The sequence below is a fragment of the Uloborus diversus genome, chromosome 10, assembly GCF_026930045.1.
Source record: "Uloborus diversus isolate 005 chromosome 10, Udiv.v.3.1, whole genome shotgun sequence".
NCBI lineage: Eukaryota > Metazoa > Arthropoda > Arachnida > Araneae > Uloboridae > Uloborus > Uloborus diversus.
In genome coordinates this window covers 4,167,485-4,311,663 of record NC_072740.1, presented here as the reverse complement: position 1 = coordinate 4,311,663, position 144,179 = coordinate 4,167,485, and the positions used below count along the sequence as shown (strand labels likewise).

At 32.9% G+C, this 144,179-nt stretch overlaps 1 protein-coding gene across 1 annotated transcript; it reads left to right on the top strand.

Moving 5' to 3' along the window:
* The first annotated feature begins 37,672 nt into the window (after window positions 1–37,672).
* LOC129231628 (ubiquitin carboxyl-terminal hydrolase isozyme L3-like) lies at window positions 37,673–98,005 on the top strand. The gene is made up of 9 exons (XM_054865993.1): window positions 37,673–37,714; window positions 40,481–40,492; window positions 50,776–50,904; window positions 53,055–53,156; window positions 61,329–61,565; window positions 71,991–72,038; window positions 84,051–84,126; window positions 95,618–95,676; window positions 97,913–98,005. Exons 1-9 carry the CDS (start codon window positions 37,673–37,675, stop codon window positions 98,003–98,005), a joined length of 798 nt encoding a protein of 265 aa, XP_054721968.1.
* The last annotated feature ends 46,174 nt before the right edge of the window (window positions 98,006–144,179 follow it).

Genomic DNA, 144,179 nt, shown 5'->3' with positions numbered 1-144,179 from the left:
AGTATTGAATTAAATATGAAAGCTCTGGGACAATTTCGAAAAAGAATTTAGATGAATAATGAAAAATTCTCCTATTCTTTTGAAATTTCATGCCCAGGGCACGGGGAGTTCGTGCGATAAATACTGCGAGCCTAAACATTAAAATTGAAGATGCAAACTAATATTGAGCTATGAAAACACGCGAGTCAGTGCTTCCAGGATGACGTCAGAGACTTTTTCCCCCGTTTTAGCCAAGATGCCGCAAAACTCGAAGATCAAAGAGATGGTCCAACATTTGCTACTTCTAAGACCTTGGTGTAAGAGGGTCCCTACTGGAAAAAACCCTGCCCCTCCCCCCAGGAACTCAAGTCCTATATCCGCCTATCCCCGAATGGGAGGTTGCTGTGATCTCCGCAAAACGTGTCTGACAATTCAGGAAAAATATCATCATTCGCCAGAATGTGGTGTTCCATTCGGTAAAATTATCATCATACGGCAAAATGTGGAGTTTCAGTCTGTAAATTGTGAATTTCGGCCCTCCCAAAAACTTAAGTTTGGGGCAGCCCTGGGTAGAAAATCATTAATATTGATAAACAACATTCTAAAGCAGGGTTCCCAATCTTCAAGCAGATTAAAAAACAGAGCCTTTATGGGTCATTCTTCAGACTTTTGAACGCAAATATTTTTCAATTTCGAAACCTTTTTTTTCTTTTCATTCTTACATGAAAGTAAGAGTGTCGACATGATTTGATCCACACAAAAAAACTATGTAACAAAAATGCAAATTGAATCACTCATGTAATTCACATAAACCGTTATTATCTTCATAAAAAACGAGTTCAACATTTTGTTTCCATCCAAAATAACCTCCAAAATTTAAACCCCTCATTTCAATATATGAAAAATTATCATATAAGCTTTGTGCTACAATATGATTGTTTGCGCATGCGCGAGCTTGCCACTCGGCCGTAGTCAGTCAGTTGATGAACGGACGGCTCAGAAAGAAGGCATTTATTTCTGACGTGATGGGCATTGATATGCTTTTCCTTGAAGCCCACATTTCATTACCATTTAAATGTAAATTAGTGTATATAATTTTCTGTTGTGAAGTTTATTAAAGCTCATTAGGAAAAATCTATTGAGTCAAGGTTCATCAACCAAATATTACAGTCCACTAAAATTTAATCGGCGGCCACAATGATTAAAGTGAAAAAACAACGTAAATAAAGCACAAATATTGGAGAAGATACAGCATATAGCTATTTCAAGGCTACAATGGAGCCTCTTCATCAGTGCAAAAAGCTCACCTACACAACCAAAAGTTGCGAGAGAACTGGAAGTTCTCTTCTGCACTGATGAAGAGGCTCCATTGTAGCCTTGAAATAGCTATATGCTGTATCTTCTCCAATATTTGTGCTTTATTTACGTTGTTTTCCACTTTAACCCTCATTTCAATATCCCAAGTTTATTTTCCTGTTTATTTTTTGCAACTAAGCCTGCAACCGGCAGCCTTGTACCTTCAGTCTTTGGGGCGCCCTGAACCTAAATGTTTGGGAAGGGGAAATTTTCAATTTACCTAATGAAATTCTGAATTTAATCAAATGACAAAGAAAAATAATAATTACGTGCACGCATGTATAGCTACATCTAATAAGGAGAAAAAAAAAGATATACAAAGGATTTTTAAAAGGGTTGCAATTTTGCAATACCACCTCATCATTTTCCGAAACAATAGGCAAAATTTACCGAAAAAGAAATTTTGAAGGAGGTCACATTCAGTAACATCCCATCGGGTACCCTTGCTTCAGCCCTCCCCTCTCGGCAACACAAATCCCTCACACCGAGTTCCGCCTTTATTTATTAAAAATAGGAAGTCACGTGATTTAGCGTCACGAACTAAACCGCTCGAACTTTAGCCGCTCGGTGTTAAAATCCCTAAAGAGAACTATTTCCCTCCTCAGGGAATAACACTACAAAACATTCCATATCTCATTCACTAAACGACAGTAGGAAACGTCGTGGTAGAATTATGTATCTCTTGGAATGCCGCTTGAATTTTTCCCTACCGAGGTGAGATTTTTCTCCCCCTATCCGACGCATGCGCAGCTGCTCGTTTAATAGCGAGTGGTTCTTTCAAGCTCTCGTTGTTTACGGATGAGTTCATCGCAAGATTAATTTTTGAAAAAATTGTTAATTAAAATAAATTCCAACTTAAAAAGAAAGAAAAGAGTTCATAGGTAAAATATTTTCTTATTCAAATTGTCATATTCATGCTTAACCACCAGTTGAAATGGGGAAGTAACTGAACAATAATGTTGCAAATTAAGCAGAATATTTACGTAAAATGTGGGTCTTATTTGCAGAAATTTACTTTTTATCGATACTCAAATTACTTGTCTGCATGGATTTTGCAATATTTCATTCAAAAAATTTCATTTTGGTAACAAAGGCACTGAGTACAAGCATGCAGCACGCAGTAATTGCAACAATTCCTTATTTCCTGACAACAAATAACAGGCGGGAGCTCATTGTAAACAGGAGTGGAGGGACATGCTGAAGGATAACCCCTCCCACCTCCTCTTCAAACGAAATTACGAGCAAAACATTTCTGAAACTACTTGGTTATTAAAAAGCACTAAAATTGGCCAGGAAGAATGCACCTAATAGAACAAAAATGTGAACTTTCATAAGCAATGCAAACAAACAGTATTTCAAATGTTCACACTTTTAAAATTAAACGAATTGAAAAGATTATTGCAATCATTTACATTTTTATCCATAAAATTTTTGAATACACTGTGGATGTATAGAAGGGTCGACGGTTTAGGGAGAGTTGTGACCCCCCATGACCTTCCTTCTGTATCCACCCTTGATTATATCTGTAATAATAATATAAAGCAGTAGAGTTTGTTTGAACGCGTTAATCTAAGGAACTACTAGTTCGAATTGAAAAACTCATTTTGGGTTGAATAGTCCATTCATTGCGGAAAGCTATAGGCTATATAACATTACTCTATGACTAAAAAGAGTGAAGCAGCAATAAAAAATATTATGAAAACGGGAAAATTTGTATTATAATATGTAATGCTTGGAACGCAAAACATGGACGCTCAACCTGAAAGTGAGGTTCGAATCAGCCATGAGATACACCTCAAGGGTACTTTTTAGAGAAAATCCTAAAAAAGATACGTAAAAAAATTTATATGACATATCATTGTCTTATTTTTCTTATTAATTATTTAATTTAAAAAACTGAACAGTTTGCTTGAACGCTCTCATAACAGAAACTGGTTCGAATTAAAAAATTATTTTTGTGTTGAATAGTCCATTCATTGAGTAAGGCCATATAACATAATGCTATGACTAGAAGGAGTGCAGCAGCAAAATAAAACATGTTATAAAAACAGGGAAAAAAAATTGTATACTAATATTATAAAGCTGAGGTTTGTTTGAAAGTGCTAATTTCGAGAACTTATTGCAAGTTAAATGTTTAATTAATAGTTTAATTCTATGAATTCCTAATAGATGGCGGGGTAAGTTTAGCTCTATGAATTCCTAATTGATGGTGGGGTAAGTTAACTCTTCGACAGTGTTGATAGCTGCAAGGAACCATGCCCATGCTACACTGTTGTGATCAGCAAACAGATTTTTGAATGCTTTTTTTTTGGATGTTCAGGTACATAACTTGTTTTTGTAGGATTGTATTGTTTTCCTTGTTTCTTTAACATTTGTTTTTGTTCTTATAGTTGAAGATAGTTACATATTTAAGTAAATAATTTGATTTTATCGTATTATTCAATTGTGATTGTTCTTTATAACGTTTTTATTATAGCATGGTTTATTTGGGGAAACACTTGAAATTGCATTGAAAAAAACAGCTTCACTTGCTAAAGGGCAGGGTTACGGAAGCGTGGTTGCTTGGCACGTTAAGCGATGACCTATGTAGTTGAAGGATAATTTCGAGTACTAAGGCTACTCTGTTTATCTTTTTATGTGTTTTGGTGAATAGTTTTAAATTCCAGAGAGACTTTTAATAGGCCTTTTGAAAAGGTGTGTATGCATTTTAGTTGAAGAAAAATTATAATTTAACATCAGAAGGGGGCGGGGAGGGTGTTCGCCGGACTTCCTTTAACCTAGCGCGAGCATTGCCGTGCGGGTACTGCTAGTAATGTATATATACATAGGGTCAATTGGGGTAATTTGGGTAGTCGGGGGAATTTGGGTATAAATTATATTTTATTGAACAAAATAAAAACTTCATTTAATACACTTACAAAAATCCACAGCATTAAACATCATCCTTACCTATGAACATATGATAATAAATTCAACTAAATAAATTCAACTATTCGGGGATGTCAATGCAATGCAAACAAACTACAGTGCCCGCCGCTTATTAAAATCACCTGCGTTCTGAGGACATTTGATTTTATAAAGCGGCTGATTTTATAAGCCGGCACTCATGCACTGGAAAAAAAAAAAGGTTTTTAAGTATAAATACTCTAAAAAAGAAATAAATTACGATTAGTTGTATTTTATTATTAGTCTATTTATAGTGTATTATTTTAGTTCAGTTGCAAAACACAGTTGACATTTTAACTTACATAAGTACATTTTTAAAAATTTCTCAAGGGTCTTAAAATATTGATTTATTGTTGTTTGAATAAGAGAATTTGAAAGTAAAGATTGAGAAATCGGTTATTTAATTGCAGCATCACAGTAACTACATTTAGGAAGCTTGCCATACTAATTCAAAATTTCGAATTAATCTTTCACACTCAAGTCGTCAGGACTTGCTAGCTAACAATTTTAATTCAATTGTAAAAATGAACTGTCAACCCCTGTAGATAGCTGAATGAGCACGAACTGATTGACTCAGTGGTGAATGAGCAGGGCTGCATGTCGAAACAGTTCTGCGAAGTGGAAACAGGCAGCACCAACTAATAATACATGGCTCTGAAACAATTCTCGAGACTGCTTCATTCTTCTTCCTTTTCTTTCATTCAACTCCCCCCCCCCCTCAAAAAAAACGTACAACCTTTATCTTTTTTTTGTTTTTGTTTATGTGGAATTTGTTATTTTATTAGTGCTGCAATGTTTTAAATCCTTGAAAGAAAAAATAAAATCCTTGTTCTATTCAGAGAAGAATTAACATATGATCTCTAAAAGTTTGATTTTATAAAACGGCGAGGATGATTTTATTAAAGGATAAACATAACATGTTTTGATATAGAAATGATTCTGTTCTTCCAGATTTGTTTCTATAACGTGCTCTTCTTAAGTGCTACTAATTGACCTGTGACTATTTTCAAGTTTAGGTATGTAGACATTACATATGTTCACTTTAATTTGGTATTGAATTGAAACATTTAACATAATTAGTTTTCATGTTATTAATGATTTTAAGAAATGGGGTAATTTGGGTATACAAAGGACAAATAATTTTATTGGACTACAAACATAGGCAATATATGCTAAAAATGAATTGTAAAGTTGTTTAAATTGGTTTTAATGTTCTGTAACAAAAAACTAGTTCTCATCCATTAACGCCTTGTCATATTGTACTATTTTCAGTCTAAAACCCATCCTAATACGAAAAAAAAAATTAGTTTTCATACTATCCAAGCATTTATGTTGTACCTACATTCAACCTAAGTTTGAAAACATTGAGTTAGATTGTTATTAAAACCATTCTTTGCTCTTTAACCATTACTATATCTAAATTCCCCCATTCATGGGGTAATTCGGGCATAGTGAAACTTATGTTTGCCATTTATATGCAAATGGTTCTATTAACATGTAGTTTGTAGAAAACTATTCTGGAAAGTCATAATGCTAAGCTGAAAGAAGAAAAAGAAAAGATATGTATACATAAATTTATTACAGGACTGAAAAGTTCAAAGTAGGTCATTTGTATACCCAAATTACCCCGATAGACCCTCAGTGTTGTAAGAGCACTCAGTCAAATTTTAACTTATGTACTCAGACAAAGCATTCAAGAAGAAAAAAGAATACCATGAATGAAGAAAAATAAATTTTAATTGGTAACAAATCATTTGCTTGACTACTACTATTATAATTACTAATCATGTATTATAATAACTACTCGACTCACAAAATATGACAACAGCAATGTAACAAATGTTTATGGTTAACTCCACAAGTAAATATAATGTAGCTACTTGCGGATTCACCATGTTGCAAATGTGGCAACTGTAACGGACCCCATGAACCTAAGGTCCTTAAAGGTTAATAAAAAATGCATGTGATAAATGGTTTACATAGTTCTGTGATATCATGATTTCAAAATATCAACCTGTATGTGTTTAACTCAAAGAAAAAAGCTATCACCTGCGTTCTGAGGACATTTGATTTTATAAAGTGGCTGATTTTATAAGCCGGCACTCATGCACTGGAAAAAAAAAGGTTTTTAAGTATAAATTCTCTAAAAAAGAAATAAATTACGATTAGTTGTATTTTATTATTAGTCTATTTATAGTGTATTATTTTAGTTCAGTTGCAAAACACAGTTGACATTTTAACTTACATAAGTACATTTTTAAAATTTCTCAAGGGTCTTAAAATATTGATTTATTGTTGTTTGAATAAGAGAATTTGAAAGTAAAGATTGAGAAATCGGTTATTTAATTGCAGCATCACAGTAACTACATTTAGGAAGCTTGCCATACTAATTCAAAATTTCGAATTAATCTTTCACACTCAAGTCGTCAGGACTTGCTAGCTAACAATTTTAATTCAATTGTAAAAATGAACTGTCAACCCCTGTAGATAGCTGAATGAGCATGAACTGATTGACTCAGTGGTGAATAAGCAGGGCTGCATGTCGAAACAGTTCTGCGAAGTGGAAACAGGCAGCACCAACTAATAATACATGGCTCTGAAACAATTCTCGAGACTGCTTCATTCTTCTTCCTTTTCTTTCATTCAACTCCCCCCCCCCCCTCAAAAAAAACGTACAACCTTTACCTTTTTTTTTTGTTTTTGTGGAATTTGTTATTTTATTAGTGCTGCAATGTTTTAAATCCTTGAAAGAAAAAATAAAATCCTTGTTCTATTCAGAGAAGAATTAACATATGATCTCTAAAAGTTTGATTTTATAAAACGGCGAGGATGATTTTATTAAAGGATAAACATAACATGTTTTGATATAGAAATGATTCTGTTCTTCCAGATTTGTTTCTATAACGTGCTCTTCTTAAGTGCTACTAATTGACCTGTGACTATTTTCAAGTTTAGGTATGTAGACATTACATATGTTCACTTTAATTTGGTATTGAATTGAAACATTTAACATAATTAGTTTTCATGTTATTAATGATTTTAAGAAATGGGGTAATTTGGGTATACAAAGGACAAATAATTTTATTGGACTACAAACATAGGCAATATATGCTAAAAATGAATTGTAAAGTTGTTTAAATTGGTTTTAATGTTCTGTAACAAAAAACTAGTTCTCATCCATTAACGCCTTGTCATATTGTACTATTTTCAGTCTAAAACCCATCCTAATACGAAAAAAAAAATTAGTTTTCATACTATCCAAGCATTTATGTTGTACCTACATTCAACCTAAGTTTGAAAACATTGAGTTAGATTGTTATGAAAACCATTCTTTGCTCTTTAACCATTACTATATCTAAATTCCCCCATTCATGGGGTAATTCGGGCATAGTGAAACTTATGTTTGCCATTTATGTGCAAATGGTTCTATTAACATGTAGTTTGTAGAAAACTATTCTGGAAAGTCATAATGCTAAGCTGAAAGAAGAAAAAGAAAAGATATGTATACATAAATTTATTACAGGACTGAAGAGTTCAAAGTAGATCATTTTTATACCCAAATTACCCCAATAGACCCTCAATGTTGTAAGAGCACTCAGTCAAATTTTAACTTATGTACTCAAAGTATTCAAGAAGAAAAAAGAATACCATGAATGAAGAAAAATAAATTGTAATTGGTAACAAATCATTTGCTTGACTACTACTATTATAATTACTAATCATGTATTATAATAACTACTCGACTCACAAAATATGACAACAGCAATGTAACAAATGTTTATGGTTAACTCCACAAGTAAATATAATGTAGCTACTTGCGGATTCACCATGTTGCAAATGTGGCAACTGTAACGGACCCCATGAACCTAAGGTCCTTAAAGGTTAATAAAAAATGCATGTGATAAATGGTTTACATAGTTCTGTGATATCATGATTTCAAAATATCAACCTGTATGTGTTTAACTCAAAGAAAAAAGCTTTTTTGGTAGAAGGTTGAATAAATTTAAAAGGTTATGAAAGATCATGAAAAAATGTTTGTTCTTCCAGTAATAATGCGGCAAATGAGAGTAGTTTTTACCAGGGCTGTGGAGTCAGATTGATTTTAGGGTAAAGAAGTCACAATTTAAGGTTTAATGTTTTAAGAGTCGGTCACACTTGGGGGAAAAGGTGTCGAAATCAAAAGTTCTAAAATTTCTGCAGAGTCAGAGCTAGTCGTTTTTCCTCCCACTCTGTAGCCCTGGTTTTTACATAGATAAGCAAAAAATATCAAAATGTTGTTACACCAGGCTGCTTTTCTCATCATTTGCATTGGTTATTTACCAATATTTCGTAACGGATGTTAGTTCAAACGTTTTGTATTACCTACAACAGATTTCATTGAAACTTCCTATTAAAATTGGATGAGGAAACTTTCTTTTTCAAAGCTTAAAATTGACAACTGCAGCTCTGTGAATTTTAAATGCACCAGTTACATTAGCTGTAATAGAAAAAACTTTCAGTATTTTCAATTGGATTCACAATGGGAGACGTGCGCAGAGATTCAGCAATGGGGGTACCACTGAATCAAGGCTTGTCATTTAAGGGAGCCGGGGGAAGGGCAATTACCACTCAACTCCCCTCCCCTTCCCGCAATGATGGTACCGCATCTGAAATTACTGTTTTCTATTTTTGCTTTTTCTTCATTTGTAATTATTTTTTCCCTTTTCTTTCTTTCTTCCTTAGAGCTAATGGGGGTACCGGGGTACCCCTGGTGACCCCCTGCGCACGCCTATGTTCACAGTTTAAAAAAATCTGAAAGAACAATTGAACTTGCAAATCTCTATCCTATAATTAGGAGTTTCTATACTAAGGTGGAGAAAGAAAAAACAATTAGAAATGAATGAAAAATTATTAAACAGGAAAATAAACATCCATTAACAAGTGATGAAGGGTTTAACCAAAAGACAAATAATTTGTTCAGTTCATATGATGATTCAAACTCAAAGACCTGACGCTGAAATATCTGAATTTGATTCAGAGTATTGTTTAATCCACAATCTAAGATAAAAAGAACGATTGTGAGAATGATGGCACTCATGAATTTTGAATATTCAAATTTAAAGTTTATTTTTCTATTATTTGCTAATATTGATTAAAATAAAACATAATTGAACTCTTGTTTCACTGCGGGGTTGAATTATTGCCAGAAGGACGTTCTGGTACAGCTTTTATGGAATAGTAAATTACCCTTTCTGATAAAATTAATCACGACTACTTGTAATCTAATTATTTCTCATTATCGTTTTGTGTTCCGGTATTAGAAAATTTTCAAATTTACTTCAATAGTAGTTATAGTGTACAACTACAATGCAACTGTCAGAAGTGTTTTACACCATAGTTTTCTTTTAAAATGAGCAGAAACTTGTAAAATGTTTCATTTATAACTTTTCAGAAAGATAAACATATCAAGTTGATGCAATTTTACTTATTTGTTTTAATGACATAACAGGATTTTTTTAAAGATTGTATCAAAAAGTATTGTTGCAATACAGTATATTGCCATTGGAAGGTATAGTGCAGTAACTGAAAATTTTTCCTCTTGCATTTTTCTCACCTAATTTACTTTAAGCTTTTTCATTAGACAAGATTGATTTTTTAAAATCGTGTGTGTGTGTGACTGTGTATGAGTCTAGGACATGGATGCCACCGACCAGGAGGAGTCGGGCTTGCAGAGGACGGTGGGGTTGAAAAAGGAACCAAAACATCACATATGATCAAATGAAAACAATTAGCAATCCTGAATGCTCAAAAAAAAATAAAATAAATTTTAAATTCCAACATTTTTCTATTATATGGGATATAAAACTAGTGTCTTTCAAATATCTCAAAAACTCATTTCTGCAGATACTGCGCTGTACCTTCCCATGGCAGAGTAGAACCTTGATTAACGAAGTCCATTAGGAGCAGATCTCCTTCAGCAGGGCACACAAAGAACCCATTGTCAGTTTGGCTGCCCCCCCTCCCCTCAAATAAAATTTATCTACAACAGGGTGGCAACAGGAACTGGAAAAAAAAGTTCCCTGACTTATCCCTGATTAAGTTCACCAAATTTCTCTGATTTAAGTTACCAACGCTAATGGATTCCTTTCTTTCCCCTATCTGAAAAGCATTGCATATTAAATAAAATGCAGTGTTTAAAACGGTTTAAGCTGTTGAATAGAAATATTTTTTGAAAAGATGCTCATTTTTTTTGGTAAAATAGTATATTAATTTATCGACAGAGAAATAGTGTAGGAAATCTAAAACATAAACTTTACTTGAAGGAACCAGTTACATAAGAATTCTAAGAAATAATTAAAACCACTCTTAAAGACATATCTAATCATGATAAAACTAAAAAATTTAAATGGAAATAATCTTGAACTGAATTTTCAAGCAGTATAAATGTTGCTACGAGAATAACAAATGATAGTAAAAGTTTAGAAGTAATGTAGTTTTACTTACGTAAATAATACTGCTGTGTACAGGTAAAAAACAGTATCTGCAGAAATTAGTTCTCGAGATATTTGAAGAAATGTGTGGTGGATTCAGTACTAACAAGAGGAAAATGTTGGAATCACTCTTTTTTAGTGGAAACCAAATAAGCGAGTATGTACAATAAAGATAACGTACAATAGATGACAAAAATGCAAAAAAATGAAAAATGTGCATTTCCTGTCACAGCACAAGGTAAATCAAATTGAAATCTTTCAACAACCAGTCATATTGAGCTAATCAAGAATTTTCAGGTTTTAATGAATGAATACAGCATTTTAACTATTAAAAAACAATAAAAATTATTTACTTATGTACACAATTCTATTACTGAATAAAAGATGTATACTGAAACATGGCTGTCGAGTAGGCCCGGATCTACCGCTCACCTCTGGCAAGTTGAGGTCCGCTGCCCGACCAATTAAATGATTCCATTAGTTGAAATATAGGGGAGGAAAAATGGCTTAAGAGCTTGGGGATTTTAGTTGGCAGCGTTATTGCCCATTTGGCAAACAATATTACTGTTCAGGTATGAAGTAGCAAGCGGTACAGGATTTTTTTGCCGTAAAAGGGTTGCAATGGTAGCCAAACTGCGCATAATAATTCCTTGTCCTACTGATTGCTCTCACTTAAAAGAAAGGGGCTTCCACATCTATAACTTACTATAGTCAAATTTGTTCAGTAAAAGTCAGAAAAGGTGAGGTACTTCAAATAAGAGTAATAAAGAAAGCTTTAATCTTTGTTACATCTATAATATTATAGTCAACTGTACTTTTTGTTCTTTAACTCTGAACAAAATAGGTATTTATATGATTATTATGTAACAAACAAACACTTAACTTTCATATTCCTTTGGTTGACTTTGAATTTAATTGCAGTCTAAAAACTATTATTATTTAGTGTTCCAAAAATCTACTGGTAGGAATGGAATTCAAGCAATGTAATGCCAACCGGGACTAAAAATTTATTTCGCTGAAATGGATTTTTCTTTTTCTTTCTTTCCTTTTTGAGGATAGGAGAGAGAGAGATAGATGCATGCAACAATTTCAATTTTTGGATCTGGACACAGATCTTCAATGATATAAAAGGTGGTAAAATCTGTTAAACGAATATTTCATCCATTTAACTCAGTTCCTACCTAATGTATAAAATCTTTATTGTATGCAAGATTAGTTATACTTTGAAAATGAAACAATAATACGCATATAAGATAAGTCTAAGAGCACAATGCTGATAATACACTTTTAACTAATATTGTTGCTTTTTTGTTAAAAGAGCTTCTAATAATAAATAAGCTCAAAAAGCAAAACTCTCAAAGTAATAAACCTAATAGCAGGCATAACCTCAAGTTCTGTGACTGTCCGCTATTCAGAGGTCTACTGTAAAATTAAACACACTTAGCTAAATATGCCAAAACTTTTCCTTTTCAACACTAAATACCAAAATTATAGTGTCATTTTAAAAATTCAGCCAAATTAAGCTGGTAACTTTAAAATCAGTTAGATTTGTGTGTCAAACTTTTTCTGATCAACATTTTCCTCTTTTTGCAATCTTTTTTTTTTTTTTTAATTCTTTTAAACATATTGCAATCCAATACATTTTGTAAAAATAGTAAATAATTGTATTATTATAGTGCATGACACAACTGAATGATTTAAAAATGGTTCGAACTTTAAAATATTTTTGGAAATTTGTATATATTTAGCAACACATATAATACCACAAGAAGTTTCAGTCTAAATCCAAATAGATGTAAAACCAAAAGTGAAAACATAAAAAGCGAACTTGAACCGAAACATTAAAAGTTCAGCTTTACTGATGCCATAACAAGCTTAACTTTATTTTAATGAAATAAATACTTTACTAACACTAATTTCATGTTTCATTATATTATATGATATTTGATATTTAGGATTCATACATTTGATATTTTTTTATGAATTAAAACAAAAGAACATCTTATATGGTTGCAACAATTTGCTACAACTTAACATTAATATTCATCTGTATTGTAACAGTGCTTCCATGTAAGAAAAAAAATCCTTCAAAATAAACAAATTTTATTTTGGCATTTTCACTAAAAATAATAATGCTGTGCAATACAATTGTATGTGTGATAATTAGATTTAAAAAGGCTCCTTTAATGAGAAGAGATGGTAAAAATGACATCTTGAGCAGGACGATTTTTTTCCAATTTTTTCTCCGGGTGGAAAAGCTAGACCGGCTTAGAAGTTTACTCACATATTGATGAAAATATTTTGGGTATGGATGAAGTATAAACTTAAGTCATGGCAAGAATCTCCGCCTACTTTTTTATTATAAACCTATGGCAGACCAAGCAAGAGTCACAAATCCCTTTTGCGGGCCCACTCCATATTGTTTACCTCGACATATATTTCACCCTTGTTTTAAAAATATTTCTTCGCCCTCTTCAGGTTTGGGTCCGGGCCAACAGGTGTCTCCCCCTCCCCTTGCACATCCCTGCGAAAGAGCCTCTGAAAGGTTGAGGTCCCATGAGCACTCTCTAAAATGTTACTAAGGGTGCTGGGCAACAGCAAAAACAGAATGCCTTTGACTTCATATTTGTCAATTTTTTAAACACAAACTTTAAGACCAGTGAATTTCTAAAGGACTCCTTAAATTATTCCTTGCCACAACAAAAAGCTATGGATGATGTTATCAGCAATCGCTAGATTTTAAGTCATTTTAAACTAGTAAACATATGTACTGGTATACATATGAACTTGTACTAATACATGTGAACAATATGATTTCGCACAAAAAAAAACAATATTACTCACAAAAGCTCAACTTACTCCATCCTCCAAAAATAGAACGTCTCCTTAGTACGTTACAGCCAGTCCATCCTCTACACAGCATATCTAGATCAGGATTAGAGTAGGAAAACTTGTTAGAGACATTAAAATGGACTTTCAATCAAAGTATCAATCTGACATTTTTTTTCAAAACTTATTACAAGTTTGTTCGTTTTAACAACTGAACTTGGAATGAGGCAATATTTTTTTTAGAGCGATAATTAAGTCTTTAAAAGAGCAATTTTTTTACAGGCTAAGCTAACTGATACTAACTAAAAATAAATAAATTATTTTTCCGAAATAGTGTTTTAAACTAAATATGTTGATAATTGAAAAATCAACACTCAACAACATTAAAATTTTTATGACCTTCATCAATGTACGAAATGGAGAGAAATTAAAGATTACAATCAAAATGAGTTAAAAAAGAAATATTTAAAGTAAAAATTGATAAAGTCATGATTTCTACATGGAGATACAGATAGATGCCTAGGGTAGAGGATACAATAGCAATGGGGCTCATGATAAAAAATATGAGATAAAAACTAATTTATATGTAACATATAAGACTGTGGTTATACCAACCTGAGGGCAACCTGGCTCTTCAGGGGGGCGATAGGGCGAATATCAAATTTTAAAACTTATATGAAACTTATTGTTAAGATTTTCGACAAGGAATTCAAAGTTTAAAAATAAAAATTAACTAAAATTTAGGGACTTCCTCCTCACATCTGTATTGAACTATAAGAAATTATTTTATCATTCATCGACAAGTTTATGCACTGACAAATTTTCTTTTTTTTTTAATTTTAATTGAAGTGTCAATGATTTTAATTACCTTAAATTCCAATTTGAAAAAAAAGTTTCTTAAAATATGCATTTCAGTTTCTGAAAAGTACCTTAATGCTCTTCTTTAACTATTTCCCTTCAATTACCTGGAAAAGGATATAAACAGTAAAAAAGGGTAGTTCCCCCCCCCCTCTTTTTTAAGTTTAAGAATGATTGAATAAAACTGCAGTTAGCCATGCCTAGTCTAAAATTGGACAATAATATTGCATTTTGTCATTATTGATCTTTATGAGGCAATAAGAATCAAAGGAATGTTTTGAAAAACATTCAATGAAAGGCTACCTAGGACCTAACCTTTAAATGCCCTTTACTAAAAGCTTCAAAATGTCCACTTACGTCTCTCGCCTAGTATGATCTTCTCAAAAATCGGGATAGACAGCCACAACCAGACTCCCTCCTTCCCAATTTTAAAACAAAATTTTTATGAAAATAATAATCTGAGAATAAATTAAAACATGCACTAGTCAATTCTTCTTTGTTCAAACAAGTGAATTCAGCAATTACCTCATTTTCTGATCAACCCATAATCTTGAACTTAGAAAAGAGGAAGGGACAAGGACCCTTTGCTTTTCGCAATTCGGCGAGATATTCCACGAGAAAATATTGTTTGAACAATGTATATTTTGCTTTGAATTTATCAAAATATGTATTGTTTTCTTTCAAAAATGTTGTAGGTTGCCTGTGGAATGGCCCAAATAGAGTTGTATTGCATTCTGTAAATTAAGGAATAGCAACAATACAAATAATAAACTTGAACTTAATATATTAGCTATAATTTCATTTTTAATTATATAAATTAAAAATTACATAGACAATAATAATAGCATTGCAATATATTAAATAGTTTTGTAAATCCAATTTTTAAAAACTGATTTCTTCAATACTAATAAATTTATTCAAAATTGTTTTTAAAAGGAGTCGAACAATTAAAAAATTTACTATGACATTTTTCCCTCACTAAAGCAAGAATGCTTATTTTCTTCTTCAACGGGGAAATAAATATCTCAAGAAAGTAATCAAGGACAGAAAATCTTCCTGTATATCTCTAATTGGATAAGACAATTACATTTACCTTTAAATTATAAATTAACTAACTTCTTCCTTTCTTTAGCATAAATTGCAAATTTTGTTTGAATGTTTAAAAAAATAGAAAAAAAAATCATCTTACTGTCAAAACAAATTAAAATACTGCACTTATTTTGAACTAGAAAAGTAATAAAACCAAAATTAAAGTTTTATGAAAGTAATTTTTTTTAACTTGCAGAGGGAAGAAAAATGTTGCAGAGTTTTTTCCCTCAGCAAGTTATTAAAAGACATTCCGTGAGTTTTTACTGTAAGACAGCATGCCGAAAAATTCTGGGGTCACCAGATTTTTAATAACACTGGTCTTTTCCAGCATGTCGGAAAATCAAGGTTAGAAAAAAATCAATAGCATAAAAAATATACATACAGCTTAAAACTTGTTATAAATTCTATACATACTTATAAGGTTTAATTTTATAAAAAAATATTTACTTACAATGTCATTTGTTATTTTAATAAGGAAAATATTGTTTAATAACAAATACTTTTATAAAAATCAAATTAAAACTTGCAAACAATTAAGCAGTAAGTTACTGCCCCTAAACCAGTGCTAAAGAATTTACCATAGCTATTCAATAAATAAAAATTAAACTTTCCTCTCTAAAAGGAATCTAAAATAATTTATTTTAAAAAAAATATGAACAAATCACAGTAAGAATGATTGTTTCTGAATTGATTGCTTTATTGGCATATAATTAAATCCATTAATAATGACCTACCATAAATAACACCCCAAGCACATGTTATGTACAATATTTTATGTACACAATTTTTTTTAAAGATTACTTTCGCAATCTATTTATTTTTCTCTTACAGTGGTTTGCTTTCGGATTGGAGCTGAATGGGGAATTTACTTTTGTTCGGTAGCAAAATAGCCCTCAAAGTATACGGCATGCCGGAAAATTTGAATTTCCCGCATGTTGGTCAACCTTGCTATTTTTCGGCATGTCGGCTAATGCGAGGTAATACGGTTAGTCGAAATTCTATTTTTGCCACTGAGACAAAAACCCTATTTTTACGAGGTGGAAAAAACCAACTAAGTTTTTTCCACCGGTGGCAAAAACTCGACAACTCTGGTATCTAACACATACATTAAAAAAAGATATTAAGGCATGATAAATTTAAAAGCAATTTTGAAGCATTTGCGACAAGTTTTAGAGTATTCTCTGGTTATGTGGAAGTTTTAATGTCAATAATACATTTACAAAGTCAAAAACAGAGTTGGAATGGGGGGGGGAACTTAAATGTTATAAAGTTTAATGAAATAGCCAATTGATTTTTTAACATTTTTAATCATACAATTCACTGACAAATTACTGCAATAAATGTTTTCAATCGTCACCCATAATATTCTAATAAAGTGCAATATGCATCCTAAAAAACTAATATGACAAATTTTTTACACACACATTTTTGAAATTACAACTACTTATTTATTTACTTGTTATTATTTTTTAACATTTATATACCATGAAAAAAAAACTTTATATTTTGCTATTAATATGCAATGCATCAATTTAATTATGTTTAACTGCTAATTCATTTTGTAACCTTTTATTACTTTTACAGTAAAAAATATTTATTTATCATTTGGTTGATCTACTGATGCAGTAACCAATTTATATATTTTCCCCTACTTTTTTGTATTTATAGTGTACAATTACGCCATCTATATAAAATTTATTTTCAATCATACCATATGTATAACATCACATTATTAATTATTGGTGCAAATAATACATGAAATAATTTTCTGAGATTTTTCAAACATCAATCTTCTGTTTAGATAGTTTTACAAGGAGATTAATTAATAACTAAAAAATCTTAGGACCTAAATATTTCTTTCAATCTATTTTTAATTAAAAAAATATGGGATTTAAATTTGAAAATCATTTTAATTGGAAAAAAATCCCAATTCTGTTTCCACCGTGGTAATAGAATTCTATTGATTACAACAAAGGATTAGTTTCATGTTTCAACCCCCTGAAAAATCGGTGAATTTTCCACAATATCCAATTTCCTTCGGCGTCTCGGATTTTTTTTACAGAAAAGTGGACAAAATAGGAACCCTGAGTTTGTCGGTTTGATTCTTAAATAAAAATTTACCAATAGTATTTATGTCAGCTCTGACTGAGTTTCCATAAACAATCTTCTAGAAACAACACAGCCAGTTGAAATAAAGCAACAGAATAAATACATAAAATAATCAAAATGAAGCCAATTTAATGTAATAAAAAGAAACACAAATTACCTTTGATCCAGAAGGTAAAAGTTCACTAAACTACGTAAAAAAATCCATCTTTTTATAGGCTTAATACTCACGGAAACAAGCTTTCACTACACCAAACCCGAACACTGATTCAGCAGCAAAACAAAATCTGCCGCGTGCACTGCTCACGCATGCGCAGAAAATTCCGGTTCGATCCTTCTCCCTTCTTTCGCTGGAATTGTGCCAAAATCTTTCTGCGCGCGAAATAGAGGGGGAAAGAACTGAGAGCAAAACTTCTTTTTTCCGAAATTTTCACTTCAGTCGCCTTTGTTTTGTTTTTTTTTTTTGAAAAGTTCTTGTAATGCTTGTTTGTTTGTTACTTTTTTGTTTTGAATTAGTTATATGCACTTTTTGAAAATGTAATACGAATCTTATACGTCTTTACGAATTACATCTATTAGTACTGTATTAAAATTATCTTTTAGATTGAAACGAATAAGGAAATGAAATTTATGGAAACCTTTAGGTTGTTGATATTATTATTGTTTCCTTCTCCCTTACCCTCCCCCCCCCCCCATTTTTTGGATGGGTACATAAAATACCCGTGTACATAAAATACCCAGTGATTATTGTTATGGGAAAAACTCAAAATGAGTATTTTTCCTGGGTATTTTTTTTCCAGCGATCTTTATTCACACAAAATACTCGCATTTGTGTATAATGACCCTGCAATGTGTATAAACGTATATTGAGTGCAAAGAAGAGTTAAACATTTGAACTATTTTTACAAATTTTTAATTTTATACACTAAAAATTATTAATCATGAAAAACAAATGTTGTGCAATGTCATGCCATATTTCACGCAATACTTGATTTAAATATCTACCGTTTTTACTTCCTTTTACAAAAAAGGAAGTACAGTAGCAGCAGCTTAATGTGATCACGTTGGGACAAATATAATTTGATAACAATAACCGACTGATAACAAGAACTGAAAGAATCCAGTAGACACAAAATAATGATTTTTTTCCAATTAAGGTGCATTTATTTTGGCAACCTTAAATTAAAATCAGTGACTCAACTGAACGCAGTTTTAAATTATAAATTATTAAATTAACAGAATGGAAATATCTGAATTATAAAATGTTAAATCTAAATTATGCAATTTTTAATCACATAGTAATAGGTGCAGTAAAATATGACCGTTTTCCCTGACATTCGTAAATCAGTTTCAAAGCAAATTCAGCTTTTCTATCTTTTCCAGCATGGTTTTGCTTGTTGTTTGAATTTTAATTTAACTGCGCTTTGTTTTTAATCTCGGCACAATTATTTAATAGTTTACAAAGTAATGGCAACAATGGAGGTCCTACATCAATGCCTGCAACATGTACAGCGATTAGCGACAAAATTTTTTTAGGTGCAAAAGAAAGTTTTCATAGGGGGAGTCTGTGGTCACTGGGAACGAACTTTCTGTAGCTTCATTCCTAGAAAAATTTTGAACTGCTATTGAAAATCACAAAATGCTACACAGAAAGTTAGTCTCGTCAGGGTTTGCCTATGTATTTCTGTTAATTAAGGAACAAAATCGGGGAAAAATTGAGAAAGTTTATGAAAAAGTGATAACAATAAACGAAGACGCTGATTACAATATCCGACTTTTTTTAACGTGTGTTATCATACAAGTGTTACTGGACTTCGTGATTCTGATAACATTAAGCGAATGATAACATTAACCGTGATCATATTAAGCGGCCCCTACTGTATTGTATTCGCGAAAACATTTTCACTAAAAAATCGACCTTAATTTCCATTTTGATTTTTGCTCACCCCCGTATGAATGTTGAGTTTTTTTTTTACTTCCTTTTGCAAAAAAGGAAGTATTGTATTCGCGAAAAAATTTTCACTCAAAAATCGCCCTTAATTTCCATTTTGCTCACCCCCAAATGAATGTTGAGTTTTTTTTTCGATTCGACCACATGCGGAAAAGTGCCTAAGAATGTATAGACACGCGAAATATCCATTTTGACCATCACCGAGGTAATTACAACGACTTTTCTCGTGACGTCTGTATGTATGTGCGTATGTGTGTATGTGCGTATGTGCGTATGTGCGTATGTGCGTATGTGCGTATGTATCTCGCATAACTCAAAAATGGTATGTCCTAGAAAGTTGAAATTTGGTACATAGACTCGTAGTGGGGTCTAGTTGTGCACCTCCCCTTTTGGTTGCTTTCGGATGTTCCTAAGGGGGTCTTTTGCACCTTTTTGGGGGGAAATCATTGTTAATTTCGATGTAAACTCAAGTGGCGTTATAATTTGTCGGACACTTGGCGATATATCGCCAGTCTTTTGGTCGCCAAGTTTTGTCGCCAACTTGGCGACAAATTTGGCGGAGTTTTTTTTTTGGTTTCAATTTGGCCATTGTTGGTGATATTTAGAGAATAAATATTGAATCACATTAAAATAGCGAATAATGGGGAAATGACATTAAATTGGAGTAAAAGGAAGTCATGTGATGCACACATCAGCTCGTTTTTTTTTTCGAATCGACCACACGTGGATAAATGCCTAAGAACGTAGACACGGAATCCATTTTGACGATTTCTGAGTTAATTACAACGAGTTTTCACGTGACCGCTGTATGTACGTATATGTATGTCGCATAACTCAAGAACAGTATGTCCTAGAAAGTTGAAATTTGATACGTAGACTCCTAGTGGAGTCTAGTTGTGCACCTCCCCTTTTGATTGCATTCGGGTGTTTCTAAAGGGGTAGGCTTGCCAGATTTCTGAAATGTTCAACCGGGACACCAGGTGTTCCAGTGATTCCGGAGATTACCTCGGACATATAAACACACAAAAATCCGCTCTCTCTCTTTATAATATTAGTATAAATATATACATAATACACGTATATTCTTTGTTTTATTTATATAGATGTGCGCAGATACTTTCTATTTTTATTTTACTAGTATTATCTATTTGAACAAATCATTTTATTGACTCTTAAAAAGATAAATTTATTTATGATTCTAATTTTTGAATTTATGTTCTATTGCAAAAAAAAAACTATTATTATTATTATTATTTTTAATTGTTTCACTTTCATCAAGTTTTTTTTCTCTAAAAAATGTCTTAAAATAGTTTTTGTAATGTTAGTGCCATATTAAAGAAGTTTTTAAACTGTTTTTACTCCAAAGCATAGAGTTAGATTGATTTCCAAAACCAATATCACACTGATTCTAGTTATTTTCTGACATATATATATTTTTTTTTTTAGTTGGTGTCAACATGGCTGAGAAAGTAAGTGTTTTAAAACTTTTAGTTAATCGTATAGAGTTGCTCTATTTATTTTTACTTCCTTTTACAAAAAAGGAAGTATTGTATTAGCGAAAAAATTTTCACTCAAAAATCGCCCTTAATTTCCATTTTGCTCACCCCCAAATGAATGTTGAGTTTTTTTTTCGATTCGACCACATGCGGAAAAGTGCCTAAGAATGTATAGACACGCGAAATATCCATTTTGACCATCACCGAGGTAATTACAACGACTTTTCTCGTGACGTCTGTATGTATGTGCGTATGTGTGTATGTGCGTATGTGCGTATGTATCTCGCATAACTCAAAAATGGTATGTCCTAGAAAGTTGAAATTTGGTACATAGACTCGTAGTGGGGTCTAGTTGTGCACCTCCCCTTTTGGTTGCTTTCGGATGTTCCTAAGGGGGTCTTTTGCACCTTTTTGGGGGGAAATCATTGTTAATATCAATGCAAACTTAAGTGGTGTTATAATTTGGTAAACACTTGGTGACGTATCGCCAAGCTTTTGGTCGCGAAGTTTTTTCGCCAACTTGGCGACGATTTTTTTTTTTTTTAAATAACTTGGTATTAACTTGGCCACCGATGGAAATATTTAGAGAGTTAATCATTGAATCACATTATTTTTATTTATTTTCGAAAGTACAGTAATTCATTTTCAAAATTATTTTTTGGCAACAGGGGAAAAACAAACGATTTCTTTTTTCTTACTTTTTTTTTTTTACTTAAGTATTATTTTCCCGAAAGAATTTTCACTCAAAAATCAACCTTAATTTCCATTTTGCTCACCCCCGAATGAATGTTGAGTTTTTTTTTTTTTTTCAAATCGACCACATGGATAAGTGCCTAAGAACGTATAGACACCCGAAATATTCATTTTGACGATTCCCGAGTTAGTTACAACGAATTTTTTCGTGACGTCTGTACGTACGTATGTATGTATGTGCGTATGTACGTATGTGCGTATGTGCGTATGTATGTCGCATAACTCAAGAACGGTATGTCCTAGAAAGTTGAAATTTTGTACGTAGACTCCTAGTGGGATCTAGTTGTGCACCTCCCCTTTTGGTTGCATTCAGATGTTCTTAAGGGGTTCTTTTGCCCCCTTTTGGGGGAAATCATTGATAATTTTGATGTAAACTCAAGTGGTGTTATAATTTGGCGAACACTTGGCGATATATCGCCAGTCTTTTGATCGCCAAGTTTTGTCGCTAACTTGGTGACAAATTTGGCGATTTTTTTTAAGTTTTAAATCTGGTTTCAATTTGGCCACTGTAGGAAATATTTACAGAGTAAACTATTAAATCACATTAAAATTACCAATAATGGGAAAATGACATGAAATTGGAGTAAAAGGAAGTCATGTGATTCACACATCAGCTCGTTTCAATATGTGGTTCCCACGGGTCCTTGACCTTGAAAAGGCTTTAAAGTGTTTTGTTTCAACCTGTTACAAAAATTCTTTCAAAGTGTTGAGTTTTGAACAAAATTTTTAATTATTTTGGCATGATGCTTTATTTTTGAGTTTTTTAATCATGTTTTTAAATAATGTAAAGTTGTGTCTTTTTTTTTCTGTTTTCTCTATCTCTCTTTAAGTTTAAAGCCCAATGTTTATTTCAAAAACTAAAAGTTCATTTTCAAGTGCTTGAAAATCTTGAAAAATTTTGAAAGAGTTTTTAAAATACTTGAGTTCTTTTGAAAATCATTGGATTGTGCTCAAAATTTTTAAAAAACGAGCTGATGTGTGCTTCACATGACTTCCTTTTACTCCATTTTAATGTCATTTTCCCATTATTGGCAATTTTAATGTGATTCAATAGTTTAATCTCTAAATATTAAAAACGATGGCCAAATTAAAACCAGATAAAAAAAAATCGCCAAATTTTCCGCCAAGTTGGCGACAAAACTTGGCGACCAAAAGACTGGCGATATATCGCCAAGTGTCCGCCAAATTGTAACACCACTTAAGTTTGCATTGATATTAACAATGATTTCCCCCCAAAAAGGTGCAAAAGACCCCCTTAGGAACATCCGAAAGCAACCAAAAGGGGAGGTGCACAACTAGACCCCACTACGAGTCTATGTACCAAATTTCAACTTTCTAGGACATACCATTTTTGAGTTATGCGAGATACATATGCACATACGCACATACGCACATACACACATACGCACATACATACAGACGTCACGAGAAAAGTCGTTGTAATTACCTCGGTGATGGTCAAAATGGATATTTCGCGTGTCTATACATTCTTAGGCACTTTTCCGCATGTGGTCGAATCGAAAAAAAAACTCAACATTCATTTGGGGGTGAGCAAAATGGAAATTAAGGGCGATTTTTGAGTGAAAATTTTTTCGCGAATACAATACTTCCTTTTTTGTAAAAGGAAGTAACAATTCAATTTTCTGAGCATGTGTTCGATATGCAACATCGCAGAAATTACTTTTCGTGTTCGAGATTTCAATCCTTTTGCATCTTGTAAATATTTTGACATTTTTCCCAATCATAATTTATTTCGACATGTGTTACCCTAGGTTAGCTTATTTGTGTTTAATTTCAGAAAATGATAAATAAATTTATTTTTTGCGCATGCAGTGTTTCTCTCAGGCATCTCTCCGGGAGGGGGGCAATGCCCTCCGGAGGAGGCCAATTGCCCCCTCCCCTGGAGAAAAATTTGGATCGCTCTTGTTTTACTAAGAAAGATTTATTTTTAAGAAAGGAAATTATAGAAAATTCGGAACTCTATCAACGGGGGGGGGGGGGATATCGGCCTCTGGTGGCCCCCATTTTGTCACTGTCGATGAAGAGTTCCTCGCCGGCCACAAACTGCTAAAAGGACTTTTTTCCCCTGGAAAAATAGGTGCAATTAATTAGCGAAAAAGATATGTTTCCCCCTTTTTATTACCCTCTTTCGTTTCTTCGTTATTATAATTCTGTTGTAATTGGGATGGAGTGGTTGGAACTATATTATCTATCTAGTTGTTAACTCACACAAATACATTGGTGAGGATCGTATCGTAACCTTAAGACATGTATTCTATGGGCACTCATGGTACATCTCGTTGGAAATGAAAAGCTACCTGGATTAGGATCATTATATATGTTGTGAGTTAGCTTTGGCGGGTTGTAATGGAAATGCCTATAATGCCTATGTTCGTTTCTCTTTTATATGACAAATAGCATGGTGTCAACAACTTCTTCTTTTCGAAAGAAATGTCTGAAAATTCGGCATCTTTTACTCCCCCCCCCCCATGTCATCTCACAGTTTTCAGGCCGACAAGACTTTTAAGCCAGATAGAAAACTTTTGAAAATCTACGCGGATTTTCTTATACACCTTGAATTAGTCGCATCTTTATCTTCTAATGCTTCTCTTCTGTCACTTTTTGTGTCTAGGAGAGGAAGACCGCGTACAATCTACTCCGATAACGGACTGAATTTTCGTGGAGCACACAACGGAGGTTCAACGAATTGCATGAAAATTTCTGCCACCTACCGCCGCCGCTTGGGGGGGGGGGCAGTTGCTGGGATCTCTAGAACGGCTGGTACGTGTAGTTAAAGGACCCCTCCGCAGAACTTTAGGAAAAGCTATTCTAAACTATGATGAGGGGCTAACAACAGTTATTTGTGAATGTGAAAGCATAATCAATTCGCGTTCATTGACTTATTTGTCTGAAAATATGGATGACTTAATTCCACTTTGTCCTGCAATGTTTTCATCGGATAGATCCGATTTTCAAGTTCCCGATGTGGATGCTATAGATTCCAATCATTTCAGAAAGAAAATAAACTTTCACGTGAAAATGATACAAGAACTTCGATCGTGATTTAGGAACGGATATTTGGGATTGCTCATTCAAAGGCAGAAAGAAAACCGTAATACGAATAGAATACGATTAGGAGACATCGTTCTGATTGGAGATGGTCTTTAGCGAAGGTTATGGAATTTATCCCTGGAGAAGATGGACAGGTACGGACGGTTAAACTAAAGACTCGATCTAATATCTGGTCCTATTCAAAGAGTGTTCCCGCTGGAACTTAATGAAAGAACTTCCAGTCCAGCCTTTCTTGGACATTTCTCCTTCGCTTAAATTACCAACCAGGTCTACAGACAGCAAGGAAAATTTTCAGGCAAAAAGAACTGAAAATGTTTGAAAAACTCGCCTTGGTCGCAAGGCCGTATCCAGAAATTTTTTTCGGTAGGGGCCCGGATTAGCACATTGCCTTAACACACACACACACATATATAGTATATATAGACACACCAAACGCATAAAAATGTTAACATAGAAGACTTTTTGTCTCGATTTTTAATGATTCCACTGTTTGAACTGTTGTTATTTTAATTTCTTATTATTTTTTTATTCACCTTGTAGTGGTAAGGATAACAGGAGAGTGTGCCTTTAAGTCGGATGTAGAACATCCATAATTTCAGGGGGTTCGGAGGTTTTTCCCCCCGAGAAATTTTTTAAAAAAAAATCTGTATTTTGAGGCTTTATATTAGGTAATTGAGACTACAAAAATATGAAGAAAAAAAAAGAGGCAAACAAAGTCTTTTAAAAGTTATACATTCTTTTGCAAATCAAGATCAAACAAAATAAAACTTGCTTGCTCGACAAATCATGGAACTTAATGGACAGAGAGAAAAAACGAGAGAGGAGAAAAGAGAAGCACCCCGCCCCATCTGCTCATATCGGCTTTTAGTGAAGTTTGTTTTTGATCACTCCCCCTACCCCCCTTTTTTTTTTTTTTTTTTCATTAAATGCCCTACAGTATGAAACTTGTACAAAAGAGTTTAAAAGAAATGGTGTAGACATCCAGAAAATAAGAACGGAAAAGTAATATTCTGGCCCTTTGGACAATTCATACTCTATTTTCTTGATAAGATACAAAATTGAAGAACTTTTCAAGGAATTTCAAAAACTTAAATAATTTTCAAAGACTCTCTAACAGTTGAAATTATTTGAAGCTCTATATTTTCATTTTCAGAAGTTGATTGCACAGTCTTACAAAATGATTATAACTTTGTAAGACACACCCGTTTTAAGTTAAAAATAAATGCAAGGAAATGTTTCTCGAAACGACTTTTTTTCAATCACAAGTAGTGCAAGAAATAAAAGAGAGTAGAATAAGTGTTATTTTTTTCTTATACATAAGGTATTAACAGTATGCAGTAGAAGTTAGAAAAAGAAACAAGCAATAACAAAAGAACTTCCATGATACTGAATTCGGCATTAAATAAATGCAAGACAAGAAACATATCAGTCACAAAAATGATCTTGAAAATTATGCTACAAAAACGCGAGAATCGTGATTTTTGCATTTTTTACTCAGGATGTATCAAGGAGCTGAATTTAGCACATCTTGGTAACAAGATACTCGCCTAATCGGAAACTAGGGGCCCAGCCTTTGGGGAGTCCCCGGCTCGAAATCAGTACAGTGCAAGTTTTATAAGAGTTTTAGGGGGAGGAGGGCAGGGTCGTGCACAGAGGGGAGAAGGGACACCTGTTGGCCCGGGCCCGAGCTTAAATGGGGCCCAATATTTTTAAACCTAGGGTTGAAAATATGGGTTAACAATATGGAGGGGGCCCAAAAAAAAAGCAGTTGTGGCAGAACCAAAATTTCTGTGCACGCCTCTGGAGGAGGAAGTGCACAGAAGTCAGTTTGGTAGACTTTAAAAGTCTTCAGAACTGACAAAGGGCCTGCCTTGACCCTGGACTGCCCTGAATTGAATTGGGAAAGGGAGCAGGAAGTCCTAATTAAAGGTCTAAATTTCAAGTGTGCCTTGCAGCTAATGAGAACTAGAACTGCTTTTTCTGTATTTCTTCAAAATATTATAAATTTTGAATAGTAGAAAAATTAAGAATTAAAAAAAAATTGTTATTTTATTTTTCTGACAGTAGGAATTTAAGAAAAGAAAAAAAAAACCTTCTTCTGTTTTACGGTACAAAACATTTTGGGTTTCGGTTGGGGGCCGGGCCCCTCAGGCCCCCCCTCTGGATACAGCCTTGCTTGGTCGAGTTGTAAATGTCCCGCAAAAGGTTGGACTTGGTGAATATTTTTGATTGAGTTGTCAAGCAACTAATTCAAAAAAAAAGGGGGGGGGGAGAATGTCGAGAGTGGCAACAGTGCCGAAAAAGGGACTTATTCGTGTGAGTGTCAACGATCAGTCTCAAGGGCGGAAAAGCGTGCTCACGCCATTGAATGTATCTGGATCTTGGTTCTTCTGTTATGCATGTCCCAGAGCTGTAATAGTTGTTGCAGATTAAAATGTTCTGTTTAAGTTGTAATTGTGTCACAGTTATTTCCAAGTCAGAGACCTGCTATGATACATCGGGTAGATGTCTGTATTTGAAGAAATTTTTATCTTAGCCCCGAATTTTGAAACGTAACAATAAGGTCTAATTAGTAAATAACTTACAACTACCAAAAAATAAATTAAAAGCTCTTTAAAACTCACTTGTTGAGGTAAAGTTTTTGAATTTAACCATTTTTTTTCTTTCTTTTGTTTTTGCTTTTAAAAGTCGCTTTGAATATGTTTTTGATTTTTATGTATTGACATAAAGTACATAAAAGCAAACAAATTTTAAAAGTAGGTAAAAAAGCATTATAAGTTAAATTTACAATAAAGCAGCGATGTATTAAGCAAATTAAATGTATGAACTAAATTTAAATCAAAAGAAGTGTAAGAAAAAAGTAAAGCAGGACAGGACTAGTCAGTTGTGAAAAATATTAGACAAAAGAAATAATAAAAAATGTGATTAAGAGAGCGTCAATTAGCAGTTGGAATCATGGTGTTTTTTCATCCAAAATCTTCTTTTTTATTAGTTTATCATGTCACACATGCTTCTGTGTGTGAGATATATATAGTTATGAGTACACCACCTTGATTCAAAATTAAAATTTTTACTACTGCAAGCTGCTCCAAATTTTGCAATTTTACTGCTCCAGGCTGCACCAATTTTACAATTTTACTACTCCAGGCTGCTCCAAATTCACTTTTACTGCTCCAAACTCACCATTTTCCTGCTCCCAAACTTGCTCCAAAATGAAGTTTTGGTCGGCACATCCTTGTTTTTTGGGAAAATTTAAGAATTGAGCTTTTTTTTTTTCTTATATTAACTTCATGTGTATGTATACCATATTTTAAAGACTGCATGACGCCCTCATAAACTCTAGTACATCTTGCACTTGAAGTTAATATCAAAATGTCCAGTGTTCAATTTAAAATTGCCTCCAGTCTCGGAATCGTCATGGAAAAGAGAAAAGTTCAGACCACGATTTTCTGATTTTTTAACGTCTGTTTGATTGATTTTGTAAACTAATATTTTTTCTGATTTTGCAATCTAATTATGAATGTTTTAAGTGTTATTTTCAGGGAGAAAATATTTTAAAACTAGGGCATATTTATATAATCCATATATACGAATTTGATGATAAATAATTTGATGAGTAGTTGATATTTTTGAAGTCCTTAACTTATTTATAATTGTCCTTAAAAAAGTCCTTATTTTTCGTTTTGATATAGAATTCAGAAATGGATATTGAGAAGTGGGAACCACTTATAGATAGAGTTGTGCTAGAGATTACTCAAGAACTGAAACAGCAGATGAAGGAACATGTTATGAAGAAAGTGTATGCTTCGGCATATGATCGCTTCGAAGACTGGTGGGAAGAAAACGTAAAAGCACATCAAGTAAGTTTATTTTCAATCAAAAATTGTGATACATTTATCTCCATGTATGTGCATAACATTTGACAAAAATGTGTTTCTACATTTTAATGTCTTTTCGCTCAGTTTTTGATTTCAATGTTGATGAAGTTCTCGCAGTTCTTTAAATATTTGCCTTCCAAATCTGGTATACCTTCCCCATCTATAGGAGTGACTGGGCCAAGGACGTAGCCAAGAGGGGGGTTCATGGGGTCCAGACCCCCCCCCCTTCCCGGAAGACCATTGTTTGCTTTTTGTCAGTTGTTGCACCTCACAACAACAAAAAATTTTCAAAAGAGAAAACTTTATGAAACCTGGTATTTTCCCCTTAAATATTCCCATTAATCGGCAATTTTCCCGCGTTTGAGTCAATTCAGAACACGAGAACCTCGTGCAACTGCCTCCTGTCTTTTGCTGTGTCACGCGTTCCGTCCGAAAATAACGAATTTTTGTTTCTTCTTTCAACTCAGCTGGGTTGTGACCTTGAAATTCGGCCCTTTTCCTTTGGTCCACCAGATTGCCATTGGCGTGGTTTTCTTTCTTTCTTTTTGTTTTGACTGTTTTTCCGTCTGGACTTGATTTCCTAATAGACACACGCTGCACGAAGGACAGTCCCAGAGTGGGGTACATCCCTGATGAATCAGTAACTGAAATTCCTACTATTTTCTGTTTTAACACACAGTATTTTTCTACCACACACTTATCAGAAACATATCTAGAACAAATTTGTAATCAGAAGAAAATTAAGTTTACACAAACTAGGTAAGTTGTAGTTCCCTTTTAAAGTTTTCTTTACAATACGAGCAATTTTATGTGTTAATGTGTTTTCCTATTTAAAAATTAAGTTCAGACAGCAACGAAAAAGAAATTCTGCACACTTCGTGCGTTTGAGGATGAGAAAAAATGAACATTAATTATTAATTATTATTATTATTATTATTATTTTTTTTTTTTTTTTTTGCTCTTTATATTTTTGGGATGATTCATTTCAGATTCATTTTATATTTTGATTAATAATCTTATTTAAACTTTTAGTTTATTTTTAACAATAACAGATTACTTATGTCCCCAGAAGCTTACAACTTTTAAACTGTAATTCTGAAAAAAGTTTTTTTTTTTTTTTTTTTTGAACGTTTGTGTCTAATTTTTAGCTCAAGATAACATTGAGAAACTTCTCTCTCCTTTCTGAGAAACAAACTAGATTTTTTGCGGATGTTTTTCCACCCAATATTTAAACATGACCATGAAACATATTAAATGCCCAAAAAGAATTTGTGTTTGGAGGTAAAATAAGTGATTAAATACAATTTGAAGTTGATGCAACGAAATTACTTTCCGCTGTATCAAAATTTTATAAAGCGAAGAATGAAATTGAAAATTACTCGAATATTTTACTGTGATCAGTTTATGATATTGCAAGTTCGGCCATATTAATACATGTAATTTAAAAGTAATTATTTGAAATTCGTACTTTTAAATCTTACTGAATTGTGAGTCTATGGTTCCCAAGAGAAGAGCCGTTAGTCATTTTTAACTGAAGAAAAAAATCTTTCTTCGATGTTGTTCCGTTTTTCAAGTGAAGCATATTTGTATTTGCTTCAATGGAATAAATTTTCTGATTGTTATTTACCGCCTTTGCACTGAGGAATTATTTAGTAAGCATCTATGCATCCGTGTTTTTCACTTCTATATTATTATTATTTTTTTTTTTTTGTAACTCTTAATTTCTTCAAGTGAAAATTATTTGCTATTTCTTGCAATAGAATATATTTTACTAACATCACATATAAAACGAAAAAAAAGTCAATACCTATGTCATAAAATATGATAAGCTTTCGAGAATACAGGATGATTACAAAATTGCTCCTAGAATGGAAGTTATACCAATTTGAAAATGAAAGAACCAGAAGTGTTATTATTGTTATATTAATCTTGGAAGATTGATTTAAATCATTACTAGACATTAATGAACATAATTTCAAAAACTTCTTCAAATCTAATAATAGTTTGACCTGTAAACGGTTTTAATGCAGTAACTTCAGTTTTGGACATTGCTGTAAGGATGAAAGTGGTATTTAAACAGAGTATTTGGAAAAGGTTTCAGAGAATTTCAATGCGGAACCATCGCTGCGGGTCATGCGAAGTAAATCGAGATTGATCACTATTTAAATGGTTCCAAATACACCATCTTAGAGAGTTCACGTTTTAAGAATCTCAATTGAAAATACATACGTTAACTACATTTTTTAAGCTAATGATTGGTATTTATTTATATGAGAGATTCTAATGATATTAACTTATCTTTTTGATATTTGTCACAACATTCTGTAGTATCTTTTTTTTTTATTAATTTTCAGCAGGAAGGGACAAGTCAAGATGTTCCTCCCAAATCATCGGATAAATAAAACCCTGTGGTGGTGCATATAAAGTCTTCCACTTCTGAATTGAATGATTAATTAAAATGCAATAATATAATAAAATATGTGATTTGACCTTCTTTGCTGTAATAATAGATTGGTTGGTTATCAAAGAATTACTACATGCACAAAAATAACACATGAAGCATAAATTACAGACAAATATTTAATTTGAATATAGACTTATTTTTACAATATTAATGGCCAAGTTGATATCTTATATTCTGAATTTAATGTGGTAGTACAATGCTTTAATAGCCGCTCGAAAATATAAACAATTGAAAACAGTTGAAATGTATCAAAATTTGGTTTAAAACATTCTTATCTTTTATCTTTCATTTATCATAAAATGACCTAATTAAAGATATAGATTTATATATTTGTAAATATAGGGTACCCTTATATATTTAAACGAATTTACTCACGCTACTTGATGAGCGGGCCCGCTGCAGCACTGAAAAATATTCACTGTAATTACAACATTATTGTGGTTGTCGTATTTGTACACTGTTAAAAATTTTCCGGAAAATTTACGGTAATTGTTACTGGCATCCATGTTGCCAGTAACTATTACCGTAAAAATCAAATGTTACTGTAAAATTTTACGGTATCCTCGGTAGGCCGCAGCAACCAATTGGCGCTGGGATCGCTTATTTTTCCGGTATAAATTACCGTAAAAATCAGCTATGCGTTAGTCCGCCATTTTACAGTAACAATTACCAGAAAATCTTCCTGAATTTTTAACAGTGTAGGAGTTCTGATAAATAGCTGATTTAGAACTTTAACACAGTTCTCCTGTTGAAGTTAAACATGGATTTTCAGGATATTTCTTGTTGGTAGTCTTCTTTGACTATTCACAGGACAGTTCTCATAATGGAATTAAATATATATTTTCTGGATATTTCTTGTCGGTAGTTTACCTTGATTATTCACAGGACAGTTCTCATAATGGAATTAAATATATCTTTGCAGGGCATTTCTTGTTGGTAGTTTTCCTGGAACTTTCATATTTATAAATGAGATTGAAGACATGACGTCTACTTCAGGCCTTAATTGATGTTTCATTGATGCATAGACTTAAAATTTGATATTGATGACAAGACACTCACAAAAACCACAAACACAACGAAAGTTTAAATTAACTATATAGATACACACTGTAAAAAATATCGGTGAAACATCGAACCAAAACCAGGAGAACATTTGCTGGCTCTTCTGTTAGGGGAAAGAATGAACCATAAAGCGGCGTCGTTTTCTTCCCGCAGGAATGGTGAAAGCTGAAACCTAGAATGAGTCGCTGGCGCAAAAGACTAGTGCAAGGTTGAACCAAAATATTGATCGGTTGAGCGCGGGTGGATAGCATATGGTAAAACAATGAAATGGTTTTATTTAATGCGAAGGTTTAGAGCGTGATCGAACTGTATTTTGGTTCAACTTTAATATTAGAAGCAGTGCGTAGTTTAACGTACTATTATGTTGTTTTCAAGTATTTCTAAGAAATCGAAAATAAAATAAAAAATCTATGTTATTAAAATCTAAATGAGCAAAAAAAAATTCTGGTTCTATTGCATATTCTTTCATTTAATCACCTACGCTGATTTTCGATTTCATTATTAATTTTATTACTATCGAATCCAGCAATAATTATATAATGTAAAACAAGAACTTATTTTTTTTTTACTTTTTAGGCATAAAGATACTTTTTCAACTCTTAGAATTTTAAAATTTCATTTAATTAATTCAAAGAATTTTTATTTATTTATTTTTGTTATTATTATTATTATTATTATTATTTTTTTTTTTTTGAGGAAAAATATGAGCATATTTAAAAGTAAAAGCTAAATTTGTGCTTTTGCCTTTGTGATGAAAAGTAAAACAAAATAAAATAATACAACGTTAATGTCTAAATCTGCAGGACACTACACACGTGTTTCGGGGGTTACAAGGAACCTCTTTTAAATGGGGAGGAATTAAGCTCATCAAATAAATATTATATATTGTTTCAAATGTGCCTGAATTTTTATTTCTTTTCTGTGTGTAGAAAAATGAATTTGAAGTAATTAAACGCATAAGCAATATTTTTTTTTTTTTTTTTTTTTTTTTTTTTTTGCGTTTATGCATTGAATTTTTCTTCAACTATTTTTGCCCACAGCTAAACATTTCATTTTTTAAATAACGTATGATTTATTCAGAAATTAATGTATAAGGGGGAGGAAGTGAAAAAAGTACATCACCCCCTCCCCCTTAGACAGGCAGGACAAACTTTTTCATTGAATTAAAACTCCGAATTGCATAAACTAATTGATAATCAAAATTAATAAAATTGACAGGTAAGAGTATTTCTGCAAAAGAAAAAACAAATTACAATTTTATACAAGTTGAGTAAAAAACATAATTCAAAGATTGAGGAAGTAATCAAGCTGACTTTGTAATCAATAGGTGTTCTTTTAGAAAAAAAATATATGCTGGTAGTGTTTTAATATAAAGTATTTAAAAAATACAACAGATAATAAGTTTGTGTTTGAATTTGTTTAGCATTTAAATTGTGTATTGTTACTGTACATAAAAAAAAAATAGATTTTGAGATCTTTAATTTAAATCATGTTTTTTTCAATCACAAACTGCGATAGGACTTGACACGTTGGGTTTCCTGTTTCTACTAACGGCTTTTATTGCAACAATTCTTTGAATTCAAGACCTCAAAATTCAAATGAATGCCATGGGCTGGATGTTAGATGTTATGTGCTGTATACTAATTTTGCTCAAAAAAGATTGTGTCAACTCAAGGTGGTGGTTTGTAAATTCAGTACACACCACTTAATGTGATAACATTTAGGAGAAAGTGATTTTATATCAATAACCGGCTAATTGTAATAAAAGAGAAAGTTGAATGTACATATGCACAACCAAACAAGGTTCAGCTGATAAAATGAAACAACTGTGTTACACAAATATTAAAGGTGATCACATAAAGCGGCGTCCACTGTAATTTGATTCCAAGGCACAGAACGCTGCATTATAAGTATAGAAAAATAAAATCAAAAGACAAATCAATTGCTGTCGAGTGAAAACAGTAAGCAATCGTGATTGCTCAACAGAACATTCCCTCTATTTTATAATCTATACATAGCACAGGAATGATTATACCCCTCAAAAGCAAAGGCACCTCTCTAAATGCCACAAACTCTCCCCCCCCCCCAAAGAGAAAAATATCCCTCCAAGCAACCCCTCCCATTAAATTTCAACGCTGCAATGTGCGCCACAACCCCCACCCCCAGGTGGCACCCCTGCATAATATCAAGAAAAATTAAGTTGTAGTGGGGACAAGAACATTGAACTCTAATTTTTCTATTTAATGTGAATAAAACATTTTTAAAAAAATCAATTTTTGTAGCATGTGCAAGTTTCAAGTGGCAAACAAACCTAATGCACATTATTTTTATGGTTTATCCAGTGGCCACCGCTTACATGAATCCCCTTTGTTCTACACAGTTTTGGTTCTGTAAAGTGGATGATTCAATTAAGATTTTGTTCTGTTTTTGAAAATTTGATTCAATAACGCATTTGATAGAATTTACTTCGGACTCAATTAACCAGCGTCCACTGTATTTTTAATCATCAAAGTTTTTTTTAAGCAACACATTCACTTATTTCGACATAGCGACACATTAATTAAAGTCAGAAAAAGTGTTGTTTGCGTGTTTTGGATATGTCATATAAACAGAGCAGTGGTTGGGAGTAGGGGACATGCAGTCTCTAAAAAATGTTTTTTTTTTTTTTTGTTGTAAAAATATTGCAAATAATGTGTTAACTGGTTTCACACCATCTTTTCTTTTTTGGTTGCCCAAAATATTTTTTTCAACTACAGCATTGCTTTTTAAAATTAACCGAACATACTTGAAAATTAAAGTCAGACCAAACAACGTAAGTAGAAGCACAAATTTGTAAATTACAGCAGACACGTGTTTCGGCGTTACAGGGAACGCCTTTTTCAATGCAAAAAATAATGAGCTTATGGATGAAAAGACATCCGACAAAAGCCAAGAGCAGATAAGCATGCAGCTTAAAAGATAAAAACAGCGGATTAGCCAAACACCAATGACAAAGTTATAAACCGATCAGGAACCAATATTAATGCAAGCAAAGGCCAGGAGCTTTCTCTTAGGTACGAACCCAGAAAGAAAGAATTCAATTGGACAAGGATTAAGCCGAAGCTTAAACAAAAGGAAAAGAAATTGTCAGTAACCGTGAACCGCAAGAAAGGAAAAGCAGAATGGAAAACCATGAAACAAAATAAACAGAAACAAAAATTTTCGAAAAAAGGAAAAATAAAGATAAATAGAAGAACATTGGGGGGGGGGGGGGTATTACCCCCCCCCATACTTGAAAATTATTTAAAAATCAGTAAATGAACACAAAATATAAGTTAAATAATATCTTTATTCACATATGTACATAAAAAGTTTTAAATCATCCAATTTTAAACATGTTTATGTTATTTCTCATTACCAAAAGGAGATACTACAATATAAAAATTCCATAAATGTAAAAAATACATGGGTGATTTTACAAGTACATTAACCTTTGCCTATAGTAAGTTGAAACATTCATCTCATAATTAAACTTTGGGTTTTATTCTTATATGAAAACCATGCAATGGTCGAAAAAAATCTAAATGTAGCAGCTAATACGGGCTCCAGGTCGTCTGAATTAATGAAAGCATGGATTAAACAAATTAACCTACAAATTCAGCCAAGGTGCATGAACAAACTACTGTACACAGTAAAATTTTGAATAGAAGGCAATGAAATATAAAACTGCGTAAGAGATAAAAATACAAAATACAGCCAACAAAAATACATTATTGCTCTAAATGGCATTTCATTTATACAGCATGTACACATAAATGATTGTTCAGATTAAGCAAAGACATGTTTAATTGGGTATGGATTAATGAGGGTTTACTGTCCAAATTTAGCAATGGTTTTAAATTCAAATTTCATGCAAAAATTAACTACTGTCCTAACTTGAATGCTTCACAAACTCAGGAAAAGATTATTATTATTATTTTTTTTTCAAGTAATTAAAATTGAAAAGTTAGACAAAAGATGTTATTTTAAGTAATGTTGATTTAAATTTCAATAATATGTTTTAAAAAATATATGGCAACAATTGTTAAGAAATATTTTGAATTTTGATTATTCTCAAGAATTTTTGGTGTTGTACGTTAGCAAAACTTTTTTGTACGTTTCAATAGTACCTAAGTGAACACATTTAAGGGGATCAAATTTTGCAAATAAACACATAATATATTTAATTTAAAATGAAAAGTTGCTGATTTAAATTGCGACTTTTGTTTCAAGGAGCAGCAAGAACGAGTCAGAAATTACAATAACTTTATTTTTAACATAATTTTGCTTTGTTTCAAGACTTTTTTATGTAATAATTTTTATAAATAAGATCATTCCCTAACATTTCAGAATATATTTTGCTTATTTCATTTAATTGTCTGTTGTACAGAAGAAGAAAGAAATTGGGCACAATGGCACATTTATTATGTTGCTACATAATCTCGCTTTTAAGAATGTTAAGAAAAAAAAGTAAACATTTTCCACTTTTCTTCTAAAATCACAAATTTACTGCCAAAAGTAATAAATACTGTTTTACTGACAGTTTCATTATAAAATACAACGTTCTTTCTTTATGTACTATAATTTTCAGAACAAATCACCAATTGGTTCATTTTGTAAAAGCTCAGTCATCTTAACTGTTTTCCTCTGCCCCATATTCCCCCCTACAAAGAAAAAAAAAGAGGGAGCTGGAAACTAAGGGTTTCAACAAAAAATTCTCTATTGCATCGCTACCCGCTCCCGCTCAATAATCACACCCAACAAGCGAACACTACAAAAACTACGTTTTCATGTAGGGACTCTACTCACGGCCACCGTTTTTTGTCCAGTTTGGTTTCCATCGGCATTTCAGTTTGTTATATAGGTCAAAGAGCTTCCTTTTTTTTTAAGGTTGCGTTTGACGAGCACTACCGGTAGCGAACGGTTAGTTAATCACGTGACAACTTATGATCACTTGCTCCAATCAACCAATCTACAGCTTAAAATGGTAACCGGTGAGGTAACCGATAGATGCTAGAACGCTGCGGTTTGTAGCCGGTTACTTACCGAGCGACCGGTGAGGTTCGTCGAACGCAACCTAAGAGTACCTTTGAGGAGAGACCTGCAACATATGTGTCTCATTCGTTTTTGACTTTTTAGCGCCGAATAGAATAAAATAGAATATTTTCAACAAACAAACTGAACGCTTAACGGAACCGACTTGTGCTTGTGTGAACTTCTGTCTTGGAGTGAGTCTGTTTAAAGTATAGTCAGTAAATATAATTTCTGCTGTTATCCTTGCTCTGAATTGTGCAGTTCTTCTGACATTTTTTTGTGCTTAGGTTTTCAAGAGAATAATTTTCACTATGTCTGATATCAGGTGGTTACCTCTAGAAGCAAATCCTGAAGTGAGTAAATTTATTTATTTGATGTCATGACACCGTAGTTATACTATTTTTTTAAAAGTAAAATGGAAAGTGAATCGATGTAGTCATCTATTTTCTGCCAACTTTCAAATAATCCATCCTTTGCTGTATACTAGTTTTGAACCTACGAATGTTATGACAGGTTCTCCGAGTATTATGACAGGTTCTCCGACACAAGCCTCTTTTTTATTGACTCTTTTCTCTTCATCTTTTTGTTACTAACATGCCTTATTTATTATTATTATTTTATTATTTTGAGATATTTTGCCACTTTCACTAACTCTTAGTTTCAGTTTCTTAAAAACGCCTTCTAAAATTTTGTCCGATTTTGGATATGTTGATTTACTGATATAAAATCAACTGAAAAAGCTTCTGTTGCAATTTTTCCCATGTTAAGGGTATTTTTTCCTTAGTTTGACTGGACCAATTAAACAACAAAATTTTATTCATTAGCCTTTTATTTAAATAATCACATTTAATTGAATGTATGATCAGTCAAGTGATTTTTTTTTCGTGCGATATAATACTGGAAATTTGTTAAATGTCACACTGAAAATATACTGAAACGCAGGACCACCAGACAACACCCCATAACGTTACATGGGAAATTGGTGCTTGTTACACCAATCTTGATAATTTCAGTACTTTTTTTAAAATTTACGATCAACAAAATGTAGCGCCTATTGTTATACAATTAATATAATAAAATCACATGGTACAGTTATATTGAACAAATTTCAGAAACCTATTTTGACAGTTATTTTTGGTTGAGTAACTTTCATAACTAAGCAACTTTATTTTAAAAATGTTTTTCATAAAGAATGAAGCAATAAATTTAATTCCTCTCCTAAAATAAGTTCTTTGAGTTCCTAAGTACAGTAGGCATTCGTTATATCGATGTTCGTTATAACGACCCCAGTTGTCCACTGTAACCAGAGGTCGTTTTAACGTATTGCATGTTATTCAGTCACTTATTTTTAAATGCACGAATAATTTCTCATATTTATGCTTCCTGTTAAAAGAGAATTAAGAAATTAACTAAACAAGTAAAAAAAAATCTTTAAAAAGGAAAACAAATGCTGCTATTTTAGAATCTTTCTGCTATTTTGACTTTTTCAAAAAAAAAAATATATATATATATATATATATATGTACATATATATATATAATTCGTGATGTCTACAATTTGTGTGCAGTATTCATCATTTTTTAATCCAAAACTAACAAATAATTCTTTTCAATGGAAATATTTTACCTTTAGAAACATAAAATGGTAAAAAATTAGTTTTCAAATAATTAGTCCTGAGGATAATAAAAAAATTGAAACTCAGTTTTGGATGTTGTATCGGAATGAACGTTTCAGTTCGGACACTCTATTGAACCGTAAAATAACATTGTATCTGTGGAATAGAGAATGGGACTTCATGCATCAGTCACTACAATGAAAGGGTTGCAGTTATAGGAGGCCGTTCTATAGAGCGTTGACTGTTTTAAGTTTATTTTTTGCTGTAAAGAAAAAAATCAGGACAACTTTTTTGAACCTGGGGTATATTGGTTCACTTTTAGAAACCCCAAAAAATTTTAAAACAATCAAAAAAGCAATACTCTAATGAGCAATAGTGAAGTGGATAAAAACCCAAATTGTGCTGATTCTTGAAAAAATGCCACAGATCTGGCATAAATAGCATAAAAGTAGATGCTTGTCAATTTTAATTATATTGATGTTTTTATTGATGTCTTTGGTTTTTAATTCTTATCACAAAACATTTGTTTGTTATAAAATGCATAAATAAAAATTTCAACAACTTTTCTTCTAATTATTGTTACGGACTCTACAATCATCATTTTCATAACTTATAATTTTTTAACGAATGCACTTTTTGATTAAAATTATTATCTGTATTAGAGATGATTATGTACTTTATTTGTCCCAAGCACCAATTTTTGCTTGAAATTCAGTTCAAGTCACTATTGAAGAAAAATTCAATGTAGAGTGCGTAACGGTAAAAGTTGTATTTATGATGTTTTGATTGCGATTACATGCATAATATGAAGTGAATGAAGAAAAAAATATGACATTCATGTCCTTTGAAATATGCTTATTCAATATTTATAAAAATTGTAACCTTTTAACAAGTTTTTTTACGGACACCCCTATGTCACAAATACTGTGAAATGCCCCTTAATGAAAATAAGTTATTCATAAACCTAAAACTCTTGTATGCCATATATTTTGCTGTTCTGTGTTCAGTTGTGTCTGCTGTTCATAATAAATTAATATAGTCATCACCTAGATTTTTTTAAAATGTTGACTCAATTATCCCCCCTTCCCCCCAGTGGATGTTTTGTCAGACCATTCAGTGAATCTGACACAACTGTTTTCTAACATATTATTTCAGTTGATAAGGAAAGGATGTTCGTAAACTATAGCAAATGTTTAAAAAAATAATCAAACAAGAACACTACAAGTAATAATACCCAACATTTTCGTCATTTTGCTTTTGATTAGTTTTTCCTCCAAGGGTTCCCTCTTCTAAGAGAAAGTCAAGTACTTAAATTAACAGAGCACTTTAATTATTGTCATGACTACAATTAATAAGTTATTTTGATGCATGATTTGTTTTCATTTGTGCATGATTTGCAATTGTTGCAAATCAGATTTTTCAGTTTGTTACTAAAAATTTTAAAAGATTAATTTTATGAAATCATTTGATATTTTTGATGCAATGAATGTTTGTTTATTTTTAGGTTATGAACAAGGTAAATGAGATGGATCACTTAGTGATAAGTATTCATTTCTAAATGTTTCTAAAAAATCATGCTTACTTGAATTTGTATGTCTTTTCTTAATTGCTTTTCAGAAAAAAAAAAAAAAAAAACGGTACAGTAGGTGCCACTTAATGTGATCACGATTAATGTTATCAGAATCGCTAAGTCCCGGAACACTTGTATATTAACATGCATTCAAAAAATGCTGATAGGCTACTGTAATCAGTATCTTCGTTAATTGTTATCACTTTTTCATACACTTTCAATTTTTTCCTCTTTTTTATTCCTCAATCAACAGAAATACAAAGACAAACCCTGACAAGTAGCTTCCAAGAAAAGTTCTTTTCTTATCAATAAAGCAGAAGAATTTTCTCTATACTATAAACTTCACTCTAAGCGGTCAAACATTTTAACCATGAAGAAAAAACGTAACTGTCGAAGGAAAAATTGAAATTTTAAAGTGCTTTAATAGTTAACTGTGATGAGTCAAAGAAATGCTACAGAACAATAAACATTTCTCAGCCATTACTTTGTGAGTTACTGAGAAATCATGACAAGATTGAAAACTAAGTGCAGCTAAATGAAAATTTTAACAACAAGCAAAACTGCTGGAAAAGTGGGTGAAGTTGAATCTGCCTTGAAACTGGTTTACTTTTGTCAGGGGAAAGGATAAAGGCAAAAGGCAGAAAACCTTGCTTTAAAAATGTACAAAAAAGACTCCGTAGCATGAGACGGATGGTTTAATAGATGGAAAAAGAGAGCTATTTCATTCTGCTATTTTTTTGTAATCTATAATTTAACGCTGTTTAGTTGAGTCGTTGTAATTTTAATTTGCAGTTGTAAAGTTAAATGCTCCTTAATTGAAAAAATCATTTTGTGTGTCATGGATTCTTTTTGGTTATTGTTATCAAACTATGTTTGTCCCGAAGGAATCGCATTAAACGGCGACTACTGTATATAAAATTTTCCGAAGTTGAAACAAGTAATAGTTTACTAAATTAAAAATTTCAGTTTTATAAAAGAATTGTTTCATTTTCAAAAGATATAAGGAAAAAACGTGGAGTTTCGACAAACGCCGATAACTACATGAAATACTTTTTTGATATTTGAAAGATTTTATTTATTTGAGCATATTTGATTCATGAAATTTGACATGTTATTCTATTTTAAATATATGTGCATGTACTGCAATAAAATGTGTCAAATGTTCTTCAAAAATTAGTGCCCTTCTTTCCTGTCAGAAAATTTTCTTCTTGTTGTACAGGAAGCAAATGTAATTTTTCTGCGTTAGAAATTCAAGAACTCAATCCTATTTTATTTATTTTTCAAACATTGAGTCTAAGACTCTCTCTTCTACCAAGACCAGTTTAGTGCACTTTCAGATTTCTTTACTGCATTTAACTTGTAGATTTTCAGGATGGAAAATAACTCATTTGCTTTAGTTCCATTAAAAATGCCTGAATTATAAAAGGCGTGAAAGTCATTTCCCATAGCACTTCGTTGAGCAAAAGTATGAATGAAAAAAGCCGATCGACCCTTTAAAGTTTCCCGTTAAGCCCAGCCATCTGGTTGTAAGTTTATAGTGTAGCAATTCCATTCATAAAATTTCTCGTAACTCAAAATGCGTTACTAGCTGTTCTTGTTCTGCCCGGGATATAAGGCAACTAACTAATAAGCCGTATTATTTAGCACCAAATGCCCATTCACGGAAGAGCTAGTGGATTCCACAGGTAGTTTATTTTTTCTTTGCAGTGACTCTGCTCCTCGTTGACACTCAGATTGTTATGGGCTACTCTCTTTGCTTGCTCTACTGATCTCGTATTTATAATGTGACCAGACGTCCCGCTTTTTGTCTTACTGTCATGCTTTGTCGAAAAAGTCCCGCTTTTTTTGTTTAAATTCCGTCACACAAGAAAAATAACATACAGTCTAGATTTTTTAAATGCTTTTTCGATATTTTGCCGTCAGTAAACATAAGAACGCCATGTAAAATGTTATTCTTTAATGTTTAATACGCTGAACTACCTCCACCATGATTTGGATTGAAGAGGAGGAGCTGTTAAGTGTCAGGTGCTGGCCGCGAACGGAGGAAAATAAATTATTTTCATTCATTGGATTGTAACTGTTACACATTGTACGATTATCATAATTTTATGAGATGGGTAAATGTAAATGCATTTTGAATGACAACTTGCAAAATAAATTGACTCACACTCAGGCGATTGAAGTCAACTGTTTGACAAGGATTGTTGAGTTTGGTTTCAGTTTGCCAAGCACAACAGCAGTTGTTGAAAGAACATTTTCCTTGATGAATAAAATTTGGACATCTGAAAAAACGCAATTATCAGTTGCCACTTTAAAAAGTCTTCTTATAACTAAAATTAACTTTTCTTATTCATGCAAGGAATTCCTTGATTTTCTGAAAGGCAACAAGAATTTGCTTCTTAAAATTGCTTCTAACAGCAAGTACAACTGAAAATAATAATTTTGATTAATAAATTTGTTGTATGATGCAATATTCTTTACATCAATACTATTAAATTATTTTCAACTTGAGTTCTTTATTGGTACATTTCCGTTATTTTTTGGCATTTTTCTGTGACGTAAAATATTAAGCCTATGGAAAAAAAAACTACTCTACCCTCCCTCCCCCCCATCATGTGTCCTGATTTTTAGCTTGAAAAATCTGGTCACATTACGTATTTAGAACAGATAAAAATTGAATGTTGTAAAAGTTTAACTTCCATATTTAGTACTAATTTTGAGCAATCACATTGGGGGATAAGCACTAGGGTGTCCAAAAAAAAAAAAAAAAAAACGAAGTTGCACACCTTTTTATATTTGTTCTTTTAGGTCAAAACAATTGTGAAAAAAGTTTTATATAATTTGAAAACGGCAACCCGTGCCTACTTGTGCCTGAAAGTGTAAACCAGCCCTGTGTAATTTTTTTTTGAAAGTTCAAAATTTCATGTAACGTTGCCCCTATAGCCTCACATGTATCACAACACTATTTATCCAAATTAAAAAATATTTAGGTGTCGAGCAGGATGCCTTAAATTTATATTTTCTTCAAAAAACTTATTTTTTCAGTTTATCTTTTAAAAAATTATGTATCCATTTAAATAAAAAAATATAAAATGCAAAAATTATTAGCAAACACATTTTCAAATCAACATTTTCAAATGAATAATAAAAAAAAATACAGTCGGACCTCCATATATTGAAGTAGCAAATTGCCGGGGGAAAATTCGATATATAGAAATTTCGATATATAGAAACGATCTTATTTTATCATAAAAATCTCCTAAAACATTAAAATAAAAGCTAATTTTCGTGCATGAAACCCAATTTCTAATTTTTACGAGCATTGGATTAAACGAAAGTTAATAATTGAAAAATTAACAGAAATTACATTTTTGTGCCTTCATACATCTTCATTCTTCGGCAGTTCAATTTGATCCGCAACATAGAGGGATTTTCGTTTTGACAATGTAATCGAGAGAAAAGTAAAAAATCAATCTACCTAACTTGAACGATTTTTACTGAAGCTGAAAAGACTAACATTGATAATCAACAGACAAAAAAGATAACTTGAAACTGATTTTACAGTGTTACTGGTTACAACTAAGATTTGAAATGAACTTGAGGGAATTTAAGAACTCCAGAACGGAACAACAACCTATACATACCCCTCAAACCCAGATTTCTTATGAGTTTCTTAGCAACTTTTAGTAAACATAATTTTCTCCCCTAACCTGTATTTTTCATGAGACAAACAGTCTAAAGTGGGAAAAAAATATCTACGAATGTCTCGAATTTTTTTTCGATATATAGAGATTTTTTCGATGTATAGAAACAATTTTTCTATGTAATGAACATTGAAATTTGCTGGGATTTCGATATGTAGAAAATTTCGATATGTGGAAGTTCGATATATGGAGGCTCGACTGTATGTTTAAAATGAAAAATTTAACTTAAAATTGAAAAAAACCTTATTTTCAGTACTGACCCCAGGTTTTGCCATCTGTGCTGAAATTTAGCCCATATACTTCCTCCATTATAATAAACTTAAATAACTTTAAGCTTTCCTTTGCTCAAGATTATGCTAATATCTAAATTAGAAAGCCTATTGACTAGCGTTGTAGCCCTCCTTTGAACCCTTTCCAATACATTAGAGTTTACTGTAACCTCTCATTGTATCGCTCATTCGGATATATCCTGCTTATTAAAAATTATATTTTTAAAATAATGTTGCTTTACAACTGACATTACAAAAAAAAGGTTATAAGGTAGGTGCGGGTATTAAGGCCTGTCGGGTAATAAGGCCTAAACAGCGAAAATATAATTTAAAATGGTTGTAGCCCCTCAAAAACGCTATCGTAGATAGTTTACACTCCCAGATGGCACCTCAAACTGGTCCAAACGCCATGCTCAGTTGTTTTGACCAGCGAGCTCAGATTCATTTTCACGGAACGCTTGTAAGACACGAATAATAAAAAAATCGTCAGATTGAAATGTGAGTAATTTTTGTAATATCATACTTTTATGCATAGTTTTGCGCTACAGTTATCTATCTTGAATGCTTCTATCGATATTTCATGTCTGAGTGAAATAATATGATCGAATTATTGTACTTTTTTGTATTTTTTTAAATTCGACGTCAGCGGCTAATAAGGCCTACGAAAGTTGACCGTAGGCCTTCTTATATTCCTTTTTATTGTAACGTAGTTTTTCAGCTGTGCATCTTATTTTGAACCTTTCTCAACATGGTATGAGTGTTTATTAGTAATTGCGGCTGTTTACGACTTGGTTCATTTTTATTTTAGTGCCTACATCACGATGCCCCCCAAACGAGCACTGTGGTCTGATAATGACTTAGTGTCGGCTGTCCAAGCAGTAAGAAGAGGTATGCTGAGCTCATATAAAGCAGCTGTGAGGTATAATGTTCCCAGGAGAACCATTAGAAACCATCTCCAGACCGGAAGTTTGAAAAAAACACTTGGTAGAAAATCTATTCTCAGTGATGACCAGGAAGCTGATCTTGTCATCAGAATTTTGAGGTTTGCTGAAGTAGGGTTGCCTGTGACACCACGTATTCTCCGACGCTTGGTTTATAAATTTTGTGAGCTTAATAACATAAAGCATAATTTTAATAAACTTGCTAAAGTTGCTGGTAAAGATTGGCTTAAAGCATTTATGAAAAGACACCCGGAAATATCTAGACGAAAAGCTCAATTTATGAACCCGGCCAGTGCTCAAAAGCTTAACAAATTTATCGTTAATGATCACTTTAACAGACTGAATGAAATTTATGATAATCTGGACTTGAGAAGTCATCCGGAAAGAATATACAACATGGATGAGAAAGGCTGCTGTCTCACAATTCACCACCAGCAGACTGTTTTGGCAAAGGGGACTAAAAGAGTGCATTTAGTCTTCAGAACACGCCGAAAGTGTCACAATAGCTGGATGTGTAAATACACTTGGTACTGCTATACCACCTATGATAATATTTAAAGGCAAACGGTTGAAGGCAGAATTATATGACAATTTGCCCCCAGGTTCTTTGGTAGAAAAATCTACAAAGGGTTATATGACTATAATGAACTTTTTACAGAATTTCTAAAGCACCCATCTAGATTTAAAAGTGCAGGGAAGTCCCTTTTAATATTTGATGGAGCGGCTTGTGACCTAGACTAAACAATCGTTGAAGTCGCCGATTCTCTCGATATATCATTATACTGTTTACCTTCGAACACCACTCATGAACTCCAACCCCTTGATAAAGCCATCTATCGATCATTTGAACACCACTGGGATGCAGAAGTTTTATCATTTATGGAACAAAACCCAGACAAAAAGCTCACCAAGGCACGGTTTAATGTTATTCTTTCAAATGTCTGGTCTAAATGCATGACACTTTAAAGCCACTGGTTTGTATCCATTGAATCCACAGGCTATTTCAGAAACAGCTTTTGCTCTGTCTGTATTAACAGAAATTCCAGCTCCCTAAGCTGACAAATTTCAAGAAAAAAATTCGCAACCTCGCACCTCCCTCACGCTAATAACCCTAAGGCCTTCCACATCGACAGCACAAGATGAAATAATTAATAGTACCCCAAACAAACCTGATGGAACGACGTACGGCATGGTTTATGGTTTTAGTTCGGATGATGAAGAGGACAATGTTCCACTAGCTCAACTAAAAAAAAAAAACATTTCAAGAGCTTATGCGTACTCGAGTAAAAAATACTGAAAAAACATCAATTTTAAGAAGAAAATCTATTAATTATCGAGGAATTAAAGTCACCAAAGAGCTGTTTGAAGAATATAGAAAAGAGAAAAAAGCAAAAAATGAGGTCAACCCTCAAAGAAAGACGATAAAAAAAATACCAAAAAAAAAAAAACCGATGCTAGTTGGTACTGTCACGCTTGTGAGGAGGATAAAATGATTGACATGAGGCTCTGTTCAAAATGCAACAGGTGGTATCATGAGCAATGCATCAGTTTGACAGCCGATGACGAAGATATTTTTGAGTGCCTTGACGACTGTTAATTTTTTTTCTTTTTTGTTTTGAAGATTTTCAGCATGAAAAATGCTTAAGGATGTTACAAATGATCTCAATTACCAATGTTAATAGCTTATTTTGATTATTTACGAGTGTTAAAATATTAGGCCTTATTACCCTACCGTAGTATAATAAGGCCTAATTGCAAGGTTTTTTAAACAATTAATTTTATAAGATAAATAAATACCTTTGTGCTGAATAGTAAAGTCAGAACAAACAACGTAAGTGGAAGCACAAATTTGTAAATTACAGCAGACACGTGTTTCGGCGTTACAGGGAACGCCTTTTTCAATGCAAAAAATAATGAGCTTATGGATGAAAAGACATCCGACAAAAGCTTGGCTTTTGTCGGATGTCTTTTCATCCATAAGCTCATTATTTTTTGCATTGAAAAAGGCGTTCCCTGTAACGCCGAAACACGTGTCTGCTGTAATTTACAAGTTTGTTCTGACTTTAATTAATTTTATGTTTGTTTTTGGCAAGAAAGGCCGTTTTTTGTTATTTTCGTGTAGTAATTGAATGGTACTTTAATTAAATTTGCAATTTGCTGATTCGGATACTTTTCTTCCCATTTTATTCCAAATCTCCCTTAGTTAGACCTTATTACCCGCACCTACCTTATTTCGCAGAAAATTTCTTTTTCTTTATTAATGAACAAAATTGGCATATTCTCATAGACTTAATTTGTTGTAGTTTAAGTTGCAATTTTCAATTCCTATTCCACCATAAAAAAATATTTTTTAAATTATTTTTTTTTTGGTAGTTTAAGAGAAAGATTGATGAATAAATTCTCTTTTGTTTTTATTGAGAAAGTCATCCTCATACAATAATGAAGTAACATTTTTTTTAGATGCAAATGTTATTATTTTTTGCATTAGTTGAATTGTGTGTGTGTTACTTTTTATGACCTTGGTTATACCGCATTTCGGATATATGGTGCAATTTCTTTTTCTCTCGACAAGTGCAATATACCGAGAGGTTAATGTAATATCTTTCTTAAGACCAAAAACTCAGTGGTATGCTCCAAATTGGGTCTTACCAAACTTTTGTGTAAAGGTAGAATTTTCTTAGAATTATGTGAAAAGACCTATTGATAAAACCCAACATTATGTTGGCTTTGCTGCTTGCAAAACTAAAACCTTTTATTGCAAGCAAGCTGGAATAATAGTTATTAATTAAAAAGAAAATAAGCAATGCAGCTAAGATCATTTTTTTAATGAAAATCAACTAAGCATGGATATAATATGAATATTGATTAATATTTTTATAATATTAATATTATATGAATATAGTATTATATTATTTGCTCACATAAAAACTTATTTGAATGATCCTTGAAATCGAAAAGTTCCAATTACGTTTGTATACATGTTACATTTATACGTTTCAACTATGTCTATTATACAGATAAATTTTTTTACCTAAAATTTGTTTCTTTTCGGGAAAAAATCTAAACAAATAAAACACAATATTTCAGTGTTTAATTTTATATGCAGCATTACTCCAGTAAGCTATACATTAAAATATAGAGGTTTTAAAAAAGTATTTAAGTGTATCTAATATGGTTAATAAGAAATGATGTGTGAAATAAGTTTGATTTATTGTTTTGAAGGAGCGATACATAAAAAAAAGTGTATGTTAGGTAACTGAAGGCAACTGCTGAGCCAGATGTACACAGGTCTTGTAAACAAAGAGACATTAGATATCTGAAATGTGATATCCAACAAAATCACTATCCCTTGCATCCCTAATCTTATTGAAAATTGTATGTTAATGTATTTATTTTTGAATAAGTATCATGCGTTAAGAAAACAATCTTACTATGACAAAATTATGAAAAATTTAGAACTGCTCATTGATTGTTTAAGTACATGCTGTGTGCTTTAATGTTTTTGCTTAAAGTCCGTGTGAAAGCTTTGCTTTTATTAATTTTTTGTATAAATAAGTTTATACAACTTTTTACATGAAAATCTATTATTTCTAAAACTTGTTAATTACAGTCTTAGTTTTGTTAACTGTAGTGAATAAAATCTTGAAAATATCCTTTTTCATATCACACCTAAATTAACAAATTTTTCTTTTTTATGGACAAAAACAGACGCAGCAAAAGAATTGTGTTTGTTTTCCCTGAGAATAATTATAGCTTGAAATTTTCATCCATATACCAGTTAAACCATCCATATACACTGAGACAAAATTGCTTATTTTTTAGTACGGCACGTACTCGAAGTGGCTCTGAAACAACTTGGCTTGAGAATTGAAAAGCAAGAGTTCTTACTTTTGAAATGTATCCTTTTCTGAAAATGATTCACCATGTCATAGCTGCCAAGTGCTCTGTTTTTCCTGGAGTTTCTTCATTTTTTTTTGTACTAATAACAACCAATTAATTCCAATTTTCCAGCTTCGGAATAAAACTTCCGATTTCAAAAAAAAAAAAAAAAAAAGATTTTTCCCTATCCGCAAAGGATAAAGTCGACTCCTGAAGTCTCTGATTAGTTCAGATTGGAGAGAGAGGGGAGAAGAAGCTTTGTTAAGTTGAATGTTAAACCTGATGATGACTGATAAATAAATTTGGCTACAAATTTTTCTAAAACGTGAGGGAAAACTACATTTTTCTTTTTAGAAAGGTAACATTTTGTTCAAGTTTTTTTTTCTTGTACATATCTCCTACTATGACTTTACTTCCATTCATAAGAATTTCCGGAAGAAAAGCCGCTATATTTATGTGTTTACAAGTTACATTGAAGTGCAGCCTTCCTGCCAATGGGACATGCACGATCGTCTTTTGTATCGCCCCAATTTTTTTCCAACTGTTTTAACAAAACAATAAAAAAATAAGTTCTGACATATTATTACAATTATATATTATCTACCTATAATTGCAATTATATATTATCTACCTATTAATTAAAAGCTTTAAAAACAGTAAATGGTAGACTGTTAAAAAAGTGCTGGAGAAGTCCAATTCCCTATTTGCGATATTTTTGTCTGGTTGATTACAAGTAAAATGGAGCTCCTTTTTTTAAATAAGAAGGTGATTTTAAAACCTTAAAAGAAATGCTAGGAAGCAAAATGAAAAACCTGTACATATTTTATTGATATAAGATTCGGAATAAAAGCCACAGGTAATAGAAATTCGCCAAAACAGAAGATTTAAAAACCATTGCCAAAATAAACTCTTTTCTTACAGAAATATGATTATTACTCTTTCTAGATCATGAACATAATTATAAAATTTAATTTTATTTCTTTGTATAGAGCTTATTTGCATGAATGTGTGGCAAAACGTTCCCGATTTTAGGAGAAAAATCAAAAATCTATTTAAACACCTGATTCTGTTTTTTTTTCTCAGTTTTTTTTTTAATTAAGGGAATAAGCCATGCACCCTACATTGTAAAAAGCCATATATTGTAATTTCTTTCTTTTAATGGTTATTTTCTACTGATATGCCATGGATGAGTTAATCATCGTTTTTAAGTGCAGTGAGTCTGAGTAATTTAAATTTTTTTGACTCACTCTTTTTTAGGTGTGGCGATTATGCTGATGCAGCATTTCTGCTGCAAATTACTGTAATCGTGTTTTATTTTTTCAATATGTCCTTCTTCAATGCATTTTTGTTATATATTTATACAAAAATATTTTAAATTGGTGTAAAATTAAATGTTGAAATACTCTTATATTAAAAGCTACTAATTTTTCTTTCAGTTTTTAATGCAACTAGGCGTGCCTAAAAAATATGGAATATCTGATATTTTTTCCTTTGATGCTGAAATGCTTCAGTTTGTCCCAAAGCCTTCTTTTGCTATTATATTACTTTTTCCTGCTACAAGTGAGGTACTTACTTTTTTTAATTGTCCATTCTACTTGACTCTAATAGATTCCAGTTATTTAAAATTTTATAAATGCAATGATCAACTTCATTTAAAATTTTGAACAAATCAACATGTTTAATTACTTTAAAATATTAAAGCTGCAAAATGGCTTCACAAAATTAACCATGTAAATCACTTCTGCCTGTTTCAAGATGACCTTTTTAAAGGCCTTCTTTAAAAACAAATTCTTCTTATTTAAAGAAGAGTTATTATTCTTCAAAAAGCAGGGTTGGTATTGTTTTGCCATCTGTTATTTACCAGTTTTCACTATGATTTTTACTGCCTTTGGGGAAAACTTTATCCATAGTTTTTATCTTGGAGAAAAAAAAACTCCATGGTATTTTTTACTGTTTTTGCCGTTTTTTGCACATGTTTTTGCTTTTACAGTAAATTATGGCAAAATTGTTTTCATTTAAGTTTGTACACATGAACAGTTCCTCTTTTTATTTAAATTAAAATCACTTTGAAGCGACACTGATCATTCATTACTAGCAGAGGCGTAACTTGGCCACATGAAGTGGGGAGGGGGGGAGGCAAACTTTTTTTTTCAAGGGAAATTTATTTGATTCACATACTCTGCCAACCAACTAAAATAATGAAAAAATTTACATTTTCAAAAAATAAATGAATAAATTTAAGAAATCATAATAACTTTTAATGCAGTGTACGTTATTCAGTTTAAACAAAACAGAGCTATAGAGATTAATGTGCACGTTCATCCGGAAAAGTTTTAAAAAAAAGTGAAGCTTCTCTCCCAAAAAATATGCTCACCCTCTTTTGTTGTTGTGTTTATAGTTTACACGACCAATAGCACCAAACAGTTGCGCTTACGTTTTGTAATCCTAAAGTACAAATTTCTTCTTCCAAGTTGCTTTGATTTTATTTCGTGAAAATTCCATAGACTATAGAAAACTCAAGGAATTCTAAGTACTTCGGAAAGGATTTTCCTTTCTCCTGAAGTTGTTTTTTTGGATCCCAGTGATGAAGAATCTATACAGTGCACACACCCTGTTATTACTGACTTATGCCCTGATTCAACGTGATATTTTACTTTACTGACGCAACCAGAAAAAAGTTTTTAGGGGGGTAGGGCACATATCGAGAAAGAAAAGAAAAATTTAGACCATATAGGAAAGAGGGATCCAGGGGCTCTCCCCCGTAAAAATTTTGAAACTTGTAGCTTTAAAAATGCAATTTTAAGACTTCCTTTGTTGATCTTATTGGAACAAAAGGTACAGGGGTCTCAGCGGGGATTCTAGAAATTGTAGCTTTAAAATGTGATCTTAAGCCATATTTTTCGACATTAGGGAAACAGATGGAGCTTAAGGACTGTCCCCGATCATTTTTTTTTTAATAGGTCAAATTCAATTCCTCCTCCCCCTACTTTTGACATTGAAACTTCCAAAAACGCAATTTTAGACAAATTTCGAGCATTTTACGGGAAGGAGGTTCTGAAGCTCTTCCCTGGTAAAGTTTTCAAAATTATGGTGCTAAAAACTAAACCAATGTTTTATATTCAGGGAATAATCCACTTGAAATTATTGTAAGTGTAGTTTAAAAAACCTAATTGCTTATGATGTAGGAGAAAAGCGGTATAGGGACCCTTGCCCGAATATTTTCTGAAATTCAAACCATAAAAATGCGATTCTAAGGCCATAATTTGTAATATTAGGGCCCTTAATTTTTCGAAGTTAAAGCTCCAAAAACCCAATATTAAGTGATTTCAATGTTGTTCAGTTAATGTGGTCTTTTCCCTGAAAAATTTGCAAAATTGAAGACCTGAAAATGAAATTTAAGGTCTTCATAATGATTCCGGGTGTGTGAGAGGTATAAGGCTTCTCCATAATGATTCCGGGTGTGTGAGAGGGGAGGAGGGAGGGCTTTGGAGGAGCAGTGTTTTGAACACTTTCTTATTTTCAGACGAACTAGAAAAAAAAATGTGAAAAAATAGGACGGGGGGGGGGGGGGGGAATTGGCTGGTTACTTTTGAATATTTTTAATTTAAAGATTTATTTTTGAAAAAAAATTAAGATCTTCCCCTAACATAACTATCAATCTCTAAAAATCACTTTGTTTTCCTAAGACGTGTTCTTTTCTTCTCCTCAATAATAGGATTTGAAACACATTCAACTCAGCATTCAGCTTCATTCATTCATTCTTCGCTTTGGGATCAGGTACACGGGTCTCTTCTGGGCTTCAGATTGTGCCGCTGTGGTGCAGTTTAGAAACAGATATGTTGAAATTACTAATTAGTGGTTGAAGATAATGATACAGTTTTCACATCTAATTCATAACAGTCGTATTGGTAATATGCAAATTACATTTCATTATTGTTGGAAAATAAGGTGTAGATTATTTGACAAATAATTTTTAAAAATCCTTGCTTAAAAACTAGGGTGGGGAGAGGGGGAGCAAAATAATAACTCTGCCCATGGCTCAAAAAAAGTAGGGGGGCACTTGCCTCCCTATAATTTAAACCAATGATTACTAGTTATTACTTAATTTACAACAACGCTTAAAAGTTCTGTCTCCCTTCCATACATGAGTTTTGGACGTGTTGGAGGAGGGTTTAAAATATAAAAAGGCAACAGTTTTTTACTTGGTGATGATGAAATGAATTTTAAATTGATTTTAAGTTTTTTGTATGGCAACAAAATGATCGTTTTAAGAAAAGTTCAGTTGTAAAAGCATTTTGTATCAATAACTCTTTTCATAGTGAAAATGAACATTTTTGTCAAAAGCAAAACAATTATTCTTATGACTTGATAATATTAATATATATATGGGTCATTCTCCAGAAAAAGTAACTTTTAAACGCAAATATTTTTCGATTTTGAAACCTTTTTTGTTTTCTTTTTTTTTCATTCTTACATGAAAGTGTTACCTACTAGAAGTAACCATAAACAATGGCCCAGCTAAGTTCCAATTATTTTACTCATAAATAAAAAAAAATTAAAAAATGCCTTGTTCACGGAAATAAAAAAAAGAAACTTTTAATATCAAAGTAGTAATCTTGTTAATTGTGCAAACAATCAGCTATTTTAATGATTAGTGGGAATATAATACTAAACTCTCTTAATTAAAGTAAGGCTTAATTAGTAGTTTCAAATGTATGTTAAAAATAGTATTTAGTAAATTTGAGGACATACTGGCAATTTATAATATTGGTAGAATGCCTATTATTCATGTATTTTCCCCTCCATCAGTTATTTTCACCTCAGCAATAATGACATTGATAAGGTCTGTCACGGAGGTGAGATTCACCGAGGCGAGGATGCTTCCATTAATATACAGGGGTGATTGTGAGTTCATCAAAAAATACCTGAAAGTTTCAAAGCGAAACCGGGGGGGGGGGGGTAATCTTTGGCTCCTATTACTTAAGTGCATCTTTGCCATAGTATTAAATAGTTCTGAGTCAAAATATTGTGTGTACATTTGATTAAATTTTAAATGGGTTACAAAGTTACTTTTGAGCTGGTGTTATGCAAATTATCTTGACATTTGTCCATCTTAAGGGATAGGTGTTCATCTTATGGCTCTTGCAGGTATATTTGATGAGTATTATATAATTTTAAAAAACTGCGGAGGCAGGGAGATAAAAGTATAACAAAAAAATATAATTCCGGTATTTTCGGACAATAAATTACCGGAAATACGTCTGAAAATACCGGAAATTCGGTAAAATACCGAAACACAATCACCCATAAATATAGGTCTAATATATTTTTCATGGAAATTTTTTTTTTCTTCGTTGCTACAATCTACACATGTTAAGCATATGAAAACATGTTCACTTTTTTTTTACATTAATTTACATCCCTGAAATTAAAGTTCACGGAGGTGAGAAGTTAGAATAACTACACTAAGTTTTAAAAGCAAAACTTTCGACAAAAATTTCACAACTTCAATCTATGGCTGAAAATAAACAAGGGGGCTCCCTTGTATCATGAAAAATAAAATTTGATGTCATTACTGCCATGTGTTAATTAGGAATGGCGTTTTATGTTTAGGTAACGGAGGTGAGAATTTATTGTGTGACATGACTCCTTGTCCTTCCAAAACAAACTAAAAATATAAAAAAGTTAAATTTACTTAAATAATTAGTATTTGAGACACTTGTGAAAGAAATAATAAATAAATAAGTATATACTTTTAATTAAACAAGTTATTAAGCAACAAAAACAGTCGCACAAGGTGTGTGACATGCAATGAAAGTGAGAATTCATACATGTTGTGAACCAAAAAAATACTGAAATAAAGATTATTATGAAATTGTTGGCAGGTGTAAATAGATATATATTTGATGAACTTAAAACCATTGTTAAATGAATTGTTCCTTAACGATTTTTCTGTAAAAGGCGTGTGACAGAAAAGTTAAACTTTTTGAAAAATGACATATATATATATATATATACATATATATATATATATATATATATATATATATATATATATATATATATATATATATATATATATATATATATATATATATATATATATTAGCATTTAATAAATAAGTTATTGTAAAAATTCTTCTGTGTAAAAACTTTATTTTTTCTGTAACTTTAGTCTATTTACAAGAAATATGATCTTTGTGCTCATTAACACATTGAAATCAGATGCAATTTTTTCCCCTTGAGCCTTATTTTTTGAATAAAAGAAACAGCATGAATTTATCTGTCTAGTTAGACAAAAGATGAATTTTTCAGTCTAAAGCTTTGTATTCTTTTAACTGTCTATAACAATATAAAAGTTTGTGTGTATGTGTACAGTGCAGCTGCAATAAGACCGTGATTTACATTCATATAATACTCATGTAGCACAAATGAATTATTTTAACGTTAAATTAATAGCTACTGGGGGGAGGGGTCATTCCATAGTGATGAACGTGACATTCAGACTCTATTTTGTTGCGTAACATGAGTTTAAAACGTCTAATAATCATTGACTTGTGGTTTTGTGGAATTTTGTGAAAGAATAAAACTTATGTGTAATATTCATGCAATAAAACACAGTTTTAATCACATGAATTGGTTTTTGAAACTAAACTACCATCGAGTCCCGACTTACGCGAAGGATGCGTTCCAAGACTCCTCGCGTAAGTTGAAATTTCGCGTTTTGGAAAAATATATGTAAAACATTTTTTTAAAGCATACCAAATTCTTTTAGACACTTATAAACACCCCTCAAACTGCTTAAAAAAAATTCCTTAACTACACTCCACACTTTTTCTTAAATAAAGAACTGAACTTTTACCGTATTTAAAAAATAAAAGAAACTTTTATTCAATATGAAATATTTTAAATGCTCAAAATGAATGGAAGATATCGACGTAAAATAAAACAACACTGCACGCAAAGTATGTATTAATAGTAAATTGCTGAACTATAATAGTACTGTACAGTAGATACAGTAATTATATTTATAAGTTAAAAAATGAAGACAATGATGATTCATGCTCCTTGATCAGATCGTTATTTTCATCTAATACATTTTTAAATACGGTTGCTTCACCTTTTCTTTTATAACGTTTCAATTTGGGGCAACAGCCCCTCTTTCTTATCTTTTTAATCCACAATACAAGAGCATCTTCTATTTTAATAATATTTATTTTGTTAGCCTGCTCTGCAAGCTTCAATATTGAAACTAAGTTCTGAACTTTTACGGATATCTTTTTGTTTTGACTTTTAATTGTACGTATGGAAGATTCACTCATATTAATGTCGTGCTGCCGTCGATGTTTTGTAGTTGTTCAAGTATATAGATAATCTAAGGCTTTTTTTAAAATCACAAACATTCTATTTCTTCTTATCTTCACAAAATTTAGATAAAGGTGCCACTGAGGAGCCAGAAATTTCATACATTTAATATTTAGAATGAAAAAAATGAATAAATGAAAGATGTTGGGTGTTTTTTTGATGCACTAACAACGTGATGCGTAGCTTAGTTCGGTGTGAGAACTTTCGCTGTCAGTGATGCTTAAAGGGATGTAATAATATTTACGAAATAAATATTTTGTAGCCAATAACGAAGCAGATTCTTCCTTCCAAAAAATTCGTGTTGTGGACAAAATTTCGCGTTAGCTCTAAAATTCGTTACTCGGAAAAAATTCGCGTTGTAGCCATTTTGCGTAAGTGGAATCGCGTTGTAGCGGGAGCCGACTGTACTATAGTGTGACGAACGTAACATTTTTGCAACATGAGATTCAGCTCTCAATTTCTCTAAAGTTTAGGTAGATATTACTATAAAAACAGTAATCACCTTTAAGTGTGATGGAAGTGACATAGTTGTTTTTTAATTGTTGCCAGAAATAATGAAAAATGGTAGTATTTGTAAATTTAGTTTTGTTAATAAAATTAGCAATTTACTATAAAGGCTTGAGTAAGCATATACCCACAGAGCGTAATCCACATTGCTAAGGTTCAGCCTTGAATTTAGTTCGTTAACTTTTATTACCAAAATTAATTTCATTGTTATTATTATTTTTTATTGCTTTTGGCAACAATTAAAAAGTGGGTTTTTGAATAATTTTTAGTTTTCTCTCTGCTTGTATTCTATTTTCTTCATTAAAATATACAATCGTGTTGTGAATATACCCAAGTCAAACGCAGAAAGAAAAAGAGCTTAGCGTGAAAGAAAACATACGGGTGAAATGGCAGTTGTAAAAAAGAAGAAAATATAAAAGTTTTACTTCTGTTCTGGGTCTTTATAACACATTTTTTTTTTTTTAATCGCTCACAAGCGAACTTCTTTTTCGAGAAAACTATCAAGAAATGTAATCTTGTTAACAATAACAAAATCAACTGTAAGGATTGTTTTTTCAAGAAGGCTTCTTCCGGGAACTTTTTGATTTTCATTTTTGCCACAATAATTCCAATGTTATTATTATTTAGCAAGATAACATAAAAAAGCCTATTTTTTCCTGGGGTTACTTAGAAGAGCATGCTTTTTGAATCTTTCTGTAAACTTAGCATGCTGAGAAAGGCGTAGTTGCATTGGTTTACAACTTTATAGAAAGTTAGCTAGCTAGCTTCTCTGCAATTGAATCTCATCACCTGACTTCTAATTTTTGATTCCACAGTCTTCTTGATTTTTTGTTATCATTGTTTTTTTCCTATCCTGTAATATTTGCATATATTCTGCTGCTTTTTTTCCTGTCATTTTCGCCATTCTTGCTCTGCTTTAACTCTTTTTTTTTCCTTTGAGCTGCCGTTTTTTCCATTCAATACAACCCAAGAAAATTCTTCAAATATATGTTAAAAATTGAGTTAACTGTTGCAAAAATTACAAAATATTATGCAATGACATTAAAAAATTAAATTATTTCAAAATATACATTTTATTTGTTTTGTATTGAATTAAACGTTTGAAAAATGCGGTGTTTCTTTCAAGGGATTACGTTCGTCACAATCAATTTGTTACATTCGTCATGCTTTTTAAAATAATTTAATAAAAATTTAACTTTTTAAATGTATTCTAGGTAACACTTGGGAAGAAAATAAAGCAAAAATTTTCGATTTATAGTTCTATAAAATGTGTGGAAGAGAAAATACGACGCTTCATGATGAACTTAACCGGCCATTCAATACAGAATTCAAATTAGGCTCAATGAGAAAAAAAAATTTAAATTCAAGGAAAGAAATTGAAGAAACTTAAACCTCAAAATATAATCAATAACTGGAAAAAAAATATTTACTTGAAATACATGCTTACAGGTCTCATTTTTTGAACTTACATTCTGTTCTTGAAGATCTTCAAACAGTAAATATTCTACACAGGGCATCCAGCTTGAAAAATGTTTTACCAGATTCAAAAATTAAGAATGTTATGTCTAAAATGATGTATAACACATTAATATTGATTAAATTTGAAATTTTGGCCTATATACAGGTTGACTTTTTCGTCTACTGACAAAATTTGAAAATTTAATGGTGTTGTCAATTTAAGTTTTTAATAGCACATAACTTTTCCCTCTCTCTTCTTCCTTATAAAGAAGATATTGATCCAAAATTCATGAGATAGTTGTCATCTTATTGCTTTTCCAACAGGCTAATGGTTATTTGCTATTGTGTCATTTCACGTCAAATCACCTAATGCCATGTGCTGCAATTCCTCGGATTTTGTCCATATTTTTTATACGAATAGATATGTATCAGAGAAGCTCAAACTAATTTTTAAAATTTTTTTCAATAAAAATTAAGCATTGGAAAATTTGTTTGAAAAATTCACTTTTTGGAGTCTCCCTTCTGGTATGAATTCAGAAAAATTGCTCTAATTTCCTTATTTTTCAACCAATTGAACTGAATGAGGTATCAATTTCAATCTATTTGTTTTCTCTTTCATTATAAACAACAGAAAGTACACTGAATGGCAGTGGTGCCACTCCTCATCAAAAGTTAGATTTAATGCTTTTTCAATTGGGAGATTTAACTAGTCATATTTCCGGAGTACCAACTAATATCTGCATTTAAAAAAAAATTTTGTAGCACATTTAATCATTCTCTTGTGATATATAAAAAAAAAAAAAATAGAATGAAGTTTCTTGTTTGGATATAAAATAAAGCTTGTTTTTCAGAAAATTTACTTAAAATACTTGTTTTCTATAACTTAAAAGCAATTTGAGCTTAGAAAAACCCTAAACTATTCAGAACAATTAATACTGGAATGTCAAAGTATAAAAATTGATTTGTATCAGTTGTAAATAGCTAAAAAGTTGTTCACTTTTGAAAAGAATTGTGCAAAAACCTCAGTTTAAGACTTGACAAGAAAAATCCCCTTTTGGTTGAAAATAACTGCATATTAAGAATGTTAATAAAAAGAATAGTTTAAACACATTTCTAATAGCTTTATTTTCGTTTTTTTCAGAAGATAATCATTAAAAAGTTAACTTTAAAAAAGAATTGTGCACAAACCTCTGTTGGCTGTTTGTGGGAAAACTTTTGAAGATGCTACAGTGACGGTCTACACTGTTGTTTGCATTTATTAGTGTTCATGCTCAACTATCTTACTGTATAAATAAATAATATAAAAATATTTGTACTTGGGGGAAAAAAACTATCCACGTACTGGTTTAAAAAATTAAGTTGGTTAATTTTGCCCAAATTTATTGTATCTTCTACTTCGTGGTATCATCTCTGCTTGTATAAAACGTAATATTGTTGACTTCCTTGCGGAACTTAGCCTTTTTAGCTTTCCGTTTAAACAACGTAAGTTATCAATATTTGTGATCTGCACATTTTGTATTATAACTAGCTTCTAATTTTTTCGACACAATTACAGTCTACGAGGAATGAGCATCTTTCAACATACGGCCGTTCCGAAGTTGTCCAATCTCTCCGTATTTAGGGTCTCTAGGTTTTGGGTATGAAATCGTACGTAAATTTGACTAATTATTTTTTACTTTTTAGTTCCTCTTCGTTTTTTGAAGTCTGTTTTTTTATATTTAAAAAATAATTTATTTGTGTTCACATTATTATGATTAAATACAGAAAATTAGAATTAGTGTTATTTTTTACAAACATTATGTAGAAAACTAAAATCCATAAATAAACTGCTGATCTAATGAAAAGTCTATGTGGGATCAAGTATCCTCATAAAGGGATCATGTATCTCTTGATGTATGGATATATGATCCCTTTATGAAATTATTGAAAAAATTATTTTACCAAAGCTATCTCTTTAATTTCAACTAAAAAAAATTTCTGTCAGAGAAAAAAATTACCTTTGTTCACATACTTAAAAAAAATTTTCAGCAAAGAAAAAAGTTGAAAACTAAAGTGGGGTTCAAGTATCCCCAGTCTCTCCTCTATTGTTTATTTCGCGAAACATTTTAAATTGCAGAAAAAAACTGCTTCACTCGCTAAGGGGCAGGGTTACGGTAGCTTGGTTGCTTGGCGCGCTAAGCGATGAACTATACATTTGAAGAATTATTTTGACTTTTAAAGCTATTGTTAATATTTTTATTTGTTTTGGCGAATAATTTTAATTTCCAGAGAGACTTTAATAGGATTTTTGAAAAGGTGTGTACCCATTTTAGTTGAAGAAAAAATTTTTAACATCAGAAGGGGTTGGGGGGGGGGGATTTTTGTTATTCAATGGACTTTCTTTAAATTCTTTAGCATGGACATCGCCGTGCGGGTACTGCTAGTGACCCCTATGCAACTATGATTTTAAAAAAAATTATGATAGTAAACGCTTTGAGTTGCTTTTCTCATTATTAAGTCTTCTGTTTTTCAAGCTTAATGAGCTTAAGTGAGAACTCCAGATAATATTTAGCTTTAAATGTTTTTCTGTTTAACTGATAAACTAAAATGACTGAGCAAATATTATATATTTTTTTCCATAGTATAAAAATGCTTATTTATGATTTTTTTTTTATTGCAGTTTTATAAAGTAAGTGCAAATAAACAGTTTTTGGATGAAAAACAGGTCAAAGAATCATCAGTCTTTTTTATGAAACAGACCATTGGAAATGCTTGTGGTACTGTGGCATTGATCCATTCAGTAGCTAACAATTTGCAGAACATATGTTTAGAGCCTGACTCTCCCCTTGAAAAATTTTTGAAAGAAACTGTACAATTAGGACCAGATGAAAAAGCTGAATATCTGGAAAAGAACATGGTATGTTGCATGCTTCTCATTTTCCCTTTTATTATTTTATTGCCATATGCAGGTAAAGGGCAGTAACTACATTTGTTTTCATTTCTGTTATCTATTCAGACTTGACAATAGGGTGGGCAGAGCTTTTAGCCTTAGTGCGGAAAATTTGTGACTCCCTAACACTAATTACTGTGCAAAATTTTGTGACTCTAAATTAATGTCTTCTGCTCTGGCAAGAGACTTGAATTTTTTAGATTTTTAAAAAAAGATCAAATAAAAAGAAAATTTACAAAGTATTTTAAATTCTGCTAAACTTTAAACTTTAGTGCGGTAATTTTGTAAAAGCCTGAATTTTAAGAATTGTACATAAAATTCCTGAAATATGTGTGACACATTACAAAGTAGCTACATATCTAATACGCTGCAGTTGTAAAAACTTTTAATCACATCGACGACATCAGACCACCCCTTGAACCAGGTCCATTATTTAAGGGGTTGGGATGAAGGAGGTCAATGCCCCCCCCCCCATACTTTGACGTTTTTACATATCAGTGGGCATGGTTTTGTGGTTTTTGATAAAGTTTCATTGAGTTCACGCCTGTTGTAGAAAACTTAGATAACTTTTATTTTCTGTATATTTACTTTATTTTCCTATATATTTTGCATTTTTTTTACAACTTGTATTACAAATGTTTTGAATTTATTAACATAGTCAACTGGGGTAATTCCTGGTCAAAAAGCATCAACATTCAATTATTAGAAAATCTATCTAAGCTAGAGTTACTAAATTATACATGGAGTAAGCACAATGTGATGTCCAGCTAATACACTGCAGTCAACTCTCGCTAACTCGAAATTGAAGGGAAGATATAAAAATTTGAGTTATCGAAAATCTTCCAAAAAAAATCATTCCATTTAATATGAGTATACTATATACCTCATTAACAAAAGTGAACACAAAATAAGAACTTACCCTACTTTATTTAAATATCTGGCGAGAAAAGTTTGATTGGTACTCTTTTTTTCTTTCCACATCAATTATATTTTCTGGATGGGAAAACGCATTGAATATCTTTGAGTTTATATCAGGTCTCGATTCAATGAACACCCTCATCACATGCATGGCACTTTTTGCTTCATTAAAGGTGATCTTTTTTGGATTAATAAGTTCTTCAAACTCATCATCTTCTTCTTCTTCTGAGAGTGGTCTAAACTCGTCTACTATGTCTTTGTCGGATAAATTTCTACACTTGAACATCATCTATGTTGACAAAGTCTCAAAATGTTGTTGCAGGATCTAGCTGCAGAGCTTTCGATGCTGAACTCCATTCCTCATCAGCTGTTTCCTTCATTTCCTTTTCTTTTTCTTCCTCATGTAGGTGAATTTCCACAGCAGATGCTTTATGGAAACCTGCCTTTCTGAAGCAGTTTGCTATTGTTCTCTGTTCAACTCAATTCCAGGCTTTATCAACCATTCTCATTGCCTGCAACATATTATCAGAAGGGTTGTTTCCTTTGTCAATCTCAGCAATGCATTTTTTTTACAACTTCATGATGATATTTCAGTTCGAATTTTGGAATGATTCCCTGATTTAACGTCTGCAGTTTTGAAGTGGTGTTGGGTGGAAGGAACTCCAGTTTTACAGATTTTAATTTGTCGTAATTGAGCTTGTATGGGCTGTACAGTTGTCAACAAATAGGACAATCTTCCGGTTTTGACTAGACATTTTACAGCCTAAATTTTTCAGCCATTTTTTAAACAATTCAGCCGTCATCCATGATTTTGTGTTTCCTTCATAATCCACAGGAAATGATTTAATTCCAGCGAAACATCTTGGCTTTTTTTATTTTCCTATCATTACTGGCTTCATTTTTTTCTGATCCATCCATGTTGGTGCACTGTAATAAAGTTACTCTTTCCTTGCTTTTCTTTCTGCCATGGCAAGACAGCCATTGTTTTGTCAGGAAGACATTTAAAAAATAGACCTGTTTCATCTGCATTGAATACATATTTGTCGTCACTCTTTTAGAATTGAAGACGGTGATCCCTTCCTTTCTTCGCAAACTTCTTGGCATACAGTGTCACTTTCTCCACAAATTTTGTAAAAAGTGATGTTTCTTTTCTTGAAATTTTCAAATGAACCACTGCTTACTTTGAAATCTGTAAAGCCAAGTTGCTTCCCAAAATCCTCCGCTTTTTCTCTCAATATGTTTCCATGAATTGAATGTTCTGGGTCTGGCACTGGGTAATCCATTTTATCAAATATTTTTCTACTCCCGGATATTCCGTAAGCTTCTTTTTTTATCCCCTTGATTATCAACAAAGTTTTTAAGAATAGTTTCTTATTTTTGAGAATGGTTGACAATGTGCTGATCCGAATGCCAAATTCCTTAGCAATATCAATCTTTTTCTCACCCCCCTTTTCAACCGCATCAATTGCCTTTCTTTTCTCTGCAATAAAAAGTGTAGTGCATTTAATTTTTGTAGCCATAATTTGCTGAAAAATAAACCTGAGCTTGGAGACTAATAAGTAAAGTAGGAAGACAAAGACTAGAACGAGAAAGGGTTTGTGTTCAGGGAACTGGTCATTCAGGTTGAGAGAATGTTTATTCTAGAAACTCGACCATTGTTCACTGCTGGCAGAAAACAGCAGCAGAAACATGCCTCCCCTTCTACATACCTGTGATGAACACAACTGTGTAAATCACTAAGAAATGAGAGAGCCCAAGGACACTTTTTTCTTCTCTAGAGCACATAAATGGGAGAGAAAAGGCATAGCTGTGTGTTTGAAAATTCAAGTTTGGGTGGATTGAAATTTTTTTGAGTGAATGGGGAAAAACGTTTGGGGTATCGAGAAGAAGGGGAAAATAATTCGAGTTAAAAATATAAAATTTCATTTAAAATGCAGTAAAGGTTCAGGGAAATCTTTTTTTTCGAGGTATCGAAAAATTCGAGTTATTGAAGTTCGAGTTACCGCGAGTTGTCTGTGTATTTATTTTATCAACAATGCATAAGTGATTTGAATAATTGTAGTTAGTTAGTGACCAGGATTTAACCCAGGGATGGGGTAATTCCTGGCCTTATAATGGGGTAATTATTGGTCTCTCACATATTGGTTCTAATACATACATTTTGTATGCCTATTATTAATACAGTCGAATCCCGACTTACACGACGGATGCGTTCGAAGACCCGTCGCGTAAGTTGAAATTTCGCATTGTGGAACAACTTATGTTCAGAAATTTTTTATAAGCATTCCCAATTATGTTAGACATTTGTAACCCCCCCCCCCCTGCATTGTTTCAAACCTTTTCTTAACAATCTATTACCATGTCTGTTATAAAGAACAGGCTTTTTACTGTATTTTAGAAAGAGTTATTTAACATACATTATGGTAATGAAGCACACAATCAATGATCAATAGGAGAGAGACATGAAATAAAAACAGTACGGTACATACAATATGTACATTACAGTATTATAATAGCACTGAACAGTAGATATGGTAAACTTAATTATAACTTTAAAAATGAAGAAGATGATAGTTTATGCAATGCAATCAGCCTGTTATCAGTATTCTGAAAGCGCATGCACATTTAGAAACTCATCAAAAGAAGAGGAAGAAGAAAAAAGAGTGATGGTTCATCTTCAACATTTTTAGTATCTTCCCGGGGTTTTTTCGGTGGATCAGTCACCTTTATCAGAAGGGATGTTATCTTTGGTTGCCTCAGTTTTTTTTCTAAAACAAGTAAATTGCTGTAAGGAGCTACAGCAGATGCAAGGTGATTAGTAAAGGTAAATAATCTTGGGTGTTCGACATTTTTTGCATTTCTCTTGCGTATATGCTATTTTTTTAAGGCCTTAAAAATTCAGTTTTGGCAGCTCCCTTTCAAGCTCTTCATCTTCGTTTTCTTCTTCACTTACAGATTTAACGAATTCTGCTTGATCAGTATCTTTAGGAGTTTAACCATGGGAGTCTATGAGTTCACTTATATCCTCTTCTTTCATATTGGCGAAGCCTTCTCCACCAAGGTGTTTCGCCAATGCCACTGCCTATTGAACTGCTTCACAGTGAATACTCTTCAGGAGCAAAGTCTTCACAATCAATGCTTGATATTCGGTCAACAGTTCTTCCAACTTGCATTGTGTGTTTTTATGCTTCTAATGATGTGTCGATATTTTGCAGTGCAGAGGCAATTGCTTACTGCTTTCAATACTCTTTCAGGTTGAATTTTTCCTCTGCTTATTGCTTGCACAAGGTTTTGGAGAGACTCCCTTGTATAAGAGACTTTAAAAGCCTTAATAACGCTTGGGAGCCATTTTTTCTTATCAATGTTCATATGTGTAGAATGAAAGGAAAAGTAAAGAATCATAGTGGTTATGTGTTTGAGTACACTAATTTAAATCAAAACGTTGTTTAGACTAGTACAGTGTGTTAACTTCCGTTTTCAGTGATGCTAAAGGGATGAAATTCCATTAACTAATCCAATATTTAGTTTCAAGGAAACCTATTCTAAGAATCCGCGACTCCTTTCCAAATAATATCATATCGCAAGTAAGCAATTTGCATCAACAATTAAAAAAATCATTATTCTTGAAAAACTCACGTTATAGCCATTTCGCGTAAGTCGGATCGCTTTGTAGCAGGATTCGACTGTACTACAATTTATTAAACTTTACTAGATTATCAAATTTGTTATCTATAGCCAATCAAACAGTGTACTTAGTCAGGGTTATATAGTGCCAGGGTTAGATACAAATTTATTCAACATGAAATATTCATTCAGCATATCCTTAGCCAAAATATTTTTGTACAATTTTTATCCAATATTTATAGCTTCTATATCTGTTATGAATGGATGTTCACCTTTCAAATTATTAGGTCCATAAAAAATATAATGAATGTGAGTTGACTCAATTCTATCATGCTTTGGCCAGCGTAAGTTTCCTGCTCCTCTTCTCCAGGAACTTTACATACTTCACTGCCCTTCTCTTTTGTGAATTTTCCAGCATAGAACAGATCTTTATCATAATGTACAGCATGGTATTTAAGCTCTGCTATTGATTTCTGTATGTTTTCTATTACATTGTTTGCATTTTGCCGTAATGATACATTTTTATTCAGCTGCTCAATCCGAGTTGACGAATCTCGTAGTTCATCTGGGTTCCAATCTGTTTTCTTTTTTTCATTTGTATCTCCTTATTTTATTGTCTCTTTTTCTTAAGACTCTAAATTAAGGTGTAAAGAGGTACAGATAATTAAAATATGGCAATAATAGCAGGGTTCAATGATTTAAATAGGCGTGATTCATGATTAAAATCAGGATTTAAATCAAGTGATAAAAATAAAAAAATATCGATTTAAATCAATTGATTTGAATCGAGTCATTTTTAAACAAAATCATTGATTAAAATTAGTTTATAGTATTTTTAAACATTGATTTTGCATTTTTAGAACAGTTTTGAACTTTTTTGCATAGATCATGTTACATTTCGTCACAGTGATTGGTTTTGCACATATTTGGGATTCGTGGAATTTTTTCTAGATTATAGCACTAAGTGAAAAAAAAAACTGGAAAAATGTTTTTTGCGAGTACAAGCAACATTTTTCAAAGAAGTGTTTCCAGGTTGGTTTTTATTATTTTTTTATGATAATAAATTTTTTACGTATAGTTTAACTTAAAGTTCATGCTGCAACAAGAATTTTTGTATAAAATATTACTAATAAGTGTTTAAGAGGAGGGGTCCCACTTACCCCGTACATTTTTGCTATACAGGGTAAGTGGGTCCCTCTATAAAAATGGGAATTTCAAAATCAAAAGCAACTCTAATTAAATATTTGTATTGGTGAAATACGAGACAACTTTTATATGCAAAAGTAAAATATTTCCCTATAGGTTTACAGTAAATTTCACAAATGAAATTATTTTGTTTTTCGTTTTAAAATTTTCTATGATACAGATTTAAAAGACAGTAAGTATCTCATAAATGGGTGCTTTTACAAAAAAATTATTCATACTAAAAATTTATTTACTTTATCATGTAAGATCCCTTACCTCTTTTGTATGTTTAATTTAAATTTAAATAAAAGGGGGAGACCCATTTACCCCTTACGATAGACTACGTGGGACACCCATCCGATTTTTTTAAAAATATAATCAGTAAGAATATTTAGAGCATTATTTTAGAAAATAATGATAAACTTTTGTTTATTAATAATGTCCAAGATAAAATAAGACAATAACTTCAATTTTTTTTGTTTCAAAACTTTTGTATAAGTTTTCAAAAACGAGCTATTCTTAAAAGTGGTCCCACTTACCCCAACCATCCCTACATTCCTCTTTCTATGCATGCAACAGATTTTCAGGCTCTTGCAATATTGCTTTTACTCCAAAATTAGTACAAATAAAAAATTGCTGTTTTTCTTTTACACCGTGACTAATATGGTTAAGAAAAGTAATTATTCAGCATATCATTTTACACTAAAAACATACATTAGCTTTAAGCAAAGCATGAAACAAAATCACATCATATCTAAACATTATAACATATTTATAAATCTTAAAAATTTAATATTAAGAGAATTTGTCCTAATTTTAAGGGTAAGCTGAATGCATTCATCCAGATTTCTTTCATATCAAGGTTTTTTTGCCTTCTTCATCCCAATCAAGCATTTGAATCCATGTCAGAACTTTAGTTGACTCTTAAACTGATAAACATAGAAAACAGCCAAATTTTAAGAATTGTTCTTCTAAAAAGTAGGAGAATTTAACTCTAGAATAGTGTACCATTGTTTCCTAGAACTATAGTTTGGGGAGGTGGGGGGAGGGTAAACGTTAAATTTAATTTGAATCATGCATTTGTACTAAAACTGGTCTACTTATTAGTCCAGTCAATTAATACATTGCAACTTGCAAAAAATGAGGTAGAAGATTTTTTTTTTAATTTCTACACATTGGTGTCAACATGGAAAAACCAAGTCATCCAACACCAAAGACCCCAGGAAAACTTTTGAAGGCTGTAAAACCATGAAAATTCGACTTTTTTCGTTTTTTTTTTTTTCAAAATTTCTCAAATGGTTAAACTTAGCAAAACACTCTAATGTCAAGTTTAAAGAGCATAAAATTTCCTGCAACTTTTATAGGGTTAGATTAGATGTCACATAGCAAAAAATAAAGGCAATACATACATTAGGGTGTTTAAAGAATCACTGAAACACAAATGCAAATTCATTTTTATATAATTTGTTTAATATTTGGAATTTGGCTTGCTTATTTTATATTTACTTGGCTTTTTAGTTTTGCTGCGTTGCACATCTATGGGCTTTTGGTATGGTCTTTTCAATATTTTTAACTTTTATTACATATTAGGGCTCGACCGATGGCATTTTTTGGCCGATGGGCCGATGCCGATTGTTGGCCGATTGTTCAAAGATGGCCGATGGCCGATTGTTTTCCTCCAAATGGCCGATTGCCGATGGCCGATGCCAATGGCCGATGCGTTGACCGATGGCAAAAAAAAAAATCAAACAGAAATAAATTGATAAAATTGTCAGAGATTTAAAGGATGATTGATTCATTTCACTTTACTTCCTTTCTACGAATAAGGAATTGCAATCACAAAAAATAAAAAAAAAAATCAGATTTTCACCTAAATTTTTATTTTACGATTACTCAATTTAAACTTCACAAGTTTTTTCGGCACGTCTGTACATGCATATGTACCTAAGAACATGTAGATGACTGAAATATCCATTTTGAACGCTTCCTCAGTTAATTATCGCAAATTCTCTTGTGATGTCTTCATGCGCGTAAACTTACGTCACTCAAAAACGTTATGAAATAGTAAGTTGAAAACTCATACGTACGTAGTATGATCTAAAGGTTAAAGGACAAGTTGTATAAAACCTTACCCTGAATAGTTCACATTACCGAAGCAAATCTATCTACAAAATAGTCACCTTGAACGACTATGCACTTCTGCCAATGTTTGTATAGCTTTTAGAAGCGCTCCTGGAAGACATTTTCGCAACCTCCTGTAAGGCCTCTTGCGCTGCCGCTTTAACTTCATCGTAGGGAAGAAGGCGACTTTCATGTTGAGGATGCACAGTTCGATTGGTCAATACTCTGATATGACAAACAAATAACATAACGTTTCGTCGGACTTAGCTCCGTGTGACTTTTACCTGTTCCCAGCAAAAAAAACATTTGCATGGACGATGCTTTCCTCCGTCAGGAGAAGATAAAGCTGCATCATAGAAGGTAGCGAAAAATGGCTTTCAGAAGTGTTTTCAAAAGTTATATGAACACTGGCAGAAGTACATAGTCCCTCAAGGTAAACTTTTGAAGGTGGATGTGCTTCTGTAATGTGAACTATTCTGGGTAAGGTTTTATACAGCTTGTCCCGAACTTTTGGATCGTACTACGTACAATCTATATAGGGTGTAGTTATGCTTCTCCTTTTTTGACTGCTGTACAATGAAAGATAAAGAACAACAGCCAGAAAAAAAAAAGGAAAGAAAGAAAGAAAGAAAAAAGGAAGAAAAACAAAAAGACTGTTTAATAAACAATTGATTTTGTTTTGTTTTTTTAATTGAACATATAACTAAGATTTCAGTAATATTGATTTAAGTTCACTAAACATAGTTAAGAAACATTAAATTATGTTGTTAAATCATTCAAAAAAAATTAAGAATAAAACTATGAAACCGTCAACAAATTACGCAATTAAATTGGAAAATTTGCACGCAGACATTTTTTAGTCATCAAATTTAAAAAAAAAGATAACAGATAAATTACAATACTAAATCATAAAAGAAATATTTTTTTCTTATTTAAAATTTATGAATAGAAAATTTTGCATTTTTCAAAAAACTAAAACAGTGACATAAATTTTGCTGGAAAAAAAATTGCCATGAAAAGAGCGAGGTTCTTAAAACGCAGCTATAAACAAAATCAATATTTACACAAAGTTCATAACTGAATACATATGACAACTTGATCTGATGTTTGCATACATAATATTGAACAATTAGATTGTTTAATCTTTTATGAAGCTTTACAAACAAGTTCAAATTAAATTGTTCAATTTAACAGTAATTTTCTGAAATTTAAAAAATTGCAGAATAGAAAATCCTTGAAACTTTTCTATAAAAAATGAAAATAACTTATTCATTGATTTTATATAAATACATAAAAATAGTTACTTACAACAGAAAAAAAAATCGATCGCTATTAATGATACAAAAAAGATGGCGCATTACGAAATGGAGGGCGGTCGGTCACCCTCTGATTTTGCAGTAACTCACACTTTGGCCCCAACCTCGGCCTAATATTTGTAGTACAGAACCGCTAAAACCAACACCTCGGAAGAGATTCTGAATCTATTTCAGCACTTCCGAAGAAAAAATTCAAAAGTCCCTTCGATTTCCGAATTGTGTCACCATTCAAAACGTCTTTCTTTAATCAATTTCTTAAATTAATGCTCTAAATTCTTTCTAAACAATAGATAAAGTTTGAAAAAAAAATCTCTAATTTTATGAATGGTGTTAGTTTTAAACAACTCAGAAGTATAACTAGAGTTTAATTTCAGAAATTGAGGGAGTGGGAGGAGGGGCACACAAGTGTTCTCGGAAATTCAAAATAGTCGTAAAAAATAGAGTTCAAAATAATCATAAACATTGATCAAAAAAACTCTTCCGAAACTTGCAGCCGAGTTTGTATTGACTTGCAGTGGCGGATTTAAAATACAGAGTGTTTTAAAATGAATAGCGGGGTTTTGCCATCTCATATTTGTTTCCATAGTCTCCAATTCGGCAATATATCACCAAATGACCGTCAGTCTGAGACGCTATCTTAGTTTTGCATTGAAATAAGTAATTAATAGCTACAAAAAATGAGTAAACAGGCTTTTCAGAACACCCGATCGAAAACAAAAAGGGAAGTGCACAACTGGAACGTACGCACAACCCACACACGCAAAAACTTATCCTTCCACAGTTTACCATTTTGGAGTTATGACTTATGAGAGATACTACGTACATCCAGCAGCAAGAAACAACGCAATAATTAACTTGTTTGGTACCTGAATGCAGTATTAAAAACTATTTCAGGGGTGACTCAAATAAAAATTCATACTGAAATTTAGTAAACAATTTTATATGAAAACAACCTTTACTTTGTATTAAAAGGTAAAACATCAAAGGTCTTTTTTTTTTCAAAAACATCGGCCAATTCCATCGGCTTTTCGAAGTTTTTAAGGCCGATGGGCCGATGTTTCTTGCAATTTAGCATCGGCCACCGATGCCGATGGCTAAATTGTTGAACCATCGGCGCCGATGCATCGGTCGAGTCCTATTTTATATATATATATAATAAAGCTGTTTTGTTGAATATCAGATAAATTAGTTCCTTTGCAATGTGTCATAGTTTTTTTCTTAACTGTAGGATATTGGTGCTGCTCATGAAGCTAGTGCACAAGAAGGCCAGACTGAGGTATGTAACATGATGCAGATACAATTTTGCAGTTTGGGATATCATTGGTTCATTTTGTTAAGTAATACTGTAAATGATAAATCTGTAAATGAAATATTATCAATATAGTGTCCATTTATTCTTTCTCTCTTTTCATGGTATGTAACCCATTGAAGGCTTATTTTAATATTCAGTGAATGTCAAATATGTAAATACATAGGCGATAATAATCGCCATCTTACTCAAGGGTTGTTTTATAAGTCTCATATGATAAGAGACATATAACAAACTGATAGAAGGGGATGTGAAAGTCTTAACAATCAACATGCAAAACTCTAGGACATTTAAGCATAGCCTAATCTGCGCCATCACTCAAGTGCTTTGCATTAATAGAACCACTTTTATTGCAACACACATTTCCCAGTTAAGTATGTTTTGTTATCAAAACTGGTAACTTAAGTGCTATTAATGTAAATGCAACACACTTGATTTTGGGCACCTCTAATTTACAAGCATTTATGGGTTTACGAAACATTCGCTAGTCCTAAAAGGCTTTTCAATTTGAACAATATAGTTACTCATTCTTTTTTACTCACTGGTATAAAATGAGACCAGAATGGAGATTTTGGGAAAATAATTTTGGTTTTAAAGATGAAAATCTACGATTTTTTGCTAAAAATCGCTGTTTTTTGTAACTTAGCCTATTTGAGGCATGTGTTAATATTATCGGATTAAGCTGAGACTTAGCAGATCATGGTCTCTAGTCCATTGGCACATTTTGGGGCGGGGAGGGGGGATGCCATGGAAGAATTTCGAAAATCAATCTTTTGTGACCACCCTAATCTCTACCCTCTACCACAGTCAAGCTATAACAAAAAAAAAAACCGTTTTTCCATTAAAATTCAGATCTCTTGCCAGAGATGAGGGACACTTTCCATAACAATTTGTGTAGAAGTTTACAAAATCTTGTTGCAGAGCAGTTATTTCAAATTTTTCCAAGGGGGGGGGAGGGGTCATGAACTCTATGAAATTTTATGGGGAAAATCACAAAAAAAAACAACTAATTATATGTAAAAACTTTAGTTTTTCGGAGTAAGGGGCTTATTGATCCTTTAATCCCCTAAATGACGGAACTGGTTGTTGGGTTGGTCTGATGGTGTCGTTGAAGTGATTAAGAATTCGAATTATTGCATCCGTATATTCGTACAACCCGGAAACTAAACAAAGATCCACTGTTTGGGTGCTTCCAGATGAACCCAATCCAACGAAAATTGTTCGTTCACGAAGCACTTCCAAGAAGATGATTGCCTATTTCTTCGGTCTTACTGCACATATAGCAACCAATCCTTTAGAGGATCAAAAAACTATTAATACTAAATGGTATACAGAAATTTGTTTGCCAAAAAGCAATAAAAAAAATCAGGAAGAGCAACCAAAATTGCCGCATCATTCCTCATCACAACAATGCCAGATCCCACACAGCATGTGAAACCAAAGGTTATTTGAAGGCTCAAAGTGTCAAACTAATGTCTCATTGCCCATATTCTCCTGATTTATTGCCCAAGGACTTTTTCTTGTTCCCTATGTCAAACAAAAAATGCGTGGGCAGCGATTTTCATCACCTCAAGAAGCTGTTGATTCCTTCCAAAACAATGTTTCTGCGATATCAACTTCAGATAGGAAAACATGTTTCAATAATTGGTTTTATTAGATGGAAAGGTGCATAAATCTTAAAGGTGAATATTTTGAAAAGCCAGTTTGTTCCCCCCAAAATTTTTTTTCCTACTTTTTGTATAAACTTAAAAGACAGTCTACGCAATATGCATTATGCCATTAACTATTTTAGTAGACATCAAGATCATGATGAATGTAAATTAAACTTTTTTGAAAAGTATTGTTTCAAACACAATCATTAAATTAAAATACTATGTGCTCATTAGTTTAATAGTTTTGCAAAAATCAGTGATAACCAATAAGCAAATTATGATTGAAATCCCATTTACAATAATTAATGGACTGGACTAAAACAAAAATAGTTTTTAAGTATTTAAATTGAAAAATAAAACAAGCTAATTTAAGGTCACACATGTTGAAACACTTTCCAATTGTTAAAAAAATTGAAATACTTACAAGATGCAATGGATTAAAATCTCAAACACTGGAAGTATTTTTTGTTGTATTTTGAAGCAGCAACCTCTTGGTCTCATTGTTGATTCTCAGAAAATCAAAGATAGAGGAATGAATTAATCTCTCCCTCCCCCCTTTGCTGAGAACCAGACCCCTTCCCACACCCTTTTAAGCCCCCCTGGGAAGAAAGAAGAACATGCTTTTGTACCCAACTGATAAACCTGTCTGAATTCTGAGAATCTCATCCACTCTCTTTGCCTAGATGTTTGCTTCTCCTTTTATTTATGGGACCATTATCAGGGTGATATTCTGCAGACAATAACAATACATGTATGTTTTTGTGTACCATCACTTGCCCCCCTTCCCCCCTTGTCCAGATAAGATCCCTGGCAGGGTCCTGTATGATGCTCTTTTTAAAAACACAGGGAGCAATCTCTTGGTTTTGAAAAAGGCAGGGCACATTTTACCAATATGAGGAAGCTGCAACCTTCAAAAACACCCTAGCCGGAACAGTTCATCGAAGGCTTTACTTAAGCAAATGTTTTCAACCAGATTTTTAGGGAAGTTATTATTAAAAAGTATATTTTTAAGTACAGAAATTTCTTGATTATAAAACGGAAATGGTATTGCAAATTCTTTTTATTCTGATAGCTTGTGAAACAATGATGCCATAAAAACCTTTTTACTTAAGCAGGATGAAAAATCTTGTAAGCTGTTAACTTTGAAATTAAATTCACGCCTTTTATATCATAGATTGTAGTGCAACAATTTGAATCAACTTGTATGTTAATATCCAGGAAATTGAAGTTATTTTGAGTAAAACTAGTCTTTTTGAGCGTTAATGAATTATGATATATAGTTTTGCTAAGTTTAGGAAAATTTGGAAAATTTATACACAATAGGTCATTGATGTATCTACAACAGAGAGGTGCAGAAGAAGGATTTTCGATTGAAAATTTCCCCTCATAATATAAAAGAAATAGGTTGTCTAATGTGGAGCTAAAATTAGCTCCCATTGCAATGCCATTAATCTGAGGGAAACATGAATTACCATTTTTGAAAAAGTTATTGAATATACAAAATTAAAAAAGACCTAGAAAAATTTTCCATTAAAATCAAGGGAGTCCTTAACCCTTCAAGCGGCCGTGACGTAAAATTCCTTCACCCAGCGATGTATCGAAGAGCGGCCGTGTCGAAAAATTTCGCCATGAATATTCTTCCATAGAATTTTACGCCGCAGCCGTTCTCGAAGCAGAATATTCAAGGCCAAATTTTTCGACACGGCCGCTCTTCAATACATCGCTGGGTGAAGGAATTTTACGTCACGGCCGCTTGAAGGGTTAACAGAATTAAAAACCTCTGAAACAGAGAAAAGAAGTTCATTGAGTGGGATATTTATGAAAAGGTTTTCGAAATCAAAGGTTTCCAGATAATTTATATCAAGCATATTCAGTAAATTGATGTTGTTAATACAGTAGAAGACCGTTATAACGCACACCTTGGGACCAGAGCTTTTGCGTTATGCAGGTTTTTGCATTATATAAAGATCATTTCACAAATTTTGAAACTAACATTCAGAATATAACTATATATTAGCACTTCAGAATGAGTTTTATCTGCAATATGTATTAAAGCACCAATATTACAATTAGTCGTTCACAAATAAATATGTTTCACAATCAAAAGAAAGTGAATTATCCTGCACTTCTGATACAAATACAAATACAAAAGTGACGACCATCAACAGGCTCTGGGTCTAGCTAGACTGGTCCTAGATAGATTCATGGCTCGCATAACAGCTGCATTTTCAAGAGCCATCTGGTATTTTCTGTTTACTATGAGTATAAATTTTAAATTTAAAAGCTTTGAATTAAGGTGGAAAGATGGAAAACTTGCAAAATTTAATTTGCCTAACCATTTTTATGTTTGCCAAGCAAAACAGAGGCATTTTTTAAGCTCCCAAAACCTATTGTTTGCTTCTGAAAAGCTGTGCGGTTTATAGAGAATTGCGTTATATAGATCGGCGTCATAATGATCTTCTACTGTAATGGAAAACCAATTCTTTTGTTGAAGTTTAAGTTGTTCTAGAATTTTTTTGAGAAATTGTTCAAGTTTTACACTCAGATTTTTTTCCAATGGTGTTGGTTGCAGAACAAATAAAACAAAACCCAACAGGTGTTTTATGAAATTTTGGAATTGCATATAAGTAAGGTAAGTAACAGACTCAAGATGTGGCAATTTGAAAAGTTTGTAAGCGGCAAAGAATTTTTTGATGAAAGAAGATTCATTATGTTGTTGGTTTTCTTCTAAACTTTAAACACGTGGGAAATAGAGATTTGGATTTTGGATTGATTTCTTCGGATACCGATTTGTTTTTATTTAATTTGACTTTAATGTTTATAATTGGACTGGATATCGATATGCTGAATACTGATATGGTTTTGTTCTCTTCGGATCTTAGGGTAAGATGATTTGAGTTATTGGCAGTTACTGTCCTGTGGAAGGCTAATTATCAAAACTCGTTTTTCCTAATTAATCGAGGTGAAACCCCCTGCTTTTAATTTTAGGTTTAAGTTCTTGTTCATTTTTTTTTGTTTACAGTTTAACATGTCGTGCATTTAGCCCAATGTTACTCTGTATTGCATACACTGAAGCTTAAAAACTATCTTTTAAGTTAAATTTTTTGGTCTTTTGACCATATTTATTGAATCTTCCATGTGTGATGAGTTCTGGATTCAACCTTTTGACTTTTTCTGTTGAATTGCTACTTGTATTTTCCTTTTTCTCATCATTATTTTTCACATAAAATGTTTAAAACTTGTTATTTGTCTTGTATACTATATATTTATTTGGCTTTTTAGCTTTGCTGCGTTGCACATCTATGGGCTTTTGATGTGGTCTTTTCATTTTTCTTCACTTATTTTATAATTATTATTATGCATACAGGGTGTTCCGTTTTAACTTGCAAGACCTTTATTTTCGCAACCATTAGTACTAGATGTATATGTCCAATTGCAAAAATGTTCAAAATCAGATGAAGGGTTGAGATATTGAAAGTTTGAAGTAAAAATAAAAATAAGTCAAAAAATACAAAATTTAACTTTTTATACGGGCTCCAGGTTCCCTAACTTATAATTAGGGAAATAATCTCCATCGAAAAATAATTCCAGCACAAAAAGTTTAAAATTAGTAAGACTAATATTCAATGAGATATGAAACGCAGTGTTTTGTGACTTATACCACTTTTCAGTTGCTGTTAATAACACCTTTTGGGGAAAATATAGTGGTTAACAAGTGTTTTAAAATTTATATGTGTGCATTGAATGTGGTTTTTCAAATTGTTTGAGGTTCTGTAGCGTATTTTTGCGTATCAAGGCATTACATTTGTAATTATTTTTGAATAGCAATGAACAATATAAATACCTTGTTCTTCTTACTTTGATGACCTGTCATTCTTCAGGTATGGTGATAAGTTCCAATGTCCTCTTCTCTATGGTACCTTAAAACTTTGAACTGGAATATCTCCTTGAGTTTTGGTTGCACAAATGTCACGTTTTTTGTGTCAGTAACAGTTTTCGATGGAGATTATTTCTCTAAATATTAGTTAGGGGACCTAGAGCCCGTATAAAAAGTTAAATTTTGTATTTTTTGGCTCATTTTTATATTTGCTTCAAGCATTCAATATCTCAACTCTGCTTCTGATTTTGAACAGTTTTGAAATTCAAAGTATACATCTAGGACTAACGGTTGCGAAAATAAAGGTCATGTGAGTTAAAACCAAACACCCTGTATATATATATATATACACTGAAACAAAATAGAAGATAATTAGAAAAGAATAAAATAAAATGAAGTAAACCACAATCCAATGTTGCGCAAAGCAGCCAAACAAACAGCCAGGTAAATATTACAAAATGCAAACAATAAACACATAAGGGATTTACAGAATTTAACAAATAAGAATACTAAAACTAATAATAAGAGTAAGTTGATGAAGCCAGAACTCCTCAGCAGGGTATTTAAGCTGACTACCATTGAAATTATCAGGGAACTTATTTCAAAAGGATTTTAGTCTCTAAAATAGGGAGTCCTGTTTTTTTTGGGAGGGAGGGATGTTCGGTAAAATTAAAACTGAGGGGGGCAATTGCACTTACTGAGGATTGGCAGCCCTAGCATTATTATCTGCATTTTTATGAAGATCAGTAAAAGCCTGTGGAAATCTTGAAAAGGTAAATATTCCAGCAATTAAATCTAATAATAACTAATGCTGGGATGTCTATTTGAAGGGGGCATGAGGCTGATTTTGCCTTTGAAATTATCAGAGAAGTTATTTTTAAAGGATTTTAGACCCTTCATTAGGGGAGCCCATTTTTTGCAGGGGGGGGGGAAGAGAGACACTCTGTAAAATTGAGGGTTGTCGTCGTACATGGGGACTTCCTTAACTATATTATTTGTATATTCAGATCTGCAATAGAGAAAGGCCGTCCAACATTTTGAAAGGCGAATATTAAAGTAGTTTATCCCAATAATAATTTGCTGAAGCAGGGATACCCAAGGGGGTGGGGGGGGGGGGACATGAGGCAGAATATAAAAAACTGAAATTATCAGAGATCTTATTTTAAAAGGATTTTTGTCCTTTAAGAGAGGATCATTTTTTTTTTTTTTTTGAAGGGGGTTCTTGATAAAATTGAGGGCGGGCAACGCACTTCGGGAAATTGGCACCCTTAGCTATATCATCTGCGTATTAAAATCTGAAATGAGAAAACTGATTGGAAATCTTGATCAGTAAATATTTCAGTAATTTATACTAAGCAGGAATAAGTAATACAGGAATTTATACTAAATTCAGCTAATTACAGCTGAAGTTGGGGTGCCCATTAGGGTGAAGTGAAAAAAAATAAATTTTTGAATTTCAAAACACCTGTGGTCTCAAAAGTTGCTTTTTAGCATCAATAGGGTACCCTTAAAGTTTTAGCCTCCTAGGATAATTTCTTTAGGTTCCAAAATCGCCCCGAAAAAGTCGAAAAGTGCAAAAAATCGACCTTTTTTGAACTTTATTTACAAAATGTAAAATTTAATTTTGAAAATGCTTGGAGGTGTAAATGTTAACTCTAGGTATCATAATTATCTCCTAGAAATTTCAGTTCAATCGAGTAATTTTTTTAAACCTTCCAAAAGCACAAAATAAACAAAACAATCAACTTTTTTCTTTCATTTTCACACGATCTTGCGAAACAAAAATAGGTTACGTGCATACAATATCAATATTTTAAATGCTGTCTTAACTTATTTATCATTTATGTGTTTAGTTTCTTACTTAAATAATTTAATACATTGCATTTAAGAACTTTTTCTTTGCATCATTATTGTAGTTTTTCATACAATAATGGCACAATCCAATTAACAAGCACCCAGCAAAAACAATTATTTTTTATTACTAGTAAAAGATTTTTGATTTAAAAATTCCGTGAATCCTTTTTACCGAATTTTTCTTTGTGAGTCCGAATTAAATCTACTCAAGTTGCAAACAGGGCCATCTTCTTTTTAGGGTGGAGTGAAACGATTAAATTTCTGAATTTCAAAATGTACAAGTGATTTTCCTCGTTTGTGAAAAAGAGCAAAAAACATTATATTACAACTCCTGTCAAATATCACTAAACTCTCAAAAAGAATCCGGCTCAAAATACACTGGACATATATAATAGACCCGCACGGAGAAGCTGAAATTATTCAGTATAACATTATCAATCTCTTATCTAACTAATGAACAACCACTTGACAACTTGGTTGTTATGGGTTGCGATGGTACCAATACTGGGGTGACAGGACGTGTCATTCGTAGTCTAGAGTCAAAGCTAAACAAAACCATACAGTGGTTGATTTTTTTTGCTGTATGTAAGTGAAGTTCCATTGGTTGAAACATTTAATGCAACATTTGAATGGAACAACGATAAGGATCGCAAGTCTTTTCATTCAGTAATTACTAGAAAAGCTTAAAAACCGGCGAAAATGTACCACTGGTGAAGTTTTAAAATACGTATCTTAGAGGGTGCCCTTCAACTCTGACTGGGACAAATCGTAGCTCACATCAACAATATATTCGTATGAAATTTGTTAAGATCTGGGGATCGCTAACAGAGCAACCACATGTTCACTCAGGTTCTCTGAAAAGTATCACTTTAAAAGACGGGTGGCAAACGTTGTCTACCTGGAATGAACTACAGGACAAGGTTTTTTATTAGCAAGATTTTTTGAGCAATCTCCTAACAAAGCAGCTTGGCAAATTTCATACAAATATATTGTTGATATGAGCTAAGAGCTTTGTTCCAGTCAAAGTTGAAGGAGCATCCTCTAAGATACATACACATTTTTAAACATCACCAGTGATACATTTTCGCAGGTTTTAAAGCTTTTCTAATAATTACTGAATGAAAAGACTTGCGATCCCTATCGTTGTTCCATTCAAATGTTACATTAAATGTTTCAATCAATGGAAGTTCACTTGCATACAGCAAACAAAATCAACCACTGTATGATTTTGTTTAGTTTTAACTCAAATACGACGAATTACACGTCCTGTCACACCAGTATTGGTGTTGATACCGTTGCAACCAATAAGAACCAAGTTGTCTAGTGGCTGTTTATTAAGAGATTAATAATGTAATACTAAATCATTTTAGCTTCTCCTCGCAGAACTGTTATATATGTCCTGTGTATTTTGAGTCGGATTCTTTTTGAGAGTATAGTGATATTCTACAGTAGTTGTAACAATGTTTTTTGCTGGTAATAAACAATATTTGTTTTTGTTGGGTGCTTGTTAATTGGATTGTGTTGTTATTGTATGAAAAACTACAATAATGATACAAAGAAAAAGTTCTTAGATGCAATGGAATAAGTTATCAAAATAAGAAATTAAACATGTAACTGAGAAGTAAGGACTCTGCGATTAAACTATTGATATTGTATGAAAGTAACCTATTTTTGTTTTGCAAGATCGCGTGAAAATGAAAGAAAAATTTGATTTTTTTTGTTTATTTTTTGCTTCTGGAAAATTTAAAGAAATTACTCTATTGAACTGAAACTTCTAGGAAATAATTATGATACCTAGAGTTAACATTTACACCTCCAAGCATTTTCAAAATGAAATATTTTATATTTCGTAAAAAAAGTTCAAAAAAGGTCAATTTTTTGCACTTTTGGACTTTTTTGGGGCGATTTTGGGACCTAAAGATATTACCCTAGGAGGCTAAAATTTTAAGGGTACACTATTGATGCTAAAAGGCAACTTTTGAGACCCCAGGCCCATGCATGGGATTGAGGGGACAGGAGACACTGATACTTTACCACTGAAATTTTTAATAAAGTTATTTTAAACGGATTTTAGTCTCTTTTTTAAGAAGTCGTGTTTATTTTCGGGGGGGGGGGGATGTTTGTTAAAATTGGGGCATTCTTTTGGGGGGGGGGACTTAGACATATTTCTATGCATGTCAAGATCTACAATTGATAAAAGCCCTGAGACATCTTGATAAGTAATATTCCAATGATTGTTTCTAATAATATTCGTTACAGCGACCCTCTCGTGTTCGTGTGGTGGGGGGAGTTACAGCATAGACATTATTGTTGACATTTTTACAAAGGGTGCTTGAAAAATTTGAAGTCTTCATGAAACAGACGTCATTATTGGGAATCGCATTTTTAGGGGGAGGGGGAGCTGGCATGTAAAATTTTGAAGGGGGAACACCCACATTTAAATCATCTGCACACTAAAATTTAATTCTTTTACATAATTTATCCAAGTTCAGAAATGCAAGCTTATTTTTGGTTTCCTAAGAAAATCGATGTTTCCCAAAAAAAATGGAAATCCTAATACAGTGAAACCTGTGTAAGTTGACCACTTGTGGTGCAGTACATTGGTGGTCAACTTAGACAGGTGGTCAACTTAGACAGGTGGTCAACTTATAAAGGGGGTAATGATTTTTTTTTTTTTTTTGTCATTTCTTTCACCATGTATTCATTTTTTGACTATCTGACACTTACTCTTTCTGTTCAACTCACTTTCATTGTTTATCATTACTTTAAAACAATTATTCAAAATGTTATTCAAATATTTTAGAGGTTATTTTCTCAGAATAAGTATAATGTGTCATGCAAATTTAAAATTTCATAAATTGATCAAAAAAAGTCTTATTGTTTATGAAAAGTTACTCATTTGATATTAATAGTTCCTAAAAATTCATAGCTAATCAAAAATTACAAATTGTTCGCTTTATTTTTTTCTCATACATTTATAACCCCATGAGGATCTACTACTTTTCAACAAAATAACTCCTTAATTGAAGTTTGGTGCACTTATTAGACTAGTTTTGGAAATTCCATACGTGTCTCAGCTAATTTTCTCTGGATTTCTCCCTTTTCAATTAATTTTAATATTTCATACTTTTTTCAATCACAAGCTCAACTAACTTTCTTTTTGAAACCATTTTATGTAAAACTATAACACAAAGAGCAACAAGCTGGACTCTCATAGTTCAAAAAGGTGGTTGAAAATGAAAATGTCCTATCTTTGCACCAGAAATACTGCAATGCAAGTAACTTTACTCTTTAGCACAATTCCATTGTTGCCACAAAATATTGCAACTTTTCTATTGACACATGTTTTCATTGAACAGAGAGTACAAAAGGCAGTCTCAAATAGAACAACAAAAGAAAAACAAGTTTGGAGAATAAGAGGGTTCTTAGTAGTTTTCCCATGTGGTTAAACTCAAAAGGAGGTTTAGTTATGCTGCTGTTTCATTTAGTTGGTGAAATGCTGGTCTGGTATCAAAAATATTCTTGGAAAGCTATTAAAATTTTTTTTTTAAATTGCTAAATAAAATTTAAAAAAATAAACCAAGTGGTCAACTTACAAAGGTTTTTTTACAATACTCCAAACCAAATTTGGTGTTCATTAGTGGTCAAGATAGACAGGTGGTCAAGATAGAGAGGTGGTCAAGTTACAGAGGTTTTCCTTCATTATATAAGATAGGACTAATTCCGTTCCTGACAAAATCGGTCAACATAGACAGGTGGTCAACTTACAAAGGTGGTCAACTTTACAGGTTTAACTGTATATGCTACCTAATTCTGCAACCTATGTTTAATAAGTCATATAAAATAAAATATCGGATTTTGAACGAGCAAGATATAACTCTGCTAGTTCCGATACCATTTTGAAAGAAAACGTAATTGGTATTTCCTTGAAAGCAAGTGGGAAATTGTCGAAATCGAAAGATATGCAAACTGTTAAACTTCTCAAACTTCGTAACTAACCTACAATGTCGGAAGTTCTTAGATTCACTGAGTTATTCATCCAATCGAACGAGCGTCTTTTTTGGATTCTATCGGATTATCTGAATACAACAAGTGAATTCTCTTACAGCAACCCTGTTGGCTTTAAACACAGTGCGATGCTGCATTCCAGACCCACAAAATGTTTGTAGCACCAAAACTGGGGAGATACAATTTTTTTGTTCTGCAAAGCACGAAAATATTTGAAATTTTTGCTTGTGATCAGGTCAACGGAAAAAGGCATTAAAATCCGTAAAACTGCTGGTAAATCTGGAGGAATTGGTAGGCATGATCCACTCATTAAGCACAAAGAATTATGAATGAATATGTATTTTTAAGTTATTTCAATTAGTTTGTAATTCAGTCCGGTTCTTCGATATATCAGATTGAAATCTGAATATCGTCACGACGGTAATAAATATATATCGATATACTACAGTACACATCCATGTATCGCCCAGCACTAGTGCTAGTACATATGCATATGAAACGTTTATTTAATATGTATTTTAATATAGTGTTATAAAATTTTTAAATAATTTCATTAATTTTCTCTTTAAATTTTCTAATGTTTTATAGCCTCCTCCAAGCAATGAAGAAGTGTCACTACATTTTGTAGCATTTGTTAATTCCAACGGCAAGCTTCTTGAGCTTGGTAAGTTGGTTTTAAGGTACATTTTTTTACTTGTAATATATTTATGTAAATGGAAAAGTTTTCATTTTCTGTTGTTAAATCTTGATATAGCATTTATCTTCAAATTTTATCTCACCAACACCTTGAACTGCAAACAACTCCATTTGGACTACTTCTCATTTCAAACTCAAAGCTCTCTTTCACAACAATTACAACAACACTCCTAGATTATTATAGTCAAGCATGTAATTGGAAACTTAACCATCAGAATGTTACTCTTGTTTTGTTATTATAATGATGCAAGAATTGCTCTTTCTAGTCACGCAGAGTGACTTAAGTAGGGTGATTTGCCAGTAGTTAACAATTTAATGGAAATTTCTACAAGTTCTATTTAAATTCACAGGAAAAAATTGAAAAATTTTCTATGTGTCCATAAAACTATCAGGATCAATGGTTACTAATCATTTTTTCTGTTTTTGTTAGTTTTTCAGTTTATTTTGAATAGTAGTTAAAAAAGGAGATTTTGTCAGTAGTTGACCGTTGACCTCTTAAGTCCAGCAGTTGATCAGCATCTGCCAGTAGTTGATCACTTTTAAACACATTAAAAACCTATACTATTAAAATCAGACTGCATGCATGCCTGTATGTTCCCCTTAAAGTAACCCCTGATCGGTTGTTGGGTGGTTGACGTCATCACAGATGTCATGTGATTTTGATGATGGTTACATGGCAATGACAGTGATGACCAGTAGGTTTAAAAGTCCTGAAAACTTTGTGACATTAGGCTCCAAAACTTAAGTCACCAAAAATGGTGCCATTTAAAAATGTCTTAAATTTCTCGCCAAGCTTATACTAAAAACGCATATGACGTCATTGTTATGTGAGACACCAAAGGGGCCTCAGGTGGAGAATCTAGCCACCCTAGGCCACTAGTATGATGCTGAAACATTAGAACATTACTATTAAAAGTAATACATTGATATTATGGGTCAGTACATTGATATTATGGTACAGTAAACTCCCAAGTAATCTGCAGAATAGGGTGGCAAGGTAACCGCGGATAAGGGAATTTCGCGTATGATCTGCAAAATAAATAAAAAGCGTTAGCATAACAAAATCAACTCGGAAATTTTACTCTGCCAACAACAACCTATTAAATTTTAAAAAGTCGCCAAATTTGGCGACATTGAGCAATTTCTCGCCAAATTTGGCGCCATAAATCATGCTAACTTAGAAATATGTTTTTAATTTCTCATCAAGTCCATAGCAGCCACTCCAAGCAGATATGACGTTAACAACATGTAAGTCGCTGCAGGACCCGAATCTAGTCAGCATACTGCTAGAATAATGCCTAAATATTCTAACATTACTGTTAAATAACCGTTACATGAAAAATATTAAATAATACATATGAGACAGTGAGAAGCAAAGAGATTTAAGTGTACATTTTCAAGTTTTGAGTAAAATGTGTTTAAAAATAACATCCTAGGTAGGCTTTCATTAAATTTCTTTTTTCTAAATCATACTGTATAGCAGAAACTACTAGGGCTACTAGTACTATCTCTTGCCCCAAGACAGAGGAGAGGTCACCTACCATTTGTACTGGTTACCTCCAAATTTTTAATTTTGCCACTTAACCAGTCAAACGTGGTGGATCTCCGTTTAAAATGCATCGCATAGTGGGGAGAGAAAAGCTGAAGAGAAGTTTTTTTTCCTGTATTGCTCTTTCTTTTCCCCCCGTCGGTACATAAAGGAATTCGCGGTTGTCCGGCAGAATGCTCTTTTGAATACGCAGCAGCCAGGTGACTAACGAGAAGGCGTGGTAACGATCACCTTTGATGACTACTGAACGTTATTTCTTCTTCAAAGAGAAACACTTTTTTTGCTTCCAGAATGTGCTAGTTTTGGGATTCATTTACACTTTATATTTTCATTTCTCTTTTTTTTGTTTTTTTTGTTTTTTTGAAGTGCTCTTATTTCCTTCAAATATGCTTTATTAATTCATTAAAATTACTTAAAATTACAAACTATAGTTTCATTACATTAAACTTCTTGAAACAAATAAAATATTTTTGATTCTCACTTTTCTTTTAATAAATTAAATATTTCATAAAGTGCTTTATAAATCTTAGTATTTTATTCAATTATTTAGTCCATTTTCCCGAAAGGGTGTTTCGATTGCCTTCTTGCATATTACTGCGTTCTACTTCAAGAAAAAAAAGTAAAAATGCAGAAAAAAAGTTGTATTCTGAAATAAATTATTCTAGTGATGAACTAAGCACCTTACTGCATTATACTTCCAGAAAAAAAAGTAAAAAGTCAAAAAAAAAAGCAAAACCGTAGTCTGAAATATAATTGTTGTAATGGATAAACTGAGTTCATCATTAAAATGGATTGAGATAAAGAGCGGAAAAATTAATCCCTCTGTTCGAAAGTACAGCCAAATTCGGATACATGTTCTTTCAAGTTTTAAGTAACATTCTTAAGTCAAAAATACGCAAATACATGATTTTTTTCTAGTTCATGCAAACAAAATTTAACTTCGTTGTTTATTTATTTATTTATTTTTGAAGAGGGTTTAGAATATAAAACAGTTATACATTCTTTATTGCGTATATATAGTCAGGGGTACCGCGATGGTAGGTCACAGCAACCGCCCAGAAAATCCTTATTCGGCCAATTTTGTTTGATTCAGCAAATTTGGAGACAAAATTGCAATGTCGGAATTTTTCAAATGCTCAAATATTTTTTCTCCTCAGATGTACTTGTGTTCATACTTGAATTTAATCTGCGGCAAAAATTGGAGTTCTATTTGATAAATTGAGAATTTCTAACTTCCTAAAAAATATCTTTGGAGTTCCCATGTGTATAGTTATTTTATGTATCATATTTCGGTGAATAATTGACGCACTCCCTTTCGATACGCAAATCAAACATATTCTAAGAGTAAAAAATATCTTACTTGAATTATGTTTAACAGTCAAAATGACGAGCTTCGTAACGCCCCCCCCCCACCCCCTCCAATAGCAAGTAGTTCAAGTTGTTTTATATTTTAAAAATAAGATATGAAAGCAGACTGCTTCTGTAAAACCGAAATGTTTCTTTTTCTTTCTTATTTTTTTTAAGTTAGGACAAAATTAAAACAGACAAAATCAAAAGCCTAATTTTGAAATAAATGACAAAACGAGCGTTATAAACACGCAAATAGTAAAATATGTGTTTTGGGAAACAAAAGAGCGCTTTTCGCTGCAAAAAGTTATGATCTTCGGCACGTAAAAAACTCGTAAACAAACCTGATAAATGCAAAATTAGAATGAAATTGTAAGCATGTGATCACATTGTGACGGATTTCTAATGTACCAAAGATTACAACTTTTTACATCGATAAAGTGAGTCCTAATTAACTTCCAAAGACGCATCTGAAAACCTTTTTTTTTTTTGGTACGTGTGCCTTGTGCATAAATTACATCGAAGTTATCATTTTTTTCGTTGATCTTCATATTATTGAAGTTATTTTATTGAACGATTTCTCGATAGATTTTACTTATCTCACTAAGTAAATTTTAATTTACGTTATTAAAAGTGCTAACTCAGTTCCTTTTGAATACGAAAGAATTTTCTTTAAAATTTTGAAGGCACAGGAAGTCATTTAAATTTATTACATTTTCAATGTTTTTTTTAAAAACTTCGCCTTGTTTTCCGTTTTTTACTATTATTTAGTTTATTATCTGGTATTTATCTATGTATTATTCTGCAGTTTCAATAACAGAAAACATGTCGTTGAGGTGTACTTTACTTTAAAAATATTCCTCTAAGGAACCGTAGCATCCAATTGAAACGCATCACTTCGATAAATAACATGGTTTTCGGGGCAAAGCTTGATAAAAAATGTATTAAGGTTTTGAAATATATGCCTTTTTTTTTTTGCTGATGGACAGAAAATAAAAGATTTGCTAGTTAACCTGGTATCGTTTTCAATTAAAAAAGATTGTGTGAATATATTTTTTGCAACAATATAATTTTAGTAGATGTATGTGATATGTGACACGCCGTAAATGTTTCAGCACATTTTTTTTTCAACATCATACAAGGCAAAAATGAACTATCATTATAATTACTGTCGTATTGCGTACTATAATTTTTGTACTATCTCTGAGTTATAAGTAGAATATTATTTCGTGCATACATTGCCAACTTTATTAATTAATTTATTTATTGAATTTTCTTTCTTTCTTTCTTTATTTATTTTTGAACTCATTAATCTTGTTTAATTGTTCATTCTTTACTTGTGCAGAATTTTTATTCTAGACTGCACCTAATATGTGATAATTGAAAAAACATGGATGAATATATATGTATGTAGTTGAATTTCATTGAATGCCTTTTCTTTGCTTGAACAATTAGAGCGTAGCCACGGATATCTACGATTTTCAACAAAGCAAATAGAGGAACCAGTATTTGACCTCTAGAACTACTATTGAAGGACGAATGTTTACTATGTTAGGATAGGGCACGAAATGTTGAAAATCAAGTCCAACCGCACGTGTTTATATGTGGACAATGAATGATTTGACCCCACTTGTATTCAGTGGGGAATCAATTTCCACTCAAAGGCGTTTGCTTCCAATATAGAAAGGTTTCTTGCTAATGCCAGCTGCTTTACAATTTACATGCTTGATTGTACCAGAGTTGCTCCATAGTAGTGAATTTTGAAAATCAACTATTTTTTGAACTAGAGATTTTTTCGAAAGTTCACGCATAACGTTCAACTTTTGACACATGTGAATGAAAATTACATATTTTAAATGATGCTACACAAATATATATTACATGCATCAACTTTTACAAAGCCCATTAGTAAAATGCGAATAACTTTTCGTGGAGAAGAAAAGGAAAAATTTATTATGAGGTTCCTCAATAAAATCTAAATCATGTATGCACTTCATGTAGTTACTTCGCAAATAAAGTAAGCTATAAAGTTGTGAACGTAGTTCAGTCTTTACCAAATAAAATCATGCAGATAAATTCACCTGTGTTGTGGGAGGAAGGGGGGGACGTGTCCCTGGCCTTACTCCCCCCTGCCCCTGTTTGCCATCATTAAAAATACAAAGATATTATAAAGAGACGTAGGACGTTTTCCTGACGATACGGATAACGATAACAAAACTTCAACCCCTCCCTCCCACCTTGTGAATTCCTGATATCCCCTGTATAAACAACAGTACCAGAATCTACCGTACTGTATGCTGCAAAGACGAAGGTCAGTGAGAGTCACCCGTAAATATTATCTTTTACAAAATGGTTTTCATCTTTGGTTTTCATAAGGAAATTTTGCGAGAACTATTGATCGGTTGAGAGTGATCTGTAAAGTAATTTAAAGAAAAAAAAAAGCTTAGTGTGTGAATATGAAAATCAATAAAAAACTGAATTAAACATATATTGTGTTGGAAACGAAATGATTTCCCAGACAATCAATGTAAAAACCGTGTTCTGGCACCGATTCACACTTTGTACCTATGCGTATAATATACATGTGTGTGTGTTGCGAGGGCCCGATTAATATATTGAGAAGCCCTAGGCCAATCCCCTTTTTCAGGGCCCCCAGTACTCAATCGTTACAATTTTTGCCATTTGGTGCCCTCAAGGGAGAGCCCTAGGACACATCCGAGTTTGCTTATTCAATGATCAGGCCCTGTGTGTTACAGTACCCTACAGTGACTTTTGCAGAAACTAGGCAGATTCATGATTCCCCTCCCCACACTCACACTGAATAGTGAAGTAACAAAATAGTTTGTTAGTTTGTTACTTATGCACAGGGTCTGACTAATCCAGGTGCCAGATCAATTAGAGTGAAATAAAACAAATTTCTTGTCGACCATATGCATCTGAACAAGAAACTAGATTGCACTGAACTTTCCTATAAAATCTAAGAGAAAATGTCGGGCGCCTAAGTATTTTGCCTGGCTCTTAAGATTTTATGATTTTCGTCGGTCTCTGATTATATATGTATCTTGCTTTAGTGCAATAGAAAATTAATTGATTTTTTTAGAACTTAAGCTACTCATTTGTTACCCTTCAAATTTTGGCACACTGGTGAAAGAAAACAGAGAGGCTGACGTCATCATTACCTGTGAAACCAGGGACATGTATTTTTCCACTAAAAATATCTGTATTTCGTTCGCAAATATTTAACTCAAGCCCTAAACACCTAGGCCCAAGCGTAGGTCCCCTCGAAGTTTATGGCCCTCATTTATTTTCAAAATAATATTTTATGTAATGGAAGATAAATGGAGAACAAAATGCAACAAGGATATTATTGGTTTCATGTTTAGAGCTTATGTAAAATATGCCCTTTAAATGCAAAAACTAATAAGGTAAAGGCGCCAAGTAGGACCACTTTATGGTTCATTGCCTTTTATTATTTTTATTATACACGTTAAGTTCATTAGTCCAATTCCTTGTTGTGTCGAAGTTTAATAAAATAACTAAGAAAAAAGCAGCCATTTTTTTTTCTTTTCACGTATTTTTCAGTCATTTGTGGTTTTAATTACACATTTGTATAATGAACTATATTGAAGCAAAAATTAAAATTACATTTCAGAGTTGTACGGAGCACTTTTTGTTGCATTCATTCCGGATATCTTTACAACTTTTGCCATAGATTTTCTAATTGAATTTAGAAGTAGGAACACAAATTAAATGAAAATCAAAGAAACAAAAATGAGTATAAACGTAAATGTGTATATATAGGTTCTTATAATACATACCAAAATACAAGAACTGCTTAAAATATTGGAATGATGATTGGAACGATTGTGTGTTGTGTAGAGGAGGCAGGATCTGACCCTCCGGGTCTAGAACTTTACTATGACTTAATCGAGCTCTGATTTATCGCTTTCAACTATCCTTAATTGCCTTTGAAGCTCAGAAAACATGAGAATTTCGCTCAGAACTTGAGAAATTACAAAGAATAAGTACATTGGCCAAGAAATACCAGCGGATAACTTTATCATATAAACGTAATCAACAGAAACGTCAAAATGCAACTATTTTTCATAACGACCATATTAGTATTAACAGCAACTAGTATTAGTTGCTTGATAAGGCAACTTTTTGATGAACATCTTTTGTCGGATTTTGAAGCAGAAACACGGGCTCTTTTTACCGGCAAAGGCTATATTGTCATCGTATTATTCAGTTTACTCGATGATAATGGAAAGTTTTAGACTCGGAATTACAAGAATAATATGGTAAAAATTAACGTGATTACGATACTGTACTTTTGTAGAATCCAAACTTTGTTTATAGATGCATTTCTTATTTCGACGATTTTTTGCTTAAATATTCACATTCTACAGCATTTCTTTTTTTCCCCTGTAAGCGATCCTTTTCGCATCTAATTGATTTGGTTTTTTCTATCATCTTATTTTTTATTTGTTTATCCCTTCTTCATGATATTTTATTTAAAAAACCGAACGTAAATTCTATTAGAATGATAAAACTTGTAGGTTCTACTTTTTTTCTTATATTTTGAAAATAAAACGTCTTTTTTTTTTTTTTTTTTTTGTAGTAGGCAAAATATTATTATGGAACAAATTAGTCAAAGCAATCTATTTAGTTATTGCTGTATGTTGAAACTATAAACTTAATTAATATTAAAATATTAAGACATATGATCTCAAAATAGATATAGATAATTGTAAATTTTTCAGAAGTACGAAAACAAGCGAAATATCGTAAGATAAAAAGCCACTGTCGTTCCCAGAAAATGCATTTCTTTCCTTTTCAGATCATAGAATGCCGCTGAAGGGGTGACACTCCCAAGTGATCCACCCTTTTGACACTAAACCCTTTTCATCCTGAACCGGCGAATTCCAAAGAGGGGAACCAACACTGCGAGCTCTGCAGTGAAGCCCTCTGCCCCTAGTCTAGGAGCTCGGGTTCCACGGTTTGGGCCACTGCTTCAGTTTCCGAGATATCTCGGGTTCCACGTTTTACTGGTTAATCCCTTTCCTTCTACTGCCTCATATGGAGTGTCCAAAAGTAACTTCCCCTATATACGGAGCCCTAGCGGCCTATTCGCTGAACCAATCGATCAAAAATTTTAGATGCAGTAATTTGAAGGAATGCGTTTGAGATTGTTGAATTTAAACAAAACAGTGATCTCATGGCTGCAGTTACAGAGATCCAATCTCAAAACTTTCAAACAACACTTTAAAACTGGTACCCAACTTTTTCTTGCACAGATTGATCAGTGTATTGAAGGGCCAGAAATGGTGTTGGATCAACCGACGTGTGACAAAAATTGTTCGTTCGAAAATTTAAGCACCGAGAGAGAGAGAGATGGAAGAAACGCACTTTCAAACTCTGCATTTTAAAGACTTTTTCCTTACGCTTTGCACATGGTGTTTAGTGGAGGGTACTTCTACAACTGTCTAACCCTGTGAGTTATGCAAAGTGCTTGTCTTATATTGTCACTAGGATTCATATTTGTAGTTTTTGGCACACGCCACTCGTTCCAACGCAATTTGAGTGTTTTCAATATGCTGATCAATTTGCACAAGAAAAATACGTGTGTTGCAATTCAAAATTTCAGAAATTAGTTGACTGAAACCAAAACTGTGTGTACTATGTTGTTTAAAATTATTGCATTGTGGAAAACATCTGTTCAAATAACCTTATCACAAATTTTGGTTCAGCAGAAAGGCCGTTGGGCTTCGTACGTAGTTAAAAATAATTTTGAACGTCGCTGTAGAAAAAATCTAATAGCATATATATATATAGAGAGAGAGATATATAATATTCAATAGTAGTAATCAGGGTTGCCAGACGTCCTGGATTTCAAGGGACAGTCCCATGTTTTGAAAAATTATCCCGCGTCCCGAGAACTTCCATATGGGACGACTACAGTCCTGTATTCTAGTTTATAACAATATTGTACCAAAACGAGACATTATTATAAGGGAAGAAATAAAGTAAAGCAAAAAATGTGAAATAAAGAGCAATAAAAAAAAATCATGTGACAGCAAACCCAAAAATTGTTTTGATTCGTTTTGTATGTTTTTGTTTTGGCGGCAGACCATGAGGAGCCAAATGGTTGAATCCTATTTGATCACTAACTAATGTTGGAAATATATCGCTGTGCATGCATTGTCAATTGCAATGAAAACTATTATTATACTTTGATAGGCGACATTTTGTAAATTTTAATACTTAGTTGTGATTGAATTTTTCAGATTTGTCATGAATAGATGTTCTATGTTGAAAGTGATCCGCCAAAAAAACTATTATGTGTGTTTTGGGATGAGTGGATGAAAGTAGGAAAAAGGAGTTAGAGTTCCTCCAAAAAGGTACTCGCACCCCTTCCGAAAGCTTTTGAAACGTGGATGTTTATCGCCCCTTAGAAATACCCCATAACCAGTAATTGCCCTCAACCTCAAAAATGCCCCCCCCCCTCCTTTCATTCCTAGAAGCCTGTCCTGTATTTACTGTTTTTAAATCTGGCAACCCTGGTTGTAATACAGTCGGTCAGCATGTAAGTTTTAGCACCAAGCCCATAACCTTGCACTTTCCAATCTACACTATATCAATTCCGAGCCACGCTCTTCCGTAGGCCGGGGCATAGTTTATAAACTCATTAATGTACTGTCTGGGTAATCCTGATAGTTTTCCCTACTAATAACTAATGCCTTTTTTGAGAGGAAAAAAAACTAGTCGTAAGTTATACAGATATGTCAATTGTCTGCATTTGTTCAGTGGTTCACCTAGAGCATTTATTAATTAACCATGCTAGTCAATTACTAGCAAAAATATTTTTTTCTGAATAAAAAAAGTATTATATGTTATATGATACTTAAGCTTTTATCTTAAGCTGAAAAATGTTTCTAATCACTTTGTTTTCAAGAAAAAAAGCTTCAAAACCAACTTAAGTTCATTACTTGACTGTTCTGATCAACTACTGGCATTAATAGCATTTTAGACAACCAGTAGTTGACCACCCCTCAATCCCAGCATAAGTGATTAGTAAATTAATACATTTTTTTATTTACTTAGAACAAACATGGATGATCAGCATATATCAGTAAATGAACCTGAAGAATTAAATTCAACCTCAAGAAATACGATTAAATATTTTATCTCATGACAATTCTCACTAGTAAGAAAAGTAATTTTCTAGAAATTTTTTACATTGGTTTGCAAGTGTACTATCCTAACCTCTAATCAAAACTTAAGTTACAACTATAACTGCTAGACTTTTGTTCTAGCAGTCGGAATAAAAATATCTACTTATTTATTCTTGTTTTGTTCATATTAGTGCTTGAGTGGTCAACTACTGGCAGGTGGTCAACTAATACCAAATCACCCTACTTTGGGCCAGAAGAAATCAATTGAAAATGAAAAAATAACGTTTGTGTGATAGTATGTTCAAGAGACAACTTTAGCACCGTGCACCAATTCTTTTATCCACATTTTGATTTTTCACTCGACATTACTTTTTTCAAGAACAAAGTACTCCACCCTACTTGTATGTGATAATAAACTCAACCTGTATTTGATAAAAATAATATATTGTCAAGTCTCTGTAACCCATGAAGGAGGGGGGAGGGCACATTGGAATACCTTGACTTCCTTTTGAAAGTTATAATTTTTTTTATTATTTTTTAGAATGTAATGAGAATGAATTTAAAAAAAAATTTACTATGGAAGATGAAAGTTGTCAAAACAATGTAAGGTTTTTAAATCTTTTTTTGAACTAAAATAAAAGAAATATTAAGAAAACTAAAATAGGGTGTATTAGTATTTTTTTGTCTACCGCAGCATTGTAGATCTTACTGCAAATTGTTCATGAGTCATATGATGTAGTAGGTCTCGAGTAAACTCTAAAGAAAACTTGAGAAGTTATGTTGATATCTGTGAATTTAAACGCTAATATTCTGACATATTTGATGGATGAAAAGCAATTTACAAATTAAACTAAACCAGGTATATTGGTGTTATTGATCTCCTCAAAAGAAATAATATTGTTGAGCTCATTCTGAAAACTTACTTTATGACTTCTAATCTTAATCCACGGATTCTGGTGGTAGAAATAGAGTATTTTTGATAGCTTTTATCTCAATGAAACTACAAAAATTTGGGGTAGAGGTGTTAGCCATTTTTATGATGGTATTGAACTGAATAGTGGGAGAAAGAACCAAAAAAATATATATATATATATTTTCTGAAAGTGCGATTTGCATTTAAAAACAGAGATCTAGTTTTTTCAAATCACTGAAGGTTTTAAGGATACCTGGTGGTTGTCTGGCAGATAAAACAGCAAATAGTCGCTGTTTTATCCAATTTTCTACCAAACCTTCAAAATGAAGGGAATCAGCATTTGGATGAAAAGCAAATATGACTGAATCTGCGTTGTATGTCAAGTATGTTGGCATTCTAAAGCGACCTTGATCACTTAGAATTACAAAAATGATTCATATATTTTTTTAATCTATATTTTTGTTTTGTTTTTTAGATGGTCGCAAAGATGGACCCATTTGTCACAGATCTACCAGTGTGGAAACATTTTTTGAGGTATTTCTTTGTTGTTAGTATTCATTTCTGTGAGTAGTAATTAGTTTTGGTAATGAGTATCTTTATTGTTAGTTCATTACATATTGAATCACTAACCAAGATTTTGCTAACTTTTTGGTGTTTCTTTCAGTGATAATTTAAATGTTTTTAAGCATTCATTAAACATGTCAGCGCAAATGAATTGTGGGATACAGTAGTACCACCAAACACTATTCTTGCTTTCACAATATTCCTGCTTAGTTAAAGTTCAGTATTGAAAGCCTATAAGTGGAGGTAGTCATAAATAATGAGTACTATGATCAATATTCATATCAACAGTGATAGGTTCTAAGAGTTTTTGACATTCGAAGGTTGTGTTCCGATCGAAATTCCTGAAAGTAGTTTACAGTGATGGTTGTCGTCATCCTGGTTCTCCGATTGTCAGGAAACTTGGAAGTTCTCCATCATCAAGAAAATTCATGCCACCATCTTTTGGGATACAATGATTTCTGACTCAAGAATTGGCGGTGAATTGGGGCGGGTACTGTGCAACATTACGATCACTCACGCAATGCATTCGCAGAGTCTGATTGGAAAGAAGCATCTGTCTTTTGCATCACAACTATGCAAGACTGCATTTAAGTGCACAAATACAGGACGTTATGAAATGACTGAAATTCACAGTGGTTACTCAACCATCCTATAACCCAGATTTGGTACCATAGAACTTTTCTTTGCTCTCAATTGAGGGAGACATTGAGAAGTCAATGTTTTTCAGCTGATACCAAGGTTCAGTAAGCGCCATGTGCAAATGGATACACAGCCTATCACTCTTTCTTCATGGAAGGAATGAATAGAAGGATTGAACAAATGTGTAGCTATATGAGGAGATAACATTTCCGGGCTTATTGGCCGTGGTCTAATTGGAGTAGAAATTCCAGATGTTTCGGCTTGCTTTGCTGCAGCCATCATCAGTGGTTTGAGTTTGGGGAGACTGATTCCTGGTTTCGATGGCTCCGGTATTTAAGCAAACTGCTGCACATTGGATGACATCCAATCAGGAGCCTTATTCCACCAGCAGCTTGAAAACGCCTCCCAATCAGGACCAGCAGCGCACCACCGGCCAATAAGCCCGAAAATGTTATCTCCTCATATTGACGCTGGCCGTGAAAGCCTTAAACAGTATTTAAATGTGTAGCTGTTAATGGTGATTCTGTTGAGAAATGAGTTTACACTATGCAAAAGTAATAAATTTCCTGTATGCCGATATCTCTGTTATTTTACCTTGCCGGAAACTTATTTTTTACTATTGGAAACCTTACGTATCAATCACCCCTCGTATTGAGTTAATTTGATCATAATTTTTAAAAGAGGTACCCCATTAACACTAGTTTTGAAATTAATGCAGAAATGTATAGTTGGTTTTTTTCTCAAGGTGTGAAAATACTCCTTGACATTTTTTTGGGAAGGAAAATTCATTTTGAAGGAGTGAAGTATACAAAAGTAGTAATTTCGGGTAGATAAGCCACGTCTTATACGTGTTTTGAAGTTGAATTTTAGCCCCTGCTGCATATCTGTCAGGGCGGTGTATCTGAGGAAATTTTCCCCTCACCCTTCATTCTAAAAAAAAAATCATGTTCACACCATCGCACGGCCAAAGTAAATTCCATTCAATCGCTAGTAGAGCAGCTCTCAAATTGCCTTTTAAAACTAGTTTGCTCCGATGAAACTTCCCTAACTGCGTTAGGGTGCACTTCCGTAGAATTTTGCCATTATGCGTTCCTTCTCCAATGTTGCCAGATGCACAAGGATGCCATACGTTTCACAAAGCGCTTAAGTGGAAAAATCGCTAATTTGTTTCTAATGTTTAAAAACTGATGATTGATGATACAGCTCTTTTTTTATTTAATTTTGAATTGTGTTTTGAAACAATTGAATGATAAATTAAAAAAAAATGAAACTAAGCAATTTTTCAATGTTACAATTACAACACGTTGATTTGATTTTTTTTTTAAATTTATAATGAAGTAGTGATTATTTTTATTTTTATTTAGTTTATTTTTCTCTCAACTAAATAAAGATGTATACATCTGGCACACTGGTTATTTGCATAACCGTAGCATTTTCCAATCTTTTCTTTTTCTTGCACGCACGAAATCTATTCCATTTTGCTTATTTCACTATTGTACGCTGTCATAATCACGCTTTGTTCTTTAGTTTTATTTTCTCTTTTATCTTCAATGGCTCTAATTCGTAGAAAGAGTTGCACAACTGCATTGAAGCTCTCAGCTGTCAAGGAAGCTCAGGAAATCAAAAATCGGGCTGCAGCCAGAGAATTTCAAGTGGATGAAAGGTGCATCCGGCGATGGAGGTCTGAGCAGGGCAAGTTAGAAAAAATGCCCAAGACAAAGAGGTCTCGCTGGAGGGGGGTTGTAGCCTGGCCTGCGTTGGAGGACAACCTGGAAAAAGGGACTTTGGAGCAATGGGAGAGAGGCATGCTGGTGCCCATGGTGAGGATCCGGATGCAAGCCAATCTCATTGCCTCAAGCATGGGATCACCAACTTCGTCAGGAGCCCCAATTGGTGCTTCCGCTTCATGCAACAAAAGAGACTGTCTGTCAGGGCCAAAGCCACTGTTAGCCAGAAGCTTCCTTCGGATTGGAAGGGAAAAAATCAAGCCTTTTTACTTCCTTTTACAAAAAAGGAAGTATTGTATTCGCGAAAAAATTTTCACTCAAAAATCGCCCTTAATTTCCATTTTGCTCACCCCCAAATGAATGTTGAGTTTTTTTTTCGATTCGACCACATGCGGAAAAGTGCCTAAGAATGTATAGACACACGAAATATCCATTTTGACCATCACCGAGGTAATTACAATGACTTTTCTCGTGACGTCTGTATGTATGTGCGTATGTGCGTATGTATCTCGCATAACTCAAAAATGGTATGTCCTAGAAAGTTGAAATTTGGTACATAGACTCGTAGTGGGGTCTAGTTGTGCACCTCCCCTTTTGGTTGCTTTCGGATGTTCCTAAGGGGGTCTTTTGCACCTTTTTGGGGGGAAATCATTGTTAATTTTGATGTAAACTCAAGTGGCGTTATAATTTGTCGGACACTTGGCGATATATCGCCAGTCTTTTGTTCGCCAAGTTTTGTCGCCAACTTGGCGACAAATTTGGCGGAGTTTTTTTTTTTTGGTTTCAATTTGGCCACTGTTGGTGATATTTAGAGAATAAATATTGAATCACATTAAAATAGCGAATAATGGGGAAATGACATTAAATTGGAGTAAAAGGAAGTCATGTGATGCACACATCAGCTCGTTTATCTACACTAAAAAGAAAATTGCTGAGATGAAATTGTGTGTGTGGGGGGGGGCAGGTCATCAATATGGATGAAGTGCCCGTTACGTTTGACTGCCCTACAAGCAGAACTGTGCACAGCACAGGAGATAAGACTTTCTGTCCTGACCACAGGAAATGAAAAATCATCATTCACCTGTGTACTCAGCTGCACCGCTAACGGGGAGAAGCTTTCTCCGTTAGTAATATTCAAGAGAAAGAGGAAGAGGATCGGGAAACTTCCCCAAGGGAGTTATAATTGCCGCCAACAAAAAGGATTATATGTGTGAGGAGATGATGCACTTTTGGTTGGCGGAAGTTTGCCACAAGAGGAAAGGGACATTCTTTCACCCCAAGGCCTAATCGTTTTGACTCTATGCGGTCCCATTTAGTCCAGTCGGTAAAGTCCAAAGTCAAACGACTGCAATCTGAACTGTCGGTCATCCCGAGTGGCCTCACCAAAATACTCCAGCTGTTCGATTTGACAGTGAATGGTGTATTCAAGTGCGAGCTCCGGAATAAAGTGGGAGGAGTGAATATGAAGTGGAATCCACTCCTACACTGCAAGTAGGACGCATGCAGAAAGCTTCATGCGAGGATGCCGGGAATCAACAATTACTGCAGTCAGCGATGCTGACGAAAGCGACTGCGATGAGCAATCAAGTGTTGTGTGCGAGTTGGTTGATAATTAGCTGAATCTTTTCAATTCGGACATTGAGGAATAGGATTTTGAAGGATTCAATGAACTGTAAATACTTGTAAATATTTTGATTGTAGTGTGATTATTTTGTTTATTTTATTGTATTTTATGCCTTTTTTAAAATTCTTTTTGGTTACAATAAAAAAATTAAAAAGTGAAAGGAAAGTGTATTGAATAAGTAATAACATCAATTGCAATTGGCATTTTTTTTTTTTTTTTGGAAAGTCGCAAGGTAAGATTATTATTTGTTTATTATTATTTAAAATTATGAATTGTTACTTGTGTAGAAAATAATATAAACTATCTTAAATGATCGTAGCTACATACATAGAAGAGAATACACACTAGGTGAACGTCATCGGCACCATGTTTTGATTCGCTCAACTGCGGCGAGGCAGTTTATCTGGACTTTTTTTTAGGTACTCGATTATCGTACTTAAGGCTTATACGATAGAGTGGCTTATCTACCCAAAAATTACGGTAGTGAAAGACCACAATAGTGATAAAAGAGCTAAATTTTACAGGTTGCAATAGAAGATAACTGGAAAAGAAGAAATACAGACTTTTTATTTTTAACTTTTAGCCTATATATGACATAGTGCAGTTCAAAAATGAAGTATTCAAATGGAGTATTTTAAAGATTACAATCATTTTTTTTTTTCAATGTCCCTGATAAACATTTATTTGAAAGATACAAATACACATGACTAATTTCTTGAGGCATATTTAAGATATTCAGAGCACAAAATATGCTTGTAGATGTGTTTAAAATATCTTTGGGGAAAGTAAATTTGATCTAACGTAGAAAAGTGATGCTGGTGCTCAAAAAACATTTGAGTGTAACATGAAGATTGTAGCCCGTATTTAGTTGAAACAAATCTAGTTTTTGAGTTAGGCAATTAAAGGCAGTATTGAAATTAAATATTTAGGATATAAATTAGTGCCAAGTTAGTTTCCTGTAAGCAGCGCCGGATTTTGTCTTAAAGGGGTCCTAAGCTATTTCAGGCATGGAGCCCTTTTGTAGTTTGAACAACGTTTCTGGTGCTGTAAGAGGCAATTCTCAATATTTCCCCCTTTACTATGTTTATCGCTTTCCTCTGATACATACAGCAATACTTTTACTGTTTTGTATCGTGTTTTAATGTGTTTTTTCCTAGTGTCCTTTATGAATTGACCTTTAAGAGGGGGAATGGTATCAAGAGAGTGACTTAGGACTTTCCTTTAAGTGGAGTTGTAAAATATCTCCAGTTGTAGGGAGTCCGGGGGGCCTCTCCTCCGAAATAAATTTTAAAAAATAGATATAAAATTCTGCATTTTGAAGCCTTACAGTTAGTTGGAACTACAAAAATATTAGTACAGAAATAGGGAAACGAAACTTAATGTTTTTTACTCTTTCACAAATTAAGATAATACACAGTAAACATTGTTTTTGATTCGACAAATCAATGACAGCAATTGACAGAGGTAGAGCACGAAGAGGAAAAAACAATACATTGTTACTTGCTCACATTTGCTTTCAGTACAATTGGTTTTTAATCACCCTTGCAACCCACCAACAAATTCAATTAATGAATTAAATATAAAATGGTCAATAATAAAAAATGCTTTAAGAAAAATGGTGTACAGATTTGGAAAATAGGTAACAAGAGAGTAACATACTGCCCATTTGAACAATTCATAATTTATACATTTGATAAGAAATAAAATTGGAGCCCACTTTGCTTAGGATTTTCAAAGATGTATCTAATTATTTTCAAGGACTCTAGGATAAGTAAAATTATTTAACTCACTTCATTTGTACTTTCCAGTCTCTGATAGTTTAGTACTTGATTGTAAATATCTACACTCCTGTTCTAACATTGTAAGAAACAGCTATTTTAAAGTTAAAAGGGAAAAAGAAACTATAGATTTCGCGTGACAACTCTTCTTCAGTTGCAAGTAGGGCAGAAAACGAAAAGAGGTAGTGTATCCCCCCCCCCATGCTAAACAGATTGACAATATGCAGAAGAAGTAAAATAAAAGCAAGAAATAACAACAGAATTTCCAAAATGCTGCATTCGGATTTATATTAATAACAAGGTATGAAACATGTGATCACAAAAATTTGTAATATGTTTCAGAAATGTGAGAACCGTGGTTTTTACATTTTTGGTGCAGGATTTGGCAAGGAGCTGAATTTGACATATATTGGCACTCCTACCTCCCCCCCCCCCCCCCGTTTATGGTTTTTAGCCACACTTTTCTAAATTTTCAAGATTTTCAAGGACTAATGAAATTTATTTTTTCAAATGTTTTTTTTTTTGAACGAGCCATGCTAATTTCTGGGAGTTGGGGGGCCCCTAACAAAGAGGGGGCCCTAAGCTATAGTTTGCTTAGCTTGTACGTAAATCCAGGCCTACCTGTTAGGAAATATTCATGTTCCATAGTAAAATCTAAATTATTTCTGCGTGCTTATTAGTATAAATATCTAGTTCAGCACAAACAGAAACTAGAAGAAAAAAATATCGATCAGAATTTCAGGAGTAAATTATCCAAATGGTTTAATTTTTCCATTTCCCCTATAGCAGAAATCATAGTGTTAAATTCACTAGGAAAACAGGAACCAATTTTAAAACTTAGAACATTCATGAAGTTGGTGTGTAAATTTTCCAATTTATTACAAAGGATGGACTTTATTACAAAGGATGGTCGAAATTCTACCAAGGTAGGTGTGTTATGCTTTAAATACAGATTCAGGCGAAATTTAGACTGTTGTCCTAAATGAATTACTTGTTTTCTTTGAGTATTTGAGTGAAATGTTTCGAGTTCAAAAAATATCTTTAAGTTAGAAACTTAAAATGATAGTTGTCAGGTGCTTGGACAAAGTACATGTGGGTAGTAGAGGATTGCTCATCTGAAAATGCATCAATATCTTCCGAACATGTTTTCATTATTTTAAGTTTTGTTTAAATTTTTCAGTATTAAATCTAGATGCATTATTTTGTTATACAGAGCATTTGATATTTTATGTATACAATATTCTGTAATGCTAACATCATCAGTGATGTGCTGCTTAAGTTACCATTTCAGGAAGAATACGTTAAAATTGCTACAGATAGTTTTGCTTCGGATCTTTCAGTTGACAGTGAAAATCTGCACTCGTAATTTTAGAACCAAATTCCTTGAGTAATGCATCCTTTAACCCTCTCTAGCACAAAAGTTACAAAAAAGGACACCAATTTTAAAAATTTCTTTCAAAAAACATTTCTTTAAAACTAAAAATTGTTGCATGAATAGCTTGTCTCTCTTTAATGCTCATAGATGGCAGCATTATTAAATATAGCCCCTTTTTTTTCTGGCTAAATTTTGGATTTAAATAGGGTTCCCACGGCCCTCAAAAGTCCATATAAAGACCATGTTTAGTCGTCAAAAGCCCTAAAAATCAATCAAAGGCCCTATTTTTTGGTATTTGGGTCATTTCATGTCAAATCCTAAAATTAAAAAAAATAATAAAATTTATATTTCAAAAATAATCGAACAATAGAATGATTGAGACAATTTTATGCACTTTCCTTTTTTATATAATTTTCTACAGAAAAAAAAAGTCACAAGATTTTCAGTTTCAAAAATCAAATTTTTTAAGATAGTGTCCTTTAAAAATGTTAAAAAAAAAAATGTATATAACAGTGGTGTACCTAGCATAGGTGACACCCGAAGCGGTAATCTGGAGGTTTCACCCAACTCCCCTACAAACGCACAAAATAATAATGATAATAATAGTCTATGTAAACAGGAAGAAAAGAAATTCATACAGTTTTCAAACTACATTTTTGTTATAACACAATTTTAAGTGGGCTAATGTGCAAAAGAAGAATGAGGCAGTGAGAAACAAATGATGTAATTTGGACATTTTCAAGTTTTGAGTACAATGCAGTTGCAGATAAGATCCTAGGTAGGCTTTCATTGAAAAGTTTTTCTAAATCATGCTATATAACAGCACCTACCAGGGTTACTTATACTATGTCTTGTCCCGAGTCGGAGGTGCACCTACCATTTGTACTGGGTGTCTCCAAATTTTTAATTTTTGCACTTACATCCCTTTGCTTCGTAATGCCTCAAATATAGCATTCAATGTTCCCACCGGTCCTTTAAAGTGCTCTAGGTAAAAAAACAAAAGAAAAGGCACTTTAAAGTACTTTATTTTGAGCTAAAACTCTTGAATCTTTTTGCACAGTCAAGGGCGGATCCAGAACTTTTTGAAAGGGGGGTCAAGTTTCAATGGTCAGCATGTTATACCGTATAAAAAATCAATTAAACAGGGGTGCCAATACCCCCAAGGGTAATTGCATACCCCCTCATAGGTATGCAATCTACCCCCCCCCCCCCTGCACGCTCCCACCAAAAATTTAAATCGAAACCTTTTCAAATTACCCCCGTCCCTAAATTTTTCAATAGCGTATCCTGTGCCCTGCATCATATTCCCCCAAATTTTCACTAAAAATTATATTTCTTTGGCAGACAGGCTGGTCACGTTACCGTATTAAATAGTTGGATACATTTACATAAGTATTTTATAGCACACAAAACGTTGTGGTTTGAAGTGGAAATTTTCGAGAACGTAGATAGTAAATCGTTCTTTCAATCCAAGATTAGCATTTTTTTTTTTCTAATAATAATAAAATTTGAGCAGGGATACAATAAGCAACTTTCTTGTGTCCAATTTTATCACTTTGACGACTCATTTTCAGTGAAAGAATAACGTAACATTTTCTAGGTGCCAAGCTTTATGCTTGTCGCAAAATACGCAGTTAATAGGTATGCAAATATCTGCGCTACCTTTCAAATTCACATTAAATGAAATGATTATTCTAATTTTTTGACTCATATAAAAAATCCACATAATTCTTAAATGTATTAACGACCCTTAAATTGTGAAAATAATACCTTTTATACCGTTGAAATTGTTTTCCATATTCTTTAATAACATGTTCCACTTTGTTTAATTAGCATGCATTCGGTTTACCCAACTCACTGACAAGTTTTGTTTAAACGTTTCTGATATTCTATTTGTATTTATTTATTTATTTTTTATTATGTTTTTTGAATTTGGGTTGTATTCTTAATATTAAGTATATTTTCAATCAAAAGTTTTCTGTATTTTGTTTTTCTTGTCAAGTCTGAAACGGAGGTTTTTGCACAATTTTTTCCAAACTGAACAACTTTTTAACGATTAACTATTGATACAAATCAATTTTTACCCTTTGACATTCCAGTATTAATTGTTCTGAAAGGTTTTTGGAATTTTTTAAGCTCAAAAGGGCTTTAAAGTAATAGAAAACTTGTATTTTCTGCAAAACAAACTTTATTTTTTTATTTCAAAACAACAAAAAACACCCTTTTCATTTTTTCAACATAGCAAGAGAATAATTTAAATATACTACAAAAAAAAAAAAAAAAAAAGTGATGTTAATCATAGTTGGTACTCCAGAGATATGACTTATTTAAACTCTCTATTGAAAAAGCACAAAAACTGACTTAAGATGCGGAGTGGCAACATCCAACTGTTCACAGAATACTTTCTGTTGTTCACACAAAAAAGGAAAAGTATTTGCTTGAAATTGATACCTAATTCAGCTTAATTGGTTGTAAACTAAAGACAGTAGAGAGTTTTTCTAAATTCATGCCAAAACGGCGACTCCAAAAAATGATCAAAAATCGAATTTTTGAAAAATTCTCAAGCGTAATTTTTATTCAAACAATCTTTTAAAAAATTAATTTGAGCTTGTCTCATAGCACTATTTTCAAAAAATAATAATAATGATAATAATGTACAAAATCGGAGACCTGACGGCGCGGCCGACTATTTAATTTATTCGATTTGACGAGGAATGAGCTACTTTTGTTTCTCTTCGTGAGCTAGCACACCGTTCTGCGGTTTTTATATTGTAGCGCTTTTTCTTACGAATTATTAGTTTTGAAGGAAAATCAAGTGAAATAAATTTTCTGTCTGCAGCATATTTTTTGGTATGCTGAACCTAACAAATAGGAGGGCTGTTCAGTAAGTATCTGGACTGGCTGTATTTTATTTATTCCAGAAAACCTATAGCGGTGGGACTGTGCGCATCATGCACGCGCATATTTAACCTTGTTTCACAAAAATCGGCAGGTGTGTACTGCGCGCCGTTCAGTCACACTGACTTCTTTCATGTGGAGTGTTTGCGTGTGTTCGTCGAAAACTGAAAATGTGTGAAGACACGGAGCAGCGAATCTGTATCAATTTTTGCTTTAAGCTCGGTAAAACGGGCACCGCAACCTACCCTAAGAGAGGCTGTTCGCTGAAAACGACCGGTGTTGTAGGCATCTTGTCGCTGGATACTTCATTATGACGGAACCCCAGTGCATACCAGCAATCTTGTGCAGCAGTTCCTGACAAAACACGAAACAACCCAAGTAGCACATCCTCCCTACTCGCCGGACATGTCATCTCCGGATTTCTTCCTCTTTCCCAATATCAAGGACACCGGTTGCAGGACATCGCAAAGACTGAGGACTAGAAACGTCGTTGGACCAAGTGTGTTACAGTCAATGCAGCATATTTCGAAGGAGATTGACTCAAAACCTTTTTATGTATGTATGTTTTTGCGTAATAAATTCAATCTCGATACTTTCTGAACAGCCCTCGTATACTGAAATTGCTCTTTTGTGAAAGCTGGCGGTACATGTAATATAAATAAATATAATCGAGCCGTAGCTCTCAAATTTATAATAATAAAAGATTTGACAGCAATAGTCTCGGATTTTGGATAAAGTAATCACATATGCTCTTTTTCTGCTTTTACCAAGCATTTATGGTAAGGCTCAAGCGTTTTTGAGGTTACTGCCTGTAAAAAGTTTTGATGATTTCATTGCTTCTTGAAGAGATGGACGTACAGTAGAACTTCACAAATCCAACATAATTGTTTCCATAGGTAGTTCGAAATTTTAAATTCTTCAGACTTTCGAAAATACCGTTTTGGAAAGGAGTATGCCATTTAATGAAGTAAAGTGGTTGTACAATATGTATGTATATAACATAGAACCAACGCTAAAATATGTAATTACGTTTTTTAATAAAAATGTATGAAAAATTAACCAGTGGCGCCGACTCCATGGGGCCTGAGGGGGCCCGAGCCCCCTCAAAAAATTTTTTGAGGCCCCCCCCCCCCAATAATTTAAGAAAATTATTAGTTATTTAATGCTTTCTAAACTCACAAATTTGTCTCAGTATTAGGGGTGCGACATCGATGTCGATGTTTTGGAAACATCGATGTTTTACTTTCGATGTTTTTGGACCATCGATGTTTTGGTTTCGATGCTAATGTTTTTGCATTTTAATTGAAAATTATCATAAAATTTGCTCCAATTTCCTCGCTAGGTAATTAAGTTTACTTATGGTGTTGCCAAAAAAAAAATCATTTTTTTGCATCCGTTTTATAAGAACAATTTTTCTGTGTAGAGGATGATTTTTGGGAAGATCACTACAAGATAACAGAAAATTAACTAGAGAGTGAAGAAGTGATCAAAGCTATTGGAAGCACCTGACACTGGTAGTCTGGAGCCATAACTTGCTGTCTATTTCAAGGCTCCAGTTCTTAAACTAAAGGAAAATCCTATATGTATTTGATAGTGATGGCAACTTGTGTTCCATCGGAAAGAGATGTTTCTCTGACTGGTGGGATAGTCTGCATAAAGAGAAATGCCCTTCTGGGGGACAAAGTAAAGAAACTTCTTTTTCTCCAAACTGTCAATATCAATATTCAGGATTACTTATCAATTTCCCCCAAAAAGTCATCCATCCATTACTTGCAATTTGTGTTTAATTATTAGCTAACGGTACAACACATATTTCTTACTCTTAAAAATAATTGTTAGAGTTAATTTTGTATTTTTAAAATAATTAGCACAACTTTTTCTCATCATTCAACTGATGGTAAGTGCTATGATACATTTTTGCTTAGATTCTTTTTTTATGTAAATTTACTTTTAATTTAATTCAGTTTGAAAATATTTCCTTATTACTATAACTAGTTTGTATAACCCAGTGCTTGTCTTGTTATCAATTTTTGTCCTACTATAATATCAAGATGTTGCGAAATTATTCTTATTAAATTATACTTATGATTTGAGGTTCAGTATTTTCAATGTATTCGTCGGGTACGTATTTTTTTGTATTGCTTAAATTAGTGTTGTAATATTCAAAAATGTATGTTATACATTGATAAAAATTTCGAGTTTTTAAAACATCGATGTTTTTCGGTTTGATGTATCAATACCATCGATGTTTTAATTTCTAACATCGATGTTTTGCCATCGATGTCGCACCTCTACTCAGTATTTTTTATTTAGTTACCTTGTAAAATACATTCATTAATGAGTTACAACAAATAATTTTTACGGTTAAAAGCAGGTTAACTGAAAACGAGTGGTGTGAATAATGATAGTGTTACGGTGCTGCGAGCGCTTAGAATTTGTCCCAGTGTGCGAACCTGCGGTATAGTGCCTAGAAAGAGTAGTGTGCCGATCGACGGGGAAAAAGTGAGGTCAGATCTGAGGAAAAACCAGATGGCGCTGCGCTCGAGTAGTACGTTACGCTCCTCAATCAGACGCGTTTTAAATCAGCCATTGCATGCTGATTTCGTAGTTTAAAAGCCCCGTTTTTCGGATTGAACTTATTTCAGCGCAAGAGACAAATTCTGTAATAAATGCTATATTACGTGGGTGTTCATTTATTGTTTTGCATATAAAATTATCTTATGCTAATTTATCTTCAATGAAAATAGTTGACTATAAGGGGCCATTCATTAAATACGTAACTATCCCGAGGGGGAGGGGGGGTTGGAAAAGCCTCTACGTACCCTTACTTGGGGGGGGGGGGTCAAACTCATTCTTACGTAATATTTTCCAAGTCGCCGGTATTTCACATTAGAAATTGCGCGGCACAAGTGATTTGGCAGAGATTATGTTCCATTTCCGTCTGGAAGGTAAGAAACGTATTAGGATAAGATGTTTTTTTATTTGTTTTACAAAGAATTTATAGTGTAAAATATAATAAAAGAGTCGCATTGTTTATTGCATGTTTTATTTGTAATTGATATTACATAAAAAAGAAATGTCGAAAAAACATTCAGTTTAGATTCTAACTTTTCAGTAACTATTTCTTCACGCAAAAGGTTTAATTTAATAATGTGAATTTAATAACGATTCCAGTGATGTAACGATTTTGTTATTTTATCATTTTGAAACACGAAATGGAATCTTACGTAGGAATAAGGGGGGGGGGGGTGAATGCAAACGAGGAAATCGTCTGTGAGAAATTGATACCTTCAATCCCTCGCCAAGTGTTTAAATTTGCTACTTTTCTTAAAATTTTGGGAGACTTAAATACCTTTTATCTCGATAACGAGGGACGATAACAATAAAAATTATCAATTTTGTACAGGATATTAAAAGGCTGTAATTCAAGAAAAAAAACTTTTTTTTAAAATATAACTTACGTCCTCGTTGATTCCGTTTGTCCGAAAGGCTTATGGTCGGTCGCTAACAGTTACCAGGCGTAGCGTTGCTGGAGATTTCCAACCTATTCTCCAGACCTATAAACTGTAGAGGTGGTGCTACCATATACCGCGCCCAAGTCGGGCTCTTTCTCATTTAGGGGCCTCATTGACTCATGAGTCGCTCCTGTCTGCTTTAAACTCATCCTGGCTACATGAATGGGGCTTGACTCTCCCAAGTGGCATTAAAAACAACAACAAACAGCGCCCTAAGTCATCTCGATTGATAATACATTTGCCTTAAAATATAAGTATCACATTTTCAGTCAATTGTGTAAAATTTTGTTTTGAAAACATCCTTTTATTGTCAATATTATTTTCCACATAATTTTCATTATATACAAAAACTACAATATTTGGAGATTTTTTAAATTTCATACAAACCCAATATTCGTTAGGCAAATTAATATGAACAATTTCATTTATAATAGATTTATACGTGGTTATTTCAGTTTCATCTGCGGAAAGATCAAGTTTTATTTTTTTCAAACAGGGAACATTTTTCTTAACTGTATAATTCCTGATGAACCTTTTCTTGGGTAATTTTTTAGCAAAGTATGTTGGCAGATTTGGGAAAATTGTCGGAATTGCCTTATATTTCAAAAAAGTTTTTCCCCGAGGAATCAAAACTTCCTCACCATTTATAATATGCTTAAAATGCGTTTCAATAAAATGTTTTTCGAAATGCAGAGCACAAACTGAGCAATATTTATCAAAAACTTTATCTAACCTGGGAATAAACGAGTTCCACTTTAGTTTTTCTTCATCTGCTGGAGCTTTAAAAAGCGTAACTTTTTCCTTGCATGTTTTGTTTTGTACCCACTTTTGCCCCCTGGTACGAAACAAGATGAAGCTTTATTTCTTTCAATGTTCAACTTTGATGCCTCCATTAAAAGCTTTAAACGCTGTTTCATGAAATATTCACGAAATAAAGGTTAAAAAGAGAAACGCGGAACTAAATTGTAACAAAATTCCGCGTCTACTAATGTAAACACCGCGAAATTGAACGTGCACCTCGACCGCACTGCCATCTAGCGGTTTTCATACAATTTGTCTTCAAGAATCTCGGGGAAAAAAGCGCCGCGCCGGTCGGCACACTACTCTTTCTAGGCACTATACCTGCGGATAGTCTGTCCGATGAACAATGGGGCAGATGCGATTGAACAACTTGGCTGTTCTCATAACCACTGAGTTATTTTTGATGAATTGGATATTCGACCCGACGTCAACGACTTCAAATTCAGTAATCTAGTCAGGCGGTCGACATTTGCACCTTTCTAAAGACAGCCCTAATATTGGTATTTAAAGCAATTTTAAAAATCTCCGTAATAGAGAATTAACTACATACAGAATGTTAGATTCAAAATTTCGAAATATTAGTACTATTTTATTACCGTATTACTATAGTACTGCATTAGTTATTTTCAAATTCTTTAATATTTTTAGGCCGCTATTTACATACTATATTAACTTTATTAAACAAATTAACTGTAGGATATAATTTTTATTTAATGAACTCTGAGCCTTATTCAAAGCAAGTTTAAATTAGCTATTTTACTTATTAACCTAAGTGCGACCGTAATATCTTGTGCTTTATTTTTTTTAAATGACAGTTAAAGATTTATTTAAGAATAATTTCAATCTTTTTATGTATATATAAATATATATTCACTATTCTGTAATAGTCTAAAAACCAAATTATTATACTATAAATTAAACAATTTTTTTGCGAAAATACCGTACATGTGGGGTTTTTCTTTTTCTTTCTTTCTTTTCTTTTTTTTTTTTTTTTTGTTTTTCGTTTTTCAAAGCCAAAACATGTGTCGAGTTAGCGAGAGTAGAGTTTTTGGTGTCCTAATGTTGATAATATATTACTCTAAAATGCTTAAAAAACTGTAAAACTTACTTTCTCCATCTCCAATTTAGAAAATTTCCCGGGGTTAAACCCGCGGTATGCTCCCCACCCTCCCAATATTTTTTGTATTTAGGCGCACTGGGAGTGCCCTTCCATTAAAAACAAGTGCCCTACACCTTATATCAATGCCTAGCCACGGAACTGCACGACTTCCCCCAAAATAGAATTGCAAAAATGTCCCACACTGAAAATAAGTGACATGATCTAATTGAACCAGAAAATTTGTATACAAATTCTTAGATTGACTTTTTGAAAACGTCATGCCACATATTGTTTGTTTGTATAAATCATATACACCAGAAAATATATAAATTGGCATTTTCGAGGTTCAAAAAATCTGAACTTTTTTTTTTTTGGAAAAGTGGGGGGAGGGGGAGGGACGCCGTGGTATTACATAACCCCTGGATCACCGGTGACGTCTAGCCCCCTCAATAATTTTTCCAAGTCGGCGCCCCTGAAATTAACTCTAGTAGTACTGAGGAAAAGAACTGGATAAGGATAAAAGTTAAAAAAAAAAAAAAAAAAAAATAATTATGTATATAACTTTTATACATATTTTTAAAAATAATTTATTTTTGCTGTGAAAGTTGTTTTTGATAATCTTCTTATTGATTAACTCATCAAATCACATGAGATAAAGTATTCATTTCATTAGAAATGAATTGATAACGTATTGTCAAACATAGTGCAGGCCGTTAAGACATAATATAGCAGTGTGGAGAAATGCATTTATTACAATTAGCGATTTTTATTTTGGAGATTTTTTTGTTTAACGAGGAGTCATTTTATTTCCAACCCTAGTATTTATGAGAATAGGCCTACGGCAATTTCGTGATGTTGAAACCGAGTCTTTAGTCACGCGGGCATGTGCCTGAAGCGTGTCAGCCCACGTGCTCTTTTCAGGGGGGTGTCTTCGTCGGAAGTAAGAGAAAAGTGGTGAAATGCAATTTGTAGGGGATTTCCAGAAATTTCATTCATTGGAATTTGATACCGGATTTTTTGTTGGTTTACTCAGCAGACTAAGCGGCTTGCAGTTATGTGACACTATGGAGCAAAATTATTTTAAGATTAAGATTGGACGATGGGTCAGTTATTACTGTATGTTTGTTTGCCGCTTTTTGCGTGAAATGAAATTTTTTTTTTCAAATATTTTTAAAATTACACGTTGAATGGATATTTTGAATGGCTTCCTGAAATAATATTTGTAGAACAAGATTTTAAAGTATTACTTTTTTGTAATAATTTAAATTGTGTTTGTTTCCTTCTATAATGCGAGTGCAATCAAAGTTGTCCATCGCAAACGTTTATTATCGTCGTTCAGGTTTGTAACTTTGTCTTGGATGTTGATCTCCCTGCTTATTCGGATGACGGATAAATGAATAATCTTGTGAAAGTAAAATCACCTGAAATCGGAAATTTCCAGTAGCCACAATGTTAAAATTTCCCGCTAAGTAGAATCATTTCCCTTACGTGATACAGTAAGGATATAAAGGGTGGTAACTATTATGGTGGTAACTTACTACAAAATACCATGCTTTGCCATCAATCTTTGAGTTGAACCGCACCATTGCTGCGGTCACTCATCTGGAGTGCTAATTCTACATTAGCTACTAGTTTGTTTGGCTCTCTAGGCTCCCTTAAGAGGTTTTTCGCCTCCAGCTCATGTGATTCCTATTCCGGGCTGATGAGTGCTAAAAAGCACGAAACTGCAGTCCTCGGATGGAATAACTGAGCTGTTGGTGTATTTTAAGTATTTCTGCCTTAACCCTGGATTAGGGTGGTAACTTACTACAAAAAAACAGTAAGGGTATGTTTAGTAATACGAATATTTCTTTTAAAGTAATTTGGAATGAGAGAAATCATAAAAATTCATACTAAACTTAAGATTTAAGTCGAGCAATCAAATGTGAAGCGGCTCGAAGGGCGAATGTAATACAGCAACGGCAGGCGTAGTGCAACTACTATGGATCTTTACATTAAGGTTTGAAACAATCATCCACCGACTTTGAGTAAAAACCATGGAGGTAGGAGGCCTTGTTGCTTTTCAATAAAAATAAAATCTTATGACACATTACACTAGCTTTACTATGACAAACAAACATGATACAGTAACAGAAAAAATCCATAATGTTAATTAGTAATAAATGCAGGATATTAATTTACTACTACTTTTCATTAACTGCTAAAGTTTTTACATAAAGTCATAGATTAGGAACCTATGCCTCCATGAATAAAATGAGGAGCTAATTTTTTTTTTAAAGGAAAGTATTTGTGTTTTAAATTTTGTTGCATTTTAATTTCTAATTTTTACATCAGATGAAATGAAATATTAAATACTGATTTAAAAAAACTATTTTTTAAAATTAGTCCTTGTAATCAAAGCTTTTTGCTCTTAGTAGCAAATAAAGAAAGTATCTGACAATGTTTCAAATTTCAATTTACAATTTTATTGATAGACTTATTTATAAGTTACCGAAGGGCAGCAGCAAATCACTTCAATACATTTTAATTTGTAGCGATATTTTAAGCAACTTGGGTTTGTATTTGTATGTAAGATAGATTCAAGATTATTTATGACATAACATGTTACCATGATTATCTGTTATTGAATCATATATTATGAAAGAAATTAATTTTCTGTTTATGCAAAATTAGATAGATACAAACGAAATCAATTTAATGCATTCATCTTATTTTTTTCGGGGGGGGGGGGGTAATGATTTACTTTAAAATAATCCTATTTAACGTAGATAAATTCAAGATGTAAATGGAAATGCATGAAAGTTTCCCAGAACGATTGAATTCTTCTGAAAACTTAAGGTGCTTTTCGCATAACGATTAATTTTGGACTTTTCAATTCATTTTGCATAGTGTGCTGATCACACACTCTCACATTATTTAAAAATCCCAAGAACATTCGATGGATAAACGAGATTCACTTTCAACTTATAGGAGATTAACGTATCTTACAACATTGCACACCCAATTTTACGATACACGCAAGATGGCGGCCGCGACCGGTTACGGTTATCGCATCGAGAAATTCCCCCAGTGCTCCATCCTGTTATTCCTACATCTATGGTAAAAACAGAATTAAAAGGCAAATTTTTTAAATCCAAAAAGCTCGAAGCTAAAATTGAAATGCATGATTTTGAATACTCTGGTGCAAGAATGAGAAACCGGAAATAACCATGAATATGTAATAATCTCATTTTAATTTTAAAAGCAGTTGTATATTCATTCCATCGACTATAAGAAGACATTTTGGAACTCCATTACAGGCGATTGTGATTCACTTTAAAGTTTACAAAAAAAAAAAAAAAAAGTTCGGTTCGGTGAACAACGAATTATGAATAAACAATCTACTTTAATTATCGTTAGGAAATTGTATTTTAATCGAAACAGTCCGGGAAAATCATTTGGCCGTAAACCTGGAAAGTTCTGAAAATGAACATGGAAGAATATGCTAACTTTTGCATCACAAGTAGTGAAACAAAGGCAATTAACATTTAATGAGATCCTTAGCAAACCGATTTCAGATTAGAAAGAAAATTTGTTTGCTGAAATGTTTTCGGGTATCATTTGTATTATAGACAACTTTGCGTGCAAAAATGTGTAACGCATGACTGTACAATATCAATTTTGCTGTACTGTTTTGTCAAGTATTCATTTTGCATCTTATGTGTGACATTGGTCAGTTTAATATAAGAGAGTATAAAAGAAATGTCAAAAGAACTTCATTTATAAACCAACATATTATCGAAACTTTGATGTCTAACAATTATCTTATTTTGAATAATTTATTAGCTCCCCGCCCCCCCCCCCCCCCCCAGTGTTCGGGGTAGTTTTGTGATGAAAATACTTCTAGCGGATGATATGTGCTCGATATTATAGTTTATTTACTGCAATACAATATCATTTATGGTTCGTTGAATTGTAATTATAACACTATTAGGCTGGTACTTAAACGTAGCAGATATTCTGCTTTGTCTTTATTTTGTCGTGAAAGTGATAAAGAGTGAAAAGAGAAGCAGGAATAATTTGGCTTGTCTCAACTGTGTGGTTAACCAGAGCTTTATTTCTACCAAAAAGCGTAAAGAAGTCCTAAAATCCCCACAATTATCTAAAATGTTAAAATTTGCATAGAATTGAAAAGAAATGCAGAAGCTCACGCTAATCAAGCCCTGTGGTTAACTAACATCTGCTGTTTTGCAGAGTAATTAAATGAAATATACAGCATTTGTTACGTTATTGACACAAATATTGCACTTTGCAATTCGTTTCAACTACTCTACACGCCTACAATTATGATAGTTTGATTGATTGTTTTGATTCAGAAACTTATTCAGTCAAAATCATTCTTTTAGATTAATTATTAGCTGAAGTATTAAGATATGAATATCGGAGCTCTTAATTTTAAAGTGTTTGCAGTTTGGTTCTCCGTTAATATATATTTTGCTTGGGAAGGGAAGGCGTTCTGTTTAAAATGAAAAAAAAAAAAAAAAAAAAAGAAGTAAAGAAAGAGAGCTTTGAAATTCGAATTTTTAAGCATGATTTCTTTTAATGCAAAACCTAATGTTTTAATTTCTACAACTCTACAACTGACTGAATATGTGTGTGTGTGCATCGGTTTATTAATTCTCTCTGTTTTAGACATAAAAATGTGTTCTAGCTATCTTTTTATTTCAATCAATGTTGTTTTCTGACACTTGCTCGTATCACTTGAATCCCTTTGCCCTTTTTAATCTTCAATTTGAACCTGTGAGTCCATAATCCCCCATTTGAACCATCGGGAGCGAATAGAAGTCTGCTGTGGAGAATGGTCCTAGGATTTGTGACGCGTACTTGTAGTCGGCCCCTCTGATAGAAGCCCCAAGAACCGTGCTCTATCCGCCGCCCAGGGCCTGACCCCCGATAACCCCTGCAGACCCCGTCCAGGATATGACGGGGCCACTCATTTATCTCGTTGTTTTAGCGTGACCCGCATCGCATCCAACAGGTGGAACAACCTGCCTCTCATTAGAGCCGCTTTGCTTTCTTTAAAAATTAAAATGAAAGACCGTTCTAATTATTGGCTGTTTAGGACTTTTGCCTGCATCGACCCCCTCCCCCATCACACCGTGGCCCCCATTCGCGCAAATTCGTTATAGGAAAATGAAATTTGCTTTTGGAAAAAGGTAAAGCTGCTGAAGTAGGGACTCTTCTCCGGTGCAATCGAAAATAGCACATGTTACGTTCGACACTTGATTTTTTTTAAATATCAAACTATTGTTGGAAATCCCAATATAAGGATGCAGAGGCAGTGGGCTTGAAACACAGAACATTATTTATTTAACAGAACATGGACACAACAAACAGATACATGACAAGACTGCAACTTGCTGCAACTGAACATTCACAACGCCACGGCGTATGTAACTTGGAGATGACGGCACAAGTTAGTTACACACGGTTATAGGAATAGCCCATATCAGAATAGATGCGGTTTAACATTGCAGCTTAACAACTATCGCCAATTAATCATATTTTTATTGATACGGTATTTGTTTGAGTATAATCAAGTATCAATGGTTTGTTTGTACATGCATAATTTATGAATAATTAAAAAATACCTACACACCTCCGGAGGGAAACAGAGTACACCTTTAAAATAGTACTACCCATGTGATAAATAAATACCTTTGTGCTGAACAGTAGAGTAAGATAGAAACAACGTCAGAAAAGCACAAATTCGCAGATAACTGCAGACACGTGTTTCGACGTTACAGGGAACGCCTTTTGCAATGCAAAAAGTAATGAGCTTATGGATGAAAAGACATCCGACAGAAGCTTTGTCGAATGTGTTTTCTTCCATAACCTCTAGATTTCTTAAAGACGACCTGCTTGTTAACTCAAAAAAAAAAAAAAAAAAAAAAATCAAAACAGATAATGAGCTTTTGATGGTTAAGGGGATCTTCGCCGCTTCTGAAATTTTAAAATTCTTCGTCGCTAAACGCAATTGCAATTTAATTTCCTTATCTCAGACTCTTATATGTTCTAATGTAGTAAGCATATTAAATTTTGTCAAATAAGAATAGTTAATATTGCAATTATTCTTATTGTGGTAAATATTTCCATTGATTTCCGCAATAAATTATTTATTGCTAACATAAAAATAACATACTGTTAAAAGAGTTTGAGAACAATTGCTTGAATAATGCTTATGGTCAAATTTACTTTTTCAAATATGTCTTTCTTGAAAAGTGTGGAGTGTATGGGAGTATGGGGCGAAGTGAAGTACAGTAGAACCTCCATTAAAGGACACCTCCGAATAAGGGACACCTCTATTTAAGGGACATTTTTTCTAGTCCCATTCCCTTTGAATAGGGACTTCCGTGTATTTACCTCTAATTAAGGGACAGTCACAAAAAAAAGCAAGAAATAATGTATAAGCACATAAAAAATAGTGAATTTACTGGAATTCAAGTTTCACTTTTTCTCTAAAAATTGACATAGGTTTGACATAAACACATCACATTGCAACAGGATCACGTCAACAGAATATGCAAATTGCCTGCAGCATTTAACATGATAAGACATCTTCAGTATTTAATGTTAAGTGTTAATAGTTAATGTTCATTGTAATATTATACTACTAAGTACATAGCATGCATCAACTCAAATACCTCCGAATAAGGGACACCTCTATTTAAAGGACAAAATACCTGGTCCCCTTAGTGTCCTTTATTGAGAGGTTCTACTGTTTTTAAGATAACCTATCTTTTTTAAAAGGAACAAATAATTTTCACCTTTTTTTGCATGGTGCTATATGAAAAAAAAAATATTTTGCATCAAATGAAGGAATAAATAAATGTATAAATAATGAAACAAACGAATAAATACATAAATTAATCAATTTATGAGAAAAAAATAATGAATGAATAAGAAGATAAGTGAATGAATGAATGAATGTAAATGAATTAAGTAATGAATAAATAAGTAAACGAAACCGAGTCTTTTCACTTTACCTCATTCACTTAGTCCCGCGTGCACTTGGCAAATTGTATTAAACATTAAAAAACAAAACTTGCCTAATTTAACTGCTACTAACGTGAGTACTGCACTAAACATCAGTAGATCTCATTTAATACTTGCGTTGTTAATTACAAAAAAAATTTCATTTTATAATAACAAAAACTATTTTTGATAAACCACAAAATATTGCAATATGTGCATCAAATTTTGAAAATAACTTGTTATTATTTTCCTTGATCTTTAGAGCTATTTTATTTTTTGATTGGTATCAACTTTATGTTTAAGAAATGAGTTAAAATATTCTTAGATAGGTGGTGCTGCAAACTGAACGTATTTTAGCGTTTCACTCTGCCCCACATTTGTTCTTTCGTTATTCGTTTTGGGAATTATTTCGCAATTAAATAGTTTGCAATTTGTTTGATTTTTCATAAATGTTTCGTATTTTAATATTTCCTTGCCATCCCTTGAACATTAACTTTTTTTTTTGTCCTCGCGTATGAAGAAATAAAAAGCCATTTTACGAGCTATCGACGTTGTATAGGGTGGAGATGCTGAAGGAGTGGGCACTAATTCAGCTCACGTTTCCTGAATATGCGCGCAAAGTAAACTCCATTTCATCAACGGGTTGCTCTCTACTGTCAGGAATCTACCAACGGAAGGGACACTGCTGTGTGGGTGGAGAGATTTGAATAATAAATGAGGCCGGAAGGTGTTGGGGCTTTAAATCTTTCTAGTGTTTTTTCTTTTTTTTTTTGTAACATCTCAAGTCTTTTCTTCATCTTGGGAGAATCGAGAGTGGGAATATGGAAAGCTCTTCTCGGTAGATACTGTATCAAGTAAAATCAGGGTTTTTTTTTTTGGTAGCGTGTTTTATACTTGCATCGTTACCTTCATGGGTCATTCTTCAAAAACTTTTAAGTCACACGCCTTTTACAGTAGAAACTTTAATTGACAATTCATTTAACAATGGTTATTAATTTCATCAAAAAAATGTATATTTAAACCTGCCAACATTTTTTAAATATTATTTTTTTTAAGTATATTTTTGGTCCACAACATGTGAATTCTCACCTCCGTCGCATGTCACACACCTTGCGTGGCTGTATACGTTGCTTAATAGCTTGTTTAATTAAAAGTTTATACTTATTTATTTATTATTCCCTTCACAATTGTATGAAATACTAATTGATTAAGTATACTTAATTTTTTAATATTGTGTTTTAGTTCGTTTTAGAAGGACAAGGAGTTATGTCACACAATCCATTCTCACCTCCGTTACTTAAACACAAAATGCCGTTGCTCAATGACACGTGGCAGTAATGACATCAAATTTTATTTTCCATGATACAAGGGAGCTCCCTCGTTTATTTTCAGCCATAGTTGAAGTTGTGAGATTTTTGTTGAAAATCAAGAAGATCGATTTTGCTTTAAAAACTTAGTGTGGTTATTCTAACTTCTCATCTTAGTGAACTTGAATTTCAGGGATGTGAATTAATGTAAAAAAAAAAAAGTGAACATGTTTTCATATGCTTAATATGTGCAGATTGTTGCAACGAAGAAAAAAAATAATTTCCATGAAAATGTATCTATTAGGCTTATATTAAGGGAAAGATCCTCACCTCCGTGATTCTCACCTCCTTGACAGACCTTATCAATGTCATTATTTCTGAGATTGACTGGATTTTAATTTTTGTTGTTATTTTGCGGGTATTTTTTTCTTTTTAATGAATAAAATGGATATCGAAACGCGTAGAAGATCCAAAGTTTTGCATGCATGGTTCGAAAATAATACAAAATCTTACAACAATGTGGTAACAAGGGTAATTTTTCCGCAATGGCCAAGCCTCCGTATTTTGATACTGAAAGTAAAAATGGTTTTCCATCGTTCTGAAAAAAATATTTCATATTCGGCCGCTAAGTTCTTGTATGAAGGCAGTTTGTCAATGGGGTGATACAAGCGCATGTTTCTTCCTTGAAGGCGCAATAAATTCCACTTCATAACGATAAGGGCCAGCAGAAACATTTCTCGTCATTCCTAAAAAGAAAAATGAATTTTTATCCATTCTTATGCTTGTAGCATGGATCTTATTAATGTGTTGAAATTCAAAGTAATCTTGTGATAAAATCGTTTGCTATTTGTTTGGATAATATTTTCTGTAGCATTCACCTCCCCCCCCCCCCTCCAATTGAAATTTCAAAAAACAGTACATTCATTTTTTGTCAAAAAAAAAAAAAAAAATCATTTTTTGCCACGTTTACTGGATGGGGCTGGGGGGGGGGGACTCGTGCTTTTAATAGGTAAACTGCTTTAAATTGTGATATTTTTTAATGTGTTAGAAAATGCTGATTAAATGTGATGTAACAAATAGATGTTAAGTAGTAAAAGCATATTCTATGTATTAACTGGATGTATATTAATTGTTTCACATTTTAAATCAGTTTAAGTTGTAATTTACTTAATAGTATCAAAATACATCGTTATTATTGCATTAAATTTAGGTATACATTTCAGGGTTTTTTTTATATTGTTAAATAGAAAAGATGATAACATGGTGGTGAATGTAGTATTTATTACTGAGTAGTAAAAATAATGGCACTAGCCTGCGAATTTAAACTTTTGCCTAAAGTATTTAAAGCGTTGAAATATGTCGATGTGCTGATTTCGAATTTTCAATCCCTTTGCTTCTATCAGGTCAGGTTTTCTTACAAAATAATTTTACATGCGTTGTAGAATTATGAGAATTTCATCAAAGACGTATTCATTCACTTTCTCTCTCTCTCTCTCTCTTTTTTTAAAGAAACAGCGATGTTTAATGTACACAGATTGTTGCATTGGGTTATATAATTACTCTTTGGATGTGCGGAAATTACGCTGTGAGGAAAATAAAATAATTTTTTAGGGTGGAGTAAAGTTAATTCGGTAAAAGAGTGAAAACATAAATTCGATAATTTGTTTTGACAACCAAGTTAATAAATAACTGTTTCTGTCATTACCACATAATCGAGTAACATTCGAAGAAGTACCTCTGAAATGTCATCACTTTTTATGAAGAAATGAGCTATTTACAGCGACTGTCCACGAAAGTCTCAAGGGTCATTCCATGTCAAGTGATCCGAAGTTTTTTCATCACATTCTTGTATTCCTTTGAAATTTAGCTCATCGATTGTACCCTTCAAGGTAATCAAAAGTCCAAATTTTTAGATTTTTATATCTTTTATTTTACTTCCTTTTACAAAAAAAAGGAAGTATTGTATTCGCGAAAAATTTTTCACTCAAATATCGACCTTAATTTCCATTTTGCTCACACCCGAATGAATGTTGATTTTTTTTTTTCTGTCTACTCGACCACACGTGGATAGGTACCTAAGAACGTATAGACACGTGAAATATCCATTTTGACGATTCCCGAGTTAGTTACAACGAGTTTTCTCGTGACGTATGTATGTATGTATGTGCGTATGTGCGTCGCATAACTCAAGAACGGTATGTCCTAGAAAGTTGAAATTTGGTACGTAGACTCCTAGTGAGGTCTAGTTGTGCACCTCCAATTTTGGTTGCATTCGGGTGTTTTTAAGGGGGTCTTTTGCCTCTTTTTGGGGGGATCTCATTGTTAATTTCGATGTAAACTCAAGTGGTGTTACAATTTGGCGGACACTTGGCGACAGATTGCCAGTCTTTTGGTCGCCAAGTTTTGTCGCCAACTTGGCGACAAATTTGGCGATTTAAATTTTTTTTTTAAAATCTGGTTTTAATTTGACCTCTGTTGGTGATGTTTAGAGACTAATGAATCACATTAAAATTACCAATAATAGGAAAATGACATTAAATTGGAGTAAAAGGAAGTCATGTGATGCACACATCAACTCGTTTTTATTTATATTAACCAGCTTATTTCAAGCATAGTCACGTTTATTTACTACACACTAGACCATCACCAGTAGTAAGAGAACCTCATATTCAATTAAATAGAATCTAAAAAATATCGTTATTTCTTCAGTCAAATTTTATTCAAAAATTCATAAAAATATGATCCCATTGAGATCCCAACTTGAAATTTCGCATAGACGAAGATAAAATGCATTTTATCTTCGATAAAAAAATTTTTGAATATTAAAAAAAAATCATATGTTTTCTGAGAAATTTAAATATTTTTTAATGAAAATTTTTATAAAATTAGTCATGTTGCATATGGGTCATTCTTCAAAAAGTGTAACTTTTCTGTCACACGCCTTTTACAGAAGAAACAATTCATTTAACAATGATTTTTAATTTTATCAAAAATTTTAAACCTGACAACAATTTTTCAATAGTAATTTTTATTTTAATTTATTTTTGGTTCGTAATATGTGAATTCTCACCTCCGTGGCATGTCACACACCTTTTGTGACTGTTTATGTTGCTTAATAACTTGTTTAGTTGAAAGTATGTACTTATTTATTATTCCTTCACAAGTGTCTCAAATACTAATTGTTTAAGTATATTTATTTTTTAATAATGTGTTTTAGTTTGTTTTAGTAGGATAAAGAGTCATGTCATACAATAAATTCTCACTTCCGTTACCTAAACACAAAATACCATTCCTCATTAACACGTGGCAGTAATGACACCAAATTCTATTTTCCATGACCCTTGTTTATTTTCAGCCATAAAGAAGTTGTGAGATTTTTGTTGAAAAACAAGAAGATGAATTTTGCTTTAAAAACTAAGTGGTTATTGTGATTTCTCACCTCCGTGAACTTGAATTTCAGGGATGTAAATTAAGGTAAAAAAAGAAGTGAATATTTTTTCATATGCTTAACATGTGCAGGTTGTAGCAACAAAGAAAGATATTTCCCTGAAAACTATATCCGTTAAACCTATATTAATGGAAAATTCCTCACCTCCGTGACAGACCTTATCAATGTCATTATTTCTGAGGTAAAAATAACTGATGGAGGGGAAATACATCAATCTTAGGCAATCTACCAAATTTATAAAATGCCAGTATATTCTCAAATTTACTAAATAATATTTTTTAACAAACGTTTGAACAAAAAGGATAACTATACTAATTATGCCGTACTTTAATTAGGGGAGCTTAATGTTAGATTCCCACTAATCAATAAAATAGCTTATTGTTTGCACAATTAACAAAATTGCTACCTTGATATTAGATTGGCCTCGATTTTTAAGTATTAAAAGTTTTTCTTTTTTATTTCCGTGAACAAGGCATTATTATTATTTTCTTATTAATGAATAAAATAATTGGAACTTAGCTGGGTCATTGTTTATGGTTACTTCTAGTATGTAACACTTTCATGTAAGAATGCAAAAAAAAAAGGTTTCGAAATTGAAAAATATTTGCGTTCAAAGGTTACATTTTCTGGAGAATGACCCATATCATATTAAACAACAACTAATGAACTTTAAAATGCTTTTTACCAAATATTTCCATCTAAATTTGGTGCAGAGTTATCGTTCAAGCATTCAGGAAAGAAAGAGGGTTTTTCTAAAATTGTAAGTCTCATAAATAAAAAAATAAAAGAGATAAAAATGAAAATCTGGACTTTTGATTACCTTTAAAGAAAATGCTAAGGCAACTATCTAAAAACTAAATTAACTTTATTTGGATTCTACATACGAAAGGGCTTCCAAATTGCCCTTGCTATTCGAACTGCCACGAGACAACCAACATCAACAAAAATCAAGCCATCGAATGCCACGAATCCACGATCCATGAACAGAAAGACATCTAACTAAATTGAGCCGAGAGGTGGGAAATTTGCATATCGAAAAGCGCCCTCTTGCGCACAGGTATACTCGAGGATTTTTATGGAGATTTTCCACAGCTCCCCACCATGAACTCTAAGAGTTCATCAATAGAACCTATAAAAAGAACTATAACAAAGGCAAATACATAAGGAAATTCTTCTCCTCAGTAAACAATAACGAATGCACTAACTAATGGTCGCTAAATATAAAGATTAAAATACCATAAACCATATGGTTACAAACTTATATAAAATGTAATTTCTATTTTTAAATTTTATGTTCAAACAATTTTAAACTTAAGTTAACAAAATTAATTTTAATATAAAAGACGTTTTTTTTTTCAAAAATTAATGAAATATTTAAGCAAATTATTTTAAGAAGTTAATTAAAGTCCAACATTACAAATATTTCAAAATTTTGAAGGAAAAAAAAGAGTTTAAATGAAATTATTTTCAATAAACTTTTAGACTGATTAATCATAAAAAGGATACGTGAAGCCAGTTCATTCACAAAGTTCAAGGGGATATATCAGCTGCACAGGTTTTCTGAAAAGTCCCTTTTTGGTTTTGACGACACAAGCTCTGATATGTCCATCTCTACCTTGAAAAGTTTCTTGAACGATTCCCAAGTCCCATAGTAGTTTAGATTTTGAAGTTCCTTCGACGAGCACTACATCATTCATCTTTACTTCTTTGTGAACGTTAGGCGATTTGAAATGGTGAACTGTTTTCAAATTAAGTAGATATAGTTCTTTCCATTTAACCCAAAAATGTTTCAAAAGTGTCGTTTGATACTGCTTTCTTTTTAATAAGGACTCTCTTGTTGACACTCGATTAACTAACTCAGCAAAATTAAATGGATAGTCGTGATTTTTCCTTCGATATTGCAAAAAGTCAAGAGGAGTTAATCGCTTGGGCTCAGAAAAATTATCAGTAACGTATGTTAAAGGTCTCGAATTAACGACGTATTCGATTTCAGTCAAAACAGTTGAAAGTTCTTCAAACGTGAGAAGAGTTTTTCCGAGAACTTTTCTGAGTGGATCTTTCACTGATTTTACGAGACGTTCGTAAAATCCGCCCCACCAGGGCGCCCTTTCTACGATAAACTTCCAATTAATGCCACGTGAAGATATAAAATCTTTAAATTCCGAATCTTGTAGAATGTCATAGAAGTACATTAGATCTTTATTTGCGGCTTTGAATGATTTTGCGTTATCCGAATAAACAACGCTGCAACTACCTCGCCTGGAAATGAATCTTCTAAAGGCTAGTAAGAAATGCTTTGTGGACATGGAGGACACTAATTCTAAGTGAATTCCTCTAGTTACAGCACAGGTGAAAATTGAAAAATAAGCCTTTTTAACTTCCTTATCACATTTGTAAAGAATAGCTCCTGCAAAATCAAGGCCAGAAATTTCGAAAGGTGGATTTTCTACAATTCTGTCTTTCGGAAGTTGCGCTGTTATTTCGTCAGCTGGTTTGGATTTGTATTTTCTACAAATGAAGCATTTTCTAAGTACTTTCTTCACGAGTTGTCTCCCCTTCGCTATCCAAAATTTTCTTCTAAGCATTACTAGAGTAGCTGTTACTCCGATATGAAAGTTCTTAGTATGCTCATGTAAGATTAATAATTCCGAAAATTTAGAGTTTTTTGGTAGAAGGATGGGTTGTTTCTCGTTTAGAGAAAATTCTGATTCATCTAATCTCCCTTTTATTCGCAAAATATTCCTGGGATCTAAGAAAGGTACTAGAGAACGAATTTTTGAACTATCGCTAACTTTTTGAGATCTTTCTAAATCGACTATTTCTAACCAATAAGCTTCTTTCTGGGTTTCTTTAATCCAGTATTCTTCAGACAATTTAAGCTCATCTGTTCCGAGAGCACCTTTATTTTTCGACGTATTTCTTGCGTTGTGTACAAATCGAAATACGAAGGCAGTTACTCGCAATAGTTTGAGATAACTGCTAAATTTATCAATGTTAATGAGCTTTTCGCGATTTTCGAGGATTACTTCATTTTGCGAAACTTCTTTAAATTTACTCTTTAGTTCTAGGTCATGATTGCTGACGTTTTGGGCCTCTATTTTTGGCCAAAGCTGCTCTGTTTGGCTAAGCCAGGGTGGTCCGTGCCACCAAAGTTGACTATCTTTCAATTCCTGAACAGATATTCCTCTGCTTACAATATCGCTTGGATTGTCCCTCCCAGGACAAACATTCCATTTCGGTGGTTCAGTCAGTCTTTGAATCTCCTCTATCCTATTTTTGACGAACGGTTTATAACAGGACGTTTCCCCTCTAATCCAATGGTAAACTATAGAGGAATCCGTATGAAAAAAGCAGGACTTCTCAAATTTTAAAGCTTTAGAGACTTTAGCACATAACCTAGCAGAAAGCAGTGCTCCCATCAATTCCAACCTCGGCAAAGAAAGAGTCTTTAACGGGGCAACCCTGCTCTTGGAAGTGATAAAGCTAGTCGTTATAGTCCCGTCAGTCTTAATGACTCGAAAATATATTACAGTTCCGTAGGCCCTTTTAGATGCATCCGAAAAGGAGTGCAGTTGCACATCAACTGTGTATGAGTCCGTAAAATGATAAAAGCGAGGGATTTCAACTAAACTTAAGTCCTTCAGTTCAAGACAACATTGTCTGAAAGGTTTTTTGATAACTTGGGGCATTTCCTGGTCCCAAAGAAGACCCATTTCCCAGACGCGTTGAATGAGAATCTTCAAACGAATTACGTAAGGAGCTACAAACCCTATAGGATCAAAAATTCGACCAGCAACTTGCAACAGGAATCTTTTTGTATCAATTCCTTTCGATACAAGGGATATCAGATTTTCTACGTTAAAATAAAATAAATCCCTGTCAGCGTCCCAGGAAATGCCTAATACTTTATAGTTTATCATGTTTTGACCAATTGGGTTTGATGACGTTTCAGTAGAAAACCCGTTCTTCTCCCAAAGTTTTCGCAATTCAGCAGAATTAGTAGCCCACTTGTGCAAGGGCATATTTGCTTCTCTAAAGATCTGGACGCATTCTAAACTAGTTGCGAATGCCGATGCAACAGTATTTTGACCTCCTATGATGTCATCGACGTAACAAAATTTGTTTAACAGTTCGTGAGTTTGCGGAAAAATAGAAGAATACTTCTTCAAATGGTGTTTAATAGTAGCACATAAGAGAAAGGGGGAACTATTTATTCCGAAGAGAACACGATTGAACTTTAGAACTTCTAAAGAGTCTGAAAAGGAATATGGATTTTCAGTCCAAAAGAACTTTGTTACATTTTTATCCGACTCGTCAATTGCTACATTCAAAAATGCCTGTTTAATATCAACTGTGAACGCAATTGGATGCTTTCGAAATGATAACAAAAGTTCAAACAAATTAGGATACAAATTAGGTCCAATATGCAAACTATCATTTAACGAAAACTTGCCCTTTTTATGCGAAGACGCATCGAAAACAACTCTCAGCTTACTAGACACCCTATCATCTCGAATTACTGCCCTATGGGGCAAATAGAATTCTGGACTATCTGCTACACTTGATTCAGGAACACGCTCTACAATGTTTTGCTCTATGTAATTATTTACAACCTTCCTATACTCGGCATACAAAGAATGATCATTTTGAAACCTGTAGCACAATTTTGAAAATCTTTCATATGCCACTTCGTAATTGTTTTCAAGCGATTCTTTAAAATTATCCTTCCAAGGGAGTTTAACCACATATCTACCATCTTGGAAGCGAATACTATCTTCGAATTCTCGTAAAATTTTGTTATCATTACAACTCACATCATCGTTAGCTGATTCGATTCCAAGATTTTCTAGTTGCCAAAATGTCTCTAATTGTTTTGAAATGTTTTCCTCAACCATTACTTTCATGGCGAAAGAATCACCTGAATTTCTATTTGAAGAGCCTGATATTCCAATTAAACACCACCCATAGAGCGACTCAGCAGCTACAAGTTTTCGATTAATACGTTTAATTCTGCCTGTCATGACGTCATAATAGTTATCAGCACCGATTAAAATTGAAACACTAACGTCCTTATTCGAAGTATCAGCTAATTTCAAACCTTTCAAATGCTTGCTATAAATGGAAATATCTATTGTAGGCGGCGGAATATGTGCCGCGGATATTTTTTCTATTTCTAACGCCTCGATTTCCAAATACAAATTCGGATCTTCTTTATTTTCCAATCTTATTTTATCTACATTAAACGTTTTTTCAATAGGAGACTTATCTCCGAAGGAATAAACTGTTAGATTTTCTTTTCGAATAACGGGAAGTTTCAACAATCTTGAAAATTTCCTATCTACAAAACTTCTTTGAGCCGCTGTGTCGGCTAACAAACGACAATTTCTATATTGATTATTATAACGAGCAACGACCGATGCGGTTTGCAATAAAACCCTTTGCGATTTGTTTTCAGTTTGACAAGAAGAAACATTAGTAACATTATCATCAGATTCTTCTTGGGGCGGGGTGAAAGTTGTTTTATCCGAATTCTGATAAAACCGATAACAAAGTGTTTTGGGGTGCGATTTTAAACCACAAAACGAACAACCTTTTTCTTTCTTAAGCTTTGGACAAGAAGAAATTGAGTGTCTATTCGAAAAGCAAAAAAAGCAAAGTCTATTTCTTTTCAAATAATCCCGTTTCATTTCTATGCTTACCGAGTCACATGAAACTGAATCATGCAAGTTCGAACCACAAAACACACATTTTGAACTAGCAACTGTATGATTGACTAAGAGTTCAGCCGCTGAAGAATTGTAACTTTTCTGTTTTCGAAAAGTATCTCTGGTAAAAGATTTTGACCCGGAAGCGCCTCGATTGAGTTCTTGGAGTGGATGGGTCGAATTTTGTTTTTCTTTTATGGGAGAATTAAAAGATTGAGCTCTTTCGCGACTTTGTATTTCTTCACCTAAGAACTCGAGAAGAGCTTTCAAATCCCAATTATCGCTTTTATTCTTTCTACTAAATTCAAGAGTTAATTCAGAGGGCAATACTTTCAAAATTATCGGTGTTAAGAGATTACCGTACGATTCTGAATTTATTCCCAAGCTTTCTAAATTCCTAATTTCAGTTTCAGCTTTATCGTATAATTTTCTCAAACTGTTCGTATCACTTGTATTTTTTATGGGAGTCATGTTCAAAAGCGATCCTAAATGCGCATTAATGAGCAAATTCTTTTGTCCGAATCTAGATTTTAAAAGTTCCAAGGCTGCATCATAATTACTTTCTGTTAATGCGAATCCGGAAATTGCTTTAGCTGCAGCACCACCTACTAAATTCTTAAGGTAAATAAGCTTCTCAATTTTTGATAAGCCGCTATTTTTATCTATTGCATTTTCAAACTGACTAATGAATTCTAGCCAATACCTGTGGTCACCGTAGAATTTATTAACAGTTAGTTTTGGCAATTTAATCGACGACCTAGCTTCTTGATGTACTAGACCACTAGTTTCCAATGTTGAATTGGATAAATTAGCGGGGTTAATAGTAGGAGGTACAGCCGGAGGTGTTAGAGCTGCTATTCTTTGAGTAATTTGACATTTGTAGAAAATTAAATTTTCCATGAAGTCTTCACATTGTTCAACTTCTTTTTCGATATCTTTTGCTTCGATAACATTAAGAAGCTCATTATCAGCCACTTTAAGACAGTCAATTTTATCAATTAATTGATTATATAATACTTCTAAATTACGCACATTAGTTTCATTCACTAAAGTGACGTCTAAACTTTTAACGAACTTGGTGGCACTGCATTTAAGCGCTTTACGCTTATTTTTTATCTTTTCAGCATCCATACTAATTGACATACAAATTGAAAACAAATAACTCACCCAAATTTCTTCAGTTACTATATCCAATGGTACGAAACAACAACGATGTCAATATAACATATCACTACTCGACGAATTCTAACTATCAAATGGTTATGCGTACCTTGCGGTCGATGCACCATAAAAAAAAATGTTAAGGCAACTATCTAAAAACTAAATTAACTTTATTTGGATTCTACATACGAAAGGGCTTCCAAATTGCCCTTGCTATTCGAACTGCCACGAGACAACCAACATCAACAAAAATCAAGCCATCGAATGCCACGAATCCACGATCCATGAACAGAAAGACATCTAACTAAATTGAGCCGAGAGGTGGGAAATTTGCATATCGAAAACCTCCCTCTTGCGCACAGGTATACTCGAGGATTTTTATGGAGATTTTCCACAACCTTAAAGCATCGGTTCCGAACCGGGGGTTCGCGAATGGTACAAAAGCGAAAATAATATTATAATGGCGGAGTTTTAACATGTTTGTTTGAAATGAAGTTTAAAATTCAAGCTGTTTTTTGTTCATCATTTATTCATTTCATAGGCGTGCACACGGGGGTCACCAGGGGTACCGTGGTACCCCCATTAGCACATAGAAATGAAGTTAATTCGAAAGTGGCTAAAATTTTACATTTTAAGGTTCATTAATTTCTTTCCTCATACGTTTTAAAAACGCTTTTTTTACTCACAATATTTGAAAATTTCCCTTAAGTGAGCAAGCATGGGAGCTTTTCCAAGCGCAATTTCAACTTCCTGGTACAGTGGTGCCCCCATTTCTGAAGCCCTGCGCACGCCTATGATTCATTTGTTACTGGCACATACGAGACTCTTTGCATAAAAATGTCATCCTACTTATTGAAATATTTTACACCTAAGCAATTAAGTCTGTCATTACAAGGGGCAATTTTTATGGCTTTCATTGGGAGTGTTAGAATTGAAGCCCTACCAAAATAGTTCCACTTCTGAATGCAATGCATTAAGATGAAAGAATGTGAATACTTTGGTTTTCTCTATAACTCTAGAGAATTCGATTAAGCCTAATGGAAACATTACACACACCATATGCAAGTATCTGAAACATTTTTAGTTATTTTTGATGTTTAGTTTGTTTGCTATTTGAGTGCGACACACTTCGCTTAGTGTGCCTTGAATTTCGATCGCGCTGCTATTTGTTACCTACTTATAATTTTCACACTACCTAGAACACAATTTACTTCCAGCGTTATAGCAAAAAAAGAAAAAATGGCTAGCAATCTAAAGAGAGCAATGGAAGGCTGAAAAAATAAATTACTTAAGAAAATTTTCCTGTGTGAAACTTGCAACTGTGTGAGGTACATAGTAAAAAATATCAACGGAATTGAACCTTGCAACTTAATTTGCACGCTATGTAAAAGAGAAATTCACGAAATTTACGCATGAAATTTTCTTTTAAGAAGCGTGCAAAAAATATTTTAGTGTAATAATTAGAGTTAATTATAAGCATATCTATATTTTTTTAATATGCGTATTTTATTTCACACTTTCATTATACCGTAAATATTTCAGCCAAATTATGAGCTTCTTTATTCCACAAAAAATCTTATTTTAATGGTTTTTTCAAACTGAGCTAAAGCTCAACAAATTATAATTTTAGTTTTGCAGTTTGTTATTGCACTTTTTTCTTTCTTTCTTTCTTTCTTTTTTTTTTTTTTTTTCTCATTCATTTTCCAGCTATCATTTTAGTTCGTAAAAAAGTGTCCAATTATGTTTCTCTTCTTGTTATACGTAAAAACATTCTCCCAACTTTTAATTGTGTGTGGGGGGGGAGGGTCTCCTTTTTTCTTTTTTAACTATTAGCTACTGCTTAAGGGGTTCGCCATCTTCTTTTGGTTATTGAAGGGGTTCGCAAAGAGAAAAATCTTCGGAACTGCTGCCTTAGAGGGTACAATCGATGACCCAAATTTCAAAGAAATTAAAACGTGTGAGGAAAAAAGAAAATTCTCAAATTTTGAATCACTTGACATGAAATGACCCTCAAGACAAAAAAAGAATAAAAAAAGTTTTATTGCAGTGCCCTCATAACAAATCACTGGCTCATCTGAAATTAAAAAGGAATGGTTTTATTGGTTTATCATTTTCTGATGGTAACAATGTTTGTTATTACTGCTGTTTTATATTTTGAGGGAATTCCAAAATAAACAAAATTTTCAACATTTTGAGGAGAAACCGGTATTTTGACTTCAAAGGTGCAGTGAAAAATTGAAAATTCAATTGAAGAATATAAACGTGACGCTTTTACCTGCAGAAACTTATCATGTGGTTTTTTTTTTATATATATTTCAGATGGTTAGTTGAATTCGGAAGTAAGGGAATGTGAGGCAAAGTGAAATAGCGGGGCAATGTGATATGGTGAAATATTTACTCTTGCTTTTAGCGCCACCTATCTAGTAATATTTTAACTGTGCAGGAACACATGTATTCTATTCCGGTCAAGAAAAAATTACCGCTGAAAATCATAGAATATGACAATACAAGCAATTTCCCAAAAAAATGATACTCCTATTATAACATTTTATTGTAAGTCGAAAATTATTTTTGGTATTACAAATGATAAAGTTCTTATTAGCATGTGAAATATTAATTGAGACCTTCTAATATTCGGTGCAGTATTCATATTAAGCTTATTTGTATTTTACATATTTTGTACAATTTCACAAGTACATGCAAGGCAAAATGGAATAGTTAATTTTACTTACGTATTCAATTATTCATTAAATCACTAGTGCATTCATTTATCAATTTATTCATTTACATTCCTTCCTTTAATAATTCACATATTCATTCATTCACTATTTTATTCGGTCATTTATTTTTCCTTGAGATATTAGTTAATTTATTTATTAGTTTGTTGTTCCATTATCTTATTATTTATTCCTTCATCCTTTTATTCACTCATTCCTTAGATCAAAAATATTTTTTACAATAGAATAGAAAATATTTCATTTAGAAGATATTTCATTTTTCACTTTGCCCCTTGGGAAAAAATGAAAATTTTCCATTTTTTTTTTCATGGCACAAATTTAAGGCCAAAAAGTAAAAGTAACATTTCAATGAAAGTTTTATTATAAAATAATCGTTCTTTTTTAATGTTCTGTGATTTTCAAAACGAATTTCCAATTTGTTCATTTTGAAAAAATCGACATCATCTTAACCATTTCCCTTTGCCCCACATTCCCCTAATTACTGGAAAGCTGGAAAAAGTTTTAATCCATTCAGTTTAGATCTGGAATGAACTTAAAAAGTTCTTCTCCTTCTAAGCGAGCTTTTGTCGCTGCGTTTAGATTTGTGCTAAAAAACACGTTTCTTAATAAATATGACAATCTCTCGGAAATACGTTACCCGTACAAATGGACAAATAGCTTGTAGAGCTTAAAATTCTGAACAAAATAAGTACCTACAATGAATATTTTTGATAAAGCTTGAACCCACAACTTTATTTTTCAACGTTTCGTTAAAATCACTAATCAAGCGCTTCAAGCCCTCCTTTTCTCTTACGAGAAAAAAAATCCTCAACTTCCTCCCTTTCTTTTTACATGCTCTGCTTCCAGGAGAATATGATTTGTGATTCTCAAATTTCACCAACCGCTAAACTTTTCTTGAGGTGGTTTTCAAACTCGAATATTCTTATCTTATTTTTCATTCATTTTTAATATGAAAATATTACTCAATATATTTAACCAAAAAGTTTCTAAGGCTTAGTAATTATTCATTCATACTTGATTCATCACTCATTCATACATCATTCATAAAACGATGAAAAGGAGAGAAAGTGGATGAAAAAGAACAGCATAACTACTACTAACTTTATTTTAATCTTACATCTATTCTTCGTAATTTCTTTTTCAAGATCATTTAAGACCTTCTCTTCAGATGCATTAGTGTCTTTATATCGTACACAAAAGCTAGACCATTTATTCATTCTTAAAAATTTGAATTTCTCAAATAAGATTTCAAAATTTATAAATGTTGAGAATAAATATTCATTGCTGCATACAAACTAACATACTAAAGCTTTAACCAAATTTTAGGACCTCTTTATGCTTAATCTAGATTTTTCCCCCTTTTTATTTTAATCCCATGAATTTGTCATGTGATACATCAACTGAAATAAGTTGAAAAAATTTCTCATATCTGGCGTCAAATTAAAAGAAACTTCGATTGCTTAGGCAGTTTCGAAATCAAGCTCAGTCTGTGCTCTTCATTTAAATTGTAAATTCTGTCCATCAGTTTTTACGTGAGTAAATTATTTGGGAAAAACGCGAGTGATTTGCGATAAATGATAAATCATTGGCTGAAGATGAGATTACTGAAGTTAAAGAGCATGGACTCAATAAATTTGTTGCAAATACCCATTGAAGGAGGAACAGAAAGGAAAGTAGATTTCAAAGAACTTAAGTTCTTTTTAATGCATTAAATCTTACACCAGCAGGGTCGGATTTAGCTTATGAACCACTCCGTGCAAAAGGGAAAAATTGCGCCCCTTTTGAACTGCATGTATAAAGAGCCCACCTCCCCCCCCCCCCAACAAATGAAAAAAACACATGATCTTTTTTAGGCAAACACATAAAATGTGTCAAAGTAACTTGGCAATTAATGTAAATTGTAAATAACAATTTTCAAATCGGTTGACAGATTTGATTCCGGTGATTTCAAATTCTCCATTCATAAGACAGCGATCTGAGAGAGAGAGTAGATCTAACGTCTGTGGTTTAAGTGGGAGTAAAAAAGCCAAACCCTGCGGCACGACAGTCCATGAGGGCCGAGGCCTACTGTGCCCAACTCAGTTTTCCTGACCAGGCCACCAGGGGCTCTGGGTTGCAAGGCATACGACCCGGTTAGGTGGTCAGCCTAACGCGGAACCCCCAGTGTTTGGTTCCCAAGTGCACTTGGTACTCATTTTATCGACCCACTGAAGAGATGAACGGCTGTGTTCAACCATGCTCCACCCGGGAATAGAAATCCGGGCCTGTGGCGTGGGGGCGCGAAGCGCTAAGAGCTCACAAATCAGGGGACTTGTGTTATCTATGTGGAATATAGAATTAGTAGAATTATGCTTATGTGTTACATGCATATTACTAATCCTTTTTCTATGTGCAAATAAATAAATAAAACAGTTTGAATTTTGAGATTTTGAAATCAGATTATGTTTTTCTGCAATCACGAATTGCGATAGGACTCTACTCCTTGGGTTCTACTAATGGCTCTTATCGCAACAAAAATTAGAATTTAAGACTTTAAAATTCAAATGAATGCCAGGGGCTGGTTGTTATGTGCTGAATGTTGTGTGCTGAATACTTTTTTCGCAAAAAAAAGATTGTGTACAATCGACGGTCGTTTCTAAATAATTCGATTCCGAGGCACGTGGACGCCTGCATTATAATAGAAAAATAAAATCAAGGGACGGGACGTCGTTCAACGGTCAAGTGAAAACAATAAGCAATTCCTGATTGCTCAAAAAAAAAAAAAAAAGCAATGTGAACATTGCGTCATGGGTAAATTTTGCGCCTAAATAGGGGGTCTAGGGGTTACACCCTGGAAAGTCTTCTGAATAGTAGCTCTGAAAACGCTATTTTAGACAATCTTTGATGATTTGATGATGGAAGAGAAGGAATGTTAAGGGGACCTTAGCTTGGAATTTTCCGAACTTGAGGCTCAAAACAAAATTTTAAACGATTCAAAATTTTAATTCTGTACACAAAATTTGAAAAAGAGAATTGAAGAAGAGGTTGTCAAAGCGTCTAGAGAGGAAAATTTTCCAAAAAAAAAAAAAAAAAAAATGCAGTTGTTAGCAATCTTTGTCTTTTTTTATTTATTTCTAATGAGACTGTGTTAGAGGCTTTGACTTTTGTAGACCTAGTGCGATCTCCCGATGTAGCATCCGTATCAGAAGGAGGTACCTGGGCTCTTACAATGCGAAACTGAGCTGGGAATTTAATTTTCCCGAGAGTACTTCAAGCCAAACGAATAATCGAAGGATCTTTCACATGCCGCAAAATCATACGACCCGGGAGCTGTCTATTTTATTCATCTTGAAAATCCATCGATTAAAGCCAGGTTTGAACCTTTGTCTTCAGGCGTAAGATGCCAACGCCTAACCATTACACCACTCGGTCGGCAGGCAACACTTGTTAAAGTAAGGGAACGGAATGGGATCTGGGATCATCCCCCATACATTTTTCGTCCAAAATACGTAATTGTACGTAATTGTAAGAGTAGGAATGGGATTGGAGAAATCTTCATTAGTAAATTGTCAGAAGTTTTAATTTCCAAAATCGCAGTTTTAGACGATCTTCGGGATGTTAGGATGAGGAGAATTTAGTGCCTCTCCCCTCGGAATTTTTCGAAATTGAAATCGTTTAAACAAAAGTCGACCTTTAAAGGTGGAAAGGGAAGGTTGTAAAAACTTCCGCGACAACTTTTCAAAATTGAAATTATAATTACGCAAATTGTAAGCAATCTTTGACGACGTTAGGGTAAGGGGTAAGATTTGCGGAGACTTCCTCGGGAATTTTTCAAAATTAAAGTTTTGAAAACAACTTTAGACAATCTTTGATGATGTTATAGGGATCAGGTTTTAGGGTTCTAGGGTTTCACCTAACCCTGGGAACTCTTTCAGAATACAGTCCTAAAACCGGAAATATTAAAACTTTTAATTTTCACTCTTACCTTACATTTTAACATGTTTGAATTCAAACGCTTACATCCCCAGAAGTATATTTTATTGATTTGGACGAAGGTGTTTTTATTTATTTATTATTTTATTTTATTTTTGACTTTTGTGTGATAACTATGGTCATTTTTCTACTATGTTTCTTTTTAAATATCGTGTCTCATTAATCTCCTGCAGAGTTCTTGTTTTAACCTTCGTTTTTTCCCTTCAACCATTTAACAACTTCTAGTGCGACTTTTCATATCAATCGTTTAAATCTCACTTCTCTCTATCTCTCTCTTTGATTTATCTGTTTGAACCATATTTTAACGGCATATACATTTTCAGCATTCAGCTTTGAGATTTTCATGGTAAGAAAAAAATGAAAGTAAGAAAAACAGAAACAGAAAAACATCAGCACCCCAGACGCTATCTTGTTTATTTATAAATTTATACATTTTTTAGTCTAAAGCGTGCCATGAGTTTCCAAATTGCACTGAATACTGTAAGAGCATTTTTTTCGCGAGGCTTTAATTTTCGCAACCCCGTCATAATAAAAATTTTTAAACCTTGTAAAAAATCTTTTTACGTTTCAATTTTTCAATTTTCGCTTCTGTTTGCAAAAAAAAAACCGCGAAATTTTGTTTTCCGATGGGAAGTCACTGTAATCTTCCAAAAATTTCATAATTCGGGATTTGCCTGATGATTCTGAAAATTTGGAGACATAATCTTTACTAATAATAAAGCTGAAAGTCTCTCTGTCTGGATATCCGGAGGATGTCTGGATGTTTGGATCTCTGTGACGCGCAAAGCGCCTAGACCATTCGGCCGATTTTCATGAAATTTGGCACAAAGTTAGTTTGTAGCATGGAGGTGTGCACCTCAAAGCGATTTTTCGAAAATTCGATGCGGTCTTTTTCTATTCCAATTTTAAGAACAAAAATATCATAAGATAGACGAATAAATTTCGAAATTATCATAACGTTGAACTGTAACATGGACACAAGCCAATTGGCGAGATACTAAATTATAACGTGGAACCGTAACATGGGTGCAAGCCAAGTGGCGAGAAAAATCACCATACATTATTTGTAAATATACAGGCGAACCAAAAGACCTTTTAATTTTTCTATTACAGGCAAAGCCGTGCGGGTACCACTAGTTGAAATAATAAAATGTCTAAATGTAATTATTTACTAAAGATGTAAGCACATGTGTGAATATCCATAATTTATCATTCTGCAAAGTTTAGAGCTCCGTTCGGCAGAAAAGTTCTCTCCTCTTAAAAATTTAAGTTCGAGGCGCCCCTGCTGGTGTTGATCCTACTTATGACAAAATGATTTTAAAATCTCTGTAATTAGTATAAAAGAACTAACACCTTTTACTTCAAACTTGTGCAGACTACGGTTATAGAATAGATAAAGGGATATCGCGATGCGCCCTCTTCATTTGTAGATGGTGCCAGTATTTTTTCCAGAGAAATTAGTTTTTTTTTTTTCAGCAGCTCAGTTGCAAATATTTTTCATATTTTGATTTGGCAATTTTGCGCCCCTCAAAAATCTTTACTCCGTGCCGGGGCACGGACTGACGGAGTATTAGTCCGGCCCTGACACCAGAAAACAAAATATTATCACTGCAACTAGAGGCAAGGCAAGAATTCATAAGTTTACGCCGTATGGGTCAAGACGACGAACTTGTCATCAATAGCAGAGAAAATTATACTACCATGGTAATGTGTTTCCATTGTGCATCACTCATCGATTGCAACCATTAGATGTGCATTTTTTGGGAAAAAAATTTACCCGTCAAGCCCTCGATATTTTTTTATGATATATATAAATGTACAGTAAAACCTGTGAAGTTAACCACTTTTGTAAGTTGACCACCTGTCTAAGTTGACCGCTTTTTTCAAGCACGGAATTAGCCCTTATCATATAAATCAACCTTTTTAAGTTGAGCACTAAAGTAGTGCATCGCAAGTGGTCAACTTACACAGATTTCACGGAAAAGCATATTTCACCACTCCTTAGCATTGCAGGAAACAGGTAGCAAAGGTGCGTGAAATTGCTGCAAAAGCTAAACATCATACAATCATTCCTGGTGGTCCCCATCTAACCATTTCCGTTTTTGAGGACATTCTATTGAGGTGCAGACGTCGAGGGGGGGGGGGGGGGAGGCTGTGAAAGTAACCTATGCAAATTTTCAGCTTCCAAGACACAAAACATAAGGATCTAGAAGACTCAAAAAGAAAAAAAAAAGTGGGCTAAAAATGGCCCCTAATGGGGAAACCGTGCTAAACATGACAATTTGTTTCACAAAACTGATCCGCCATTTTGGAGCTCTTTTTGTTTATCGATCCTAGATATTTGGGCCTTGGAAGCTGAAAATTTGTATAGGTGAGTTTCTCTCTCTCTCTCTCTCAATTTTTTTTTAATTGTGCGTATCTGTGCACTTCTATAAAATTTCGTTCAAACCGGAGATGGTCGGGTGGAGATGACGAAGTCACTTCACATGGAACGACTCATTTTTTGTCACAACTTTTCAGAAATTTCTATTTTGATGCATTAAAGTTTCTCCTCTTTTATTAACATAATTTATTTTGTTTCCCATTTCTGACGTGGCTCAAAACTAAACTAGATTATTTACTAATTTTAGAATACACTAGTTTTTTTTTTTTTTTTTTTTTGCAAAAACAAATACAGTAAAATTATTAAAATATGAGTGGTGCAATTTAAAATAGATAAATTGTGGTTCTAATCACCCTGAATGACTATACTTTTTTCCCTCTAGCATATTCGATCGTTTGAAATTATTGTTACCTATCGCAAGATAGAACAATTAAATGGGTGACGAAAAAAACGTTGTATGTTGAAAACCGCAAATTTTCAATACAGCCAAAAAACGAATCTGCTTCGTAGTCTTGAATCTGTTAGCACTTCTGTAGGAAAGTTTGAGTAGGGAGATTTTTTTTTCCAAAATGTTTAGTAGGTGTCCTAGAGAGTATTTCACACTTGGGTGGACATCGGCGACCAGGTCCATTCTCCTGCTATGACGTCATCAAAAATGGCGATCGCGCGCTCATATCTATGTTAATACTTGACCGATTCGCATGAAACTTGCGAATTTTTATGCTATTTTGTCTGGTGCTAGTTTTGTTGAAAGTTAAGCGGTTAGAAATGTCCCCTAAAAATAATTGAAATCATTTCAATTTTTTTTTTTTCACATTCATCTATCAACAGCTGATGGGCTGCTCAAAAATGGTATTCAAGCAGTTGTTTGTGTGAAAAATATTTATTTACCTTTTTCACTAAGTGGGACTAACTAATCAATCAGAACATTTTTTATTCGCCCCCCTTTTTGGTGACGCCCACAATAGCAATAGAGCGCGTTGTTGTTCTATCAAGTATACAGTAATATGATGTGTAGTGAATGAAACAGAGGGTGGATTTTTAGAATGATGAAAATATAAGCATGTGAGGGCTTACTAAGCAAAAGGAGTTTGTAGCAGAATTAGGAGATAACACAATATCTATCGTCTGATTAAATGCATTTCGAGAGCTAACAGATTCCATTACTCATGTCGAAGGTTTAAAAATCCGCCACGATTTTTCTAAGAAGCAAACTCTCATGTTAGATACAGAGGTTTCATCAGGGTTTTGATTTATTCTATAAAACGTTAACCCATTTGATATGCTTCCTAATTCATCTACTAACAAAGTACTAAACTTATTTAAGTCCGGTGAACTTACGTATCGTACACTGCTCAAAACACAACACCAGTAAAAATCTCAATTACCATTTTATATCCATCATTTCATCGCAACAAAGCACAAAACTTGGGTGATACTGGGAAAACTACCAAAAAGAAGTCGAATAGTTAATCTCACCTGAAAACTGTTCATCGCTTAATGATAAAACCACAAGTAAACTACTATGTGAAATGGGTTAGAAGCATCTTATGTTAGCACCAGAGATGCAATGACATCTTGTTCATGTCTGACGAAAAAAATCTGTTGTATAGTGGACTTCCTGAATTCTTTTCGAAAGGTTATGGAAAATGAAAAGAAAATCTTTGGTTAAGCAGTTTCTGCTTTTTCGTAAGGTATTGGGAGCATCACAGAAAAAATGTTATCGCTTTTTTCTTCTTAAAATATCTGAGACAGTGTAGAGACAGAGGTGTCGTTAAGATCTCTTGTTCCAATACATGTCCAACTCAGCAGTTTTTTGTTGCATTGCCAATACAAGTACTATGTTTGTTATACCAACCACATTATAGATACAAGCACTATATAATACCAACCACACCTTTAAGGCCTTTTATGGTGGTGAAGAAGGTGAGGTATTGTACAACTGTACATCAGTGCTAAGAAGAAAGCAAATAAACCACCCGGAATAAAATTGTTTAACAGTTAAGGAAGCAAATTTGAGAAAGACGATACAGTCAAAACATTTATCTTTGTGTTGAATATCCTAAAATCGTTGTTAGTTCTGAAATCGACAGAATGGTGTTACTTTACTTTTACTGAACTTCTCTTCAATGATTTGGTATTGCTGCGCATTTGAGTTGGTGATTCCACGCGACTTTTGGCTGATCATGATATTCACGGAAAAAAGTAGTAAAAAGTTATGTTCAATGCTTCTAGTCATTCATGCACTATCTTGACCAGCTAACATTAAGCTACTCTTCATTATGCATCTATAAAATCTTTGGAGAATTTTGGTATAACATCTGACTGGAATTACATAGGACAAAATATTTAGTCGGCAGAAAAATAATTAGTGCAAGTATACAAAGAGAGTAATTCTGTAGATCTTTAGATTACCTTAGATTATGGCTGTATTGTCATGCAAAGAACATAGACATTGAGAAATTGCTGCGTACTAGCAGATATGCTAAGGGTCATTTCTTAAGATCTTATTTTAAAACAACCTTCAACGACATGTTACCGGCAAGTGGTCTGTTGGCTTAAACTCATATAAATTTGGTTTTTTCAGTAGTAAAAAATGATTTGGTGCCAGAAGAGACCTTTCAGACGTTTCCAACTGATTTATTTGGGACATGTGAATGCTTAAAATGTGCCATTTCTCCTGAACTTTCACAGAAAATTGAGTAACTTGTTGCTCTTTCTGCAAGCGTAGTAGTAAAGGGTTGCAATCAAAAAGTAACAATATTTTTAAGATATGCCTTTTAGATTTTTGATATTATATTTCTACTTACCATACACTTTTTATTTTGAATTTGAACGTGTTTCGACGCATTTAGTACACATTTTTACTCTTCTCTTACTATTTGTAAATAAATAACTCTTATATAAAAAATATATTAATTTATTGCAACAGTTAAAACCCATCGCTACTTACCTTAAAAACCCTAATTTCAACATACTGACCAAATTTTCAGTCAAATCGGTCAAGTATAAACATAGATATGAGCATTGATGAGAGTGCGTGGCCGCCATCTTTGATGACGTCATAGGAAAATGCACCAGGTAGCGGATGTTCGCTCAAGTCCAAAATACTTTCTAGGACACCTACTAAACATTTTTGAAAAAAAAAAAAAAAATCTCCCTACTCAAACTTTCCTGCAGTAGTGCTGTCAAATCCTGGACTATAGAGCAATATAATGAACAGGCTTTTGAGATTTTATTATCATTTTATTAAACTGTATAATATCTATCTTACTGTTACTCTCACCTCAGTAGTCAGTTTAGTAGTGCACTAAGCAGATTTGTTTTTTGGCTGTAGTGAAAAGTTGTTGTTTTCAACATACAACGTTTTTTCCGCCACCCATTCAATTGTCTCGTGTGCGTGCGGAAATAATAAGCTTTAAAAGAAATTTTGTTTAGTTTATTTCTTCTCTGAACTTTTGAACAAATCTTAGCTTTTACTGAATTTGATCTGATAACATTTCTAGATATCTTTACGTTTCTGTTTTTGCTCTTGACTTACGCGTTTAATGTTTTTTAATTGTTAACAGGCATTTTTTTTTTAATGTCATACTTTAAGCTAGTCAAAGGTCTCTAGAATTACGCCCTTTCCTCATGTGCTGGTGCGCTAATTGGAAAACGGACGCTTTTCCAACAATGAATTTCGTTATGACAAAATATGTTTGACGTCATTTGACATGGTCATTAAATAATTATGTATTTGGTTTCTCTTATATTTTGCTAAAATTTATCGTTCTCTAGCTTCTAAAGTTGAAAATTCAAATTTTCAAAAATGTCAAAACTGTTTGTTTCTTCTCAAGTGTTTAGTTTGTTAAAGGTATTTCGATTATAGTATACATTTTTGCAGCTTAAAAATATCTGTAACAGGTATTACGTAGAAAATAAATGTTTTTAAAACGTTTTGTCTTCTAATATGGATATTATTTTAACTGCAAATTTGAAGAACTAATTTGAATGCAATGTAAAAATGAGGGTTTTATCCAATATGCATTCTAAATTGGGTTTAAGAGGCTCGAGGCATCTAGTTTCCATCTTTAGAATTGAAAAGGATTTAATCTGTTTTTATAAGTAAAGTTCGTTTTCGTTTCCATAGATGGCGCAACTTGTACTCAGAATCGCACGAAAATCTTGGTTTCGGCTTGCATGTTCGGAAGTTACTGAACGAACAATTTGGAATGCTGAGAAATAGTATTGAATTGTTATTCAATTGGGGGCAGTAGCAGATTTTAGGGGGGCAGGGGGTCCGCCCCCCAAAAGGATGAATAATTTTAAGAAAATGCAAAATGAAAAAAAAAATCATTAATGGTAATTTCTAGGAAAAACCATGATTTTTAATGGGAAAAGCATGTAATATCAATATGTTATCTCAACTGTATCTTGGCTTTAAAAACAAATCAGCAACTGCGTTGAATTTTACACAGAAATAGTTTCTAAATTCTTCAATTAAACTTATATGTTATGAAGTTATGATTTTCTTTATAAATTAATTTTAAAAAAAACCTAAGTGAGGTATGGGTTTATTTAATAACCTTACCCTCTTGTTATAATCATTATGACAGTGTTCCTAATTAAAGCCGCTCATTGTCTAGCATCTCGGTGACATTATATGGTTTTTAGTATTTAATTGGTTTGAAACGTTAAAGATGTTTTCCGTCCTCATCCAAAGTATAATAGTGCATAATATTCATGTACTTAGAAGTAGATTCATTGACCTGAAGGAATCCTATAAAAAATTAGAAAAAAACACACATTTAAAAATAAAGTCATTAAAACGGCGGGGGGGGGGAGGGTGGTATTCAATTTCCCCCCTAAGAGACTAAAGTTCGTTTAAAATAACCTCATTAAAAATTTCAGTGGTATATATGGGCACCCCCTACTTCAGCTCTTAGTATTAGAATAAATTACTGAAATATTTACTGATCAAGATTTCCGATGACTTTTCTCTATTTCAGATTTTAATACGTAGATGAAATAGCTAGGGGTGTCAATTTTCCCTACGTGCGTTGCCACCCCCTCCCCTCAATTTTACCAAGCCCTCTCCCCCTCTCCCCAAAAAAACAGGATCCTCTCTTAAAAAGACTAAAATCCTTTTAAAATAACATCTCTGATAATTTCAATTATATAGTCTGCCTCATGCTTTCCCCTCGTCCCGCCCCATAGGCATCCCTGCTTCAGCAATTAATATTGGGATAAACTACTTTAATATTCACCTTTCAAAATGTCCGATGGTTTTTCTCTATTGCAGATATG

What these genes read in the sequence shown, in the direction of transcription:
- LOC129231628 (XM_054865993.1), top strand. Translation starts at nt 37,673, where the DNA reads ATGTCTGATATCAGGTGGTTACCTCTAGAAGCAAATCCTGAA. An exon ending in CTTCAGATTGTGCCGCTGTG is followed by an intron (nt 53,157 to 61,328) that starts GTGCAGTTTAGA and finishes TTTTTATTGCAG; the next exon opens with TTTTATAAAGTAAGTGCAAA. An exon ending in CGGCAAGCTTCTTGAGCTTG is followed by an intron (nt 84,127 to 95,617) that starts GTAAGTTGGTTT and finishes TTTGTTTTTTAG; the next exon opens with ATGGTCGCAAAGATGGACCC.